The sequence below is a fragment of the Lycium barbarum genome, chromosome 7, assembly GCF_019175385.1.
Source record: "Lycium barbarum isolate Lr01 chromosome 7, ASM1917538v2, whole genome shotgun sequence".
NCBI lineage: Eukaryota > Viridiplantae > Streptophyta > Magnoliopsida > Solanales > Solanaceae > Lycium > Lycium barbarum.
Window position 1 is genome coordinate 4,731,814 of NC_083343.1, and position 144,179 is coordinate 4,875,992.

Sequence of the window (144,179 nt, forward strand, 5' to 3'; positions counted from 1 at the left end):
TACGAGATGGGTCCGCGATGCGGGGCCATCACGCGACATTTTGTAGGTCGATACTCAGATTTGCGCGATCGGCCCCCGATGCGGGGCCATCGCAAGCGCCCCCACGCGCCCAGAAAAGCGGCGTGTGTTGGTTCTACGCAGTGTTCGGTAAAATGGTCATAACTTCTTGTACAGAGCTCTGTTTGGGCTCCACAATATACCGTTGGAAAGCTATTTCAAAGGGATACAACTTTCATGTTTTAGGTTTCCTCAAATTCCCAATGTATTTTCACGAAATTTGACTGGAAGACAGACGTATCGAAAACTTAGCCGATTCTATAGAATTTTAAGTGCCTTACTATTAGCCATATTGAGACGATCATATTTCCTTGCTCCGATCTCTAATTGGCTTGGTCCTTATATCGTTAGAAAGGTATTTCTACATACTACAACTTTCATTAAGGGTACTTTCCCAAATTCCCAACTAATCAAGGATTTATGGCTGCCCAAAGTAGGCCTATCAACCATTTTCGCAAAACGTTCAAACCTTCAGTTTTTCTAGTAAAACTCTAATGATATGAGTCTAAACTTAGTTCCAAGATACGGGGTGTTACAGATGCATTACTAGATCTACAAATAATGTCCTATACTTCTTCTATTTATGAATGTCGGTTCAAGGGCTTGCAACTTGACCTGAAACTTGATAGAATTTAAATTTGATTCAAGAGCTTGATTTTGAATTTGTCGTACGTCACAAACTCTTCAATAACGTGTGCCATGGACAAGATTTGAAATTCAGCTCGCACAAACAAATGACTTGAACTCGCACCCGTCGAATCTTGACTCAAACATGACTTTTGAGTGCTTTTCGCATAGCTTCTAACTTTCCTTTAGCTTGATTTGATGTGTTTTCTCGTCCTTTGGCCTAGTAGGAGCTCCCTATTTATAGTGATGCAATAATAGAGTTATGATAAAGTCATACTAATTTATTTAAATTTGATTGGTCCATTTGAGTTACAAACCAAACTCATTTATCTTGTGATAAGCTTCTGGATTATCCATATACACTCGGTGCGCTTGTATTGACAAATTAATTTGACTTGGCATGAAGCCTTTGGCTACTTTATTTGACTTGACACCGTGCGTTTTGACATGCGGCATTAACTTGGATATCAAGATGAATTAAGATATTGTACCTTTGGCTAGAGATCAGGGCTCATCTAAGATGATTATTCTATTAGGTGCCGTTTGGCCATAAATATCAAAAATAAATTTACTTTTTTGGGAATTTTTGAAGTTGGAGTTGGAATTGGAGTTGTGTTTGGCCATAGTTTTTAAAATTGTAATTTTTGGTGAAATGTAGTGTAAAAAAGTGATTTTTTTTTTAAAAACAAGTTTTTCTTGTTTTTGGTATTCCGGAATACAACTCCGGAGTTGTATTCCGAATATTTATGACCAAAAGCCTAAAAGTAAAAAAAGTGAAAAAAAATTCCAGAAAAAAATGAATAATTTTTATGGCCAAACGGCTACTAAATAGCCTTCCTTCAATTCTATGAATTCAGGTTTTCCTCGAAGAAATATTTATAATTTTACACAATGCTGCTTAATGTATTGTATCTCGAAGAGTCTTATTATTATTTTCTCGGGGGCCGAAGCTACGTTGTCCGAAGAGGATTCTCCTTTGTCAAATAATTATATTGAAATAGCAGAAAAATAATCTTTTGCAGAAGGAAGCCTAGTGTTATGACAAAAATGATTCAAAAATTACTTTATTTAGCACCACAACAGTTTTTTGAATCCAGAGTGTAGTATTCTTGAACTTTGAAACTCATTATTAGAATTTCTGATTCCGCTAATAATGTTCTCTGAAAATAATATACATATAATATCTCTCTAGGTAAACTCGTTATTCGCACCTGAAATCTATTCTGTTATTTTCTAACATTTAATTGCACATACAAAAAGTCCACAGTACATTATTAGATGAAAGATATCAAACTTACAAAATCCCTTATCCTTAATTCCTTGGATATATATTTATATCCAAAGTATTTTATAAATGAGATCTCTGTTACTTTTTATAACAATCATGCCAACAAATACATAACTTATACTTATACTCAGGTCCCCAATCCTCACAATATGGACGTGGGTGAAGTCCATTATAGTAGCTACGACACTGCTTAATACAACAATCCATATTGCAATACTCATAATTGCATGGCCCTAAATTAGCTTGACATTGATAATCATAATCTGTGTTGATCAAATTATTTGCTAAATCTAGTCCACCTGCATCCATGTTGACCATCTGTGTGGGACCCAAGTTGGTATCTGCTAGGCCACCTAAGCAAGGGAGAAAATTTTACAAAAACAATTAAAAAGACGGAATGAAATTTTTTAGACGAGACAGTTTACACAATTTAATACTCCCTCCGTCCCAAAAATATTGATTTACTGCTACACAAATATCTAAGGCTTATTTTGGACCACACATTTCAAAAGTCTTCCTTGTTTTTTAAACTCCGTGTCAAGTCAAACTAAAACAATATTTTTAGGACGGAAAAATGATTCAAAAGTCTGATTATCAACAATTATTAACGAAAATAATATTTTTATGTGTTTGGCTAAAGAAAAAAAAAGATTAAGCTCGAATGTGAAAGAGGGCTTTCACTCCTAAACAAGTGAATCTTCCATGCCACCTAACCAAGGGAGAAAGGTAAAGAAAACAAAAAATAAAAGTGAGCATGAAATTTTTAGACAAGATTCACACAATTTAATATGGTATGATTAGAGATGGTAGTGTACGAAATTCTGATTAAAAGACTTATTCTCAACGATCATCAACAAAAATAATATTTCTATGGGTTTGGATTGGGGAAAAAAAAATCAAGCCCGCATGAGAAAGAGGGCGTGATGCACCCCTAAACAATTGTGGTATGAATATTTTTTACAAAAATAAAATAAATTATTTTCTGAAAAGTAAATAATTTTCATACTTATTTTTTGATATTTGGTAAGCAAGTAGAAAATATTTTCCTGATATTTATGTATAATCTAGGCAAACACCATATGAGTGTGCCGACAGGACGTAGGGCTGGGGGGCAGGGTAAGGAGGATTTGGGCTGGGGATGGTGATGGGGTTGGGAGGAGACAATTATGGTGGAATGTCATTTACGGAACTTGTTTTTCCTACTCCCTCTAGCGGAGTCATTTTCCTGATTTCAAGGAATTTAGTTTCCTAAAAAGATTTTTTTCCAGAATATTTTCACCAACCAAATATTAAAAAAAAATCGGATTCATACCAAACACATCCTAAAAAGGAAAAAATTAAAAGAGAAATAAGTATAACAAACCTGTTAGAAGAATGAGAGCAAGAAAAGCACAAAAACTGGGGGCTAGGATAGCCATATGAGTCTTGAGGAAAATAGGAACTGGAAATATTTTATTTATGATCCACATAATTCTTCATTTTAAATATATATGTTTTCATATAAAAATGACTTTGAGGGTTTTATATAGGGATAAACATTCAAACAAGGCTAAACTGATAGATCATGTGTCATTAAATATAGTGCATGTGATTTATTAGATTTTGTTAATCTTTTACTGTTGAGTTACTAATTGCCCTTAAATAGGGATCACTCCAAGTGTTCATACTTAGGACTTTACAAGTCTTTTTGGATTATCGAGAGAGGAAGACCAATAAGATTAGAATTGACTAACTCTTTATTAGGGAGACCAACTAGATTTTGCATATATATGAATGCGATACTGCTTTTCTTATTAGTTGTCATTATTTTTTCACTATTGTATTTTTTTTTTCATAATTTCTTTGATTTGCTGTACTTGAGCCGAGAGTCCTTCGGAAAGGTCTGCGTACACTCTATCTTTTCAGGTCCCATTTGTGGAATTACATTAGGTATGTTGTTATTGTATGTATAACCAGTAGCAGAGACACCCTTGGTGTCATCCAGCGGTACTATAAAAAGAAAAATCTTAAAATTGTGTGCAGTATTTTCTTAAAAATAATATACGTTATTAATAATAAGCCAATATTCTTACTATTTTATTCATAATGTGTAATTTCTGAAATACCCTTCTCAAAACAAAACGTCTAAGAGCCCGTTTGGATTGGCTTATAAGTTGATTTTAACTTTTTTGAGTGTTTGACTGACCAGCTTAAAGTCATTTTGTACTTAAAATAAGCTCAAAAAAATAATTGAGTCCATTTGACTTAGCTTATCTAAAGCAGCTTATAAGCTGAAAACAACTTATAAGCCAAAAAAAATAAGTTGGACTACCCCAACTTATTTTTTTTTGACTTATAAGCTGTTTTCAGCTTAAAGGCATAAGCCCATCCAAACAGGCTCTAAGTTACTCTTCATATCATTTCCCTTGTTCAAACTTTTTCATGTAAAAGTACTATAATTTTTGTACTTCAAAAGACAAATATATATATATATATCAGTCTTCATTTCATATTTTCTTGGTTTTCAATTTATGTGTCACAGTTTGACAGACATGAAATTTAAAAAAAAAAAGATTTTTGAAAGTCATGCTCTAAAATAAGTCATAGACATATGTGTGACCATAAATTATTTCATAAAGTTAAAATAAAAATTTTAAGTATATCAAAACAAGTATCGGAAGAAAATAAAGTATTAAACAAGTCATGCTGAAAATAATGAACAAGATAACGTAATCCCTTAAAACTTCTTTCCACCAGCACTCGATGATACTCATCACTCATTAATAACAATTAATCAATTAAGTCAAACAAGCTTTCATATCCAAATATAATTTAGCAAAACCAAGAATCATGCATACAAATGCCAGTCGGATGTTCAAGTCCAGGGAATTGTTTGCAATTTGGTTCAGGGTGAAGTGCACTGTAGTAGCTTTTGCATAATGTAAAGCAACAATTGATTGCACATCTTTCAACTATTTGTCCTCTTCTCCATCTCCATAGGAGCCAAGTTGTTATTTTCTTTGCTAACTACATTAGAAGAAATAGAGGTTAAAAAAAGGAAAATTGACATAAATAGCGTCACACCCAAAACATAGCAGACAAATGTATACATGTTGACTAATAGATATAAATATTATTTATTACGTATTATGTATATTGGTAAATGTTTGTAAATATTTTTGGCCGAGCAGCCAAATACGTTACTAGCCCCCAAAAAGAAAGATAAAATAAAATAATCCAAGTTTGATGGGATAAGATGGATATCCAACATTGATTTTAGGATTAAATTCATATTGTGTTTGGTTGACGGTATTTATTTATTTCAAGATAATATATTTATACTGTCAACCAAACACAATATAAATTGAATCGAAAACTTAATTCTGAATATCTCACCTTATCCCATTAAACTTGGGATTATTATATTCCACCTCCCAGATAGGATGAATTAGTCCAAAAATTATAATTCCGAAATAATTTAGTCCGCAAACCAAACCGCCCTAAATTGTCTTCAGCATATTTATTAGTTCTTCCTCTTGGTCTATTCTAAAATCTCCGCCTCAAATTTATGGTTTGTTTGGCGCTTCCGTTTTCTTTCTATCATTTTTATCATTCTCCGTTTAAGTTTTTTTCCTTTCTAATACTTCATTTTGTTGATTTTGGTTGATCATTTATTTATTTCCTCTTTTAACTTCATTAGGAGTTGCATTAATTTAATAACTTAATATATATACTTTTACAAGGCATGGTAATAATTAGGAATTAAAAGTTTTCTTAATACTCTTGAATTACTTTTACCAGCACTTTTTGATAAATCTTGCATTTACAACAATTAGAAATATTTAAACAAACTGATCAGTTTTTTTACAATATGATTTAGTCCAATCAAGCAATAAAAAAGGTTATTTTACTGCACTTGTATCATTGCTTTGATAGATACAAGTGCATTTTACCATATAGAGCCTTGAGTATGGAAAAAATTCTGGTAGGGAGCGTTTCCCCTTAAATGGCGCGAATTTGGATCAGTCGGAGCCTCAATACGGGTATCAGACACCAGGTGAGAAACCAAAAGGAAAAGTGCATTTTTCCAACAAGAGTTGTGGTTGAATTATAAGTACTCGTTCATTCTTAATTAGAGGTCTCGAATTTGAGCCTTGAATACGAAGTCGCGTTTTACCTACCAATATGAGACTTTGCTATTCGAATTTAATTGGGATCCAATTCGAATACCGGATACGAATCGGAATAAAAAAAAAAAAAACACATGTATATGCATGTGCATTAGCATGAACAATAAGATCATTGTAATATCCGTATCACTATATTAACAATAGTAATAATATTATTTCATTTCAATAACAATCATGCCAACACAGGCAAAACTTGTATGTATATCCAGGAAAATCAACGCATCTTGGTTCTGGATTAAGTTCACTATAGTAATTGTTGCACATTGTAACGCAACAGTGTTCATCACAATAGTCATCGTCGCATGGACCCAAATTCCCTGAACATCTATAATGGTAATCAACATCCAATTCTTTCAAGTCTCCTCTAGCCATCTCCATAGGAGCCAAATTGCTATTTCCCATGCCAACTACACAATAAGAAAAAGAAAAATGAAATTAAAGGTGAAAAATGAATAATGAATAACTTTAATATATAGGATAAGTAAGAATACTATTGATCCTCCTAATGGGATAGGATAAAAGATAAAAGAATAATTTTAATAAGTAACTATCTGGTATTGATCAGAAGGTGACCATTGGATGAATATTGATCCGAATTTGTGAGGCAAACTACAAATATAGTCGCTTTTCAGCCTTCGTGTCGTGAAGTTTCAAAATCAATAGGTGAAACTCCATGATATCATGAGTTTCACCTGTGGTATTTGAAATTTCATGGCAATGAACCAGTGACTATTTTTTAAAAATATGACCGAAAAGTGGCCAACAAACATTATTTCGAAGAATTTGAGCCACGTAAACTCATTAAAGGGAATAGGAATCTCTTCATTCCTAGGGTTTGAACCCAACAGGTAGAAGAATCCCATCAGTTTCAATATATCTCTTAGTAATATAAAAAATTAATATTGATAAATGAGAATATGAGATTATGGCAAAAGTAAAATCATACATGTCGTAGGTTTTCCTAAATCGACATTTCCAGGCTTATATAAATGACCACTTAGAAAGCCTACCAATTTTCTTTTTACCTGTCTGTCACTTGTTTTTATTGATATTAATCTAGAATTGGCAAGTCCTATATAAACGAATAAAATTGGATTCAAGTATATATACGAATATTTGCAATGAGATCTACCGTACAATCAACAAAGCAAAATTTTAAAAGTGTTAAAAATTATAAAAACCACGCCATTAATTAGTTTAATGGTATCAAATATTATGAGACTTCTCAATTATAACAAATAAACTATTAGATAAAATTGGAAAGATGAAGTAGAAATTAATCAAACATGGAAACCTACCTGACACAAAAATGTGAAGAAGAAAAAAACATGGAAATAAGTTGGCCATCCTCATGAATTGTGATGCAATTGGTGCTGCAATTTCAAATCTTGCTGCTTTAATTCTTCAAAATGAATAGAAATATTGATACAGTTTTATTTTTTCTTGGCAAAATTTGGCTATATATATCACTTAGAAATGTATATTGTGGTAGTGATGGGATAGGATTGAGTGTCAAACAAAGACTAAATTGGAAAATACATTATACATATTTCTATTTTGTCAATTTTGTAAATTCTTTAAAAAATTAACTAATTTGACCGAGTAATTATGAGTTAACTGTTTTCTCCATTTTTTCCTGACACTTTTGTTGAGATTTTTATTAGTCATTACATAATCTCCATTTTACTTCTCATTCACATTTGAAAGTTCTTTTTTTTTTTTTTTTTTTTTCAATTTTAGCAAATCTATAGGATTCGAGAATTGACTAGTTTTACGCTAGTTGGTTGCTAGCTTATACTTTAATCCTTCTCATTTATTCCGATTTGGAATCGGCAACAAGTTTAAGTTCATATACAAAGTTGAGGATAATTTTTCAGAAGGTGCAAATAGCACATATTACAGATAAAATGAGAGAAGATAATTTAAGATGATATGTTCATGTTTTGCCTCACTCTCCATATGCATCAGTCCATATGTGAAATTAAACCATGATGACTTGATGACTGAAGGTGTTAAAAAGAGCGGGATAGACCTAAAATCATATGGAAGAAAGTTATTAGAAAGAGCTGCAATTTTTTTGAAATATATGCAGACTTGACAAACAATAAGACGCAATAGAAAAGAAAAAATGATATAGGCAATCCAATTAGTTGAAAATATATTTTGATGTCGTGTTTACATTAAATCAGAGGCTATTTAGGAGTCTTTTATCCGTTTCTAAGTAGAAATATAGAGAACTTCTAAAACCTAATTATTTTTAGTTTTATTTGTATAATGGTTTGAGATAAAATTAAATGGAGATATATATATTTGGTGAAAATCCATATACTGATATGATCGCTAGTTATTTGAAATTAAGGCATAGTTATTGTTTAGCAAAATTATATAATAAGGTTATTATTATATACGATAGACACTTGGTAAGTGTAAGTGAAGAACTAACAAAAAGTTACAAGTTTACTGGCAATCATATATATGAGGTGGGACAAAGGAGTAGAATAATCAAACTATAACTCAGTTTATGTATCACCTACAATATAACAATTTATTCGGCCAAGCGGAAAAAAACATATATAAAAGAAAAAAGTGAAATGTGGAAAGGATGACAAAAATGATCAAGGATGACAGAAATGATCTTTCATAGTTGGGGTAATCTAAAGTAGACTCTTGCTTATATTTCTAAACAATTTCGGTCCTTTAAATTTATTAAAAGAGAGCATGTTTGATTTTCGTCAAATATTGTACTGTAACAAATTATTAGCTGGTTTGTCCAAGTTTTTGGGAGATCAAAAGTACTTATTTTTAAAAAGTAAGATATTTGGGGAGTAGCAGAAGTTGTTTTTTAGAAGTTAAAAACATAATTTTCCCCCAAAAACACTACTATTTTTTAAAGCACTTTCAAGAAAATACACTTAGAAGCACTTTTTAAAAGCTTGTTAAACACTAATTGTTGTTCAAAAGTGTTTTTTAAACTCATTGACCAAACAGAAACTGCTTCTCACCAAATATAATTTTTTAAAAAGCATTTTTTAAAATAACTTGATTTTAGAAGCTTGACCAAACAAGCTATATGTCTATTAAACTTGAGGAAAACTATAAAAAAAAAAAAAAAAAAAAAAAAAAAAAACAAGATTTAGCTAGAATGCCATACAACTTTCATCAAATCCGAAAAACTACCAAAAAAAAACTACCGTAGACTCCAAAAATTAATCAAAAATAGTAAAATTGCAATTTAAAAGCAAAACCAGACTCTAGAAATTTAAAAAAAAAAAATAGCAAAAATCAAAAGCTTTACCTCCAGATGTGAGTTCTTGCTAAACGTTTTTTTTTTTTTTTTTCGTAGTGTCCGTCAAAATCTAAATATTCATTTTTTACAACTGTACAGGACAAAAAATGCTGGCATTTGACTTTATAAAAAGGTTGAGCATTGACCTTAGAAATAAGTTCCTTTTTAAAATTTCAGTTAGCCTTCCCGCGTTGCAATTGACTTTGACCCAAAATATAGAAAAAATCATACTATAAAGCTCTGTGTATATATTCATTCAATTGAAAAATTGAACCCTTCATTTTTTTGCATCTCATCAGAAATTTAATCCATGGATACTCAAATTATTCAAGGACAATCACCTACTTCCCAGTTTTCTTATGACATATTTCTGAGTTTCATAGGTGAAGATACCCGAAAAACCTTCACAGGTACGATCCACGTGAATCTATTAACGATCCACGTGAATCTATTAACTTTTGTCTGATCTGTATATATATTAAGAAATATACTAAGTATCTATAAATAATTGACTATAGTTGATTTCTCGTATGATCACTCAACTAATAGTTATTATCTCATAGAGTCACTTTCTTTGTTGAAGGATATTGAAATCAAGAAAGGTGATTTTCTGAGATAACAACTATTAGTTGAGTGACCATACGAGAAATCTAGTCAGTTATGATTGTAGTATTACTTTGAAGTTGTTGTAAGAACTCATGAATTTCAAATCCTGAATCCGCTCTTGTTTATAGGTCATCTTTATTCTAGATTGTGTCAAGCTGGAATTAATACGTTCATAGATGATGAGGATTTGAGAAAAGGTGAGTCGATTTCGAAGGAATTAGAGAAATCAATTGAAGAATCCAAGGTGTCTATTGAGGTTTTCTTGAATGTAGAGAGAAGTTGAAGCAGATAGTTTTGCCTGTTTTCTATGATGTTGATCCTTCTCTTGTGAGAAAGCAAACTGGGTGTTTTGGTGAAGCTTTGGCTAGACACGTGGAACGATCATTTGGGGCTCGAAGAATGGAGAAATGGACGACTGCACTGAAGCTGCTGATTTATCTGGATGGGATTTGCGAAATGTTGCTGACCGGTATAGTTTCTTGATTCAACTATTTAGTTTTTAGTTTTATTCCCTCCGTATCATAATAAGTGATACTTTTACCTTTTCATTTTGTTTCAAATAAGTGGTGTTTCACATAATCAAGAAGACAATGATTTTGTTCTTCCAATTTTAGCCTTACTTAAATAAATTGAGTTTTACATAACCAAGAAACTACTAAAGAACTACTTTTTTAAGGCATTTATCTTATGGAATTTGGGAAATGTTGCTAACGGGTACAATTTCTTATTCGATTATCAAATTTTTACTCCCTCCGTCCTAATTTATGTGGAACTTTTCGTTTCCCGACAGTTAATTTGACTAATCTTAGAAGCTAAATTGGATTAGATATACTCAGTATTTTAAAACTAAAATTTAGATATTCAAAGCTATATGAAAAGTGTTATAAGTTGCAAATTTTTCGCATGTCAATGACGAAACATTTTAAAATGTTGGTCTTTCAATCTCGAAAAAACGAGAAGTGCCACATAAATTTGGGACAGAGGAAGTAGTTTTTATTCGCCCTCATTGGTTATATGACGACGACAACAACAACAACAACAACAACAACAACAGCCCAGTGAAATCCCACATCTTGGGGTCTGGGGAGGGTATAATGTACGCAGACCTTACTCCTACCAAGGTAGGATGACATGATACAAATTCTTAAAATGTCCTGTATGATGAAGTAAGTCATCTGTTTTACCGCTTCAGATTGGATTTTCCTGTCAAGTACCTATGGATTCTAATTGTGATAGAGCTTCATTTTGTCCATGTTGTGTGTTGTCTATGGATTTTGATTTTGATTTTGATATGTTGACGAGCGTAAAACCGTGGTATATAACTAAAGCTCGTGCTTGTTAAAGACAGTATAGATGACTATCTTGCTATCAACTATTCAGTATTGCTTGTTTGCTATTTGAGAAATTAGAAAGTTGAGGAATGATTCTTGACTAAAATGAAATAAAGTAAAGCAAGAGTACTTAGACACAACTAAAGGCAAAGGTTTCTAATCAATTGATTATAGTAGTCGAATCTGAACTTCACCTGTGATTAACATATCGTGTTCGGTTTCCTCATGTTCAATCTTTTATAAGTTTATGCCTCTTTCGCTCAACTATTACGACCTTCTTAGCTATAGATACGAGTAAATATCTCAAAAGGTCACTGAACTTTAAGTAGTTATGTGGCAAAATTACTAAACTTTGCTACATATCAAAAAAATCACTCAACTTTGGCCTTTACTCTCATAAAATCACTCAACTAAATGTGTCATCAGAGAAATTTGACATGACAATATTAATTAATTTTTTATGTCATGTAGACATGAACCCCACAAATAAAATAAAATAAAATAAATTCATATTTTAATTTTGGATATACACTTCAGTTTTCTCTAAAATTTAAGGTATAAAAATTAATCTACTACTTTAGACACTTTACGTGTAGAGCTAAGTTGTTAAATTTCAATTGACTCATTGAAAACACTAATGCCAATGGATTTATTTGTAACCTTAGTTCCATCGTATATTAACCAAAAAAATTGTTGTTATTTTTTTTGTTTTTTTTTTTTGTTTTTTGGGGTAAAAAAATAAAAAATTGTTGTTGCTTACAAAAGGAAAGGGTCCAACGGGTCCTATGTGGCCTCTTCCTTTCAGACCAATAATAACATTCACGTGTTTCTATATATTCTTTAATAGATTAATTAATATGTATTTTTATTTTATTTATTTCTTAATTATAATAAAATTCATACATATTTATTTGGTGTAAATATCTTATATGAATAAGTCTTATCTATTAAATAGATATACGTAAACAAAGTAGAAAGATAAGAAAATAGAGACGAAAAGAAAGATTGTAGAAGCTAAAAAGAAGGACAATGCAATAAATAAATAAGAAAATAATTTCAAGAAAAAGAATAAGAGCACACATAAAAATAAGGTAGAAATAACAAAAAAAAATGAGTTTTAAATGAAGGGTTGGTGGGTGGATGTTGAGGTATTAAAATATGATTTTTTTTTAATTTATGGGGTCCATGTCTACAAGACATAAAAAAATTAATTAATATTGTCATGTCATATTGTTTTGATGACATATTTAGTTGAGTGATTTTATGAAAGTAAAAGTCAAAGTTGAATGATTTTATTGATATGTAGTAAAGTTTAATGACTTTACTACATATTTACTCCTATAGATACTCCTCTTCATTATACTAATAACAGAGGAATTGTAATGCCTTAAGAAGTTTTGAGGATTCTTCATCTAATCACTTTCTTTGGACACCTCTCTCGATTACACAAAACTAATATAACATTCTTTACTAGAAGTATCTCTTTTGATTATACAAATAGCAAAGGTTAAATAGTTACTTAAGAGTGGAAGGTGGTTGATTGATTAGCCTTAGATTCCATAGGTAGATATAAACCCTTTTGGTTACCTATATATGATCAGAAGTACGTTTAGACTAGTCTCTCCTTTCGGTTAACACAAGAATGAACTAGTTATAATCATTCAAGCACAATTGGGATAATAACGGGTTCAAACAACCTCTTTGGATTAACAGTTTGATTTCACAAAAGGGTTATTGCATCAACAAATGATGCAAAGAGGAAATTAAAAGTAGGATTAAATCATAGGATTAATCTAAATCCAACTACAAGAAATTTATTCTGTAGTGGAGTTCAATCCAAATAAATATGTATCAAAGTCACAAGAAACAATGGGTACAAAGAGAAATTAAAATCTGAGGAGAAAGGACTCCCAAAATCTTGTGTTTCTTCAGATTTAGCAGCCAATAGGCGTCCAAAAGTCTCCCAACAAACTCATAATCATACCCTGCTGTGATGACCTAATCACAAATTTCTGTGCTTCAGTTTTTTGTATCAAGTGCTGCAGCACTCAGTAATCAAATATTGTAGCATTTCTGCTGTTTTTGGCCTTCAAAAAAATGCTGGTCAAGTGTTGGTTCTTCATTTAGGCTTCTTCAAGTTTCCTTTTCCTCAATTCTTGCATCTCTTTTCCTTGATCTTTGTGTTTCTTCATCCTCTTTCCTTTGTTGCATGGTCTATTAACAAAGTAACATACTAACATGCATTTGTGAGGAATCATACGATATAATGCTTAAAACTCAAAAATTGAAGCATAAAAAGGATATAAACAGGTGTATAAATATGACTCATCATTTTTGCTTTGAGTGTCAAGTTCAGGATTGGCTTCGAGTAGCCGAGAGGCTAAAGAAAAAGGTCATGTCCGTCAAATGATGAAGAGAAGAAGGAAATGTCTCTTGTTTGTTGTTCTTTTGCAGTTGGTGGTTTGATGTATTTCGTGGTTTGTGCTAGGTTAGATATTTGCACATGGTTCACAAGGTTTTACCATTGCAAGGCTTAGTTGCAATTCTGGTCTGCTTCAAAAGAAATAAAGGATTTCATCTATCATTTTCATATATCAAAGTTTTATCTACTTGTTTTTTTCTTTTTATTTTTGTTTTTGCTAAAAAATTGATGGCATGAATCAAACTTTATTGAAAATATTATAGAACAAGTCCTACGAGAGGTCAACCAGACACCTCTAGATGTTGCTTGGTACCCAATTGGAGTAGATTCTCGTGTAAAAAATATAGAGTCGTTATTGAAAAGTCAATGTGAAGATGAAGTTCGCATGGTTGGTATATATGGCATTGGTGGAACTGGAAAAACAACTCTGGCAAAAGCTATCTACAACTGAATACTTCGACAATTCGATCGTAGTTGCTTCCTTTCAAATGTTAGATCGGAAGCAGAATCATATGGTCTAGTCAAGCTACAAGAGAATCTTCTTCATCAAATTCTCAAAACTAAGGATTTCAAAGTTAGTGGTGTTGCTAAAGGCATCAATTTAATCAAAGCAAGACTTCGGTTAAGGAAGGTTGTAATTGTTCTTGATGAGATGGACAATATAAGACAATTAGAATGTTTAGCAAGAGAAAGAAGTTGGTTTGGTTTAGGTAGTTTAATAATTGTTACATCGCGAGATGAACATTTGCCTAAGTTACTCGGACTCTTCGAAAGTGTTGCCGCACCCGTGTCGGATCCTCCAAAAATACACTACTTTTGAAGGGTCCGACAAGCACCTGACGACATTTTTGGAGAGTCCGAGTAACTTAGACATTTGCTATACTCAGAGTGTTTTCCTTGATATTGCATGCGTCTTTCATGGGTTTGCTAAGGAAGAAGTGACGAAAACGTTAAATGCATGTGGTTTTTATTCTGAAAGTGCAATTGCGACTTTGGTCCGGAAATGCTTGCTCCAAAGTGCAAGGCCTCTTTTAGTGATGCATGATCAAGCGTGAGATATGGGAAGAGAAATCGTTCGCATGGAATCACCCCGAGACCCTGGAAAACGGAGTTGATTGTTCAATCCTCAAGAAGTCCGTGATGTTCTACAAGGAAATAGAGTCAGTACATTCATGATCTTTATCTTGGTTATGCTTTTTTTTTTTTTTGGAATTAATTTGATAGTTTATTTTGCTTATATTATCTGTTGTCACCACAAGAGTTCACTTCATTTGTGCTTCTTTTCTGGTTAGTAAATTATTTTTAGTTGGTTACCGACCATTCTAAACTATAAATGAGCATTTGCTTAAGTCTAATCTCATACTATCAAAGGCAAACTTACCAATTAAAATCACCTATTTAACAATTATCCAAATGGGTTTGCTGATAGCATATTTCTTAATAAATTCTAATGAGTGACATACTTATGGTCATAGACCATATCATTTCTAAGATTAGTTATTCAAAGTTGATTGACTCTGTATCTTTTAAATTTCTTTTTTTAATTCATCATTTTACCTTCTGTTTATTTTGTTTAACTCTGATATTATTAAATTTCTATGCTTGTATCTGGTACTGGAAATCAGGCATGAGAACTATAGAAAAGTGTTGCATAGGCGTTTATGAAACATTATTATTTCTAAAACTATAGTTATTAGTAAATATATATTTTGTCATTTACTGGTACTATCATCAAATTTCTGGAAGTGATATGTCCTCTTTGTTTGAGCTTTTTTATTCTTGATACTGATTCTCTTTGAATGCAGTTATGGCTTGTGTTTAAAAGTGTCTCATCTTAGAGCAATTTTAAAATTTCTTACATCCTCTAGTTGGATTTAATGTGTAAATTCATTTTTCTTGGTACATATTGTATTCTCTTTGTTTGACCTTCAATTTCTTTAGAGCATTTTCCTCTCTTAATATCTGGGATTTTAACATGGCCTTAAGGCACTTATTCTTTTTATTGAAATATAGGGTTCTGAACAGGTAGAAGTACTGGTGGTCGATTCAGAGGCGATAAATGGTTTGGACTTGAGCACCAAAGTATTCAAGAAAATGAAAAATCTTACGGTGCTTAAAATCGATGAGTTACATATTAGTAGAGATCTTGAGCTGTTGTCCAAGGAGCTCCGATGGTTGTCTTGGCAACGATGTCCTTTAAAATATATACCATCAAATATTCCTGCTGAGAAACTTGTAGTTTTAGATATACAAGAGAGCAATATCCAAGAATTTGGTTTGAATTTACAGGTTCGTTACTTCATTTTACAATTTGATGTGTACTGTTACTTTAAAAAAAATGGCTTCCGGGTCAGCTTGGACGGACCTCGACTAATTTCACGGGATACCATGTCACCTAGTATTTTTATCTCTGCCGGATTAGAACCTGAGACCTCATGGTTTTCAACCCGCTTCATTGACCACTAGGTCATACCCTTGTGTGCTTTCATGTGTGCTGTTATTTCAACTATAGTGAAAGGAAATCTTGCTTGAGTTTATATTTGGTTTACTTTTTAGTGTTGTAAAAGTCTGAAGGAGCTGGATCTCTCTGATTGTAAGCGCCTTAGAAGAACACCAAACTTCAATGATTCACGAAGTCTTGAGAATTTGCGAGTTGGTGGTTGCTCAAGGCTGACGAAGATCCATGAATCAATAGGAAATTTGGACAGACCGATTGATCCAGATTTGGATGGTTGCAAAAAACTTACGGATCTTCCAAGCAGCATATGCAAGCTAAAATCACTTGAATTCCTGGACATTAGTAGGTGCTCATCTGTACAAACACTGCTAGTTGACCTTGGTGATATTCTAAGTCTAAAGCATCTTTCTGCAGTTGGTACGGCTATAAAACAATTGCCTGGATCTATTGAAATGCTAAGAGACCTCGTACTTTTGAAAGTGGGAGGTCGAAATATAGAGGCCAAAAGGAGTTTTTCCGGAAGAAGATTCCGTACCATACAATCCTTGTCAACTTTTCTTTTGGATTTAAGCCTTACATATTGTGGTTTATCCGAGGCTGATATTCCTATGGGTATCAGGAATTTATCCTGCTTGAGAAATTTAGATTTGAGTGGCAATAGTTTCCATTGTCTTCCCTTTGGCTTTTCTAAGTTACGATCGTTGAGGTTCTTGGGTTTGAACGACTGTGAGAATCTTCATAATATCTCAACAGTTTTTCGCTTGCAAATTACAAAAAATTGGTCAAGATTACAGATTTGGACAACCTCCCTTCCATAGAGTTGGTCAACATGCTTACTTGTAGTTCTCTGCAGAATCCATTCAACAAATGCTACTCGCATCGTAAAATATCGCAATCTGTTTAGTCTCCCCTGCCCCCCCCCCCCCCCCCCCGGTCTCTCTATCTCATCCCTACTCGTATCGTAATAGTCTTATGTCTTCTTCTGATGAAGCAGGAGTTTGAAATTTATCTCCAATGAAATGAGATTCCAGATTGGTGCAACAATCAAGTAACAACGTCATCTGCCTGCTTCACTATGCCAACACATAATAAGAAGTACAAGTTTCTGGGAATGATTCTCTGGTTTGTTCGCAACTTTGTCAATGAACCCTCATCTAGGCATCCAGAAGCCTGGTCCTGTGGTATCGCCGATAAGTGCCTTTATTTATCCTCTGGCCTTACAATGATGTAATACCCGTTGGACACAGAAATATCGTGTGTATATTACGTATCTTACTTACATTTTTTGATGGCCAGATGCAAGGCCGAGAAAAGATGGAAGTCGTCGAGTTGGGTAAAGAAAATCTAGTAAAGAAGATAGGGATCCATCAGTTATATTTAGATCAACAAGGCAAAGTTACATCATTGCCAGCAGTCATGGATCTTTAACAGTATAGGAAAAAAACTATCTTGACTCTTTCTGGAATTTTAGATGTTCAAAACAATGACATATATAACAAAAACATGAATTAAGAGCAAAGTTCTGAATGCTATAGTATAGATTGTATAAACTTATAGTTTTTGTTTTTTCAATTCATGTTTTAGTTGTATCTGTCATTGTTTTAAGCAGTTATTTAGTTGAAGAGTTAGCTATTAATAACTTTTATGGTTTCAATGTGGTATTGATAAGATTTAAATTTTGCCAAACTTGAAAACATGCAACGTTCATTCTTACTCATTTAACTTCTATGTTATTGTTGGTGGTGGTGGTGGTGGTATTTTCAACTCTTGGATTATTTTTTCCACAATCAGGGGCAGCACATTATATATCTGCTCGCCAGCAGCTGAGGGGGTTCAATTCTCCTTATACGCGTGTGGCGAAAAAGATTGATTCACTGAGATATGTCTTGCCTGCATAAGATTTAAAACTTGTCCAGGAAACTAGAAGCCGAGGTACGGATTCGGCCGGACTCAATTAGTAGTTGTAGCTCATTCTCTGTATTTGTACTAAGAAATTGATTACATAAGTACAGAAATTTAATTTCAGAGTCCAATTAGTAACCCTTGATATTGGTATTCTAAAATTTAGAACCCATAAAGTTCAAATTCTTGCTCCGTTTATGTCCACAATAATTTTTAGGCTCATATCGTTGCAGTATTATTTTTGGTAATTCGAGAATCTTCCTTTAGCATCACTTTTGTTATGAGTCAAACAAAATCACATAGTGATGCGATTGTTCTCATTAAGAAATGATTGGTTAGCATCTAAAAGCATTTATTTGACACATCATTTCACACTCGCTTTTTGGAAAGAAGAAAATGCCTCGAGAGAAAGGGAATCATCATAAGGCAAGGAGAGAAACAAGACTTGCCAGGAATTGAATTAATAAGCTTAAGGGCATGCCCCGTATCAACAAATCACATAAATTGATAAGATCTTAATATAAAAATGTCAAAATTGTAGTATTTTTAAAGTTTTAAATTTTTTAAACTTCCAAATATACATTTATCAGCATAGGACATCATTTAAAATTAATCAAACTTAACAACTACAACAACAAATTCGCTTAAGTCTCAAACAAGTTCTGATAATCACAATGTATTTGTTAAAAAACAAAAAGCTATTTCTTGGAAAACATTTCGTAGCTACTAATGGTTGGCGTTGTACAAAAAGCACAATCCAAAAGTATTTAAAGGTCTAAACTAATACAATCTAAAAGATAACTATTATTGTATTATTTTATAAAAGTTATATAGAGCAATTTTAACTATTTTTGATAGGATCACTTCTGAATGTGTAGTAAATTTCAACAATTAGTGACAATTTCATTAAGGGGGTAAAGATGAAGGGTGGGGCGGGAGCAGTAATAATTAACGGTTGGTGATGGTTATTCACTCTGTATACGGTAAAAACCGGATGTATGCAAGATCGGTGAGACCGGGAACCGGGGATAGGAAGAAACAAGCATGAGTACGAAGTCTTTCCTTCGGACCGGTGGGATTGCACCAGGTGCAGTTGATCCGAGAAAAGTGGAGTAAATCTGTTTGGCCCGGTATTTCCGGACCAAACTCTGCATCGATGTTAGTCCGGTTTCTCCATGACTGAATCGATCGTGACCGTTAGTCCGGTTTCTTCATGTCCAAATTGGTCGTGGTCGTTGGTCCGATTAACCAGTTGCAGAGTTGCCATGCGTCAAGACCATTCTGTCACGTTGTACTGGCGACCGTACGGGTGTCAGACCGTACGGTCCAACCTTATCCTTTTAGGGTTTCTTTTATTCTAAAAAGGTTTTATGTTGTATGCAAGGCCCATAAGGCAAAACTATAAATAGAGGACATCTCCTTACTTTTAGGGGTTGGCTTTTTGAGATCAAGAACATTGTAATAGCAAACATATTAAAGCATTATCTCTCTTTAGTCCGGATTAGTGGATCTTTGTGGTCTTTGCATATTCCTCTAATACCATTAGCTTAATCATCTATAGCAACATATTCATTCAAGGCATTAATATATATTCATATATACGTACCATAACAAGCAAATTCACAAATATTTCTCATAAACATAAAATAGATTAAAGTTATCCACATATCCTATACCTCACTTACAAATTCAATTGATTACCAAAATTCGGGGTAAACAGTTTGGCGCCCACCGTGGGGCCAGGATAATAGTGGTTTTTTAATCTTGGCTTCTATCTCCAACCCATTGGTTTAAGAAATCCTTTGCTAATCTCTGTGAAAACGGACCAAATGGCAAGCAGTGGGCAATCCGGTCATGTCAACAACAACGAAATTGTGGCCGAAAATGAGAACAGTGGGCTACGAGACCTACCAGCAGATCCCATCAACCCAAATTCTGTTGATTCGAGGGAAGGCCTCAACCGGCAGAACACCGTGAACTAGGAAAATGCCACCCAGCTGGCCACTGATCCCATAAATACTCATAATTCAATTACTTTATCCCGGGCACAAGGCCGGAAAGTACCGGATACCTCGGATGAGGTTAACTTACATTTAATTTTTGAAATGTTGCAGGAACAGAGAACCGCCATCGCCGAACAAGGAATCGCAATAGCTCAGCTGCAAAGTAAAAATGATAAAGCGGCCCCGGAGAGGTCGAAAGGCGTCGCTGAACCAAGAAGGGACGAAACACGGATGGTCGAGAGTAATGGATCTGGAGCCGGTTCATCCACCGAAGTTCTGAGAATGCTCGAAGCAGGTAGACTCAACTGAGAAGAGGGTAGAAGCATATAACTCTCGGGTGGATCAGATCACGGAGGCTCCGCCTATTCTAAAAGGACCGGATTCAAAGAGGTACATTCAAAGGCCTTTTCCTCCAAGTACGGCTCCGAAGTTGATCCCGAAGAGGTTTAAAATGCCGGATATCCAGAAATATGACGGTACAACGGACCCACAGGAGCACGTGACTTCGTACACCTGTGCCATAAAAGGCAATGACGTCGAAGAGGATGAAATTGAGTCTGTTTTGTTGAAAAGTTTGGGGAAACCCTATCGACGGGAGCGTTGACTTGGTACGACCATCTGCCCAAGCATTCAATCACTTCTTTCGAAATGCTCGCGGAAGCGTTCATAAAAGCCCATGCCGGATCTAAAAAGGTGCAGGCCCGGAAGGCGGATATTTTCCTATAGCCCAAAGGGATTCCATTTCCTAGTACCATGACCAAAATGAACTCTTGCCTCCGTCATCTCTTCCAAACTTATGTTCCAATATCTTCCGATGAATTGTTACGTGAATTTGTCAACCGGTTCCAAAGGGAACGGATGGAGCTCCCTCCGGTTCCGGAGAAATGGGCTGCATAAGCTTTTACCAAAGGGCTTAATCCTCGGAGCTCAACGGCCTCGTTCAAACTAAAAGAAAACTTATTGGAATACGAGGCTGTGACCTGGGCAGATGTCCATAACAGATACGAATCAAATATTCGGGTAGAGGATGACCAACTCGAACTTCCCCCGAGGCCCGTAAATATAAGCAAAAGCTCTGAGAGATCGAGAAAAATTACTAGTCGGAGTCAAGACCATCGAGGGAAAGGTATCGGCCATACTCTCATTCGGAAAGCCAAGCTTCAGGTCGGAAAAATCAAGGGTTGATCCTAGTCAATTCTCCGATCGGGGTGATAAATGGACCGAGCGCCCGTCAAACAATCGAGGTCTTTCATTTAAAAGTGATGTTGGGAGTTCAGTTAGCAACAAAGACCTACCAAGGATATCGAAGTACAACTTCAGCATCAATACCTCGGATCTCATCTCGGCCATTAGTCGTATCGTATAAGCAAGATGGCCGAGGCCATTGAGATCAGATTCGGGACAACGGGACCCGAGCGTGATGTGTGAGTACCACGGAACTCATGGGCACAAAACTGAAGACTGTCGCCAATTGAGGGAGGAGGTGGCTCGGTTACTAAAAAATGGCCACCTTCGAGAATTCCTGAGTGAACGAGCTAAAAGCCACTACAAGGAAAAGGAGTCCCACAAAAGGGCCAAACCGGTGGAACCTTAGCATATAATCAACATGATAATCGGGGGTACAGATGCTCCTCGAGGGTCGGTGATGAAACGGACCAAGGTTACCATTGTGCGTGAGAAGCGCAGTCGGGATTTCATGCCCGAGGGTTCCATCTCATTCAGTAACGAGGATGTAGAAGGCACCATTCAACCACATAATGATGCGTTGGTAATTTCAATTCTTATTTTTAAATCACAAGTTAAACGTATTTTGATTAACCCAGGTAGCTCGACCAATATCATCTGGTGGAGAATGGTTGAACAGCTAAGGCTACTCGATCAGATTGTACTGGTAGCCCGAGTGCTTAGTGGGTTCAATATGGCGAGTGAAACCACGAAAGGGGAGATTTCTTTGCCGGTCAACATTGACGGCACCATTCAGCAGACGGTATTCTATGTTATCGAAGGGGATATGAAGTATAATGCTTTGTTGGGCAGACCGTGGATACATAGCATGAGGGCTGTGCCATCAACATTACATCAGCTGTTGAAATTCCCAACACCGGAGGGGATAAAAACCATCCGAGGTGAACAACCCGCTGCAAGAGAGATGTTCGCGGTCGAGGAAACGCCACTCTTTCCCAAAAAATCGGATCCGAAAGATGCTAAATCAGTCGGTGGCAAGGACTCTAAATAGCAACTAAAGTGTACGGGTCTGACAGAGGAGCAGAAGGGGCCGGACCCGGGGAACAAAGAGGATGATTTCGGTGTACCCAGGTCGTTCGTCTTACCGGATGACTTGGATGCAACAAAGTCTACAGTAGAGGAGCTGGAGCAAGTCATTTTGTTCGAATATCTACCAGATAGAAAGGTATACCTGGGCACGGGGTTAAATCGGAGTGTCACACCCCATTTTAACCGGGTTTGATTTAGGGAGTATGACGTATTGGTGATTCTTGTTTATTTGTTTCAAGGAGTCGCCACCTAATTAATTTAATGGTGAATTAGGACACCTAAATATTAACTAAGGTAAAGTTAAAACTAAACCTCAATTAATAGTCTGCTTAACCAGTGTGATTCTAGGTAAGGGCTCTATATTATCCTAAAGGGAAGGTGTTAGGCATCCTTTAGAATCCGTTAACTACGGTTATCCGACCAAACTTAGGTTAATTAATTAATGCTAAATAAGACGTTAAACCTTAAGAAAAACAAAAAAAGGTTAAGAAATGTTGCTAAGTTTTTTTTTAAGAAAAATATAAGAATGTTGTTGAAGATAAGATTTAAAGAAAATATAATAATTTGCATGAAAGAAGATTTTCAAATGCCATTTCAAACAAAATTGATAGAAATTGATAAAACTTTAAATAAAAAATGCTATTTAGAATGAGACCTGTAGAAAACGTGATGATTTGCATAAAAGGAAATTTCAAATGCCATTCAAAATAAACTTATAAAATGTTGCTAAGACCTTAAATAATAATGCTCTTTGAAATAAAATTTACATATAATATTATACATAGAAAGAAGAAATGCGAATTTGTAACATACCCCTTTTTGGATAACTATATGAAACAATTTTAACGATTATGTATTAATTAGCTTGACGCTTTAGAAATACCCGAGATTATGTTTCGTTAACTACATTTGACTAAAGTGTGCATAATTTTGGATGAAACCTTAAGATGTCTACAAAATATTCTTTAGTTCCTATTTGCGTGTTAGTGACGTTTTGAACATACATACTCATCAAATGTAACATACATACTCATTTTAAGCATCAATTTAAATAGCGAACGAGGCTGCAACTCGATCACAAGAATGTAAGAATCAGTTCCTAGCATCAATATGCTTCTTTTAAGAGCAAAGCAACAACTGATGACCAAGCTACAACAAACAATGACAATAAATAACCATAGATGGCAACTGCGAAGTAATAACATGATGATTCATCAACAAAGGCCAACTGCAGGCAATCATAAATAATGCTTTGAGTCTCAGCCACCAACAGTTATCTCAGGGATCCACAAACCAATTTAACAACAAACTTGACTACATAGATTCTATAATTTAGGCAGGGTCATTAAGGGGAGCATAAAGGGGGTCTTGACCATATAATAAGCCAATTCATATGTCATTTAGCCTCAATGGGCATAGCCTTAGGTCTAGGTAGACTCAAACAAACTTACACATAATTTAACATCATGGTTCAATAGCATCATCACACAACAGTGTCCATATGCTTCAATCATATATGCAAGCTAACTAAACTAGCAAACAATCCAAGCATAGGCATTCTGAGGGCAGTCTTGACTGAATAACATGCTAAGACTGATGTGGGATCTTCAAATCGACAGTTCATGTATTTAACAAAGAATCTCATATTGACAGTACCACATAAAGAAAACAAGACGAACATACTTTCATACATTCCTAAACTTACAAACATAAAGATCCAAACAGGGTTACACGCTTAACATTACATGCTGAATATAGCTACATTAATCGAACATATAGCTAACTTAGGAAATTTAAATAGAATGAATCATAAATCATATATATTTCTATGGACTGTACACTAATCATGCTCCAGTCATGCTACAGGAATTTAAGGCTAATATATACTAATTATAACACATAATACTAAGCTGATGCACAACCGAGTACATGTCTAAAGTAAAATTATACTAACAAATATGCCAATCATATAATTAACAGCAAATTAAGCATACAATCAGGCTTAGAACAGTATGTTATTCAATAAAATCATAGGCTAAATGTGACCTCATTGCGCATCCAAACTAAAGCTAACGGTATTAACATAATTACAATATCGCATGTCTAACTAAACCAAGATAATAAACACATTTTCCACATAATCAAGTCTGATCTAAGCACACAATTAGCATCTAACTACTACAGAGACTAAGAAATTAAAAGGGACAAGAAAATTACGGACCTTCTTCGGGTGCAGCGAAGTGGGTGCGGGTCTTCGATTCACACTCGAAACACTTCAAATTCGAGGTTGCGAAACTCGGATTCGCAACAAACACAGAACAGACGAAAAATCGTTTGAGTATTTTGATTCGATATTTTTGCGATATTGTGACAACTAAACAAAATATTTCGCAGAGGATTTCTTGAACTGAAAGAAAATCGGCTCTTTGGGAATTTCCTGAATCCAAAAAAAATCCCCCCTTTTATCGATGAATCAACCCCATTTTATAGGGTTTTGGGTTCAAGACAAAAATGGCGAAAGGAACAGAGGGAGAAGTAACGTGGTGATGTCAGAGCACGTGGGGGTATGGGTGTGGTGGAGATGATGGTCACGTGGTGTCAGAGGTATGGGTGCGGGATGGGGGTCACGTGGTGAGGATGGAGTGGAACAGAGGAGCGACACGATGAAGTGGAATGGCAGTGAGGAGTGGAGATGTCGGGCGTGAGTGGAGATGATGGATATGGGTGTGATGATGTCGGAAAAGTAGTGGGGGTAACGTGGGGGAGATGGGAGACGAAGGGAGCAGAGGGAAGTGGGGTGTCAGGGGTGTTTGGCTGGATGAGGAGGCGGCGATGGAAGAGCGGTGGAGAGGGGAAGCGGCGGTGATGAGGTGGTGATGGTGGTGATAATTGACGGGAAGGTGGAGAGGTGGAGAGGCGGAGGATGGTGGAGAAGAGGCGATGATGAGGCGGAAGAGAAAAATGAGGGGAAACCCTAAAAGGGTTCCCCTTATTTTGAGTAAACGAGTCAGACCCGGTCCATTTGTGGACTGGGTCAATTTTTAGACCGGGTATTAAGAGAATAGGCTAATAAATTAAAACACGAATTATTCTAAAAATTGAGATAAGAGATATGGACTAGTCCAAAAAATATTAGGAGTCAATCGGGATTTGATTTGGAGCCCGGTAAGTCAAAACACGGACTGAGTGCAAGAAACAGTTTGACTTCTAAATTTGAATAAGAGACCCATTTTAATTAATGAACATACCGAGGGTGACAAAATATTACTTAATACCAAAAAATATGTGATTACTAGACTCGGGTAATAAAATCATATGGTGTTATAATAGCCGTGTAATAATATATGTTACTTTTCTTTGAAAATCCGCACTAAATAAATACTATTATTTATTTATGCAAAGATAAATGCGTAAGCTGGTAAAATGCCGAAATGATAAGAATTGTGAATTATAATAATATTAATAAATAATAATAATAATAATAATAATAATAATAATAATAATAATAATGATAATAATAATAATAATAATAATAATTATAATAGAATAATAAAATGTCGGTATTGATAAGAGGCTAATAATTATAGTAACCAGAATGTATTTTTTTTATTTTTTTTTCAAAATATTAGAAGCTTAAAAATAGGTATTTTGGCAGAGAGACGGGACAAAATTGGGTGTCAACACGGAGCTCAGGAACAAGTTGATTAAATTTCTTCAAGATAATGCCGATTGTTTCGCATGGTCCCATATAGATATGACAGGTGTACCACCGGAAGTGACGACCCACAAGCTCAGCCTTGACGGGACCCCCAATGAAGCAGAAGAGGAGACCCATGGTAGAGCCGAAACACGCCTTCGTAAAGGATGAGGTAACAAAGCTTTTGAAAATAGGCTCTATCCGGGAGGTAAAATATCCGTACTGGCTAGCTAACGTAGTGGTGGTACCGAAAAAAGGTAATAAATTTAGAATTTGCGTTGATTATAAGGATTTAAACAGAGTATGCCCGAAGGATTCATTTCTGATGCCTCACATCGATAGAATAATCGATGCGACAGCCGGGCATGAGATGTTAAGTTTTCTCGATGCTTACTCTAGGTACAATCAAATTCGGATGCACCCGGAAGATCAAGAGAAAACATCTTTTATTACCCGGTACGGGACTTACTGTTATAATGTCATGCCTTTCGGGTTAAAAAATGCTGGTGCAACTTACTAACGCCTAGTTAATGGAATGTTCGAAGAACAGATAGGGAAAAAGATGGAAGTTTATATTGATGACATGGTAGTCAAGTCCCTGAAAACAGAGGACCATTTAAAACATTTGCAGGAACCCTTCGATGTACTCCGCAAATACAACATGAAGCTTAACCCCGAGAAATGTGCCTTCGGTGTCCGATTTTGGCAAGTTCTTGGGTTTCATGGTATCAAATCGGGGATTGAAATCAACCCGTACAAGATCAAAGCCATCGAGGATATTGAGGTGGTGAATAACGTCAATTGAGTGCAAAGGCTCACTAGAAGGATAGCAGCGCTGAGTCGGTTTATATCAAGATCGTCGGATAAAAGTCACCATTTCTTCTCCTTATTAAGGAAGAAGAATGACTTCGTTTGGACACCGGAATGTCAAAGAGCCTTGCAGGAATTGAAAGGGTACTTGTCCAGCCCGCCTCTGCTGCACACTCCGAAAGCGGACGAGCAGTTGTTTCTCTACCTTGCCGTATTCGAGGTAGCGGTAAGTGGTGTTTTGATCCGAGAAAAATCAGGTACGCAATTCCCTATATATTATGTGAGTAGAACTTTGGGGGGTGCGGAGACCCGTTATCCCCACCTTGAAAAGTTGGTATTGGTATTGGTAAGTGCTTCAAGAAAACTCAAACCTTACTTTCAATGCCATCCGATATGCGTAGTAACTACTTATCCTCTGAAAAACATCATGCATAAACCAGAATTGTCGGGTAGACTGACCAAAATTGCCCGTAGAAATTAGCGGATATGATATCGAATATAAGCCCTGGACGGCCATTAAGTCCCAAATCTTGGCTGATTTTACCCCGGCTATGATTCCCGAGGTTGAGAAAGAACTTCTGCTAACCTCGGGGAAGGCTTCGGGTATTTGGTCTTTGCACACGGACGGGGCCTCGAACCTCAAATGTTCCGGGCTAGGCATCGTCCTTAAAACCCCCGCCGGGGATGCCATTAGACAGTCGATTAGAACTATTAAATCGACTAACAATGAAGCCGAGTATGAGGCCATGATTGTAGGTTTGGAATTAGCTCGGAGTATGGGGGACGAAGTGATTGAAGCAAAATGTGACTCCTTCTTGGTCGTTAACCAAGTAAATGGTGTATTCGAGGTTAAGGATGAACGAATGCAAAGGCATTTGGAGAAAATCCAAGTGATACTACACCAGTTTAAAGAGTAGACCATACAATATGTACCCAGGGAGCAGAACAGCGAAGCCGACGCATTGGCCAATTTGGGCTCTTTAATCGAAAGGGAACAAATCAACCCCGGCACTATAGTACAATTGACGAATTCGGCGGTAGAAAATGGCCATGCTGAAATAAACACGATGGGTATAACTTGGGATTGACGCAACAAATACATCGACTACTTGCAAGATGAAAAGCTTCCGAGTGACCCAAAAGAATCACGGTCACTAAGGACAAAAGCTGCACGATTCTGCTTAATTGACGACCAATTGTATCGACGGTCTTTCTTGGGCCCCTGGCCAAGTGTTTGGGTCCCGGAGAAACCGACTATGTGATGAGAGAAGTCCACGAGGGGACCTGCGGTAATCACTCTGGTGCAGAAAGCTTAGTTCGGAAAATTATCAGAGCCGGTTATTACTGGAACCGGATAAAGGAGGATTCGAAGAATTTTGTCCGGAAATGTGATGGGTGTCAAAGGCATGCCCCGATAATTCATCATCCCGGGGAGTTGCTACACTCTGTGATATCACCTTGGCCCTTCATGAAGTGGGGAATGGACATTGTTGGTCCTCTGCCATGGACACCGAGTAAGGCCCGTTTTATTTTGTTTATGACTGACTATTTCTACAAATGGTTTGAAGCGCATGCCTTCGAAAAGATCAGAGAAAAAGAGGTTATCAACTTCATATGGGATCACATTATTTGTCGTTTCGGCATCCCGGCCGAGATAACTTGTGATAACGGTCCTCAGTTCATTGGCAGCAAAGCCAATGATTTTCTCGAAGGGTTGAAGATCAAGAAAATTGTATCAACTCCGTATCACCCAAGTCCAAACGGACAGGCAGAATCCACGAATAAAACAATAATTCAAAATCTAAGGAAAAGACTTTAAACATCGAAGCATCGCTGGAGGGAAGTGCTACCGAAGGTATTGTGGGCTTACAGAACCACATCAAAATCAAGCACGGGAGAAACACCTTTGTCGTTGGTCTACGGGGCCGAAGCTCTCATCCCCGTAGAAGTTGGTGAACCGAGTCTCCAATTCAGATACACCACCGGTGAGTCGAGCGAGGAGGCCATGGCCATAAAACTCGACCTCACGGAAGAACTTCGCGAAAATGCGTTGGTCCGTATTGCAGCCCAGAAACAGAGAATGGAAAGGTACTACAACCGGAGGGCCAATTTTTGACATTTTCAAGTTGGGGACTTGGTGCTTCGTAAAGTTACTTTGAACACCAAGAATCCCAATGATGAAAAATTGGGTCCGAACTGGGAAGGGTCGTACAAGATAACCGGAATAACGGGCAAATGGTCGTATCAGCTGGAATCCATGGACGGATAACGTTTGCGCAACAACTACAATGTGGCTTATTTGAAGAGATACTACTGCTAAGGTATGGACACGTGTGTTTATTTTTTGTTAATCTTTATTTTTTTGCAGGAAGTCGAGGACCGGATGAAGTTAGGTGCTAGGTCTGAAAACACGAGTTGCACTCTTTTTCTTAGTACGGTTTTGTCCCAAAATAGATTTTCCGACGAGGTTTTTAATAAGGCAACAAGTACAACGTGTTACTTGATAAAAACGAGGACAAGTGTCCGGAAACTCGGGGGTATACCCTACGAGTGGGGGCTTGATAGAGCTTACCCGATCATGCAGCTCGGATAAACACTAGGGGATTACTATACCCACATCGAGGCCTACACCGGTAAATAGAAAACGAAGCAGCTCAACAAAGCAGGAGAACGTCGTTAGGTGTTACCCCGAAAAAGTCCTCGAAATTTTGTATTTCTCACATTCGTCCAAAGTCGAACCTTCTGTATTAGGTTTCAATGTAAGGACCAAACGATCAGGACAAATCGTGTCCACTTAGTATTTGCTACGGCAAAAAACAGAAGGAAACAGACGAAATCTTCATATCATGTACGTGCAAATGCTTGCAATATAAAGATAATTGAAAATTCAGATTATTACATTTCGGATGTCTTTTTGTTAAACACCCTACACCGTTGATTACCGCCGAAATTCGGCATCACTTTATTCAAATACCCTACACCGGGGACTATAGTCGAAATTCGACAAAGGCAATAAGGTCGCATTGGACTAAGCCTAAATCTTTTAACACCCTCGAATGGGGACTGCTATATTGAAATTTGATAAAACAGGGATTCAGGTATCCGAACCTAATCTATGACAAGTAAGCGATCGAAAAACATCGGCCCTAAAATGCCTAACATGATTCGAAGACGTCTGAATTCACAAAGCATAAATAAGACCCACGGGCAAATTATTCAATCAAATCCTCGGATAAAATGTACCGAACGAAGGGAAAAAACCAACACATAGGCACAGGCCGGAAAAAATAACTCCGAGCCTTTTGATTTGCTCTTTAACGAATAAGCGATAAGGCAAAAGTCATAACAAGAATCTGGATAAAAGAATAAAGAGAGAAGGAAAAATGCACATTTCATGTACGAAGGGTTTTTACATCCGAAACTTCTACAAAGTTAAAAAACAAAAACAAGCCAAAAAGGCAAAAGCAAAATAAAGGCTAAGTGCAGGCCCCGGTCTACCCGGTGCAGCTAGAGCCGGAGTTCTCAGATCAGAATCCTCAGACTCGGTGTCAAGGGCTTTCTTAGATTCCTCCTCGATTGTTCTGGCTTCGAGTATCAGGGCCGGGAGGTCCCCAAATCCTTGTTGGGCTTGCTCAAGGGTGGCCCTCCGGGACTTCCACCGTTTGTACTCAACCGCAATCGTGGTATGAGCTTCGGCAGCCTCCACATTCTTAAGAGACTCAGCTAAGTCAGCCTCAGCTTAGGCCAATTTAGCCACTAATTCCGACCTCTCTTCATCAAGGATTCTTTGAACTTGAGTAGCCGACTCAAGCTCGGCCCCCCAGAATGTCATTAGCCTCGGTTGTCTCCACCAATTTGGTTTTGAGCTCGTCACATATCCGGGCCCTATCCTCGTCTTTCTGTTCGAATACCCTCAACTTCTCTTTGTACTCAGCATTCTTGGATTCAAGCAGCCTATGCCTCTCGGCCATCTTCACGACATCAGCCTTGACCGAGTCCAGCTCACTCCGAAGTTGAGAGATAGTGGCCTCGAGTTCACCGAGCCTCGAAGAAAAACGGGCATTGTCTTGGCTAAGGCCGACCTTATCCGCTTCCAAGAGCCGGTTCTTTTCGACCATTCCAGCCAACTCAACCTTCAACCGAAGATTTTCGGCCTTCGCTGCTTCTAGCTCGGGTTGAAGGTTGGAAAGGGCAGCTGCCCGGTTCAATTGATCCTCCTTTACTTGCAAAAGGTGATGGAACTTCTCCGTTTCCCGACCCTGGGCATCCAGCTGGCCCTTAAGGTCGTCAACCTCTTGCTGAGCACGGATGAAGGCCTCATTGACGAGCCCCACACTCTGTAAAAGAAATAAGAACTTGGATAAAACCGGAGCTAAAGTTCACATTGAATTATGGAAGGATTGCGTGATAAGCTTACCTGGTTGCCCGCATGCATGCCCTCGTTAATAAGACTCTGCCAGGGGACTCCGGCTATCTTCCACTTATCCGAGTCCGAGATGAGGGGCCTCAGATAGCTTGCAATTCCCACAGGACGGGACAAGAAACTGCAATCCTCCGGGACAGTAATTACGGCCGACCTTGTCCTCCTCGGTTCCACGCTCGGGGTCGGGAAGACACGCACTAGTCATTCCCTTGAACCAGTTTCAGTGGACCGACTAGCTGCCCTCGTGACCCGTGGGATAGGGAGATGTCCGAAACTGGCTGCTTCCCCTGTAGCAGGTGGTGTATCCGAGAACATGTCATCGAGGTTATCTAACCTCAGCGCAGGAGAAGTTGGAGCAGCCTTAGCGGTTTAAGGGGAGGCAGGTGCCTCGGATGTTGGAGCTCGATCACCACCGGGCAGTGGGCCGATATCCACTGGAGCCTCGGTGTCAGGGACCGGCTCAGCTCTTTGTTCGGCCTCAGCAGTCGAGGCAAGCCCGAATCTTCTAGTCCTTTGCAGGGGAGTCTCCTCAGATGAAGCATCACCTGAAATGTCTACATATTCAATTGACCTTAGAGGAGTCGGATAAAGAACTTCTTCCCCACCTGTATGCAACATATTCATTCAAGGCATTAATATATATTCATATATACGTACCATAAAAAGAAAATCCACAAATATTTCTCATAAACCTAAAATAGATTAAAGTTATCCACATATCATATACCTCACTTACAAATTCAATTGATTACCAAAATTCGGGGTAACCACACTCAGTGTCCAATATTTATTTTGGGTCTCGATTAATCTGAGTTGGCATCACCTAAAGGTTCACTTAAAAGGAAAACGCTCCTCATATTTCCTCTTATGTTTTTTATTTTTTATTTTTTTTATATCCAAAACTCGAATCTGAGACCTCTAATTAAGACCGAAAGAATTCTATCTATACACCACAATATTGTGGTATTACTACTATTAATAAAAGGTGGAAAGTGTCGTTTATTTATAGTAGTGATAATACAATATAGTTAGTCAAGTAATTTTTTAATTGATTATGATTTTTCAAATATTATAATATATTTTAGTTATTATGTCTACTCCATTGTGATTAATTTAGTTTGGTGCTGCGTATGATTTGTTGAGGAAGAGCAGAATTCGACAATACATAGATTGAATCCTTTTTTACTTCTTCTTTTTTTGTTTTTCGTTTGGTGTCCATTATACGTATTGTGATCCCGATTAATTTGGATTCGTGCCATGTAAGGTCTATTTAAGAGGAAAGTGTTCCCCAACAAGATTTTTTCCATACCCAGGGCTCGAATCCGAGACCTTTAGTAAAAGGTGGAGAGATCTTATTTATCCCACCACAATACTTGTTGGTGAATCCTTTTTTACTTCTTTAAATTAAACCCATTACTAACATAAGTATCTCAATTATTTCTCGATATCACTTGTTCCAATCACACAAATAAATATCATATTCAACTTTTAATACCAGTACCTCGCTGTTTCATTTTTCACCTACTTCTCATATCATATGGCATGTATATTTTTGCCTGATAAAATAGTTGAAAATTGACCTACTCGAAGTTTATTGAAGTAAAATATTTTCATTCTTTATCACATCAAAAATACATTTTTCGAAAATATGCTAATCAAAAGGCTGAAATAACTGATACCAACCCACTAAAGTACGTAGAGCTGTTTTTTCAAATCATCTTCTAGCACTTGGAGTAAGAAATAAAGGTAGAAACGCAAAACACGTTTAATTTTTGGTTAAAATTTACTCGCAGTTGGTTTTTATATCAACCAAATTAATGTGTGATGACGTCTTCTTATAAACGCATACTACTAGACTAAAATTGATGCAAAATCTCATCTTAATTTATGACTCAAATAAAATAGTATGATTTGATATAAATATCGGCGATGATAAAACTGGCATCTCCACCAAAGGTAGTTAAAATATAAAAAAGTAAAACAAGCGAAGATTCAATAATATACTCTTTCATTTCAATTTGTTTGTCTGGTTTTGACTTGACACGAAATTTAAGAAAGTAAAGAAAACTTTTAAATTTTATGGTCTTAAATTAAAGATACGGAAAAGGGTTAGATTTGCGCTAGTACTCTCACAAGTAAGCTATATTTGTCATTCGTTATATTTTTTCAACATATTTGCCCTTGCCATCCAGCTTTACGACCATATTTATCCTTGTACTATAAAATAGGAAGCAAGAGTATATTACGTACAAAGAAGGTGCATTGATCGTGGTCATGGAAGGGAGTAAGAGTATATCAATTTGTGGGTCGAGCTTAATCGGGTTGGGGGTTAAAATAATTAAAATGGTGACCAGATTTAATTTAGAAAAAAAAAATATGTTACGTAGGCGCGACGTAGGAAAACTAAGGTAGGACATAGGGATTTAACGAAATAGGGGTACATATGGCTATTTTTTAGAGTACAAGTGTAAAAATGACCGTAAAGTTGGATTGCAAGGACAAATATGTCGAAGATGTATAACGAATGTCAAATATAACTTATTTGTGAGAGTACAAAGGCAAATCTAACCCGTTTCCGTTAAAGATATGTAGAAATGTACCAAAATATTCTTTTGTGGTCTTAAATATGTCATGTGGAAAGTTGGAATTAAAGGGTTGCCAAAAAATGACTAACACATTCTTTTTTAAACAAACTAAAAAGAAAAGTAGGACAAACAAATTGAAACATAGGGAGTATACAGTTAGACCTCTTTACAACAGACATTTCACTATAATAGTCATGTTTTCTATTGAACCGATCTTTCATGTTGTGTTATATTATTTGTTCTCAATAATAACATTTTATTGTAATAATCAAAATGTTATAATAATATTTGACTCTATATATTTACCTATTTACACAGTATCCTTACCTTTTGAAAAGAGTGGCTCCAATAGTGCTTTTTGTACCCTTACCCCCTGTTTGGATGGTTGTTTTATGTGGTTCATTAATGTATAGTTTTCTATGCAATTATGTTTGTATCTATTGTTCTTAAAATATGTAATATGATATTATAAATTTTAAAATTGAACCCATAAAATTTAAATTATGCATTCTCCTCTGTCCACTACCCCACCAACACCCAACCCACCCCACAACCATGCACCAACACCCAACCCCCACCTCACAACCACCCACTACCACGCACCCTTATCCCACAATCACCCACCTCACACAACCCACCCCTCCACCACCCCCACCCACTACCTATCACCACCACCCAACCCCACCCCACAACTACTCACCCCACCCTCATCCCACGACCACCCACTCCTTCATCACCCCCACCACCCACCTAATGACCACCCCTACCCACCACCTACTTATTTTTTAAAGTTCCTATTTTATCTGAGTTTTATTAATATATATAAACTAATTTCTAATAAAGAATTAATATATATAAACTTACAAGCTATTATACAGTATCATACGATCAAACCAAACAATACAAATGTTATTAAACCACAACAAACGATACAGTATATCCAAACATTGTGTTCATTAATAAAATACAACACTGTACTGTAATGAACCACGTGAAACAACCATCAGAGATTAGCATGTTTTATTTAAAGATTTTTTAACTGATCATTGAAGTAGTTAATTTGTCCGCGCTTCGCGCGGTTAGATACATTCTTTTGTAAATTGTCTTGATATAAAGGGGTTAAAAAATGTAACTAATTTTTTTAAAAATAAACATACATATAAAAAATATTATAAGACCAAGGCAAAAGTATAAAAATATACTAAAGCAACCATGCATGTGAATAACATTATATAAATTCTTACAAACCTTTTTTCACTTTTGTTTTAAATCATCCAAATGCTTTTTCAATTTGTGTGTTAAATCATCCAAATGAAAATAAATTAGAAACTATATCAGAATAATAATCTATGCACTAAACGTCAAATCAAGAAAAACTTTTAAAAATTTGTGCAACTATTTTCTTTTTCTTTCTTTGACAATCCATACCAAAACCATACATCAGAGTAATAATTTTAACACTAAACAAAAAAAAAAAATTGTTGACAGAATTAACTGCTTATTTGCAAAGCTAATCGCTACAATAATCATGAAAGTCTCTAGATTTGATCATAAACCATGTAGTTTGATTTTTAAAGAGATCGAACCTCGCAGTATAATTTTTGTCTTTGCGCATTAAGAAGAGAAAGAAATTTACTGTAATCGCTGGAATAAAATTGACCATTTCTTACTGTCATCCAAGTAATTAGTTATTTCACTTGTGTGTAATTTTTTTCTTTTGCGCGTTTGAGATACATTTTCCAAAGAAGTAGAATAATCGCAGCCTCATAATATTCTATTTTAGATAAATTTCAAGTGACACTTCTTTCTATAATTGAACAAATAAGAAGGTAAGACTACTTTGTTACCCCAATAGAATTTCGACACTTTGTTTGTTGACAATTTAGAATGACAAAAAAAGGGTATATTAGAAACAAAAAGTAGAAATCTATCAAAGTAATGTTGACAATTTAGAATGACAAAAAAAGGGTATATTAGAAACAAAAAGTAGAAATCTATCAAAGTACAACACCTCTTGCAGCTATATACAGAATTGATGGTAAAAGGGGAAGGAAAGGACATCCCTTTTATTTAGGATACAACTTCTAGTTTAAAACTTTGATTACTAATTAATATTTAATAATTTTTTAATATCTACAAAACATGAATCCAGTTGTGAAATTTGTTGTTATAAAAAAAAAAGTTTGTTATTATTCATATATTGAGAAAATTAAAATGATGAGAGAGTTTAAGCTTGTGAATAACCTTTATTACAAAATAATATGTACATTAATTGAAAAATCGACATAGAGAATAAATTTCTTACCATCAAATAATGCAGTCAAAAGCAGGGTATCTTAAGGTAATAAGTCATATTCCCAAAAAATAATTACAGAAATTCAAGAACACAATTGATATTAGAGGCTATAATACCTTGATAAATTTACTTTCGGTTTAAGAAAATCCATTCCTATTAGAGATCAAAATAAAAAGTTTCACTTCCAACCCCAGGTCCTAAAACAGAATGAAACAAAACAGAAGAGAATAAGATCAATTGATAGTCATAATTACATGTTGATGAATCGACAAAAATCAAAACAAAGTAAATAAAATTAGTTCATCCCCCAAATAAGATCAGATATAGAAAAACAAACTGCGTCTAAAGATAATTATTATCAGAAAAAATATCATATATTTGAATTACCCAAAAAGGATATTAGAGCAAATAAGATTACATCAAAGTAATGATATTCCAAGCCAAAAAGTTACAAAAAGATAAAAGGATAATATTCCAAACTTGGCATAAGAAATACTATTTTGTCTCTGAATAACTTTTCACCTTACTATCATAGTACTATGAAAATGAGTTAGCAACAAAAAGATTTCTACCGGGAAAAAAATTAACCGGCGATTTCTAAAGCTTTACCTGTTACAAGGTCCTTCATATCATTACTGCCAGATTGATCATATGCTGTGCCTTCAAACTGTGAGGTATGAATTGGTAATATATTGCCTTTGTAGTGATTAAATATAATATGTATAATAATGATAGGTACTAAATAGGATAGTAAATATTGATCACTAACTGCTAAATCTGGGTTACGTGCATGTATTGAGGAATTGTAAGAGTCAATATTGGACATGGCACATTAAACATAATTAAGAGAGTTTAATGAGTGATTTATTAAGTTTCTTTACATGACATATAAATGAAAAAAATAGGTAAAAAGTCAAAAAAAAGAGAAAAATAAATAAATAAAGCCATAAAGATGTGTCACATCTTTATATTATATATAGATTTAAATCCACAGCAAAGACCACCAACCAACTTGAAATGAATGGTTTAGTCCCCTGTAGACCCCAACATCAGTACTATGATTTGTGGTATAAATATATCTCAAGAACCCCAGTTGAAAACGGGGCAAACCCATAATTTTCTTTGACCCGACCCGATTAGTTCAAGCTAATTCTCCACTCAACTTCCTTAATTCACTATCCCCTAAATTTTGGGTTCATGCATCAACCATTGGTTATTTCAGTTCCAGGTTAGTTTAATTTTTATCTCAATTTTTTCAGATTTTTTAATATAAATTCTTGTTTTTTTTTTTTCCTTCTATGGTTCTTGAAATTGTTAATTCAAAGTTTTGATTTTTAGCACTTGGGGAATTTTCTTGTGGGTTGAATAACTGTACTTGTGTTGTGTCTTGCTCTCCTTTGATTCCTACTACTATGTGTTGTTTTCTGTTGTTTCTTTGTACTTCCATTATCTTATTTATACGCGGTAGATGCTGCCTTTTTTTTTCGGACTGCTTTATCATATTTTTTCGCTTTCGTTAGCTTCATTTTCATACTACTTTGAAAAACACTACTTTGACCAACTTAGCTTGTCCTTCGTCATGTTTTTTCTTGAGCCAAGGTTTTTTTGGAAACAGCTTCCTATACTTTACCCACCCCAGACCAGTGGCGGAGCCAGTATTTGCGATAAGGGGGTTCAAAATATGAAGTAAACACACGAAGAAGTTCAAGGGGTTCAACATCTATTATCTAAACATAAAAAATAATTTCAACCATGTATAAACAGTGCCCCTGCCTCAGACCCCACCTTGTGGGATTTAAGTATGTTGTTGTTGTTGGAGCCCCCTTTGACTAATGAATGACATGTTATATGAGTATCATATTCTTTGACCTGATTAGATTAGAGATTAAGTGCAGTTAATGAAGTTAATAAAATATGGAGAGATTGACATCCTATAAGTCTTCTTTGTTTCTTTTTTATTTTTTATTTATAAGTCTGACTGTCCTATAATTCTGAAGCTGACTTGGAGTTCAATAAAGCTCTGTAAAAGAATTTATGGTTATCTGTTTAATGTAAAAATTGTGAACTTGGGAAATAATTGAATCTTTTATTAATGGTTTTTTTGTAACTGATTTAGTAGTGGTTAAAAAAAAAAAAAAAAAACAACTGATTTGGTAGAGGCAAAATAGAACAATGGAAGTGCTTGCTGAACTTTATCTTAACTTTTGGAAAAAATGGAAACTTATTCTACTATCTTAGGCCTCTGATTTTTCCTTCCTAACTAGTATCTCGAGCACTTGTATCCTGTGCTGCTGGGAACTCTTCAAAAATACCAACGGGTGTGTGTCAGATCCTCCAAAACCTATGTATCCATTTTTAGGGGATCGGACACGGGTCCTGCAACATTTTTGGAGGGTCCTGACAACATAGCTTCATCCAAGGGTATGGCTAGTGGTCAATGAAGTAGATCAAGAACAATGAGGTCTCAGATTCAAAAACATTAGGTGATTTTTTCGCATCTGTCCAAGCCTTGGTAGACACAGTTACCCGGTACCTATGCAAGTGGGTGGTAGCAGGAACCCCATGTAATTAGTCGAGGTTTGCACAAGCTAGATTGAAAACTACGGTTATTGAAAAAACTAGTATTTGGGCACTCAATATGGTGGAGCTGAAGACATTGATCACGCTGAATGTGTTTGCAGCTGAACTATCTTGGGGTGTACTATTTGTACAATATATGAGTAATGTGTTATTGGCCCTATGTAAATTGGAAAAAGGAAAATATGGAACTTATGCGTTAATATGCCAATTGGACAAAGATGATATGGACTATATGTCTTTATTGGTTAATATGCAAATTGAAAATTGGAGGATGTGGACTTTATGGTAATATGCAAATCGGAAAAGAAGATAGCGAGGAAAAGAAATTAAAAAAAAAGGAAAATAGTGATTCTATGGGTGTAGAAACGGAAAGCTGCTGAGTTCAAGTAGTTACTTGACATTCTGCAGAAACAAAAATCAAGTTAACAGCCTTAAAGACTGTTATATGTATTTTCCTCTTTGATCAAGTTAATGCCAAATTCTCTAAGAAAATGTCATGTCGTCGATACTAGAGCATTTTATGTGCAATCCAACTGTATGGTTTTGCTTATTTTTCCTTTTGCTTAAAGGTGAGAATGTAAAGTGCTCCTTACGTTTATAAGGTGGCAGTGCCTTGAATGATAAATGCATCACAACGGTTAATAGTTTGGTAAACTCTGCAACTTCAAATAATTACCAGTAGTCATAGTGTGAAGGCGCAAATGTAATGTCCCTTCGAGGACCTTCTCCTTATTCTGAGCATTGTGTTGTCTGGTAGAAAGTTTCTAATCTCTAGAACCTATGGCTTATGCATGCATAACTCTGAAATCTTAAATTCTGAGTTTACTAGATAACGATAGGTGTCCAATACACTAAGAGCACATATTGAGGATGTGTTTGATATGAAGAAATTATTTTCCTATAAAATGTAATCCTGGAAGATAAGTGGCTTTTTTACTTATTTTGTGGTGCTTGGTAAGTAAGCAAAACATATTATCCCAAAAATATTTGTATATAATTTAGGCAAATACTATGGGGATGGAGTGGTGTGGTGGTAGCGGTGGGGATGGGAGCTCTGGGGGATGGGGTTAGGGGTAGGATGTATTGGAGGGTGGGGAGGAGACAATGAACTTGGAATGCCAGGTATGGAACTTGTTTTCCCTACTCCCATTAGGAAAGTCATTTTCTTTATTTTAAAGTAACTTGTTTTCCTAGAGAAAATGTTTTTCAAAAATTTTAACCAACCAAACATAGGAAAATTGGAATAGAAGATATTTTCCTCCATACCAAACACATCCTGAGTTTCACATTCTGGCAGTGGTTAAGCACCTGAAATGTTAGTTTAGCTTGAGATTGCAATATGTTGTTGACTTTTAATGTCCATAATTTATCTTTTTTTTATATATTCCAAGTCCTTAATTATTAAATGGTTATTCATTCAAAAATCCTCACTTCAGGAAGACCACAATTATAAATTCTGCTTTCTACTTATGAGTCATTCTTTGGCTCATTCCTCTGATCAAATGCCGTTTCCTCATGTCGTTTTTTGAAAATTGACATTTCTCTGTGATTAATGGCTTCTTGTAGAGGAAATAATGGATGAAGCGCGGCCGCCACCAAAGTCATTATGGCAATATATCTCAGCCTATTGGACCAGGCTTTGTGAAATGTATTACAACAAGCCGATTTCACACTGGATTCTTCTGTTTCTAAGTGGTAGCATCGGGATGCTTGTTGCGTTCCCTGGTTCTAGCCTCTTGTCCCGTATATATTTCGCAAATGGCGGGAAGAGCAAGTGGATAATTTCATGGGTTTCAGTTGCAGGATGGCCTCTGATGGCGATCGTCCTAGTTCCTTCCTACTTCTTTCTTAAAGTGTTCCCGACGCCACTTGACTTAAAACTAACTTTATCTTATGTTGTATTGGGATTCTTGAGTGCTGCTGACAACCTCATGTATGCGTACGCCTATGCCTACCTGCCTGCATCGACCGCTGCTCTTTTGGCCTCGACTTCGCTGGTGTTTTCTGCACTATTCGGATATCTTCTCGCGAAGAACACTATGAATCTATCAATTATAAATTCTATCGTGATCATTACTGCTGCCATGACGATCATTGCTCTTGATTCTAGTTCAGACAGGTACGTAGGGGTATCAAATGGGCAGGTTGGGCTAGATTTGGGGTTTTAATGACCCCCCCCCCCCCCCCCCCCAAAAAAAAAAAAAAAAAAACTTAATTGGGCTGAAAAGCGGGTCATAACTCAACCCGTCCAATTCTTAATAAATTTTAATTTCTTTGTTTGTTCTTTTATTAAAAAAAATTTAAGTACCTAATAGAAATATTTTTTTCTTTATTATGTCTATATATAACATATCAAATAATAAAGATGTCTTTTTGAAGTTTTTTTGACAAGGTTTCTATGGGTCAATTTGGTCTACATATCAGTCCAATTTTAGATGGACCGAAATGGCTTGAGTAAATGGGCGGGTCACTTGAGTGAGTTGGGCGGGTCATGTTTTCATGGGCTAATTTTGTCGCCTCTCCAGGTACGGATATATCACGGACCGTCAGTATATTATTGGTTTTGTGTGGGATATACTGGGATCTGCGCTCCATGGTCTAATTTTTGCCTTGTCCGAATTAGTTTTCGTGAAATTACTTGGTAAAATGTCCTTCCTTGTTGTTCTTGAGCAGCAACTCATGGTTTCCCTCTTTGCCTTTATATTTACAACAATCGGACTCGTTATAAGTGACGGTTTCCACGGGATGAAGTCTGAGGCAACTACGTTTGAGGGTGGGGCAGACGCGTATTACTCGGTTATCGTTTGGGGAATAATCACGTTTCAGTTGGGAGTCTTGGGAGCCACCGCAGTTGTTTTCCTCTCCTCTACTGTCTTGGCCGGTGTCCTTAACGCTGTTAGAGTACCGGTTACAGCCATTGCAGCTGTGATATTGTTGCATGATCCTATGAGTGGTTTCAAGATCTTGTCTTTGATTATTACATTCTGGGGATTTGGCTCTTACATTTACGGCAGCTATAGCCCCGCGAAAAAGGAAGCTGTGGGAACTATTTCTTAGTTTTTGCTGTTTTCGCCATTATTTCCATCCTTCACACTATTGATATAAGATTGGAGAGCACAATGTATATGTATATGATATGTACTGGCTGGTTCAGTTGAAATGGAACAAACCATTACTACAACTGCTGGGAAAATGAAGTTGAAACAATATACAGTCAGAAGGAAGCAAAAAAGATAAACTTTCCTGCCATTTCACTATTCCATTGTAGCAAGATGTATTATACTCTTGTTGAGCTATAGTAAAATGTCAAAGTTGATCCCTATGCTTTTGATGTATTTGCCTCTCTTATCATGTAAGTGGCTTAATATGCTAGTTATGAGAATTTTAGAGCAGAGGGTTTGAAATCTTTATTTGAAAATTCAGGTTCGCTATAGATGGTATTCATTGCAAGTGATGAGCTTTTTCGTGTTTGGTTGAATACAGAATTTAAGAAAAAAAGATAGATACTTAAAATTTATGATCTATAACAAGTTATAAATATTTGTATGACTATAAATTATCTCATAAAAGGAAAGTTAAATTGTTTCTAAATAAGAAAGTATGATATTCTTTTTTGAACAATCTAAAATGAAAAGTATGATACATAAAATGGGACGGAGGAAATACTGTCTAATGTGAAGAAAAAGTATGATACATAATGCACAATCTAAAATGAAAAGTATGATACATAAAATGGGACGAAGAAAATACTATCTAATATAAAAAAATTCCGTTGCCGGGACTTGAACCCGGGTCTCTCGGGTGAGAGCCGAGTATCCTAACCAACTAGACTACAACGGATTGACGTTCATATGTGTCGTGTGATATTATTTATACCTTATTATATTAGTCCGCCAGTAACTCTGTAGGAATGTCATTTAATTAATGTAACTCTCATGGTCAGTTTACCAGCTTAATTGTCTTAAACAAAACAATTTAATCAATTAGAAATTTATTTATTTTTATAGAGAAGTACCTTAGATTTAGGATAAGTGGAAGTAAGAGCGAGTACATGCATTTAGGGCTGTTCACAGTTTTGGTTAAAACCAAAACCAAACCGAAAATTTAACCAAACCGAAAATTTAACCAAACCGAATAAAATAACCGACATTTGGTTTAGTTTGGTTTGGTTTGGTTTTAAATTTGAAAAACCGATAATATTTGGTTTGGTTATGGTTATAGTAAAAAATAACCGAATAAATAACCGAACCAAACCGATAATTATATACATAAAATTTATAATTATTTATATGTATAATATTAGCTTTTCATAAATAATTAAAGATATTTTATACCTTTTAATTATTAATTTAATTTTGGTCTACTTATTTTTAAGGCCCATGTCTTAAAAGAATATGTCCAACAATCCAAGCCTAACTCTAATAAGTATTTTGAAACCTCTGTTTGACTTGTTCTTTTGAATCTAAACTGCGTTGCAAGTTTGGTCCACCTGATTTGCCAACAGCATGTCTTTCCCTCAATATGCAGCAAAGTTCACCCTTGTGGGCCATGAGGAAAAAAAAGCTTCATAAGAAATTTGAAGAATGTAGAGAGAGAATATTTGAATTGTCACGGCTAGTCATAAACCGAAAAATCGAACCAAACCGAACCAAACCGACAATAACCAAACCGGTGGTTATTATTTTACTTGGTTTGGTTATGGTTTTAGACATTTAAAAACCGACTAAATTGATTTGGTTATGGTTTTAACCAATAACCGACCCAAACCGAACCATGAACACCCCTACATGCATTCCAGGTTTAGTCAACAAGAGAAGAGAGAGAATGAAGTGAGACTAGACGAGATTGCGGTACCTAAATATAAGACATTTAGATATTTAGGCTCGTTGTTTCAAGAGAATAGAATGATAGATGAAGATGTTACTCATATGATTAAAAATGAATGAAATAGATAGGTGCTAGTGGGGTGTTATGTGATAAAAGAATGTCTACCAAAGTGAAACGTAAGTCCTACTGAACAACAATAAGGCAATGTTATATGATAGTGAATGTTAGGCAGCCAAAGTCCGACATTTTCATAAGATGAGTGTTATCAAGATGGCGATGCTACGATAAATGTGTGGTCTTACAAGATTAGATAGAATTAAAAGCAAGTAGAGCACATTGAGAATAAAATGCGAGAAGATCACTTAGAGATGGTCTGGAGTTGATCTACAAATGCATCGATCAATAGGAGTAAAATTATCGTAAGTGAGATAAGGTAGAACTAAAATCACATGGAAGAAAATTATCTCGAAAAATCTACAAATTCTTAATATCAATAGAGACTTAGCTAAAGATATGATACAATGAAAAAAAAAAAAAGATTCATATAGGTGATATTGATACCTACTAGTTGAAAATAGGTTTTAAATTTTCTTTTTAATATATTTTAGACTTGTTAAAGCTTTTGCAATGTTCAAGTTCACAAAACACACGTTTTGCCTAAATGAATTTAAGAGGAGTAGATCTTTCATCAAAAATTTAGGTTCGAAATCAAGCATAGATGTTTGAAGTTCAGAGAGTTGTACAATTCTAGCCAGTTATGAGGGTGAAAGAATATCTTTAGGCACCAAAAAGCCATACATATCAATTGTAAATTAGTCCATATAAATATGCCGAGCACCGCCCATAAAATTTTGGGTGAGTTAATGTGAAGTTCATTTATTAACTCAAATCATCTTGACATGTTCAGTTCAGCTCATCTAAAAATTACGCTGATTTGAATTATGTGAGTTCCCCGAATCGATCTATGAGAAAACGTCAAAAAAAAATTAAATATTTTTTTATTTTAATATGTTTATACATCTATAATAAATAAATAAAAATTATTAATTTTATTTGGTAATTAAACAAACTATAATGAAAATAAATAAAAAATTACAAGTAAGAATTGTACATTGAACTATGACTCATTGATTGGTTCGGCCTAACTAACTTTTGAACAAGGTTAGACAATAACCAATCTTGAGACAAGGCAGTCTTTAAGAGAAAATTAAACAACTTGAAGAAATAAGATAAATGTCTATCAAAAAGCAATGGAATTCAATTCTTTTCATGACATGGAGAGCCACTGTAAAAATTGTGAACAGTGACAAATTACAGCTGTTCTACCTAAGAATCAGATCAAGTTAAGGAGACTGAATATAGGGGAAGGTGGGAGAAAAGGAGGTCCTCACACTCAAATCCTTTGGGAGGAGAATGTGAAGGATTTGGTTTACACTAACTGTTTGCTAATGGCTGCAGGTACACAATCTAACATAAATGGAGGATTTTTAATTCAACAGGTACCACGGAACAACCACACTGAAGGAATACCAACAAGCAGCGAAACACAGTGTAATCAGGATACAGGAAACAGAAAAAACAAAAAGGAATACAGATGCATAGCAAATATGATCAACATCCAACTCAGGAAAGCCTCAAAGGGGATTTTAATTAATATAAGGTTGATCGATGTTCAATTCGTGGTATTAGCACCAAGTTGTGCTCAATCATGGACAAAAGTCAATTTTATATGGGTTAAATCACAAAGAGGAAGATACATATTTGCTCAACGAAGCTTTTCAATCGACACATAGAGACGACAGAACAATGGAGATTACGAAACAAGCGAGAATCAAACGCAGAGAAACAGAGAAGGTAAATATAGCAAAGAGAGAGGAAGGGACATACCAGATCGAATAGGAGAAAGGCAACAACAAGCTCAGTTTTCATACAGCAATCTCAGCATCACAAACGAGCTGGAATCGAAACAACTTCAAGATTTCAAGCTTTTGCTTATTGGAGATTCGGGTGTTGGCAAATCGTGTCTCCTTCTGAGATTTGCTGATGATTCATATCTTGCGAGTTACATTAGTACCATTGGTGTGGACTTTAAAATCAGCACAGTTGAACAGAATGGGAAAATCATTAAACTTCAAATTTGGGATACTGCTGGTCAAGAACGTTTTAGGACAATTATCAGAAGTTACTATCGCGGTGCACACGGAATAATTGTGGTTTATGATGTAACCGACCAAGAGAGCTTCAACAAAGTCAAGCAATGGTTGAGTGAAATAGACCGATATGCAAAGGATAATGTGAACAAACTTCTTGTTGGAAATAAGTGTGATCTCACAGCACAGAAGGTATTTTCCACAGAGACAGCTCAGGCTTTTGCTGATGAGATTGGCATACCTTTCATGGAAACAAGTGCAAAAAGTGCCACTAATGTAGAACAGGCTTTCATGGCTATGGCTGCTTCAATCAAGAACAGAGTGGCAAGCCAACCGGCATCAAATGAAAGGACGAAGCTCTGTTGCCTTGATGATTATTTTGATGTGGAGCTGTGGTGAAGCTGGCAGGCAACAACACAAAGTATCAATTAACAAGCCTAGTCACAACAGACAAGAATGGACATGATGAAAAAGCAAAAAAAGGAACCAAAGATAGTGCATGATGCACTCACAGAACATAACTTCTTTTTAGGATATTTAGCATGTGTTTGCATTAAAAAAAAAAAAAAGGATAAAGGTCAGGTCCCATGCTGCGCAAAGACAAAATAAATGGTCATTTCATAGATATGTAGGGAAAAGCAACAAATTATTGTATAGCTTTAATGGGCCTTACAGATTTCCTTTCAGATATTTGTAAAGAATAATGTCGAAATTTTGAGTCGTAGATCAGACTACGAGTATGTATACATCTTACTTGTTGCTCAAAAAAAAAAAAAAAAAAAAGCTAGCATCAGTATGTGGACTAGAGGCATCTCATTCTTTCTCCAGTACTCATTTAAAAAAACACGTTAAATAAATGTTGTCATTTTCAAGATTCTTGCTCGAATTGACAAAGAAAAAAAAAAGAAAAAAAGTTAGTGAAAGATGCCCATCATTTGGATATATAAAAAGAAGGAATAGATTCCTCCACTAAATTATTTGCTGTAGTTGATTTGTAATGTGACTTTTATAATTAATTTGAATAATAGGAAATAAATTTACGTTGATAACTTTTCAAGGAAAATATTTGATAAGTTCCCTCTACTATCTTGATCGTCTTAGTGTCGTAAATCAATTTGTTTTTCTTAGTTAAACTAAGTAGAAATAGTACCATAATAAACATGTAATTTTAAGCGTAGATTGAACCTTGATATTTTATTTTTTAAAATATACTCTCTCCGTTCACTTTTACTTATTCACTTTTAACTTTGCAAACCCCTTAAAAAATAATAAATGAAGTGTATAATTTATCAATGTACCCATATTAATTGGTGTAAATTTTTATTAAATTTGAAAAATGATTTGAATTGAGTGTTTAATACTATAGGTAAAACATGAAAAAAAATTGTCTTCTCTTGATATGCTAAAAGTGATAAATAAAAGTGAAAATTTACTTTTAGAATATTGGACAAATAAAAGTGAACGGAGGGAGTACTTCCCGTCCATTTTTACTTGTCATGTATTGATTTGACATGCCTATTAAGGAGCCAAAAATAGAATTACAAGTTTACTATATTCCCTCTAATTATTGCTAAGTAATCTAAAGATTGAAATGAAAAAAAAAACATATTTTAAAAGTTGTGCAGCCACTTTCTCCAACCCACTAATTAATGATAAGAGTAAAATATGTATGCATTGATAAATTATTTCTTGATTTTTCAAATTAAATAAATAAAAATTAATAACTATTTTTAATATACAAAACAAGTAAAGATAGACACGGATATTTAGAGATAATTTTTACAAAGATAGAGGCATAAATATGACATAGAGCCTGTTTGGATGGACTTATGCCTATAAGGTGCAAACAGCTTATAAGCTAAAAAAAAATAAGTTGGGTAGTCTAACTTATTTTTTTGGCTTATAAGTTATTTTCAACTTATAAGTTGTTTTAGATAAGCTAAGTCAAATGAGCCCAATTATTTTTTTGAGCTTATTTTAAGCACAAAATGACTTTACGCTAGCCAGTCAAATACTCAAAAAAGCTAAAAATAACTTATAAGCAACTTATAAGTCAATCCAAACGGACTCATAGTCTATGAAGGAGTATTTAATTGAAATTAAAATAGAGGACCCGCAATTTTATGGTCTTCATTTTCCTCCCTTTCTTCTTTCCACGTCTTTTTCTTCCTCCTCAGTTTTCTCTCTCCTCTTTCCTCTTTTTTCTCATTCTCTCTTTTTCATTAATTTTAAAACCAATTCTATTATATACAGATCAAAATTCTTTAAGTTATTCATCAATTTCATTATTCATTTTTTCAATTTCTTTTTAAAAATTCAGTTAACAAGCTTAAATGAAAATAATTGGCACTTTCAAAAAAGTTTAATGTAAAAACTGATAACCAAAAATGAATTTAAGATACTTCTGAAAGTAAAAATTCCTTGGGAAATTTATTAGACTTTTTTTTCCCTTTTGGTATATATTCAATTCAAAGTTTCTACATTCTGCATCCAATAAATCTAACTTTCAAAGTTGCTACATTCTGCACCCAATAAATCCAAATTTCAAGTGCCATCAAAGTACCTTGACTCTAGGGGTGTGAAAAAACTCCTTTAACCGATAAACTGAACAAGCAAAGTATTCAAATACAATTGTTTTGACCTCCCGTGTCTTTCACATAAAAATACTGAAATATACTTAAAAATGTAAATTTAATAAGACCTTATGTCCTTATTGGGTTATCGGTTTAATCGTTAATAAAAATTTAAAAATCAAAAATTAAATTGGTAGTTTAATTAAAAAAAATACAAAGTCATTTAAAAGATATCGATAAACCAATAACATTTCTTTGATTCAGTTTATCGATTAAACCAATGTTTTTTCACATCCTTAGATTCAGGGTCTACTTTGATGACACCTAGAATTTTGAACTTCTCGGATGCAGAATGTAGCAATTTTGAATTGAATATATATCAAAGTATCCTAAATTCATTTTAGTTTTCAATTTTTACATTTTTTTTTTCAAGTGTCAATTATTTTCTTTTAAGCTTGTTGGGACAAAGTGGTGGATCCCTCATTTTAATTTCAATTAAATACTCCCACACACATCACATCATACTTACACCTCTGCCATTGTAAAAATTTTCCGCATAAAATATACACAACAACAACAACCCAGTGAAATCCCACAACATGGGGTCTGGGGAGGGTAGAGTGTACGCAGACCTTACTCCTACCAAGGTAGGACGGCTGTTTCCGAAAGACCCTCGGCTTAATAAAAAACATAAAAACATAAAAAGAGGTCAGATAAGGCTATAAGATTCAAAGCGATATGAAAATGAAGTAACGCAAGCGACACAGATAACATAGAATAATCAAAGCACAGGAAATAACAAATAATTGCATAAATCAGAGTACAAGAAATTATGCTACGATAATGTGACTACGAATAGGACAGGATAATGAGACTATCTACTAGCCTTCTACCCTAATGTGGGTCCTCCAAACCCTCCTATCTAAGGTCATGTCCTCGGTAAGCTGTAACTGCGTCATGTCGTGTCTAATTACCTCTCCCCAATATTTCTTTGGCCTACCCCTACCTCGTCTGAAACCATCCATGGCCAACCTCTCACACCTCCGCATTGGGGCATCTATGTCTCTCCTCTTCACATGCCCAAACCATCTCAATCTCGCTTCTCGCATCTTGTCTTCCACCGAGGCCACTCTCACCTTGTCCCGAATATCCTCATTCCTAATCATGTCACTCCTGGTGTGGCCACACATCCATCTCAGCAACTTTCATCTTTTGAACGTGAGAAATCTTAATTGGCCAACACTCCGCCTCATACAACATAGTCGGTCTAACCACCACTTTGTAGAATTTGTCCTTAAATTATGGTGGCACCTTTTTGTCACATAGCACTCCGGAAGCCCGCATAAGATATACAGATTTGCAAATATTTTAAAACTTTAATTGTTGTACATTAGATTCTAAAATGGCTTTACAGAGTCAAAGATAGAAAATTAAATGGGGTCGTACAAAACATTAAAATGTCCATTGCTAAGGCAATAATTACACGTAACTGTCAACACGAATTTGGTCATAAAGTCAGAATCCTCTTTTTGATAGGACTGTTTGCTGTTCAAAGCAATATCAAATTCTTTTAGGGAAATTAGCATTTTAGTCCCTTGAATATTAATAAATTATAATTTTGATCCTTGTAATTTTTCGATAAGCATATCTTTTTATATTTGATATTCTCGTATTTGTTCCCAAAACTCAAACTGAGATTTCTAATTAAGGGCAAAAACTAACTGCATTCGGTATTCACAACAAGGTCTAAACCATAACAACTTACCATGATTATATGATCTAATAATACGATAATACTCCCTCCGTTTCAATTTATGTGAACCAATTTGACTAGGCACGGAGTTTAAAAAATAAGAAAAGACTTTTAAACTTGTGATCCTAAATGAGTCACATATATTTTGTGTGACTGTAAATCATTGCATAAAGGTAAAGTGTTTCCAAATATAGAAAGAGGTCATTCTTTTTTGCACGAACTAATAAGAAAATAGGTTCACATAAATTGAAACAGATGGAATATATATTAACTGATTAACCATGATTAAGAAAGAGAAGTTTATAAAATGTATAGATACAAATCATGTACTTATCGGATGCAAATATGAGTAAGGCTAAATATTTTCATCTCTAAATAGGGCGAAACAAAATAATTCATCTCACTACAATTCTTATGTTGTGGTAAATTATGTCCATCTTACCATAATCCTTATGTTATGTTTCCCTCCTGAGTATGTTCAATCATGTGGGTTGAAATCCATAGGATTTTAGGTTTATAATTCTGGGAGGCAATAATATTAGGTGGTTTCTTCCCGCCTTGGTTGATTGAGTTATTTGATATATCTGCCGGTGAGAGGTAGTAGGTATCCTGTGAAATTAGTAAAGGTATACACAAGCTAACTCGAACACTATGAAAATAATAAAAGTATCCAGAGGTAGCAAGTATCCCATAACATTAATCGAAGTCCAGGCAAACTGCCTTGTGAAATAAAAATTGAGGTGCGCACAACTAAAAGGAACATCCCCAATGTATTTAAAAAAAAAGAAAAAAAAGAAATTCTTACTCTAAGGGGTCGTTTGGTAGCTCATTAGGAGCTAAGTTGTTCATGTATTAAATCATGCATAAGTAATACAATGTTCGGTTGCATTCTTTGCTATGTATAAAATTCAACACACCTAATACGATATTTGGTAATGGAATTTAGAAACTCGCATAACTAATACATGCATAAATTATAAAGATCATGCAAATAACTAATACATAAATACAAAACCCTTCATAGCCATAAAGCACTGTAACTAGAGGTTCAACCTCAAACTTTCGATGTGGGGTATAAATTTATATGTAAAAAATTATTAAAATTACGATAAATAATAGATATGGACCCATACTTTAAAATATAATGGTTCAATTCTAAAAAATTTAAAAAGTTGAACCCTAAAGTTTAAATCTTAGATCCGCTTCTGTGTACAACTAATTTCTGCATAAAATAATACATATAGATTCTCTCATAACTAATCTTTTTATTACTAATACATGCATAACTCAAACCAGCTGCTAAACTCCCCAAGGGGATTTCTTAAATCGCCTTGGTTGATGGATTTACTTGGTATTTGTGTTGATGGCAGGTAGTAGATATCACGTAAAATTAGCAGAGATGCACACAAGTCGACCCCAACACTACATGAAAAAATAACTAGATATATATCCCATAAAATTAATCTAAGGTTAGGATAAATTAATCTAAGGTCAGGATAAACTACGTCGTAAAATAAATCGAGGTGAGCAGAACTGAACCGAAGACCCCCAAATATATACTCTCTTTGTTTCAATTTATGTAAACATATTTCCTTATTAATTCTTGTTAAAAGAATGAATTCTTATATATTTGGAAACAATTAACCTTTATACAGTGATTTATAACCATACAAAATATATGTAAATTCATTTAATACTGCAAGTTTAAAATTCTTCTTTTCTTTCTTAAACTCCGTGTCCAGTCAAATAAGTTGAAACGGAGGGAGTCAATATTAAAAAAATATGGAAAAGGGCCAAATATACCCCTGAGAAAAAGTTTAAATAAATCTCTCATTATACTATGGGGCTAAATATACTCTTGTCGTTATACTATTGGTTCAAATATATCCCTCCTTCGTTAAATTTGTCCAAGGTGGACATCTAGTCCTACGAGACACTGTCATTTGATGAGGTGGATGTTATGTGTCATGCCACCTCAATGCCCCTAACTCATTTTACCCCTCCTCTCTATTTGTTCTTTCACCATTAAAACTTCGTTTCCCTCCACCACCATTACCACTGCACAAAAGACTTGATAAAAGCAGAAATCTATCATATGCCATAAAATGAACGAACAGTTGGGCACATGATTTTTGCAAAAAATAAAATGCAAATGACAACAATATTGTCCAATAAACACTACAGTCAAAAGGGTTACTTAATAAAATGTTCATTTTTTAGGATGATTTCAAATCGCAAGAGTCTTTTATCTCCAGAATTGAATCATTGACCCTATTTTCCCCCTTTAAATGGAATGTTGAAATCAAATTAAAACCGTGTATCTCAGAAACCCATTAATAGGAAACAAACAATACTCTTATTAAATGATGATACATATTCAATCTTAGGACACCTTTGGACACAACCAACAATGGTTATGAGTGAAATTGAATTTTGTTATGTTGAAACAAAACAAAATAAAATAAAAAACCAGTATTGTTAAGTTCGTTCTGCCACTTCATCACAAAATGCAAAGCACCAAAATTCCATCGAGCTAAAAGACGGCGACGAACCAAATCGTTGAAATGACATGAGAGTTGAACTTTTTCAGTAACCCGTAGAGAGGAGGGGTAAATGAGTTAGGGGCGCTGAGGTGGCATGTCAACTTATGAAATGACAGTGCCACGTAGGACTAGATGTTCACCTTGAATAAATTTAACAAATGAAAGTTATATTTGAATCAATAGTATAACTGCAAGAGTATAACGAAGGATATATTTAAACTTTTTCTCACAGTACAGAGGTATATTTGACCCTTTTCCGAAAAAAATATTCACAGGGTGACACGTGACAAAAGGTGTTAAGTACAAAAGAGGGTTAAAATCTTTTTTTCCCTAAATAAAAACAAGGGTCACCTCTCTTCTCAAATTTTGTGTCGGTCCTTTTTGCTCTTTCCCCCAAAATAGCAAAGAAAAAAAAATCCTAGAGAGAGAGAGTTTTAGAGAGAGGGAAAAAAACATGTCGGACGAGGAACACCATTTTGAGTCAAAGGCAGATGCAGGTGCCTCTAAAACTTTTCCTCAACAAGCTGGTACCATTCGTAAGAATGGTTACTTAGTCATCAAAGGCCGTCCTTGCAAGGTTCTTTTTTTTTTTTTTAATAAAAAAAAAATTGATCTTGTTAGTTCATGTTTATGAATCTTTATGTGTTTTTATGAATTGGGTTTGTGTAAAAATCAGATCTTGATGAACCCTTTTGCCTGTGTTGTTTTTTTGAATGTTATTGGTCATTATTAAATTGTTACTAAATATAGAAAGGTGTACTGGCTAAAAAGGAAAGAGTGTCACGTAAATTGGACATAGAGAGTAATAAATCTAATCATTTTTTTTTAAATTGACCTTGCTAGTTCATATTTATGAATCTTTATGTGTTTTTATGAATTGGGTGTGGATAAAAATCAGATCTTGATGAATCCTTTGCCCCTTTTATTTAATCTTGTTATGTCTGTGTTGTTTTTTGTGAATCTGATTGGCCGAATTAAATCATTACTAAATATAGAAAGGTGTCATTTTTCTTTGAGACTGGCTAAAAAGTAAAGAGTGTCACATAAATTGGGACACAAGGAGTAATAAATCTAATCAAAGGCTGTTCCTTGCAAGGTTTTTTTGGTTTAAATTTCACCTTTCTAGTTTAAATTTATGAACTTTGATAGTTTTTATGAATTGGATGTGTGTAAAAATTAGATCTTGATGAACCCTTTTGCCCCTTCTATTGAATCTGATTGGCCAGAGTTAAATTACTAAATATAGAAAGTGAAATTGTTAATAAATATAGAAAGGTGTCAATTTTATTGGGGTCAATTAAAAAGGAAAGAGTGTCACATAGTAATAAATTTAATCAAAGGCCGTCCCTTGCGATTTTTTTTTATTTTTTATCTTTTAATAAAAATTCAGCTTGCTAGTTCATATTTTATGAACCTTTATGTGTTTTTATGGAATGGGTATGCGTAAAAATCAGATCTTGATGAACCCTTTTGCCTGTGTTGTTTTTCTGAATCAAATCATCTTTTAGTTGATTGTTAGATGTATTTGCTGATAGAAGAAAAAAAGGGTGGGTTTAAGTTGTGAAACCTGAATTCTTGTGCGTGATTGATTAGATTTATTACTCTATTTGTTCCAGTTATGTGATTGGTGTTTGACCGTGCACGGAGTTTATTGAGTTTAAGAATAAAAGGAAGACTTTAAGAATTTGTAGTCTAAAATAAATCATAGTCATCTTATTAAAGGTAAAATGGAAAGTTTAAAGTTACATTGTTACTAAATATGGAGAAATGTCATTTTTTCGGGACGGACTAAAAAAGAAAGAGTGTTACATAAATTGGGACATGGAGAGTACTTTTTGTTATAATAAAGGTGATTGATTGGATTAATGTGTATGCATATATTGGTCAGCTAGTATGTTTTTCTTTTTTGGCAATTTGACATGTCAGTATTAGAGTATTCTGTACTTTCCTTGCTTTAGCTTTAATTGAAATGAGTCACAAATCGTTTGAAACGAAAAAAGTTCACCTTCTTCAGAAATCTGGTTACTGAGTAGTCCAACTATAGAAGACTATTCAGATATTAATGTTTATCAATTAGCAAGATAGCCATGGATTCTAATTTCCAAGAACTATTCAGCTGCTAAATGTAAATAAACCGTGCAAGTGCTGTAATGTGAATAGGTTCACTTTAAAAGATTAACAGAATCAGCAGATATTATTTTAATTGATTTCCACCTGTTCTATCCCTTTATATGATCAAAAGGAAGGGAGTTATAGATTTTAAGTTCAGTATGACTATTGTATGAGCCCAAAATACTGAGTTATTCATAAAAAAAAAATTATGTTTTTGTTGCAACCTTGTATATTCATTTACTTGTCTAATTTTGGCCCTTCAAAGAAGGTTCTTGAGTTTTATTATGATATCTTGAGCAGGTTGTTGAGGTTTCTACTTCAAAAACTGGCAAGCACGGACATGCGAAATGTCACTTTGTGGCAATTGACATTTTCAATGGAAAGAAACTTGAAGATATTGTTCCGTCCTCCCACAACTGTGACGTAATGAAGTGTTTCTTTCCCCTCTTTTTTGTTTCTACTGTTGTATGTTTGGTTTTTCCAGCAACAAAAGTTTGATATTTTCTTGGTTTTGCACATGCTCTTCTCAGGTGCCACATGTCAATCGTACTGACTATCAGCTTATTGACATCTCTGAAGATGGTTTTGTAAGTTTTCTTTTACCACTCATGTGATGTGGTCACTCACTCTACTCTACTTGGAGCTAAAAATTAAAAGAAAACACTACCACATAGTTTTTTTTTTTTTTTTTTTTTTTTTTTTTTTGGTAATGTTTGTGGTTATTTCTGATTTTCTTATGTAATTTCTGTTATTTCACTGAAATTGGGATGTAAAATAACTCACCTTCCGATATCTTTATTGAAAAACATTAACCAAAAAAGCCTTTATCAAAGAAAAATTAAAGGAAAAACCTGTGGGGTATTCTATAATATTTGAGGTTTTCCTAGTTTCACATGTTTTACCTAGTTGGCTACAAAATTTGTAGAATAATGTCATGTGAATTTTCATGAGGATAACTAAACCTTATGATAATAAGAGGTGCATTTACATATTCTTTCTCTTTCTTTTTCTCACTTTTTTTTTGGGGGGGGGGGGGGGGGGGGGGTTAGTTGGCAGGCTGGTTTAGATGAATATCAGTGAGTGATTTCTTAAGTTATGAATACACTTGTTGTAGCATAAGGTTCCTTTTAGAATTAGAGTGTGATTCAAATTATGTGGCTATGATGGATTCTAGTCTCCTTCATTGGATTTGCTTTGAAGCTATGTTGTTGGGTCCTTGGCGGATCTTCCAAAATAGTGCATTCTTGGAGGATCCGACACTGATGCTGCAACGTTTTTGGAGACTCAAACATAGGTTTGAAGGGCATTCGTCCTTGACAAGACAACTCTGTTGGATTACTTGACACGTTACTCACCTCCTAGTAGGTTGCACACACACACACTGTCTCACACACACCTACGCACTTGGGCATGTGCGTGCATAGGGAAACAAATGCTTGCAAACAGACTCAACTCATGAATTTAACTGCAATGCGAGGCATTACACAGGCCTAATCTCCAACTACCTGACTGGTTTGCTTGAAAGGTAGTATATACTATATATAAGGGATACTAGTATAAGCAAATTGTTCCCTTGGTTGTCATGCTCAAGATTAAGTGATTTCTAGCTTATACTCGAATAATGTCAGCAATCTTGCTTCAAAAAAAGTGAATAATGTTAGCAAAAGAAATGTTCTACCTTAATTAAGTTTTTATAGCTTCGCTGCTTCTATGTAAAGTACTAAATAGGCCTCATTTGTCTAGGCTTTCGGTTAAATCGGTTTTTTCACGAGAAGAACCTCTATCTTAATCATATTTTCTTTTGACTGAATATATGCTATGGTAGAAACAGGTTGGTGTCACATTATGTTAGTGGGTTCAGAGTAAAATTTGTGAAATTACATTGTTTAGGTGTTAGTAAGACCAAATGTCTTAATGGCAGGGAAGGCATAGTGGAATGCAACATACATCTCAAAGTGAAGCAAATTCTTTTGCCTAGTTCATGTGAAACAAATTTTCAATTTTAAGCTTTGAAGTTCTGTTTCCAAAGCTGGAGTTTCTCTTGCCGATTCGTTCTTTAAGTGTGTTCTCAATATTGCTGTGATTATCTCAGGTCTCCCTTCTTACTGATAGTGGAAACACCAAAGATGACCTCAGGCTTCCCACCGATGAAAATCTGCTGAAGCAGGTATAATCTTTTTTTCAACATGGCGAATAGCTTGTCTTCTAATTTATTTCCTATAGTGACAGAGTTTTTCCGTTTTATGTTTTGTAGGTTAAAGATGGGTTCCAGGAAGGAAAGGATCTTGTGTTGTCTGTAATGTCTGCAATGGGCGAAGAGCAGATCAATGCCGTTAAGGACATTGGTACCAAGAACTAGTTGTGCCTCTGCAACATAAATATTTGCTATAGTTAAGACATTATTATATCCTAACGTGGTACTTCGATATCACTAGATTTTAAACTCGGGTTAAATTCTCAGATTGAGATTGGTTTGAATCTTGTTATTTGCACTGTGCAAACAAAAGATACAAGACAATTGCTGCTGTGGCTTGGGAATGAATTAATTGGCTTTCAGTTCTTGGCTTTCTGTTATGATAATTAAATGTTGCCCTCATATTTTGCACGCAGATCATCTTCTTTGGATTGTTTGTTGTCCCTTGCTAAAGAAATTTGCCTCTTTTTTGTCCTTTTAAAAAATTGCCATATGCCACTTGTGAAACATATGTAGAAGTTTGAAAGACACATATGTATCACAGGTGTAGAATTGAAAGGAGTATCACGTTGAACAGGAGAGGCAAGGCTCAATCGTAAGGTGTCAAGTAGCAAGGCATGCCCGTGCATCATCATGAAAGTTTTTTATGTACTTCGACTTTAGTTATAATTACACAAATTTAAGAGTTTCAAAGACTAAAGATATTCTCTAAAACTAATGCAAGTCTACCATCTCAAGATATTTTCCATGTGAAATCTCAATTGCAACCTTTTGAAGATGAAATAATTGAATATTTTCTTCCACATCGAAGTAATCTGCAAAAATAAAAAGTAAATTATAAGGTTTTAAAGCCGATACTGAATGCTTTTTCCATACGGAGGAAGTAGTGGCAAAATGATTCCAATTAGAAACATAGCTAAAAATGGAAAAGAAATCAACACATTTAATAGAAAAAGTTTGGATAGAGATGAACCAATACATCAAATGCTTCCTCTTATAAGATTCTTTTAGGCACTTGATGATGTAACAGGCAGTGGTCCCTTTTTGATGCCAGAATGCAAAAATATATCGCATAAACTGGGAAGAGAGAGCTTCAAGGTTGACACAAGTATTGAAGTTGGAAAATGAACAATGCTCGGATATTGCTACCCAAGAAATATCACATTTATTGGAAGGTAATTTTACTCAAATGTTTGAGGTCGTAATACCCACCTCTGCTTGTTTCCAACAGTAAGTAGCTAAGTCTAAAAAGTGAAATGCATGTAGAACATCAATATTATCATATGGATCACCATCAAAATATACACCTAATGTTCTTGAAATGCGATAACTATCAACGTGAAAGTCGTATCATTATAGGTTGGACAACAAAAAGAAGAGCTGAATAAGAATCCTCTATTACTGCTTTTACCATCAATTTTGAGACTGATACATCCCAGTGACGCTTGCAGCATTCTCGTTGTATCGCACGACTGCTAAGTGAATAGCTTTTTTTTGTTTTGATTGCTAGAATTAAACTCAAATGTATTTCCAACACAGAAATAGTTTTTTTTTTTATGACAAGGGAACCGCAGCCATTACCCGTCGGGTGCGCACAGGGTTCTATGTGAAAAACACAGAAATAGTTCTTTAAAATCTTTAAAGTTCTTAATACAGACACAAGGAAAGGTGCTTAACATCTCTGCTGTGCAAAACTTAATTTTATTTTTAGAAATTACTCAAACTTGGTACAATTAACCCTGGGGATCAAATTTGATTCACTTTAAGCAGAACCTCTTAGGGATAAAAAACACGACAACGTCTGCAATACAGATAAGAGCTTTTCTCTGTCAAGCAGTAATTGTAGAACATTATGAGCCCGTTTGGATTGGCTTATAAGTTATGAGCCTGTTTGGATTGGCTTATAAGTTGCTTATAAGTTGTTTTCAGTTTTTTTGAGTGTTTGGCTGACCAGCTTAAAGTCATTTTGTGCTTAAAATAAGCCCAAAAAATTAATTGAGCTAGTTTGCCTTAGTTTATCTAAAGCAGCTTATAAGCTGTTTCCAGTTTATTAGTTGCTTTTTTTAAGCCCATCCAAACAGGCTCTATGTCCAAAAAAAGAAGACTTTATAGCTTCCGACCTTCTGTAATGGCATACTCATGCAAAGATTGACTTTTACCTGCTGATATTAAAAAGTAGAGGCTCATAGAATATTTTTACTTGTGATGGAATATTGAAGCAAGTCGAACTTAAAGAAACATTTGATAGCATTCTCTGTGGCGAGGTAAATAAATTGGTTGAATGTGAGGAAAAAGGCAAAATCAAACAAAACTGACATGCATCTCGAAAATTCAACAAAAACTATAGCATACCAACTAAAGTTCCATTATCAACAAAGGGATGGAAATGCAAAAGACAAAGAAAGAGCAGAGGAGTACTCACAAAAAAGGGAAATGCAGCACACCCAAGAGTCAACTTGGAGTCCAAATAGATGAATTTGAAAGAAAAATCAACCGAAAGTCACAGAGAGAACATCAGCTTTGATGAGTGAAAGAGGGGAAGGAAGCAGGGGCGGATCTAGTGTAATGGATGTGGGTTCCCGGGAACCCACGCCCGATAGCCCTAACCCTGTATTTATATTGGGAGTTTGTTAATTATATAACAAATTGCTAGTTGGGAACCCATTACTAAAAGAATTTGTTGGCTCAACGGCAACGAAGGAAACTTGATTCAGCGCTCATGCTCTTGACGTAGGATCAATTCCCCTTGGAGTCTTTTTGTCTGAATTTGCATATTAGTTCATTTTTCTAGGAACTCACAAGCTTAAAATCCTGGATCCGCCTCTGGAAGGAAGAGTAAAGAGATTTAATTTTGGATTCTTCAAACTAAATACAAAATACGACATGCTTGGAAGGGGCTTCTGACAATAAAAGAACACGTGGATTACTGAAATTCCAAATTTACCCTCGTTCATCTTTATACACTTGCAGCACATACTACAACTTTTACAGCTGTGTTAGTAGGCGTTTGGACATGCAGTTTGAAACCATGAGATGAAACCAGCGTTTTGACATGCATTTCATCTCATGGTTTCAAAACTTTTAAATAAAAAATTTGACTCATAACTTTATATTTTGTAAAAAGAGACCCATAAGTTGGTAGATATTTTTAACAATTACTCTCACCAACCATTTACCAATCTCATTAACTTCCACTAACCTTTATTTATGTCTACCAACCTCATTGCTATTCATGATAAATTTTTATTTTTATTGAACTAAAGTTTGATCAATTGATATTGTATTTTTTATAAAGGCCTTCTAGTAGCGTATTAATTTTGTTATGAACTGTGACTTGCTCATTTGGTAAGATTATATAAGAATTGGTAATGTTTTGATAGTTTTCACAACTTGTGAAGTTTTTATGTCTATCAGAGAAGATACAACTTGAGATATAGTGGTAATGCAGTTCATGTTGGAAGTGCTTTCCTTTGGACCTAAATATTTACTCCATTTGTCTCAATCTATATACACACTTTTCTTTTTAGTTAGATTCAAAAAAAGAAACATATTTTTATTTGGCAATAATTTAACTGTAAACTTCACTTTTTACGCTTAACGAGATGATTTATAACCACACAAATATCTTTGGCTTCTTTTAAATCATAAGATTCAAAAATCTTCCTTTATTTCTTAAATTTCATGCTCAGTCAAATTATATCATATAAATTGAGACGGAGGGAGTAGCAATCTTGCTAAGTATAGTTTAAGGGATCGTCTGGTAACTTTTTGTGATGCTTGAGCAAAACTTAGTGATTTTGGTGCAATAAAATAAAAGTTGAGTGATCATTTAATTCTCTGTCCTAATTTAAGTATCTTAATTAGTGTGACTAGCACAAAGTTTAAGGAATAAAATGAATTTTTTGAATTTTGTGATCCTAAATTAAAGATATGTGTAATGTACCAAAATGTCATTTGAATATTGTGGTTTGAAACTTGTCATGTCGGGTGTTTAAATTGTCAATTACAAATATAGAATTAAAGAGACACTCCATTTGGGATAGACCGAAAATAAAAGTAAGACACTTAGAGGTCGTTTGGTAGGGTGTGTATATATAAGACTAAGGCTGAATAGGGGTATTAGTAATGCTGAAATTAGTTATTCTTGCATTATTTATGTTAATATTATTTCTCATCCACTGTTTGATTTGGTGTATTAAAAATAACATGTATTTCATAATTTCTAATAATAATTTCTAATAATAATAATTTGTGTTTACAAAAATACTCTCCACTTTCTTTGACTTTGTACAGTTCCTTTGCAATGGCTAGTTGTTTTACTCTCTCTTCAATGACTATTTTATCCCTACAATTTTATTGCAATGTCCGTTCGCCCTCTATATAATTTGAGGTGGAGCTTCTAGCGAATGAAAGTGAAAGGACCTCTTACCAGTCCTAAAATAAAATTTTCTCAACAGGGCAAAAATTAGATTAAATAAAATCTAGATCCAACTATTCCTTTTATGTAATACGATTATATCAAGCATGGAAATTTAAATATAGTTTATATATATGTAAAAAAAATATTATTTGATAGAGAAACATCACGTTAAATTTTTTCCAACTTAATAATTGAAAAAGGTTTTAGAGACTTTAGGGGCGATTGTGCCTTTAGTCATGCATAAGCATGTATCAAAAACCCTTGGTCTTTGAAATGATATGTTTTTCATCCGGAATTACAAAAATAAAAAATCGTTTTATACTTCTGTGTTTTTTATTTCGGTGAACAATAATCATCTCCTAGGTCTTGAATAACAAGGTAACCCTCGCTAAAGGTACTCTTATTTTTTTTCACTACACATACTCTCACCGACGCTTGCATGCTTATGAATGTCTAAATTATTTAAATGCAGAAACTATTTTTTCTCTTTATTTTCTTTTGCAGTTAATCACCAAAAAAAACATTATATTTTGAATTACTAATATACTATTTACATTATGGTAATCTCCAAATTCTGGCAGAAAAAAGTAAAGGAAGGAGAATGAATAAAGATCACCTTTGAATTAAAGTAAGGGAAAATAAATTCCATCCATTACCTCATATATTTTATTATTATTGTTATGCTAAATATGGATATTTCATACACTAGAGGCTCCGTGACAACAACAACTAGGAATTTTGTTATGTAATTCACATTTTCCATATTCAAAATCTTGCCATAAACATTCAAGGTTGCATTGCCCCTCTGTAAACTTAGGTGTACACTGCTTGAAGCAAAATGGCTTTGCTGCATCATTTGTGGCACCTATTATACACACACAAAAATTATTTAAATTAATAACAGAAGAAATGATTAACACGCAAAAGTAAACAAACAAGTATGGTAAGGGATCTTATGAGATTTACCAAGAGGATTTGATGCAGTTGAAAATGGAACAAGTAAGAGAAACAAGACAATTAAAAATTTGGGGAACTCCATTTGAGGCTTATTCTTTGTAGGTATATATGCTTAGAGTGTGAAGCTTAGTACAAAAAATAGAGACAAACATACAGCTATTTATAAGGGGTAAAATAAGTAAAAATCTACAATTCTTTTGTACAAAAGGAAGGAGATTCTAGGAAAAAAGGTTAGCAATTTATTAGGGGGTACCCCTTTAGAATATTTTTTTTTCACAAGAGGAGGGTTATTAATTAACCATTTTGAGACTAATACCATTTTAAGAAAAAGTTAGCAATTTATTAGGAGGAAAACACTTATTATAATAATTTTTTAGAGGAAATTTCACAAGCACAATAATTTGTAGGCTATTTACAGTGCACAACTACAGTTTGTATAATTACATTTCGTAGCTACTATTCATTTGTATTTTTAGGTTGTATCACCTATATTCATTCGCACTAAATGGTTGTATCAACGAATACAACTTGTATCTGCTCGCTTGTATTTATTTGCTTGTAGTTGTATCTATTCTCTTGGAGTTGTATACGTTCGCTTGGAGCTATATCTATTCAACACATGCAATTTTGCGGGATTCACTGTATTAGCACATACAACACACTTCAATAAACCTTACAATCATCACCCAAAAAATATCAAACATACAACTGACATGCATACAAACACAAAAAATATCAAGCATACAACTGACATGCATACAAACATACATTTTATATACATACAATATACACTTGTATTTTTTAGGATATGCACCATGTATGTATCAAAAATGGGCTTTTGATACATGTATGTACCATTTATGCACGTTGTTGGAGGTATATATCCTTTTGTTTTGACTATCTTTCAGTGAATTTATCATTGTTGATTGTTGATACAAGAATATGGTTGAACTCATAAATACAAGTATGCTTTTTATATTGGATGTATATATTCCTTTGTTTTGGTTGTACTTCAGTGAATGTTTAATTGTTATTGTTTATATAGGGCCAATATGCAAGTGATAAAATTTGAGTTGTAGCAAGTTTGATTGCCAGCTTCAAGAAAACTTAGGAGGACTTAATTAGTCTCATGTGCCTATGATTCAAATTCTAGCAGAGACAAGAAAAATGTTTGATTGCCTTATCCTAATCCATCTTAGTTTTGGACTTTGCTAGGTGGAGTTATTTGGTACATGTTCTTGTAGGATAGAGTTTTTTGGTATATGTTCTGGTGGGACGTAGTTGGTATTCAGTGGACTAGTGGAAGTGCGCACAAATTGGCTTGGACACTATCATTTTTCTAAAAAGGTGTCTTTGATTGTACTTACAGTACGTCTCTAGTTCAATTGCAAGAGCATGACGTCTAACGTGTTGGTCAGGCTCACATCATGTATTCGTAAATTAACATGGATAAAAGTCTAGTATATAAGTAGAGAAGAATAAAGAAAACGCGTTTATAATTCATCGAGTTTCGAGTTGTGTGATAATTATATCTAGGAAAGTTTTCGATTTTGAAAAAAGATTGTATCTATAATATGAACTCCCAACTCCTCACAGCAAAACAACACACTCAGCGTGCATTGCTCCAGCTAAATGATGGGAGATTTAATGATATTTTGTATTCATTGGCTTAAAATTCTAGATCTATCTTGTAAAAACAGGCAACAAAGAAAAAAGTTTCCGTTGCCGGGACTTGAACCCGGGTCTCTCGGGTGAGAGCCGAGTATCCTAACCAACTAGACTACAACGGATTTGCTACTATGCATCCCAGATATATAATGTGTTATATTAGAAATATGTGCCGTTCATGCTGAGAATCTTTGTTAATCATTGGAGCAGCACTTTGTATTGTTGTACTAATAAATAATAATCGTCTTTCTTTGGCAACATAGTGTACCTTTAGAGCCCGTTTGGATGGACTTATGCCTATAAGCTAAAAAAAAAAAGTTGGGGTAGTCTAACTTATTTTTTTGGCTTATAAGCTGTTTTCAGCTTATAAACTGCTTTAGATAAGCTAAGTCAAATGGGCCCAATTATTTTTTTAGCTTATTTTAAGCACAAAATGAATTTAAGCTGGCCAATCAAACACTCAAAAAAGCTGAAAACAGCTTATAAGCAACTTATAAGCCAATCCAAATGGGCTCTTAGTCTCCTTCCAACGTTTTCCTCCCATTAATGATTTAGACGGAAAATGTCGGAGGAGACTAAAAGTGCACCATTTAAAAAAAAAAAAAAAAAAGAGGACAATTATTGCTTCATATTGAAAATAAGGGATCATTTTGAGCGTAAAGTCAAAGATAACACTACAAGAAAGAAGACATTTATCAATAATTTTTTTTATTGCCACAAATAGATTATTATTGTAAAAAGTACTTTTGGCAATAACATTTTTTTTGTTATTGCATAAATTTTTTCCGTCGGCTGTGATTACAACGACGTGCAACAACTTTTTTGTTATTGCCAAAAGTACTTTTTTGCACCAACAGTCAATACTATGACAACAAAATTAAATTATTTAGTAACAAAAAAAAAGTTTATTTTTAGAGGATTCATCATATATGTTAACAACAAAACTAAGTTGTTGCCAAATATTACATTTTGCCAATTATATTATTTTTATTGTCAAAAAAGCTTTTGCGATATCTATACTTTATAATTCAAAAAGAAAATAGGAGGCCACAGACTTCTCTTCAATTTGTAGGTCTTCTTAATTAATTTTCTCAAGAATACAAGGGCCAATTTAAAATTTAGCCAAACTTTTCTAAGCCAGAAGTTCAATCATCTACCTTCTTCTAAAGCTTCCACTGAAAGTGGCCTATCTACGTGCCTTTAGGCGGAGCGGCTAAATATTCGTCAAAAATTTAATAATTTATGTCCGTTAATCTTCCGAGATTAATCATGCGGAAAGTTTATGGAGACCTGAGTTGAAAAAAAAAAAGAATTTATGTCCATTAAATTTGACGAAAACATTAAAAAAAAAAATTAATCATAACACTAAGATAATCCCATCAAATCCTAAAACATGCAACACAATTAATTGCACTATTTACTAAAAATATATAATTTTTTAGTAGAAATTACATCTCAAAAAGTAACATCAGACTCTAAAAATAAATTTAAAATAACAGACTCTAAATTTGAGTTCCCACTAATTTTCATTTTGTTTATAGTTCTCGTCAAATCTAACAAACATAGTTCGGGCAGTACTTTCTTTATTTGTGGAATCTTAGCAGCTCAGTTGGTATCTGAACTTTCACCTTGTTGATGAGGGTTCAATTTCCCTCCTTGTAATCCCGTACGCCAATTTTTTTTAAAACAAAAATAATCTCCCTCCGTCCTAAAAAGATTATCCTAGTTTGACTTAACACCGAGTTTAAGAAATAAAGGAAGACATTTGAAATGTATGTATGATCCAAAATAAACTTTAGATATTTGTGTGGGTAAATCATCTCATAAAGTTAAATTATTTCTAAATATAGAAATGTGCTAATTTTTTTATGACAAATTAATAAATAAATTATGACAATCTTTTTGGGATAGAGGGAGTAGTAATTTTTGCCAAACTTAAAGACCAAAATAATTCAATCCATACTTAGAGGATTATTTTGAACCTACCATCAAACATGAGGGACTATTTCTGTCATTTTAACAGGGGACCAATTTAAATTTTAACCAAAACTTTTGTAGGCTAGAAATTCAATTCACCTACCTTCTCCTTAAGCTTCCATTTGCAAGAAAATAACTTCGACGTTTTTGTGGTTATGGCGATAAGCCTACCATGGCATCCCTTAAACCCTTGTAAAACCCTACGTATTCATACCCCAACACATATATCCCTCGCTCCTATTCGACACGTGTCGTACATACATGCCTTTAGGCGGAGCGATTTTGATGGGTTTGCGAATCGGGTTAGATCCGGTGAAGCATGGAAGGACGCGTGGCGGAGTGCCAATGATGGTTTCGAGCAGCTTTTATATGAAACAAAAAAGACCGCTGAGCGTATTGATAGGAGATATGATGTTTCCAAGAAATTGTCAGATGTTTCTCAATCTGCTGCTGACCGTGCCCGAGTGCTTGACCGTGATTTTGAGATTACCAAGAAATGGAGAACTTTCTCGCTTGATTTCAGTTCCAATTGGCCTAGGGTTTGTTTCCTATTGTGACTCTATATATTACTCCCCGCATCAATAATGCAATGTGAAAGTTTACCAAATCACCCTTATATATTACGTTTTGATTAGAGCAGACATAAGAAGTAAATTTTTTTCAATCATCATTTAGATGTTACTTTATTATTTAAGGGTAGAATTGAAAAAAAAACTAGTCAATTTATGTCTTGATTTCCTGTTGACTCTATATATTTCTCCTTCTGTTCCGTAATAAGTGTCATCTTAGCCAAAAATACGAATAATGCAATGTGAAGTTTACCAAATCACGCTTGGTATAATAAAAATAAGTTACTTTTATGCATAAGAAGTAAACCTTTTGACATTGGGAATTTAGCAATATCAAGTTATTATGTGGCTTTTTCAATCTTCGTATAGATGTTACTTTATTATCGAAGGGTAGAATTGGAAAAAATTAGTTAATTTATGTCTTGGTTTCCTAAAATGATACTCCCTCCGTTCATTTTTACTTGTTCACTTTGGATTTTTCACGCTGTTTAAGAAATAATAGATGAAGTGCATAATTAACGCCAAGGCGAGAGAGAGGAAGGCACGCGACTTGGATCAAGTGAAGTGCATAAAGGACGAGGATGGCCAAGTGTTGGTACAGGAAACCCGCATTAGACAGAGATGGCAGTCATACTTTCATGAACTCTTGGACGAAGGAGGGGACAGAGACATTGTGTTGGGAGACTTGGAGCACTCGGATAGGCGTCGCGACTTTGGATATTGTAGGAGTATAAAGGTTGAGGAGGTTAAGGGAGCTGTTCGTAGGATGCGCAGGGGAAGAGTTACCGCACCTGACGAGATTCCTGGGGAATTTTGGAAGAATGCAGGCAGGGTAGGCTTGGAGTGGCTGACTGGGTTGTTTAATGTCATATTCAAGACAACGAAGATGCCGGAAGAATTGAGGTGGAGTACAATGATTCCCGTGTACAAGAACAAGAGAGACATTCAAAGCTGCAACAACTATAGAGGTATCAAGCTGCTAAGTCACATTATGAAAGTGTGGGAAAGGGTGGTGGAAATGAGGGTGAGGAGAAGTGTGTCTATTTCAGAGAACCAGTTTGGATTCATGCCGGGGCGCTCGACTACAGAAGTCATTCATATTGTAAGGAGATTGGTGGAGCAGTATAGGGAGTGGAAGAGGGATTTGCACATGGTATTCATTGACCTAGAAAAGGCCTACGACAAAGTGCCAAGAGAGGTCTTATGGAGATGCTTGGAAGCTAAAGGTGTACCTGTGGTGTACATTAGAGCGATAAAGGACATGTATGATGGAGCTAAGACCAGGGTAAGGACGGTAGGAGGAGACTCGGAGCACTTCCCTGTTATGATGGGGTTACATCAAGGATCAGCTCTTAGCCCATTTCTATTCGCCTTGGTGATGGATGAATTGACGCGACAAATACAAGGTGAGGTGCCTTGGTGTATGTTGTTCGCGGATGACATAGTCCTGATTGACGAGACTCGCAACAGAGTTAATGATAAGCTGGAGGGCTGGAGACACACGTTGGAGTCTAAAGGATTTAAATTGAGTAGGACCAAGACAGAATACTTGGAGTGCAGGTTCAGTGGCCTACCGCGTGTGGCTGACGAGGAAGTGGGGCTTGGTACCCAGGCCATTCAAAAGAAAGGAAATTTCAAGTATCTTGGGTCTATTATACAGGGAGATGGGGATATCGACGATGGTGTTTCACATCGTATTGGTGCAGGGTGGATGAAATGGAGGCTCGCCTCCGGAGTGCTGTGTGAGAAGAAAGTGCCACCAAAACTTAAAGGCAAGTTCTACAAAGTGGTGGTTAGACCGACTTTATTGTACGGGGCGGAGTGTTGGCCAGTCAAGAAATTTCAAGTTCAGAAGATGAAAGTTGCGGAAATGCGAATTCTGCGGTGGATGTATGGGCACACTAGGAGGGATAGAATTAGGAATGAAGATATCTGAGATAAGGTGGGAGTGGCATCGGTGGAGGACAAGATGCGGGAAGCGAGGCTGAGATGGTTTGGGCATGTGAAGAGGAGAGACACAGATGCTCTAGTGCGAAGGTGTGAGAGGTTAGGTTGGCTATGGACGGTTTCAGGAGAGGCAAAGGGAGGCCGAGGAAGTATTGGGGAGAGGTGATTAGATAGGATATGACACAGTTTCAGCTCACCGAGGACATGACCTTAGATAGGAGGTTGTGGAGGACTCAGATTAGGATAGAAGGCTAGGTGGCTTATCTTTCACTATAGTAGTTGTAGTTTTGCTCATTTGTTTATTGCCATTTGATTTCTGCATTTGATTGCTGCTTATATTTATTGGGCCGTTGTACTTTGGTTATCTTATTTATCTATAGTAGTTAATGCTCCTTTCTTTTCAGACTTTTTTACCATGACTTTCTCTTTTTTGCTATTCCTTATTTTCATATTGTTTTCGATATGATTGGCCCTATCTGACCTGACCTTTTGTCTTGTTTTCCTCTCTTGAGCCGAGGGTCTTTCGGAAATAGCCGCCCTACCTTTCAAGGTGGGGGTTAGGTCTGCGTACACTCTACCCTCCCCAGACCCCACATGGTGGGATTATACTGGGCTTCTTGTTGTTGTTGTTGTTATTGTTGCCCATATCAATTAGTACATATTTTTATTGGATTTGAAAAATGATTTGAAGTGAGTAATTAATACTATGGGTAAAATAGGAAAAATAAAATTGTCTTTTCTTGATATGTTAAAAGTGACAAGTAAAAGTGAAAATTTATTTTTGGAATACTGGACAAGTAACTGTCAACAGAGGGAGTATGAAGTTTACCAAAATCACCCCAATATAATAAAAATAAATGAATTTTACCTTTTGATTAGAGCATGCACAAGAAGTAACCTTTTGATATTGGGAATTCAGTAATATCAAGTTATTATGTAGCTTTTTCAATTATCATTTAGATGTTATTTTATTGTCTAAGGGTAGAATTGAAAAAAATTAGTCTGTTTTGGTTTTCTAAGGTGACACTTATTATGGGATAAATAAATTTGACTAAGGTGGTACTTATTACGGGATTGAGGGAGTAATAAGTTCAGTTTGATTGTATGTATGCCAATAATAGTACTCCATGGGTATTAAATTAATTGTCATGTTTAGTGTTTCGAGAATCAACTTGACTAATCTTTGAAAGCTAAATTGGATTAGTTTAACTCGATTTTGTACAAAATTTAGATATTTAAAGACTATACGAAAAGTACTACTCCATTCGTTTCAATTTATGTGAATCTATTTTCTTATTAGTTTGTGCTAAAAAGGAATGACTCATTTTTATATTTGAAAATAATTTACCTTTATGCAATGATTTATAGTCACAAAATATATGTGATTCATTTAACACCATAAGTTTAAAAGTCTTTTTTTTTTTTTTTTTTTTTTTTTTTTTAAATTCTGTGTCAAGTCAAATGGGTTCACATAAATTGAACGGAAGGAGTACATGTTACAAATTGGGCCTAGGGTTTGTTTCCTATTGCCTTACCTCTGTACTCAAATATCAGTTTGATTATACGTATGCCAATAATAGTATTCCCTCTGTCCCAATTTATGTGGCACCAGTTGACTTGGCATGGAGTTTTAAGGAATAAAGGAAAGACTTTTAAAATTGTGGTAAAAAACATGGCTTAGATAATTGTGTGACTGTAAATCATCTCATAAAGTTAAATTGTTTCTAAATATAGAAAGGTGACATTCTTTTTGGGACAGACTAAAAAGAACAGTGTGCCACAGAAATTGGGACAACGGGAGTAATAAACGGAGATGGAGCCAGGATTTTTAGCCTATGGGTTCTTATTAACAATTCCTTTTGCGGTACTGGATTCTGGATCGATTATTTGTATATACTACATAACAAATTTAATACTAATATAAGGTTTGAGCCAAAGTTACTGGTATCTGCCGAACCTGTAGCTTTAAGGCTGGCTCTAGCCCTATTAACAAAAAGAAAATCGTGCAAGGATGAGATGCACAAATCCATAAATGGTCCAAATTTTGATGATAAGACAAATAGATTCTGAATTAGAAAGTTATTTTTGGGGAAGGACACGATCCACTATTAGGGCATGATGATTACATTGAGTTTCCCCAAATTAAATGTGGATTAAAAATGTAGCGCGTGATTTGGTAATATGCCAATTTGACCACTGTTAATAGATAGAACGATTCTTCCACTTCTGAAACAATTTGATTAGGGGTCTGTGGAGCCATTTCTTGACTATTGAGTTCCAACTTAGAGCTCCTTCTACTCTAAACTGCTGTGTGCCTAGTTGGAGCTTTTTACAGTAGAAAAGAAAGGGGGAAGAAGTCTAGTGCTAGTTCTTACTAACATTTCTTTATCTAGCTTTCATCGAGTACTGGAGCTACGGTACAGAGTGTAAGAACTTTAGCTGGAATTTTAACATGTTAGATATAATATACTAATATTCTTCAATCAGTTAATAATTTTTATTTTTGGTGCTGTAAAGTATGTTATGAATCTGCACTAATCACTTCCATGCTGGAGTCAGGTTTTTGGTTTCAGTGTCTAGTTAAGTGATTTATGTTGGTGCTCACAAGTTCATTATGGATTTCCCATCCCTCCCGTAAGTTCGTGTCATGCTAATTAAGTTCTCTGATTTTCTATTTTGGGCTAAAACGTATTCCACCATTAGTTAGAGCCTGTTTGGATAAGCTTATGCCTATAAGCTGTTTGCAGCTTATAAGCTAAAAAAAATAAGTTGGGATAGTCTAACTTATTTTTTTTTGGCTTATAAGCTGTTTTCAGCTTATAAGCTGCTTTAGATAAGCTAAGTCAAATGGGACCAATTATTTTTTTGAGCTTATTTTAAGCATAAAATGACTTTAAGCTGGCCAGCCAAACACTCAGAAAAACTGAAAACAGCTTATAAGCAACTTATAAGCCAATCCAAACGGGCTCTTAATTGATTTATGTTGGTGTTTTAAGAGTTTGTTCTGGGATTCCTTTTGCTCCTGACAGTGAGCTTCATGCTAATTGTTTTTTTTTTCTGTTGCTGCTGCAGTACAGGAAACAGTTGAATGATTTTATGAATACTCCGCTGGGAAGAAGTGCTACTGTAAGTGTTATATTCCTTTTGAATACCTTATAGACCACATGACATTATTTCTCATGAGAATTCAGACAAGTTTTCAAGCTGTGCTGGGGAAACTGATGAGTTGAATTCCATTTGTTCTATCTTCTATGAGGTGGAGAAGGATCATAAAGTTGTTCAGTATGGGATTTGCTTACTTTTTCCTCTATGGATGTGAAAATAGGAACAACACTTGCTGTCATATAAGTTTATTTACTTAAGTAGTAAAGTTGGTATAAAGCTCGATATTCTAATTTCATATAATATGAGTTGTTCTCGATATACTGTGGCTGCATGATCAATTGTACTCTCTACGTCTCAATTTATATAACACACTTTCCTTTTTAGTGAGTCCATAAAAGAACGACACCCTTCTATATTTAGTAACAATTTAACTTCAAGCTTTTCATTCTACCCTCAATGAGATGATTTCTAGCCACACAAACATCTATGACTTATTTTAGACCACAAGTTTCAAAAGTCTTCCTTTCATTCTTAAACTCCGTGCTCAATCAAACACCTTCACATAAATTGGGACGTACGGAGTTGTATTTTTCAGCTTTTCCATATACCATTCAAATCATCGCAAATGCAGTTGCTAGTTTCAGATTACAATTCTGAATGCCACAATTCTGTTGCAAAAATCATTAGTAAAATTGCTCTGAGTCGGTATTTAATTGCATTTCTGCTCATACTAAGTGGTCATATACTTATACATCATTCTCCAATTTTTCTATCTTGGGCTGTGGGTTATTGGCAGATATACCTCTAAAGATTTTATCATCGTGAGCTTGGATAAAATGTATTCTATTTTAATGTAGTCATATGTTTTGAAGCTACTAGGGGCTTTTTTTCAATGTATCATAGTATCTCTGAAGATATCTTGTTCTAAATCCGAGTCTTCTATGTCTGTTTGCAGACAATATTCTTCCTGTGGTTTGCTCTATCAGGTTGGCTGTTTCGAATTCTGATATTTTCGGTATGGGTTCTACCATTTGCTGGACCTCTTCTTATTGGGGCTGTTGCCAACAATCTAGTCATCAAGGTAACTTTATTTCTCAATATCGTTATACTTAGAAGTAATTAATGTTAATTAAACTGCTGTTATGTCTGAGTTTTAACTTTTAAGTAACATGACTGGTTGATCCAACTACTCAAATAATAATAATAATAATTCAGGTTAGGAGCAAGAGGCAGTGAAGTAATATTTTTTAAATGAATTTTTGGCTCAGACAGTATTTCTTTCGGCAGTTGGCGTAACTGGTAAAGTTGCTGCCATGTGACCAGGAGGTCACAGGTTCGAGCCGTGAAAACAGTCTCTTGCAGAAATGCAAGGTAAGGCTGCGTATAATAGACTCTTGTGGTCCGGCTCTTTCCCCGGACCCCGCACATAGCGGGAGCTTAGTGCACCGGGCTGCCCTTTACAGTATTTCTTTTGGCAGTTGCCTCTTAAGCTAATTGTCGAGCTGAAGGCATTACTCGATAAGCCTTACGTGATATCTCAAATTCAAAGTGTTATTATAAGCCTGATATGATGTTTGTGCCTATAGTGTTTTATTTTTTATTTTTTTTTTTGGTTGGTGGGGTGGGGTGGGGTGGTGTTGTTGCATTGCCTTAAGTGTTTTGGCGTATTGGTCCCGCAATTGATAAGGGGAAAAACATGGGATGCTCTCTGTAACTTTTCATTGAAACCTTTTCATACTTTCCAATATTGTCTTCAAAACATCATTAATTTGCTCAGTAATACAAGTAAACATAAAACGAATCAATAGGGCACAGATATCACGACTTCCCTATAATGTTGTGTTCTCCGTCAATTTTTAATATCACAGCTCTATTGATAATAGTCGCAAGGTCTTCGTTATAAAAAAATAGCAACCTTTTCATGCTACTTCAAACTTATATGCTGCCATGTGTAGTACTATGAGCTCTCTTCAATATCTGATAACGTGCTTGCTTTATTTGTATGTCCATTTTCTTATAATATGTGTTACCATCATTAGACTGTATTTATTCATTTTGAATGTTCTACAAGAGAAAAGACTTATATCAGCAGAACACAAGTGGGATTTTCTTATAGGTGGAAGTGCTAAGTTGTGGTTCCTGCATCTTCCCTCCACTAGATACGAGTGTTATCATAAGCGAAAAGTGCAAAAAAGCTCTAAGGATCATTGGGGCTTTAAGCGTGAATTAGACGTGGGTTTTAATGAAGCAAGGCTTAAATGGAGAAAAAATACAAATATGTATGTGTAGTCTTAAGACTAATAATTATAATAAAAAATAACAAATATATGGACAAAGAAATTGTTTTTTTTTTTTTTAACGATAAAGTGAAATATCAATTATTTAGTGTCACCTCTTCAGAATTACGCTCATTGCATGGAAAAATATGCCTTATAGCCTTGACGTCGACACTAAAGCGCCCATGATTGGCATATTCTTGAATCCTAATGTGGTGCTTATGAGCTATAGTCAGACCATTTTATAACAGCGTCGTTCCGATATTTTTTGGCTGCTATATTGAAATGTTGTAAGACTATTTTATAAACATAACACGAAAGACCGGTTCCACAGAAAACATGGTTGTTGTAGTGAAATGTCGTTATAGAAGATGACTGTTATAGAGAGGTCTGACTGTATTGTGAGAAAATGTTGTGTGGCTACAATGACCAGTTTGCAGCTTTCAGCCTGTTGTTATAGCGTCTAGCTTATCTGTGCAGGGTCAGTGCCCGGCTTGTAGGAGGCAATTTATCGGAAATAAGAATTCAACGGTTCGCTGTGCTAACTGTGGAAACGTTGTGTGGCAACCGAAAGGGGACTTCTTTAATAGAGGCAGTCGAGGTCGAGGTACCACTCCTTCAAAGTCTGAACCAGATATTATCGATGTTGAGTTTGAAGAAAGATAGATATGTAGACTCCCAAAAGTATGAATGCTATACAAAAGAGTAGAATGTTGTATAATGCTATTATGTATATTATTCCTTTGCTCTTCCTTGTTAGTGCTTACAAGTTTACTGGTCATAGTGTGTGAAACTTGAGTTCTACATTTGTAATGGAAACTAAAGTGGCTGAATTCTACTCATGATTTTGGAGACTCAACGCATTAGATTGATAAGAAGCAGAATGGGGTTGAATAAAAATATTGGTAAAAATGGATTTCAAGAAATTATAAAGTGCTCTATATGGCATAAGTTAATCTGAAACATAATCTTCTAATTGATGAAAGAAAATGATAAATAACAGAAGCAAATATCCACTTCGTCAACTGGTTTTCTGCATCTTTAAGAGACTGGAAATGGTTGATACCCCGATACCTTATTGCTTTTCGTCTTTGAATAGAAGTTCTGTAGTCTATCTAATCCCATAGTCTTGAAGCTCAGAAAATAGGTGTCTTGAGCCTCTAAGCTTTCTTATAGGATGGTGGTAAGCTCGTCTGGATAGAGAAGATTGTTAGAAGATTATTAATCTTTGGAGCCTTTTTATTTTATAAAGTAAAGTAAAGTAAAGTAGATTTCATTAATGAAAGGAGCTTTGGCGTAACCGGTAAAGTCGATGTCATGTGACCAGAAGGCCACGGGTTCAAGCCGTAGAAACACCTTTTTGCAGAGATGCAGAGACGGATGCATACAATAGACCCTTGCGGTCTGGATAGCGGGAGCTTAGTGCGTGCATGGGCCGGCCTTTTAGTAGATATCATTAATGAGTACCAAGAAGGTACTAACAGAAGTACAAAAATAGAGAAAGCTTACACTTCTAAAAGTTATCAGACGCTATTTGGCTATTCCTATTGTCTACTTAATTTTATGCAGTTACAATTACAAATACGCTAAATGCGATGATGAAAACTCAAAAGTAATAGGGAAAAATGTATTGGACTGATATTAGTACAGCCGGATTTTACTGTATTTGGAGCTCTTTTTTTTTTTTGGTAATATAGCTCATTAGTTTGGAGAGAGTTGTTCTTGATTTTCTAGTACTAAGGATTATTAATTCCTTTTTTTTTTTTTTTGCGATTATATGGGTTCAAATATCATAAAACACACGTGTTCAAACGTAAGAAAAAGTATCATTTCAGAATTTGAAAATCCTGATCTTTTGGGATTTAAAAAAATTACTTCATTGTTCAAACGTAAGAAAAAGTTTACCTTATGTAGTTTCATGAAAGTTAAATAAGACGGGTTGTGTACAACCGTAATTCACAAAGAGGAGGAGAAATGACAGAGAGAGATCAGATCAGCAGAACATATTTATTTCTGCACATCAAATTAATTGAATACAATCTCTACATGCTACATATGCTTTCTTTTGCTTAAACGATGTCTACTAATTCACCTATCTACAATCTTTATCTCGCGATTATAATCTCTTATCCTACCAACCAAACAACCCCTCAGAGTTTATACTCTTCAAAGATAAAAATCCTCGTTAAATTTTTCTCTCTTTCGTTCTTCAATAGGTGAGTGAGTATGCAAGATTGGGTCAATGCTTTTTGGGCTGAAAGATCTTCCTTCAACCCTGAAAGTAGAATATGTACAAAACCCTTTATACAAATAAGTGTTCAATTAATTAGTAGTACTTTTCATTGCATTTGTACGAACTTTCTCTTTACTTGAGAACCGTTGAAATAGCTCTTTAATTTATGGAAAATGATTCCTAATACGTTAATTACTTCACGGTAATAGATTCGAGAATAGATACACATTCTTGACATTTATATCAGGTCATAAACTCTTTCCAACCCTAATTGGTTTCACTTAATGGGAGTAGGAACTATATATAATCATTTTTTTAATTAGATACCGGATGAATCATTGAGTTAACGTAATTTTCTATTTTTGTGTCCCATCTTGGGATTTTCTTGACCTATATCTTGAGTAAAAATCTCCCAACTATATTTGAAAATTATTAATTATTCATAAAGAAAAAAGATTTGTTTTTAGACAGTGGTACTTCTTTTTAGGACTTCTTTTTTTGGATGTTTCTTTTGCCTCAGGGTCACATATAGATAATGGTATTGGATATAGTAAATAGTTATTTGGTGGTCAGTATTTTTGCTCAAGCTCTATCCTCAAGCCAATTTATGGCTATAACACTGTAACAATAAGATATACTTATCCTGTGGTTTTTGTAACTTTTGTCCTTTTTGTTTTAAATACTATTTGGCCACATTGCCAATTCGTTTTGTTCTATCTTTTTTTTTTTTCCTTTCACTTAAATATTGGACTTAATGTGTTTGATGCATGGCTCAAACTTATTCGTAAGCAAAGATATAATACAAGTTACAGTTTCTACAAAATTTAGCAGTATTTGTACAACTCTTATATTTATGTTAAAAAAATTCACTTAATACGTATACATTATTTTCCCGAACTCAATCTTGGATTCGCCTCGACTGAACAACCCACTTATCATTCTGCTGGCAATAATAAGATGAAGAAAACATAAAAGACAGCTAATTATGAGGAAGATATTTGTAGGCTAATGTTAATGAGAGAAAGATACGAGTAGTGCCATACGCATGATTTTTCATGAGTAGTACTATCAATTAATATCATAATTTATTTTGTATGTGAATTTGGATCTTAAGGGTCGTTTGGTTCGAAGACAGGTTATATATATTGCGATTCGTTATGTCGTGAATAGTTATATATGTTGGGATTAGATATCCTGGAATTATTTTTTATTGATTGTTTAATTTGTTGTAATAAAAATAACATGCATTGCTTATTTTTTAAGAATAAGTTGTTTGTTTAGAAAAATACTCTTCAATCTGATAGGTAGAAAAAGGGTTTGAGGGACTTCAGGAATATTTTTGTCATTTTCATTGTTTTGTCAAGGGATATGATTCCACCCCTGGCAGGTATAAGTTATATCGGAGATTGATGTTAAAGTTATACTAGGATTAATAACCAAATAAGGAATAAGATATGGTACTATTTTTAGTTATACTAGTACTAGGATTAATAACCAAATAAGGAATAAGATATGGTACTATTTTTTTTTTCTCAAGGCCATTTATGCTTGTACAGTATATCAAATGTTCCCGAAAGGTTTTAAGTTCAACTCATTCTTGTTCGAAATATTTTACAACATTTATATGGGCTAATTTACACGTACATCAATTCTTTTACTACGTACTTGTATTTCCTTAAGTTTACATATTTTCAGCTGGTGTCTGGTCTATTATATATCTAAATACTACTTTAAAAAAAAATTATTAGTAAACATTTTCGACAAGACAATATCAAATCATAGCCTTTTCTTTATATTGTCCGTATATATAACTTAATCTCTTCTCTTCTCTTTTTCTGGTAATATAGCATGAATAAAATTGTGCAGTTTATAGCATGCTTGAACAAAATGCATGATATCCTTGGTCATTATTCACCAAACTGTTCAACAATAATTCATTCACAATGTCGAAGCTTCACTTTCAAGTCTATAGTTATCATTATGTTTTATTTGAGATGTTGGTAGTCCGTGGCGGAAGTCAGAATTTTCGTTTGCCAACTCCAAAAATTTCTCATGAGATTTGCTTTTCTGTTCAAGGGTACAAGAAAGACATGGATAATGACCACATTGGGGCCTAAGAATTTCCGTGAGAGATCCGATCTCTCCCTTCCTCTTTCAATCGAAACACTCGACGCAGATAGCTCCGGTGGCCCCCGCTTCTGCCTCTATCAGGCGGCGACAGCCCCCCCCCCCCCCCCCTCCACACCCACAGCATAGAGGAGCTGCACCAGAAACGGGGACTACCCGAGCTAATGATAGAGGCAAGAACACTTTCCGGCCAAGTCCCATTAATTGATCATGAGTCCAAGTTCGGGAGAAAGAGGGGGCCTTTGTTTTTTCATCTTTCCTAAATCGATCGATCAAATTCTAGATTTAAAAGATAAAAAAATAAACATAAGAAGAAGTCAAATGGTTTCAACATCTACTCATAGAAAAGGGTGAAAATCACTTTACTTTAAAAATCAAACTCCCTCTCAACTATGAACAATAGACATTCTCCCCCTTTTTATCCTATGCAATGTCTATTTTATCCTTGACATTTTCAATCCTCCATCTATATAATACCTTTTTATATTATATAAAATTTATTTTCTTTACCCGGGAATTCATAGGATTTTATTTAGATTCAACTTATTATAAGTAGAATAATCCTTTTTATGAATTTATTACAAAATCTAATTTTACTTTTTATGATTGGTATTTTAATATTACATGCATATGTTGCGCGATTGTCAATATATAAATGAGTTTTGGCTGTCATTAATGGAATATTTTAAATTATAATTTAAAATTCATTTATAATGTAAATAGATAATCTTTTAGGAATTAGTTATAGTATGTGTGTGTATATATATAAGTTTCACTTCTCTCGTATTCTCTATTGTCAATATATAAATGAGTTTTGGTTGTCATTAATGGAATGTTTTAAATTATAATTTAAAATTAATTTATAATATAAATAGATAATCTTTTAGGAATTAGTTATAGAATATACCTCTATTTTTATTAATTATTTTGTATTACCTGCATTGAAACATATTTATAAAGTTATTATTACATGTTAGTTTTACTTGTATAAATAAACATCAGAGTTTTGATTATTATTAATAAAAAATAATTATTCTTCTCATTTATTTCATTATAGATCGGCATTAAGTTATATACTCAGCTAGTATTTCTCACTTTTCTTTTTCCGTCTCGAAAATAATATTTATTTTCTTATAGGAAATTTGTTATATAGATTAAAGAGATAAAAAGAATCATGATTTTAAAGAAGTAAAAGAAAAAAGACAAGTTGATAATGTAAGGGTATAATAGGAATTTTAAAAATTCAATTAGGATAAAAGGGGGAGAATGACTATTGTTCAAAGTTGAGGGGGGAGTTTGATTTTTAATATAAAGTTGGGGTTGAAAATAAATTTTACTCCATAAATAATAATTTTGATCTTAAATATACAATGTAATTTTCCGACAAAGGATTTAGGATCCTAGCTCAATTTGTGATGGTGGCAGTGACACACACAAATATTGACAAAGAAATATTGAAAAAGTTACATTATCAAACAAGTTGTAGCTAAACTTTAAATACTTCGCAAGTGTTAGATATTTTTTAAATAACGATCCTAAAGTGCTTACCGGTGCACTTTGCCCATATATATATATATATATATATATATATAGTAGGGATGATTTCCCGTGCCTGCACGGGCCTAATATTATCATAAGTTCTTATCCGTTTTATGTTATTATTCTTTTTTATGTGAATAAATTTTACATAGAATAACTTAATCAAATACAAATTGGTTTGGTTTGCATATAAAAGAACAACATATTATTTATTAGTGAATTATATTCTTTTTTATGTGAATAAATTTTACATAGAATAACTTAATCAAATACTAATTGGTTTGGTAAGTTATTATTCTTTTTTATGTGAATAAATTTTGCATAGAATAACTTAATGAAATACTAATTGGTTTGGTTTGCATATAAAAGAACAACATATTATTACATATTGTTTATTAGTGAATTATATTTATTCTTACTGGGATATAATCTTATCCGTATTGATATTTACATTAAGTTAACAAATACTTGCTCCGTTCCTTTTTTACTTGTCCAATATTACATGACACTCTCTTAATAGAGTATTTATCAGGAATTTATTTAATTAAATTAATCTTAATAATTATGCTTTGAAATCTAAGTTTGATTAGTTGTAATTTATGTAGTTACTTTATGATAAAGGTAATATTGAAATAAAATAATAAATCTTTCTAAATTTGCTAAAATGGACAAGTAAAAAGAATAATCTATTTTTAGTATAATGTGATAAGGATATATGACATGTATTTATATATAAAAATTTAGTATATAATAGTAATAACTAAATATAAATTATCACCTCGTTAAACAACATAACTACAATAAATTTACACACTTTTATATGAATTTGGGTATAAATAAGTATTTAACCTTAATCTAGTCAAATGGGAAACTAAAGTATGAGCACGTGTTATGTGATTCATGTCGATTTGAGAAGTTTAATGACCCACCATATTCAATGACATCACAATGAATGGCATGACCTATAATTTAAAAGAAAACAATGGATTTTTTATTTAGTTGTTGATAAGGTTCAAGCAAAGAAACTAGAGGGACACGTTTCCTAAGCAAAGGTCATTTTGCAAAATGTTTCAAAGACCAATAATACCCTTATTTTTAATATTGTTGACAAGCAGCTAACATGTTGAAACCACCATTTATAATATTACTACTTAATATAAGAGCTGATCCATGCCTTTTGTCGTCCTCACATATGGTTTGATCCTATAAGGCTGCTACACGTGGCAGTTTTTTGGGGATCTCTTTTATCACTCATTAGATCACTTTTTGGTTCATTTGCACTTTTACCCCGACTTTGTGCTGGTTTTTAGCTTTTGCCCTTCAAATGGGCATTTGACCCTATGAAATTGCTCCACGTGGATGCTACTTTTTCTTTTGTATTCTCATTTTTCCATCATTGATTTTCTTAACACAATTTACGTTGGCCTTTGTAAAAAGTGTAATTTTTTGTGAATTTCTTCTTATCTCTTACTCCATCTGTTTCAATTTACGTGGTATTATTTTCTTTTTAGTCTATAAAAAAAAATTATCTTTTTATAATTAAAAATAATTTAATTTAAAAAATTTTCTTTTACCCTAAATGAAATAATTTATAGATACACAAATGTCTAAGGATTGTTTTAAATCATAAATTTCAAAAATCTTCCTTTATTTCTTAAACTTTGTGTCAAGTCAAACGATACCATATAAATTAAACGGGGGAAATATTAGAGAAACAAATATTTCAATAATCACTTTGAAGAAGTTCAAACTATCTTGAATTTTGGTCATTGTATGATGTCATATTTTATTCGTATTGAATCAGTGAGATTCTCATGTAATTGATTTTTTCCTAGCTAATTTTTAAACTGCAAAAGAAGATTTTGTGAACAGTTTTATCCACAAAACTTATCAACAACAAATGATTAATCTACCATTAGATTAAATTAATTATGCAGTAAAAAAATGTGACACAAGTAACTATATTTTTTTTAATTAAAATTATTATTTCTCTATCAAGAGTTTGGGCCCGGGCTGAGCACGGGCCTCATGGAACTAGTATAAATATATAAGGACAACCCGGTGCCATTGTGCACTAAGCTTTCGCTATGTGTTGATCCGGAAAAGGGCAAGGCCAAAAAGGTCTACTCTACGCAGCCTTATCCTGCATTTATGCTAGATGCTATTTTCACGGGTTGAACCCGTGACCTTCTGATCACATGACAACAACTTTACCCTCTACGTCAAGGCTCCCTCAGCTTCACCCATAATTATACCAAGAAAAAAGGATCAAATACTAAATACTGCTACCCATATCTCTTGTAATTGGCTTGAATATTCAATACCTTTCCTTGTTATTATTATTACTCCCTCCGTTTCATATTAAGTGACCTTTTAGATTTTTTATTTTGTTTCAAAATAAGTGATACTTTAGGATTTCAAAAAAAAATTAATCCTATTCTTCCAAACTTGCCCTTATTTATAATCAAGAATTATTAAATAACTCTTTTTTCTAAGCATTAATTTGGGGTAAATTAGTAAAAATACACATAATTTTTTAGAAATAAGCAATTTCTTAAAGGGTGTACATGAGCTAAAATAGTCACTTATTATAAATGGAGGGAGTATTGTTTAATTCTGTCTGAAAGTTAAACATATTACAGAGAGCTAATAAGTGCCAGTTCTTTCCATCCTTCAATATATTGAATCAGAAATCCTCAGACATGCTCCAAAACCAAACAAATGAATAGCTAGCAAATTAAATACTATATTAGTCAGAGTGAACAAGCTGTCATGCATGTCTTCAATATTGAATTACTATTATATACATTAATGTACCAACATTTATGACAGGTAACCTTTTCAATAGTCCAAGAACATGACATTACTGATTAGGTTCGTTGGAATTACTATGTTGTAAGCAGTAGCACACATCTTCCTATAGTATCTAGTACTAACATTTGTTGATTTTCTCTTTGCTGAAAGCATATTAGATTATTTGTAGATTTTCTCTTTGCTGAAATCATATTAGATTAGACATATAACTATGTTAATAGTATAGAAAATTGACCTCTTGTACTATTTAGTGACATGGCCCAATAACCCCCCCCCACTCAAAAAGACAAGAAGTCCAGTCTACTATTATGAATTAAACATATTATTTTATAATAGTGATGTACGGATCAACTTGTTTGTAAATAGCTTCATCGGTAACTATTACTTGTACTGACTAAGCTTATTTGTACCTCGACTATTTCACCACTAGATACCTGTTACTTATTCGGACCAGCTTGTTCCTACCTCTCGACTATTTCACCGCCTAATACATGTTACTTGTACGGACCAGCTTGTTCGCACCTCGATTATTTCACCGCACGATACCTGTTGCTTGTGCAGATCTACTTGTTCGCACCTCGACTATTTCACCGTTGTATACCTGTTACTTATACGGATTGATTTATTCGTACCTCGATTGTTACACCGAATACTTGTTATATCTCATAAGCATAAATTCCGAATAATACCTATCAAGAATTAGACAGAAGAAAACAAATTACTTATTGCTGGAATCTGAATACTAGTTTCCTATGATTTCAGCTCACTTCATAGACCGCAACACAGATAAAGGGCTAAATACGAAGAACCTAGATCATGAATAGCATCTAAATGATTGAACATAGCAACAGAGAAAATTAGTCAAAAGTGATTAATTAAATTAATGTTGGAAGAATTAGAATACTGTAAACTTCTTGTCCTATATACACAGTGACACATACTTAACGAAAAGGACCACTAGAGAAACTGGTCCTCCATGGTCTTTCTGCAATTACTATTTCCGAGAATTGTAATGGAGCCCCATAAATTTACAGCAAGTCCATCAGAATATATAATGAGAAAATTTGCCCCTTCTAATTTTGTTGTTCGAAATCTTCAAAAATACTATAGGGTATCTGTCAAATCCTTCAAAACTTATGCATTTTAGAGGATCCGACACGGGTGCGGCAACATTTTTGAAGCGTTTGACACATTTATTGCTCCGACTCTTAAAAATATTACGGCAATAACATTTTTGAAGCATCCGACACGTTTGTTGCTCGAACTCTTAAAAATATTGTTCGGTGTGTATCTAACTCCTTGAAAACCTAAGCATCTTTGGAAAATCCGATACCAGTGCAACAACATTTTTTAAAGGCCCAAGTGCGGCGGCACTTTTGCATAAGTATTCACTGAAAATAGAGACCATCTCATTTTTGGATACATAAGTGTCTTTGGATGCTGCTCTATGTCAGCAAGCAAGAATCTTACTAGGTCTGGGAGGCCCCATGAACTCTTACAGAATGATTTTATAGCATGAAGAACTAAGCCCAAAAATATGACACCACAAAAAAAGTGAAAGCACTTGTAAAGATTTCACAGAATTGGAAGACAAATGAAAATGAATGGAAAATTTGTGCTTCATCAAGGCTCAAGCAAGCCTATTTTGTACTATAACTTAAAACTTTCCCAGTGGAAAATGTTAAAAAGGAAAATGAGAAACATTGCATAAAGAAGCAAACAAAAATATTGGACTACTGTACAAAAGGACCAAAAACAAGAGAGGTGAAAATTGCATTTTGTCTCCTCTTTTCTTCATTGTTGTGCAGGCTCAATATCCTTAAGCAGTCCAACCACTTGATGCATAGTTGGTCGTTTTGCCGGAACATCAGCTGTGCATAGATAACCGATTTTCAAGGCTTCTAGTATTTGTGTCTGCGATGCAGTTCCACGAATTTTTGGATCGATAACTCTTGATCCCTCGTTGTTCCTTACTAATCCTCTAACCCAGCCGACCAAATTAGCATCCTTGTCCTCCCGATAATCGTCTTCAACTGGTTTTTTCCCGGTAATTAGCTCGAAAAGGATGACTCCAAATCCATACACATCTGACTTTGGTGTTGGATATTTAGGGGAGCTGGTTTCCGGATGCAGAAACTCCGGGGGAATATATCCAGGCGAACCGCGAGTGATCTCATCCTCAGGCCCCGTGCCAAAGATTTTGGCCAATCCGAAGTCAGATAATCTTGGCTCCAAATTCATATCAAGATAAACACTGCTAGCTTTAACATCTCTATGTATAATGGGAGGTGAACAACCATGGTGTAGAAATGCAAGGACCCGAGCAGTGCCAAGCGCGATTTTGTGCCTAAATCTCCAAGTGGTTAACAACCCTTCAGAACCAACATTCTGAATACTGTTATTATCATCATCCTCTACTTCCCATGTGTCCGTGCTCCAGTCCTCGGTAGTAGTTCGAAGTACCCCGAGTGGCAAATCGTGAAGCAAATTCTGCAAATTCCCGTTCTCCATGTAATCATAAATCGCGATTCTTTGCTCACCAGCCAAGCAGTATCCAGTCAATGGCACAAGATTGGGATGTTTTATCCGACCAAGATACTCAAGCTCTCGCGCAGCTTCGTGATCCGTCATAGTGGAACCATGAACCAGAACTTTCACTGCCACGTGAATCCCGCCTGGTAAGAAGCCTCGATAAACAGGACCAAACCTCCCTTCAGCTAACAATGTGCCACGGTCGAAATTAGACGTCGCGGACAAGAGATCCGCGAACGTGAAATTCAACAGTGGCTTCTCAAAAATCACTACGGGGACCGAATTTGCTTGCTTAACATCAGCAACCCAAGTAGTTGAATCAGTCTGGAACGAAAAGGGGCCAGAAATAGTCTGTTCTTCCTTGTAAGAATTCTGTTTAACCGCCCATATCGTGGTTTTCCTTCGACAACCAAAAGCCAAGAACAGTAAACCAAGAAGCAGAAACACCATAGAGAAAGCTAAAGCCAAAGCAAGTTTAAGTCCTCTGTGTTTCGGACCTTTCTTGTGGAATAGAACAGGGTTGGCAGCAATAGGACATCCATTCGATGACCCGATAAACGCCGACTGGAGCGTTTTGGGGGAGAATTCAGAAGCACAAAGGGTTAGATTGTTGTAAGAAAAATTGAACCTCTCCATCCTTGGGAGTTTCTCTATAAGTTCCAAAGGGATATCACCAGTCAAATTGTTGTATGAAACATCAAGAACTAACAGATTCCTATTGCTCAGTAACGGAATGCTGTTACTAAGACGGTTTTTGGATATATCAAGGACTTTCAACTGACTCAACGACGAGAGTTCTTGAGGAATTTGACCAATCAAACTTGTTCCAGACAAATTGAGATACTCTAAGCTAGATAACATATCAATTAGTGGAAAGTCTTGTTCTGAAAATCTATTATCTGCAAGATTAAGGTACACGAGATTTCGCGCATTGTCTATATCTCTAAAGATCTCTCCACTAAGTTGATTCTCAGATAAATCTAGATAAACCAAATGAGACCAGTTAAAGCTGGAACTGAAGTTTACCTCAGAAATGTGACCATCAAACTGATTTCTACTCAAATCAATCACTTCCAATGGTCCTTCAAACAGACCAACAACAGAACCCTTCAACATATTTCCAGAAATGTTGATATGAGTAATTGAATCCATTCTTGAAAAATCTGAATCTTTCCCAAGAATCATATTTTCTGCTAGATTCAAGAACTTGAGTTTGGGAAATGCAGCACCAAAACCATTAGGCAAACCACTTAGCCTATTTTCTGAAAGATCAAGAGATTCTAAAGAATGACAACTCAAAATTCCAGAAGGCAAATCTGAGTCAAACAAATTTTGACTAAGATTAAGTGAATGCAAACTGGAAAGGGAACTTACAGCTTCTGGAATTTTTCCAGAAAAATTGTTGACAGAAAGGTCTAAGATTTCAAGAACACCAAAATTCCCTATGTTGCTTGAAAGTTCACCAGTGATTTTGTTATGTGAGAGGTTAAGGTACTTAAGTGAACCTAAACTCCATATATCAGAAGGCAAACCAGTGAGTTTATTGTTACTCAGATCCAAAAATTGAAGCTTTGTGAGTTTACCAATAGTACTATCAGGAATCACACCAGATAAACCAAAACTTTTTGCTGTCAAATTGACAACATTTTCTTCTTTGGAATCACAACTAACACCTTGCCAAGAACAAAAATGAGCTGAAAAGTTGTGATCTTTACTAGATTTAAAGCCCATTTTTTGCAAGAAATCAGAGACAAAGAATCCATCAGTGTTTGGTTGTTGACAAAACAAAGGCCTAAAGAACAGTGCTAAAACCAAAAAAGAACCAAGAATGCCTAATCCCATTGTAGATAAGTAGCAAAACCCTCTAAAAAAAAAGACAAAAATCTCTCTTTTTTCAAAACTTTAACACCATTTTTGACTCATAAAAGTTGTTCTACTTTCCAAGAATCAACAAAACAAGAACTTTTAACACAACCCCACAAAGCCAAGACTTCAAGAAGAGCAAAATATTAGCTAAAAATCTGATCTTTCTTTCTTCTACTTTCCAAGAATCAGCAAAACAAACACTTTTAACACAACCCCACAAAGCTAATAAGTTCAAGAATGCATAAAAATCAAATCTTTCTTTGTTCTACTTTCCAAAAATCAACAAAACAAACACTTTAAGCACAACCCCACAAAGCCAATAAGTTCAAAAAGAGTAAACTATTGGCTAAAATTGCAATAAAAATCAAATCTTTCTTAGAGAAATAAGAGATAATGGGAATTTTGGGGTTACTGAAGTAAGTATGAATAATGTGAACTTACCCTTGTCTGACCTTTGCATGAAGCCAACAAAGAAAACAAACACAAAAAGAAAACAAACACAACAACATAAATGCCTTGTCTCAGTTAAAAACAAAAAAAATAGTTCAATTCTTTTTATAAAAAAATTTAAAAAAAAAAGATTGAATTTTTATGAGGGTGAGTAGTAAATTTTTATAAGGGTGGGTAGTAAAAATTGACAGTGTGTTTGGGGTTCATAAATGGAAATATTTATTTGTGGGTTGGTGAAGTTTTGCAGTAAAGTTGTTAGATGGGAATTCAATGATTCTGCATAATGTTCATTCATTTATCGTCATCATTTTACTTCATAGCAAGTGGAAATAACAGTACTTTACTTATGTTCCTCTTCATTAATTATTACTAGTGTACTACCCTTAAAGAAAATACAGCAATAAAGTATTATTTTAGGCTACTTTAATTAAAGATTTAAGTGGAGTATACAGTATTCTTGTAAATGTATTTTATGCCATTGATATAGTTTTATTAGGTTACCAATTAATACTTATGTTGGTATGATTGTGTATATAGTTTTTATACTTTTTACTATACATAGAACTTTAGACTCATTAACTAAAGAGTTAAAAAAAAAAAAATACACCATCAGATCATTTAAAAAACAACTGCAAATAATTCTCTAACAAACATTAATTAATTATCTTTAAAAAGGAAAGTAATTTATTATAAAAGGTTTTTTTAAAACAAATTTATTATAAAAGGTTAAAATACACTTATAGAGTAAACGAATAATTTATACTATCAGTATATAAAATTTTAATTTAAGTCGTTAATTAAATAATGAAGAATGGAAAGCGAAAATTAAGTAAATGGGGTTGTCACTTTATGAACACTTCAGTCATTTTCAATATCAAAAGGGAAAATAAGAACAAAAATTGGTAGTAGAAGACTTTCTAAAATTAAAAGATTTGCTCTTTATTCCTAAACTTTTTATGGCTATTCAAGGAGGAGAGAGATTACATATTTGTTTACCATTTTTGGTCTTACATTCTCGTTGACTTTTTCATTTTGTACTTCAATGTTCAAATTTTAGAAGATCTGTAAAGAGCAATAATTGCGGAAATTGAAATATTTTCCATATTTTGGTATTTGATGTAATTTTAACAATTGCATAAATAATTGCTTGAAATTTTGCTAAATATATATTTTATTTATATATTATATTATATTCTGTTTAAACTTATAGTCTGAGTCATGGGATACGTGTGATATGCAAACAAACACAATGCTGATCAGTTCAGCCAACTACAAGCACTAAATGCATCTTCATGTATTTTTTATTTTGCCATTTTATTCAAATATCTCTCTCAGGCCTATATGATTTGCATATTACAATTAGTTAGTATAATTTTAAAATTGTTATTAGTTACAAATTGACTAGTTTTATCTGCCTTTCAACTAACCACAACTCTTTGTTACTATTTTGTTTGGTTTTGGGAGCACCAATATTAACATAGGCGTATCTAGCATTATTGTTAGAAGTTCAATTGAATTCATAACTTTCGATGCGGAGTTTAAATTTATGGTAAACAATTATTAAAATTATAATAAATTGTAGATATGAAAACATAATTTTAAAACTATAATAAGTTGAAGTTATAAAATTTAAATCCTGAATCCGTCTCTAGCAATATACGCAAGCTCATGTAAGAAGACATGAACAGTTCAATTCAGATAACTGATTTAAATTGCTTGAATTGAGGGTAATTTTTGCTATTGTGCATCTATCATCTGTATGTAGGAATTAATTAAAAGTAATTTCTACATTTTTTTTTAAGGTCTAATAAAGTGGGTGAATCAAGTAAAATAACTCAGACCGAAATGGTAATTTTGCCAATTTCATTGACTAAAATGGGTACAGATTTATTGATTTAATAAAGTATCATTTATATAACTAATTTCTGTCCAAGACAAATGAGAGAATTAATTACGATGATTTCTTTAATCAAACTATCCATGTAATTGATATTATTACCATATATTTCCTAATGATTAATTACTTCTACCACAAGTTTAGTCTCCATGTAATAAGTAAAGGAATTCATTATCTTAATTTCCTTTTTCCTTTTACTCATTTTTATTAAGCCAATTAAGATATTCTCCGTCCTTATTTCCTGTTAAAATCCAATCAAAATTTATTTGGCTAATGAAAATTTTAAAACTGAGCAAATCTTTGAACCCTGAAGTACATTCTCTAAGAGCCCCTATGGACATCGAATTTTTTTTCTTTTTTACAAAAACTATTTTTAAATTTGTCTGTATATTCATTAAAATGAATTTTTGGTTAATTTTTTAGGATGATTTTTCAAGTTTGGCAAACCAGTTTTTTCCAGTGAAAACTTTTTCAACTCATAAAACTTCTAACGTTTTTTCAAAGGAAGTGCATGTCCAAATATAGGCGGATCCAAGAATTTAAAGTTTATAGGTTTTTATAGCGATTTCAAGTTAATGTTATAATGATAACCATTCAAGTATTTAGTAGTAGGTTTCTTAATATACATACATAGTCAAGGCAAAACTTACTAGTTCACCTGAATCCATAACCGAGCTTCTAAATCCTCTCTTGTGTTCAAACACATCTTCAACTTTCAAATATCATTTTTCAACTTCGAAATTCAAGAAACTAAAATCAAATTTCATTACTGTAGATATAGAGGCTTTTTCCGCCGTCAATCGGTGGGAAGTTTGTGTTTAATCAAACATGATTTTCCCATCTCATTCTCGCCGAACCAGCTCACTGAAAAAAAATGTGAGAAATAAATTTTCATTAAAACACTGGCAAACTTTCTAACTTTTCCATCTGAATACACTACTATTTTTTCCCACTAAATATTTGCGGGAATAGCTACATAATTTTTTTGAGTGGAAAAATAATAAATTTTTAGTAGTGTTTTAACCCGATCTATGTCCAAATGCCACTATGAAAGCACATTGACTAATTAAATTAAGAAAGTAACTACGACTTGAGCCCATAATTTGGCTCTTTCCCCCCAAACCCACTGACTATAACGCTGTTTTGGTCTACAAAATGTTCCCTGAATTTTGACTGACACATAACTAAAAACTACTTGTTTCCTGCCTGTTTGAGAATTTCAACTCAAATGTTGTATAGAATATTAGTTGAGTGTAAAATATATTAATATATCAATTTGATCAATATTGAATATACCTAAAACGCGTGCTATATAATATCTACAATGTAATAATTACTTTTTAAGCCAAATAATAATTTTTTTCTTTGGAATATTAGACAGATTATACACGGAATATAACTACTGGAGAGGGTTGCTGAATACGATGCTGTCTAAGCATATTTTTTTTCTCCTTTACAGGTTATATTATGTTAAAAAAAACAATATAATGTTGAACATGAAGCTGTCAAAATTTAGTGTACCAAAAGAAAAATGAAGCTGTCAAATTTAAATCTATATTTGATGTTACTTATGTTATTCTTTATAAATAAAGATTTACAATCCAACTTGTGGAATGTTCATAGCATGTAAATAATTATTTTTTTGTGACGGATTTATCCTCATGTGAAATCTTACAATTGATTTACAAACAGCAAAATAAGATTTATATTTAAAAAAAAAAAAAAAAAACAGATCACTCCTTATTGTATGAACACGAAGGATTCTTTCTATATATTTTTTTTATTTTTTTTAGTTATAAAATTAAAGGTGGAGAAATGCTTCTTTTTGTTTTCTTTCAAAAAGAGACAATGAGAAGATAAAAGGGCTAAGAATTAAGATAAAAGGGGTTAAGAATTGTACTTTAATTGATTCGGTAGCCAAAATAAAATGTCCTCCACTTACACCCTAGAGTGAGTCATGGGCATTGGTCCGAATTTTCACCGGGTAGATTCAAATTATAAAAAGAAAATATTTCAGAAGCTGAGAAGATTCAACATCTATCATATATGCATTAAAAATAATTTTAACATTATATATAAAATGTAATTTCGAAGCGAAGGGAATTTGGATTAAATTCTTTGCACCACCCTAACTCAGACCTGGGTGAAGCCTAGTAGTCATGAACGGTGGCGGAGCCGGTTGACACCTCTTGGATGCATGTGGGTTGTGGCTCCGCCACTGTTCATGACTACTTGGCTTCACCCAGGTCTGAGTTAGGGTGGTGCAAAGAATTTAATCCAAATTTCCTTCGCTTCGAAATTACATTTTATATATAATGTTAAAATTTCTTCGTATATTTACTTTATTATATTTTGACACTTCTTAGTAAAAATTCTAGTTCCGCCACTAGTCATGAAGTTAGCGCAAATCACAGAAGTCGAGATTTAAATCGTAGTCAAAGCTGCCAACGGGTTCGGTAGAACCCACTTGTTTTGTTAGATCAAACCATGTACTTATATTTAAACTTAATATCAGAACCTAGTATAAGCTGCATATTTTAGAATTCAAAAGACTTAAATTTAAAGTCATAATTCTGCCTTTGATCATAGTAAAGCCACAATTTGAATGATTTCTTTGTATTCGTATAAATTTTGGTAGACATAATTTTCCGATACTCGCATTGATCGAAAAAGTCCCCACTTTTCCATATCCTTTTCAAGTTCTATAAATGGGGAAGATGGTGCTCTCTTTTCACCTCAAATTCAACAGTAACTTTGTGATGATGACTAGCCACATTGTGAGCTACCGGCGACCACTTATTAAAGTCATTAACTTTGTAGGCCTATTTGGACTAAAGGGCAGATTTTGTGGTATATTTGTCACATCATTATGTTAAGGATTGTGATTTGTTTTGTTAAGTAATCTTTGATGTACAAACATCATAGGTTCAAGTTCATATCAACTCATTTTGGACTTATTTTATTCTCCAAAATTGAGTTGTTTGGGCCCACAAGCCTAATCATTCAACAAATCTCTCCTTTAAATTTTGACTAGAGTGGTTTCATGATTGGTACTTGGAAGTGTTAGTCCATCAAAAATGTTTTCTTAATCTTATGAATTCATTAAGATAACTAGTTGTCATTAGTCGTATTCTAAAAAATAAATGTTAATTAATGTAGTAACATGAGAGTACTAGTTATCTACGGCACTATTTAGTAGAATTACAAAATCCCAATAAGAATTTTTTTTACCATTTAAATATTCTTCCCCTCTATTATGTCTAATAAAGTATGAATACTCCCTTCTAGGGGTGTACAAAGTAAACCGACAAACCGTGTCACGATAAACCGAGTCAAATCGAGAAAAAAATCCGACTAGTGGTTTGGTTTGACTTGGTTTGGTGTTGAGAAAAAAAACTCGATCATAATTGGTTTGGTTTGGTTTTAACTAAAAAAAAGTCAAACCGAACCAAACCAACCCGATATTACATGTATTCAATTTTTAAAATATTTTATACATAAAAATATTTATTTGTAATGGAATTTATAAACATTTCTTTTATTTTTTCGTAGTTTTTTTTTATCTATTATCATATTATTCAAGCTTGAACTTAGAATTTTGAATGTCAAGAAGTTTTATATCCTATGGATATTTGTAACTCAAATAAAGTTCAAACCAAAACCAACTCAACACTAACGCTAACAAAAGAAATTCAATTTACCACTAGGAATGACAATAATGTTGGATATATATTCTTTAGTTTTGCATAATTAGTTTAGAGAGTGAAAATACATAACTTAAGTTTTTTTCTTTGTCATGTAATTAATACTTATTAGTCGTGCTTATTTTAGCATGACTTAGTATTTTTAGATTATGGTCATTTTCTTTATGGCTTGTTAATTAACAATATTTATTTTAACTAATTTTATTAGTTTTTGTTGAATATTTAAATATAATGTCATCACTCTTCTCACATTTTGTGTTATTTTCTTAAGAAACACCTTAATTATATAGTTGTATCTTACCAGGACAGAAATATTTAAAGTAAAAGTTATATGTATTGTATCAAGACTATTCCGGAAAAAAAAACCCGAAAAACCCGAGAAAACCCGAAGTTGAAAAACCCGAATTTTATTAATTTGGTTTGGTGTATAAATTTAAAAACCCGACGTGATTGATTTAATTTGATATTTAAAAAATTCGAACCAACCCGATTCATGTACACCCCTACTCCCTTCTAATACAAAATTTTGGTGACTCTCCCTTCTAATCAAAAGGTCGGCTGTGCCGACTTAACTCAATTGCCAAATATAACACACAATATTTGTACAAAATTCACGTTTGAAGTCTATGTCAAATCAGTGATGAATTCTCTATCATCATCGTTTTACGGGAAAAGAACACCACTACTTTCTAACATAAAAACTTATATCTATTCAATGTTTACGTCAAGTCAATAAATATAATAAAAAATGTCTTTCATATTTACATTTCTTCCTCAACCATCGTCAAATAATATGTATTGTCGCTTTAAATTTTACATGCTCAAGTTATATTATTTGATCTGATATAAATATCAGGTACAAACAAATATTTACTATTCTTTCAACATTCCCTTGACAGTGAGCTCTCGTTTGGCCATAGATTTTGGGAGCATATTTTGAATATATGTTTCAAATTTTTGTTTGGCCATAAAATTTTGACAGATTTTGAAAACAAATTTTCAAATCTCAAATTCTGGCTCAAACCTATTTTTGGGCCAAGATCTATGTTTTGGCCTTTTCAAAACTTTTAAAAACTACCCCAAACTTTTGTATTTTATAAAAAAAAGTCCCATCTATTCATGACACAACTAATTATATCTACCATATTCCTCCATTAAAGCCGTATCTATCATGTTTTCACAAGTAAAATCTCTTTTATAAAATGAACGAGCTAAGGTGTGCCCAAACAATAGAAGAAGAAACCCTAGGAAAAATTTTTCTGTCAACTGTAAAAATTTGTTGCGAAGATAAAAATGGATTTTTGTATTGTAATTTGAATTATAATAGCTAGTAAGTGTGTTATTAGCAATTGTTATTAAAATATCACGTTCTGCGTAATTTGAAATTTGCAAATATGTATGTTTTGTATGGTTTAAATATTCTTGATAGTTTTTAGAACTTATGAGTGTCTTCCAAAATAAAAAGTGAAATATATTTTGAAAAACTATGGGCTAACACATTTTCAAAACTTGAAAAACTTCACCCAAATAAACTTTTTCAAATTTTTTTGGGAATCTATGGCCAAATGCTAGCTAAATTAAGGGTGGGGGTGGGGGTGGGGGAGGGGATTGGAGAGTTTGATCAAACGGGGAGCACGCCAACACCGACAAGAAAAGCAAGTGGGGAGTTTAATGATTTGCATTGATTGAGGGGATGGATGAGTAAAAAGAAATCAATCAACACTTTTTTTGTAAATTATTATTTTCTTTCCCAGTCCCCACCCACATAAATAATTACGATTTCTATCTTTAATTATCCACTTTCTCTTTTAATTTCTTCATGCATTATGTCACATGATATTGCCAGCATTTACGTATTCTTCACACCGCCGCTTGTCTATTCTCTTTCCATGCAATTTTCATCAATACAACTTTATTAAGCAATTAATTTAACTTTTTTTGATTTTTTTATTCGGTACTCATATTAGGGTCCGACTAAATTAGAATTTGTATCGGAAAGTCTCACATTGAAGGTAAGACGCTTCCTAATAAAAACGGTTTCATACCCTGAATTTCAACCCGAGATCTGTAGTTAAGGATAAAGGGACGTCTCTACCACAACTTATTGGTGTTAAGCAATTAAATTTTTTGATTTCCTATCCGGTATTCAGTATTCGGATTGGGATCCGATTAAATTCGGATTTGAGCTAAGAAGTTCCACATTAAGGGTAAAGTGTTGCTCAACAAAGATAATTTCATATCTTGAGCTCAGACTCGAGACCTTTAATTAAGGGTGAAGGAATGCAATCCACGCAACTTGTTGGTACTAGCAATTAATTTAGTTAGTGAGGTAATACTAGTATACGACATATTATTTCCAATTACTTTTTGCACACTGACATTAAATAAGTTTTCGACTAGAGCTATACTGTATGTTATTATGGATATACAATTGTCAGTTGTTCTACAAGTTAAGTCTGAAATTATGTTAGCAGCTAAGAAAATTTATTTGGTCAACCAATGCCAGGGTGGTATGTCTCGTAGTCTTTTCCCTCAATTTAAATCATGGATCAACTTCAGTATGACGTAAATTTATAAACTGTTCTTAGGGATTATGTTTAAAAAAGAAGGATTTTGGCCTAAGAGTAGTCTAAAATCTTAATTTAGTCTACAAACATCTTATTAGTATTTTGACCTCATGAATCTTTAAATAACTCCCTTAGAAGTTAACATGAAAGGTATATCTGCTTAATGAAAATATCTGCAAAATTCTTCTATAATGATGTTGGTAGCAATGGTTGAGATGGTCACATACTTCAACATCAACAACTTTTAATATAACCTTAAAAAAACTAAAAAATAAAGAACAAATAAATTAGCAAAAATACTAAATGCATTCTCATGAATGGTCAGGGGCGGAGCCAAGTGTAGTTGAGGGGGTTCATCCGAACCCCCTCGGCAGAAAATTACAGTGTATATTGAAGGTTAAAATTATTTTTTTATGTATATATGGTAGGTGTTGAACCCCCTTAGCTTCTTGTATATTTACCTCTTTATATTTTTGAACCCCCTTACTGAAAATCCTGGCTCCGCCACTGAATGGTATTCAAATGGTAATGCAGTTACTTAGAAGTTAGAAGGTACACTCGGATCGGAGGACAGACTAGGACCGGTTTCTTCGTGAGTCTTTCTCGAGTGTCGAACAATCAAAATTCAAAACGAATCAAGAAAAGTAGTCACTCCCTTCTCAGAGAATCATACGTGAGACTTCCGTCTTGATCTAGCAATAGATAACTACTTATACATAATTTTTTTAGGTAGGACTCTATAATTTTATATTTTTTGGGTTTTATCGAACAATGGTGCTTGCATTGCGAGAATGTCCGCTTGTAGGGCTCGGCCTGCTTCCTGACTGATAGAACCTCTCACTTAAAGGGAATCCAACTGATTAACTATCATATAAATTTCTACACGGCATAATTTTGTGATATTCTCTATTAAGAAAAATAAATTCAAAATAATGTGATTGAAAGAGTTCGAGCCTTGTGCCCTCTTATTACACATGATTGAGGCCATACCTTTTACTATGTTAAACTTGAATTTTATTATACATTAATTAAAAAATTTAACTTAGAGAGAAAAATATGGAGTGGTTTGGGAGGTGGGTGTTTGAAGTTCCCTATGAACTTTTTGTGGAATTTTATATTGTTGATATTTGGATTTTCATCTTTAGATTTTGTAGAGGCATAAACAAATATTAAAAACATAGTCAGGATAAACAAACCAGATGTTCTTTTTCTATTTATCCATAACCCTTTGTTTGTTCTCATTGAAAAACCTTATGTTTTGTTTGGGAATCTTGATAAGTGAGAATAGGAATGAATTTGAATTGTTGGAGGAAACTGAGACCAATGGATTCTTACTTGAGAAGATATAGTGTTAAATATAAAATTTTGAATCTTTTTTTTTTATTTTGGTAATTAATATTTTTATTATCAAGGAAAAATGTGTACAAGTCAAAACAATACCTGCTTACCAAGGTCATGATAAAAATCCATTTAGGACAGTCTTGGTTATTACATATCAATCTCCCCATTGCACCTTTTGGAACTTCCCTCTAGTTTTTGGTTTAAATCCAAAATATAAGATCTTGGATTAATTATGAACCTCTCCAATAAGTGAAGTTTGTGGAGATATAATATAATCAAATAAGAAAAAGTGTGATTCTCTGTAACAGTTGAAATTTTTGAATGAGATGGTTACATGATCACACACTTTAATATGCTCTCAAATCATGCAGAGGCAAGGATTGGTCGAGTGTTTGCGAAAACACTTACGGTAGTATTGTGGACAAGTTCAGTACATGTTGTGAAAGAGTATTTCATGCAATTGAGATTGAGCAATGAAAACTTGCTTCCCCTAGTTATAATAGCTACATCAATATACAAGAATCAATGTACACAGTGTATAATCAGTATACACATCGATTACAGGTAATTTACAATAATGACTTTGGAGGTGGGTGATCCTGACTATCAATCTCGCTTGATCCATGGCCAAAATTTCAAGTTTAACAAGTTTTGTCTTTTGACCTTGACTTGAGCAAACTTCAAAAGTCAAAACGACCCATTTCTAAGGTTATTAGATGTAAGTTCAACCATCGATTACTCATTGCTTGTGCTTATTAACTAAAATCTGTAAGACGTGGTTATTAGGATTACTTTTTGTTGTGGATTTTGTTGTAGTGTAAAACATGCTTGGGGGTTCTCTTTCATTGGATCAAACTTTAGACAGAACCAGCCCACATCCAATCCATTAAGTATTGCTTTAAATGGGCCTCAATTATATCTAGAACATTTTTTTGTGCGGATTGTCCTTCAAAGGCATCGGTCTTTAATTTTTATCCTTCGCTTAACAACCTGAGGTCCTGTTTTCAAATCCAACTCAGTAAAAAAAAATTAAAAAAAAATCACTCTAGCTCAAGCAGACTTTTGAATGCAATGCTCTACCTCAAAATTCTGCTTTGCGAATTCAAATTTTACCTTGTGATATTTTTTTAATTTTTTTTGACTGAACGAAAATTTAAACCCAAAACCAAGGGATTTTCAACGAAAGGTAAAAATTTAAAGATTTGAGGGACAAAAATTAAAAACCAGTGCCTTTGAAGGACAATCACGCAAATGACCCTATCTAGAATACGACTAAAGAGATGAAGGGCATAGGAGAGCTTCATTTATGACCCATCGAGAAAGAAACTTGAGTCTTTAACAGAAAATTGGACTGGTTTATCCATAGAATTAAGTGATTTACAGCCAAAAAAACATAAAACAAAAAAAAAAGTGATTTCAAGATACTAAATTGCACTAAAAATAATGTATTGGCAGTGACTGAACAATTACCTCAATTGAAATATTCCTCAAAACAATTCTTTTTAATATTTCACCAGTGTTCACAAACACATAAGTATCATTTATGGACAAACAGAAAGTGAATAAACATTTTCAAACACAAATGTTATTCATTTAATGAGTCATGATCCAATGTCCAGAACGTTACATCTTTCTCAAGCCCTCACGCAGCCAAAACTGAGGCAAACCACTGGTAACAAAAAAGGTAAGAAAAGATACACAATACTCAAGCCTTCAAATAGTAGGCTTACAAATAAGCTTAGGTGCCAGAGCTTAAATATGGACCAAGCTGGGATGCAAACCGTTGCCATCTCAGTGACACTCGTGTTCAATTCGTGGGGTTGTGCTTCTCGATAGGTTAAGTCAAAATATGATCTGGGATTCATTATAATATCCTGAAAGGCCGGTTTGCAGAGCTAGAACGCTCTAGCCTCGCTTTCTTTACCTTTGCCTTTTTGCTTGCAATTTCTTGGAAAAGGTTTGGTCCACCAAATTCAATTTTGGAGCTCCTAATCTTCTTCCTCTTACCTCTGTCATATTCCTCATCCCTGAAAATAGATATGTAGAAGTCAAAAGTTGTACTTCTTACAAGTGAGAAATCGGTCTGGGGCAAACCTTAGGACCAACTGCAACTTTCGAAACTCTGGGAAAATAACACCCCCCCCCCCCCCCCCCCCAACCCTTACAGCAACATCCCCATTATAATTCCACAAGTGGGACTAGGGAGGGTGGGGTGTACAGAGACCTTTGTGGGTAGAGAGGTTGTTTCCGAAAGACCATCGGCTCAAGAGAATCGTTTTTCAAAACAGGTTTGAAAGAAATGCAAGAGTCAAAAGCCAGCCCCTCTACCCTTCTCCATATATCTACCAGGCTTAGCTCGCATGGCACATGTTTCAGACCTGTGACCTAAGTCACAAGTCCCTCAAACTTTGCCACTTGAACCTAGGCCGGTAAGGAGTAAAACTCAATATTACCCTCCAAAAGAAATATGTACGTCAGGCATACGTTTGGTGATCTTTAAACATAAGTAGGACCATAATAGACAGAAACTCACCACTCATCTCCAATGTACCCAATGCTGACACAATTCCCATTCTGTGCTTCAACACCATTCAAGGAAGGAACTTCCACGTCATCCCAACGTGGAACTGCGACAATCAAATAGGAAGCAGCTAAGTTTCAGCTGACAAAAGCAACAATAATAAAATCACAAAGGCACGTGTAGTTGGAAATAAGCACTTACCGCTCGACTCCAAACCTCTCGTAAGCATGTTCAACAGACCTTTCTGTGTTGCAATTACTTTAGTCTCTTTAGCATCCGTTGACCGTCTATTGTCACCACCTTGATTTCCTACGGGTGCCAAGCTAGAACTTTTTTGTGGTTGCTTGTCATTTGCTAATACAGTGCCATTGTTCACAACCCTCACATCATCAACTGTAGCAGTTTTTGTATCTAAAGTGGAAGCTTTCTCATTGGAACCAAATTTTGATTTCTTTTTTTGAGAAGGCATTGGAAAAGGGATCAAAGTATGGGATAACTTGGATGTAGATGGACCAAGATCAGAAGAGAGACTCTCATCCAAGGAACTGGGACTGCTACGCTTTCTCTTTCCAAGTTTATGTTTCATTCGTTTGGGTTTTTTCTTCCTTTTCAGTCCTAAGGCTGGATCTAAGATCATAAAGCTGAGATTCATCTTGGTAACACGACTCTTGAGAGACTTCCTTTTGGCTTTCAAGCAGGTCTTGTCAACAGCTTCCTTTTCCGTCAAGCCAGTTATAGTTGGTTGGCTCACTGCTCTGGCCGATTCAGCAACTGCTTTGCTCTGTCCAGCATCATTATTGACTTTAACAGCTGAATCACCTAAACTTCCATTGGAGATGTCTTTTACCTGAAAGAAAATAGAATTCATCAATAAACAGAAGGCAAAGTAAAGTATCTTCTTTTCCTAGTTTAATTGGTGGTGGCTTTCCTTCCTCTTTTTTTTTTTTTTTTGGGTGGGGGGTGTTTGGGGGGGGAAGGGGAGGACAATGCCATCATTGTATTTAGGCACAATTATATAAGTTCCATATTTTTATAAGATGAGTAGGACATTGCTTGATTACACACTTCTATTATATTATGATAATTGAAGTGACGAAATTATGGGTGGCAAAATTAGCCCATGAAAACATAACCTGCCCAAGTTTGGCGGGCTATTAAGCCCCCCATTTCAGCCCATCTAAAGTTGGGCTGATATGTAGCCCAAATTGACCCATAGAAACCTTGTCAAAATATATTTAAGACATTTTGTATTTGATATGTTATACATAGCCATAATAAAGAAGATAAAGTCTCATTAGGTACTTAAAAAAATTATAAAAGAAGAATTAAAACTTAATAAGAAGCGGGTTGGGTTATGACCTGTTTTTAGCCCATTAGACCCATCAAAATCCAGTTCACCTACCCCCCCCCCCCCCCCCAACAAACAAAACAATTTGACAACCCCCTAGACAAATGGTCGTGCACAACATGGAATCAGTAACCCAACCCCACAACCATAGAGCTAGAAAATTCTGGAATCCCACATGAAAGAAAGAAGATATGACAAAAGGAGGAGCCAAGCACAATAATCAGAAAGAAACACACACACACACACACACACATATATATATATTACCACTTGAGAGTTGGTGCTTGCCTTGCTGCTTTCCTCTTGTTTGTGGAGATCTATGCTCAACAGTTTTTCAGAAGTACTTGGATCTTTGTCATTAGTCAACTCTTTGACGTTGACATTGCCATTAGATAGTGGGGTAGAGTCTACGCATCTTGTTTCCCCCTTGATTTCAAGTTTATGAATTCCATTGGAAACAGGAACTGTTGGATTAGCTTTAATGCATGGTCCACCCTTCGGGTCTACAACAGACTCCTTTGCTTTGTCACCTGTTTCTGGCACTTTCGACAGATTTTCTGGCTGTCCATTAACTACTACACCATTGACCTTTGGGGGTACCAGACCATTTGTTGAAGTTCTCTCCTTTGAAACTTCGGCACTTAATGTCCCCCTTTGATCTTTTGCACCAGAAAAGGAATCCACATTATTCACATGAAATCCATTTTGAACAGTATCCTTAAATCTCTGGCTGTGATTAGAATATATTTTGCTTCCTATGGCATCAGTAATCACATTATCATTGCGGGCAACATTTACCGACTTCTTAGGCACAGGAGATTTCCTATCCCGAACATAGAACAACATATATGCCTTCTGCTCCAACACTTTTCTCTCACTCACTTGAACCACCTATAACATGGAAGGGTAGACATATTCAGAAGCTATTTTTACTACAGTCAAAATACATTACGATAAAGTATAAATCATTTGCTTCAAGTTTTTAAAAGACCACAAAAAGAAACATCCTGAAGTTCTGAAACATTTAAAAGCCAAAAGTATTGAACTCAGAGTTATGTGGGTTCTGAGTAGCATGTCAGAAGTAGCAGCGAGGGAGAGGAGTAAGGACTATATGCTACTCCCTCCGTCCCAATTTAAGTGTCTTAGTTTCCTTTCTGGTTTGTCCCAAAAAGAGTGCCTCTTTCTATATTTAGTAAGTTGACAATTCAAACATCCTACATGACAGGTTTATAACCACAAGATTCAAAGGATATTTTAGTACATTCTACACATATTTAATTTAGGACCACACAATTCAAAGTCTATTTATTCCTTAAATTCTGTGCCTAGTCAAATTAAGACACTTAAATTGAATCGGAGGGAGTCATGTAAATGGGAAGAAGAAAACAGGAATTTAACATAGTTTCACAAGAAATTTTCAAGATAACAAATGTATCCAAAAAGTAATGAACAGCGAATGGGCAATCACATGGCCAAACCTGATTGTCATCAAGGGAGTACCAATTTCCACTTGAAGTGCGAACAAAGCAATAATAATGACCAGAATGGGTGCTCCAACCAGCATGAACCAGCACACCATAGAGAGTGTACTTCATTTCACCACCCTGCAAAATTAGAGGGGGAACCCCATGAGTTCCAAAATATACAGGGAATTCAAGATATAAAGGAAATACCAAAAAAGTATCACAGAAGTGTTCAAAGCTGAACAATAGCAAGTAAAGCAGGCACCAGAAATAGCATGCATCAGCCAACTCGAATGGCTTCCACTGTTTGTTATGTCAGGTTGATGACTCATCGGTAAAGTCTTAAATAACTACCATACACACAAGAATATCAGCAATGTTGATAAAAAACATCTTTCAACTACTTGACATGCAATGCAATGATTTCCTGGCTTTGAAATAAAGTCAAAGGTTCAAAGTCCTCCTAAACCAATTAGCCAGAACATTCACATCAATTCGTCGTCCATTTTATATGCTGCTAGTTTTCTTATTTGGAGATTAGTCAAACCAGAAAATAAGAGCTGGTTCACATGACAAATTCTGAATCAAAGAAGGTAAAGTTCTCGACTGCAAGGAGGAAAAACTAATTCTTACATAGGTATCGGATACAAAATTTTTCAAGTCCAAAGTAGGCCCATAATGAATCTTTTTATCAATCTTTTGCCCAGGGACATGTGAACCAAATCGCTTCAAGTGGACGGTTAGGACATGAGGTGCCTTGTCAATCGTCAGCCGCTTGTTAGCCTTCACTTTCTGTTTGCACTGCTGACATTGGTACTGCCTCTGACCACCATCTAATAGCTCTCTGGCAGTGAAATGGTCAAGTGCTTTGAGTAGTGAATCTGCCTTGTGAATTTCTAGACTTAAATCCAGAAATGGGTCAAACTTGTCAGAGCAAAATTTACACTGCATGCACTGCACCTGCAGATCATTTGGAAAAGATTCAGATGGTAAAGGAGTCAAAGAACTTTATAAAAAATGAAGGGGAGGGGGCACAGGAAGTAAAATTTTCGGAATTCCCAAAAGTTACTAGGTCTACCATACTAACAGAAGAGCAAGTGAACTGTACCCGACTGCGAAGATGCCCACCAAATATCTTATGAACCAAACTTTTCTCATAAGCACTAGGGGATTCACTAGGCACTCCTGAAGGTAAGCAACATTTATGCATCGACTCAAGCAGATTCACCATGTATTCATGTGCATCCTCCTGTCTGGCATTTCGAAAATTCCGGGATATGCCTAACACATTAATTAAGGATTCAACTCTGATAGTCAAATGTCTAAAAAGCCTTCAAATGTGGAATAAGAAGAAAAATTAGAGGCATATCCTGATGCAGTATACTAGGTATAAATCTTCAGGATAGAGAAGCAAGAATCCTGTTGTCAGCCTTCTAAAAAGAATCTCTACCATCCCCTTATTTAACCCCAACTTGTTTGAGAGACCGAGGCGTAGTTGTTTATATCATACCTTTTTTAACTTCCTACTAAACAAATATTGTGTGTGGAAATAAAACAAAGTCAAACCACCAGACTTTGAAAAGTATTGGACAGCGTAGTAGCATGATAACTCAGCATATACTAACCAAAAGAAAAGCTTTTCAACCTGACTGAGATTGCACTATGAGAAATGACCCTAAGAGAACAAGCGAGATAGAGGTAAATCAAGCATTGGAAGAAAAAGAGATAACCAGGAGGAACAACTTAAAATTGTAGACCAAAAGTGAAAGTCACAGAGTCAACAAATTAATAAACTACAGGGAATCGAAAGGATACATCGCAAGTTTGACACAAGATCCTTTGGAGCCAGTATTTTCCCAGTTGCCTGCAAAGCACGACTCACATGTTTTTGGATAGCACATAAAGCACAAAAACCCGCCATACGACCTTCAATAAAACAATAAAACCCAAGTTAACAAACATATATGCTCAAAAAAATAATGATCCAAATCCAGAACCAATGTAAAATATATATGCAGAAACCAAAACCCAAGGTTAATTTATGTGAATCAGCTCATATATTCTACTCAAATATTCATTTCTACAAAAGACCAAAAAAGTTCATATAGTCCTCAGCATCAACATGTTTATGACCGTGCAATATAGTTAAAAGACAGACGTTTATTTATTTCAAGTACGCTGAGGCTCTCTGCATCTCCAAAAATACATCTGTATGAAATTGTTCACAGCTCCACTCCTACTATAGCTTAAACTTCTTGCATGCAGTACACACCATTAAATTTCATATATTGTCCAGTTTCTATCAAATTTATAGTTCTGGAATACAAATTAATATAAACACTTCCTCTAAGGAGGTCAAGATCTTCAAGTCTACCAGAAAACAGACATGCACATGCAGCAGAGACTCACAGGAATTTTGATGTTTCCCACTTTCCAAGTATGCTGCTAAAGGCTCAGTGTATGTTAGACACTGTAACACTGAATTAAGGAAGCATGTATTCCCAAGATTTTGCAAGCCGGCTCCCTGTAACAAAGACAACGGGTCCCATAATTAAGCAACATGGAGACTTCCATAAAAAAGTTTGGTCTTAGTACACCTCATTGATTCATCAGGTGATTCTTTTCCAGCAACATTCTTGAACTCAAAAGTTAAACGAGAAGAATGTAAAGCATAAAGTAGTTCATTATGCCCGCAATAGATCAAGATCAAATTCCAAAACCCACGTAAGTGCCGTCAGAGAACCAAGAACCAAGAGGAGGAAACTATAAGTTCCACGCATTCCATCAGCTACAATCTCCAAGCTACTTTTGAAATTAAAATAAAAAATCAAAAAATACATGACTAAACATTTAATTAGACCATAATAGTAAACATGTATATCCATTAATTTTCAGAATAAAAAGGAAACTACAAAAGTGCCTCAATTTAAGGAACAAAAGACAAAACCAAAGAAAGAATCACTCTGCAAAAAAGAAAGTCTAATGGTTGGAATGCCCAAAAACCTCCAAAAATCTCATCTTACAACTACATAACTCAACACTTAACGCACATGTAACTGATTCTTTGGGGTTCACAATGCAGTTTAATGCAGATTTATGATTATGAGATCGTACGACCAAAAATTGGCTCCGATAACATGTGACAGGATATTGGGCCTCCAATCTAAACCTTAAAAAGAACGGCAAAGCGGCATAAGACGTATATAAACTCTTTTTGTCTCTTATTCTACTCGTGCAGGACAACAATATAAGGGGAAAAACACCCTTTTATCTTATCAAATCAGAGCTTTTAACTTCTACAGCCTTTGTATCTTACCGCATCTCTCTTCTTTATCTTACTTTATAAAAAAGGATCCGAGCATGCCGGAATTTCTTGTGGGTTAACATATAGACTTCAATATAAACTTACAATTGCCAGATCAGCTTACCAAAAGTTGATTATGACAAATGTTAAAGAATCTGTGTATCCTGCCTAATTTTTTAGAGGCAGTGAGCGGCCCACAAGCTTTATAAACCCTTTTACATCCTTACAGAATCCAAGTGGAATAACTATACAACCTACACGCAAAACACAAAGGCTTTAACTCTTTCCGAAGGAGGACACAGATTGACAATGGAAGATGCTGCGAGTGTGGAATGCTTCAGATGGATTTAATATAGCTAGTTTAAAGTATTTTCCTGTGTAGCAGGTGCTATAAATATAAAGGAGAGAAGCATATTGTGTTCTAGATCATACTGTCCAATCGTCTGGGAGTTATCAGCTCCTCACATAGTCAAACAAGGAGGAGCTTCCTTGTATATAAGTTTAGAACATAGCACCCCCTTGGCACCGCATATAATAAGATCACCGTATGTTTTCATGAAAAAAAAAAAGGAGGGACAAAGATGACTTAAAATCATTCAAAAACATGATTCAGTCAACCCAACGGGGCGGGGGGGGGGGGGGGAGTTGCTGTTGTTTCCAGGTACAAAGAAGCTATTACACTATATATGCAACCACACAATAACATGCTAAATCAGACCAATCTAGTCATGTCAAAGTACTTGAAATATTAATATTGAAATGAAACAAAGAGAAATAGAGGAGAAAGAAGAAGAGAAGACCAAATCCCTTTCGGGAAACAATTTTCCTAGACTGGACTTTAAGTTACCAAAAAAGTAGGGAGGGTCAAATCAAGTTGCCCCGGTACTATCCGAAATTGAGAAACTTTGCACTCCGTTAAGACTTTTGTTATAGTATTATTCCCGCCATCATGAAAAAGTCTCATTTTTTGCCCTTGATCCCTAACGGAGCTCCAATATAAGGGCAATTCTAAACCATGCTCAAGAGTTGCGGGTTAAATTTGGACTTTTCCCTGAAGAATTTGGACACATAGAGTCCACTCATTTCATGCAAAAGTCTATTACTTGCTAATGCAAGGATACGAATGGATTAAAAGTGTAACGGAGAGCAAAACTGAGCCATGAATGGGCAAATTTAGACCTTTCACTAAAGAGAAGAAGAGAATAGTGTAAACTCATAGAACAACTAGTGAGAGTAAACATACTTAGAGCTAGTAAAATCAGCAAAAAAACTTAAAAAAACGAAGAAAAAAGAAAGAGGCTTTGAAAGCTAACCATCAAAATGAAATTCAGAATCCGCAAAAATTGTGCTCAATAAAAGAACCAAAAAGGCGTATCAAATATTAACGAAACCCAAACATCAAAAGCCAGGAATTCTAACATATCAATTTAACTATCAAGTAATATGCACAACCAAATACAAAGTAAAAACAAAAGCTAAAAATAATGAGAAATAACAACATACCCACTATAATCCCATAGGTGGGGTCTAGCGAGGATAGGGTGTACCATAGACCCTCGGTTCAAAAGAAAGATTCCGAGCAAGGGTTGCAAGAAAAACTATGACAGCAAAATAGCAACAGACAAAAGCACATGAAGCAACAAACAGTAATACACATTTAAGAATGAGAAACTAAGCTGTTACTAAATAATACTACTAAGGCTAGTCCCCTACCTCTCCCACATAAAAGTGGAACAACACTCGGCTAACTACTAACCTTCTAACCTAATTCTCCATACCTTCCAAAAAATATACTCCTACATATTACTACCTCTGTCCCAGTATATGTTACACTCTTTCCTGTTTTAGTTTGTTCCAAAAAAAATGACACATTTCCATATATTAGTAACAGTTTAACTTCAAAATGCCCCTTTTACCCTTAACGAAGTGATTTACAACCACACAAACATTCGAGGCATACAACAAGTTCCAAAAGCCTACTTTTCTTTCTTAAACTCCGTGCGCAGTCAAACAGTGCCACATAAATTGGTATGGAGGGAGTAAGCAAATACACACAACCAAATACAAAGTGAAAACACAAGCTTAAAAACATTAGAAACAGATACAAAATAAGTTATCACAATAAAACATATAATGATATGTATAATTAATAAGTTATCAACTCACAATTCTCATAATTTTTCTGAATGCAATACCAAAGCTCACTTCCATATCCATCCCATTACTTTCCATCACCACGTCACCGCCGCCTTTCTTCCCCGACCCGTTTTCTTTACGGGTCTCAGTATTCGGGTTCAGTGTTTCAAGCTTAAACCCCCCACTATTATTATTTTTCCCACTGTTAATAAAACCATTAAATGGTTTTCTTGCTAAATGAAACTCAATCCTTCTATGAAACAATGATGAACTATCCAAACCCGGATCCGACCCGGATAATTGTGAACCCAAATTCATTACTGCCTCACCCATTAAACCCCTCTTTCTACTTTCAACATAAAAGTATCAAAATCAAGAATCTTTTGCTATTTTCCACTTCAAATATATGAATCAAAATGGTTTCTTGAGCACAAATTCAGTAAACAAATATGAAAAACAGAAAAGGGGTTTGAGTTTTCAACATAAAAGTATCAAAAATAAGTTTTTTTCAAGAAAATTTCACTATTTTACCCTTCAAATATATGAATCAAAATGGTTTCTTGAGCACAAATTCAGTAAACAAATATGAAAAACAGAAAAGGGGTTTGAGTTTTCAACATAAAAGTATCAAAAATAAGTTTTTTTCAATAATATTTCACTGTTATACCCTTCAAATATACGAATCAAAATGGGTTTTTGAGCAAAAATTCAGTGAACAAATGTGAAATAGAGAAAAGGGGTTTTAAGTTTTAGGATCTTTCTCTATTTTCAACATAAAAAGTATCAAAAATCAAGTTTTTTTTTTTTTTCAAGAATCAGTGTTTTTTTTCTCTTGTTTTATAGTGTAAAATATATGAATCAAAATGAGGTTTTTGAGATAAATTTCAGTGAAACAAATATGAAAATAGAGAAGAGAGGTTTGAGTTTTTTTTTTTCGGCTGAAGAGAAAGAGATGAGCTGAAAAAAAGAAACCTTAAAACCCTCCAAACTGAAAGAGATATATGTGTCTCCTTACGGTGTTCCGCGTCGCACTGGATAGGGTTTTAACATTTGGTTAATAGGTTTTTGACACGTGTACCTATTGGGGGGTACTGTTGTCATTATGGTTTGTGTTCTTATTTATGGTTTTTTGTGATGTAGAAAAAGTCTAGTGTGATAAATTGTGGTAGAAATTGAACGGGGAAAAATGGTCTTGAGGGGATTTTTATTAAGGGAAAGGATCAAAAATGTTGTTCTACTTTGGGAAAAGGGTTAAAAGTATTTTTCGTTTTAAATTTGGGTCAAAAATACTCCTCCCGTCATTAAAGTTTTTAAATATACTCCTGTCTTAAAAAAAATTCTCAACATAATTCAATTTTATTTTTAAACCCGCTCCATTTAAACTCGACTCAACTACATGAAAAAACCATATGAGAGCAACTTGTTTCCGAGTCCTACATCTGAAACCACAAGGCACAGGAGCGGGTAATCCATATGGGTTTTTATTTAGTTGGGTTGCGTTTAAATGAAGCGGGTTTAAAAATGAAATCGGATTATGTTGGGGGTTTCCGTTAAGACACGGTTATATTTGAAAACTTTAATGAGGAGAAGGGTATTTTTGACCCAAATTTGGATGGAAGATATTTTTAGCCATTTTGCCAAAGTAGAAGGGTATTTTTGACCCTTTTCCCTTTTTATAATGTTAAAATCACTTACCAAACATGTTACCTAAATTAAATTTTGAAACTTGCTATGGTTATAAAGTACCCCTCCATTTTAATTTGTTTGTCTGGTTTTGATTTGGCACGAGTTTAAGAATGTAAAAAAGATTTTCAAATTTCTTGATCTTAAACTAAGGATATGTAGAATGTATCAAGATGTGTTTTAATCTTATGGTCTTAGGCATGTCATGTGAAAATTTGAAATTAAAGAGTTTTTTTTCCCACTCGGTGTGCGAAACCCGCATTGGAGCTCGACTATATCAGAATTCGCACCACGTAGGGCCCTATTCGGTGGGGGGAATGCTCCCTACCAAGAATTTTTCCATACCTAAAGCTCGAACCCGAGACCTTCTGGTTAAAGGATGAACAATCTCATCCGCTGCACCACATCCTTTAGTGGTGAATTAAAGAGCTGTTAAAAATGGAAAGAGGCGTTTTTTTTTCTTTTTCAAACTGATTAAAAAAGAAAGTAAGACAAACAAATTAAGACGGAGAAGTAGGAAAAAAAAAAGAGGAAGAAGTTAAGAGGGAGTTTGGATTTTAGTCTTGGGGAAACGTAAAAGTTATTATCATGTGAATGAGAGCATCACGCGTTCAAGTCGTGGATAGAAAAATATGAGATAAAATTATGTATAACAAAATCAATGTGTGATCCAAGCTTTTCTATATCCGATCATAACAAGGTTTACTACATTACTCTTTAATTTTGTGGTCTCAAATGTGTCATGTGAGATGTTGGAAATCAAACAGTTGCCAAGTTTTAAAAGATGCGCTCTTTTTTAAACGGAATAAAAAGGTTAGATAGACAAAAAAAATTGAAAAGGAGGAAGTATATGATCTAATTTTGAGATCCGATATTACATCATGACTGTATCCAATATAATACTTGAGATATTGATGAGCTTACTTATATGTCATAACAATTTATATTGATTTTAGTAATCTTGTTCAATTCTGCGAACGTTTAGTTGTTTCAGCAAAATTTTACATCATGATTTGTCAACTAAACGTAGGAAATATAGGTACATAAAAAAATTAAACCAATTGAGTTTTTTTTTTCTCTCTGTTAGTGTTTTTAACTTGATTTTTCTTTTTGTTGTAGATGAACATCAAGTGACAAAGAAATGTTAAATTGAAGGTTAAGGATATCCATAACTTGTAGGCACTTTGTAAAAGGAATCAACGAATTCAACAACAACAAACGATTCCTCGTACTAGTGGTGCTAGGAGTTTTTTTCTAGAATAAGGGTTGAGACGGTACTTTAATACAACATGCTTAGCGATAATTCTTTAGATAAAATATGTTTTAATTAATTAATAATATTTTATTTTATTGGAAATTTCAGAAGAACATGATAAAAGAAGTTGATCGAGGAAAATTGTGGACTGAGATTCATAAGAAGAAAGATGGGAGTTCTGTGAATGACGAGGCTAGAGATATTGGTGTAAATATTAGTTCCTGGAAACTCGTGATACCAACTTTGACAAATAGTTTTCTTTTCTTTTCCTTCCTTTTCAACAGTCATGAGTAACTGTTAATTGTCCTAAAATTTTGTCAATTAATTTGTACCAGTTTGAACAATATTTGAGTAAATATGTGTGTTGTCACTACTGGCTTGAACAAGAATCTCAAGAATCCATAAGCACTGCCTCCAGTATTTGTTTTTTTTCTTCAAATGGATGAAAAATCTTGGATCACTCTTAATTGCCCTAACATTGACCTAGTTGATTCTCATGGCCAATTTGGCTTGAGATTGATATCTTGATAATTAAAAAGGGAATTGATCGAGGAAAATTGTGGACTGAGACTCAAAAGAGAAAAGACGAGAGTTATGTGAATGATGTTGCTAGGGAGATTGATGTAAGTATTAGTTCCTGGAAACTTCTGATACCAATTTTGACACGTAATTTTCTTTTCTTTTCTGAGTATACTGTTAACTGTCCTAAAATTTTGACAGTTTGTCACTACGAGTTTGAACAATATTTGAGTAAATATATGTGTTGTCACTACTAGTTTGAACAAGTTATACTCTAGACTATAACTTGTGTTGGTTCCTCCATATAATTAGTATAAGCAATAAGCAATATTGTTCCATGATTCTAGCTAACTAATTTGGCTTGGTATTCAGGTCATTCAAAAGAAATAAAGTTTCAAGTATCTTGAGTCTATTATTCAAGGAAATGGAGAGATTGATGATACGTTCAAATTACACCTATTGATGGTATAACGCGGACGTTGTCAAATATAGTAACCCAACAAGGTTGGGGTCGAATCCCACAGGGAATATGGTGGGAATAGGTTACTAAAGTCGTAGGATGCTACGTTTAGGTCTAATGTCTTAATCCGATGATTTTGGTAAAAGTTGATTTTTCTATGACTAATTGCTATCTACTTGTTTTGGTGGAAATTTATGGTAAAAGAAACTAAGGTTGTGTCCCCATAGATAGAGTGTATGATCATGGATATTGATCTTGATATACTTTAAATGGATCATTAAATGAATGCACTTAATCTCTATATGAATCTCTACTATTTCCCAATAAATAAAGATTATCTCTTTCTATGATTTTCCCAAATATAAGAAAGTAACCATGAAGAATGATTAATTATGCCAAGTAAATTCTTCTTATTCGTAAGTGAATTTATTAAACAAAGTTTAAAGCTTTGAGTCCTTGTTATTTATTCTTACCAACCCTAATTATTTTTCCAAATAAATCAAGGTTTATGGCTTTAATCAATGTTTGCAACCATTAATTATGAATGAAGAATGAAGAATAAATAAACCCTAATAATCCATTATGTGTATATCAATCACAAACTCAATCACAAAACACCCATCAATTGGATTCACAACCCTAGTAAAAGAATTTAGCTACTCATGACAAAGAACAAGAAATAAGAAATTGAAGAATTTATAATTGCTTACTTTGGAAGAAAAGAGGAATTGATAATACTTGAATTGATGTTTGAACCTTAAAAAACTAGAGAGTATTTAATGTTCTAAGACAAAAGTCAAAATATAATAACTGATAACAATTAAAACCCTACAATGGACTATTTATAAGTTTCAAAACGTAAAATTACAGAATTTGCACTTAAGTCCCAGGCGGCACTTATAGGGTCCGTACAACTTTTCACGGACTGTATAAGACTTATACGACCTTCATCCATGTGTCTGCAGAGAATGATACGAACTGGCCTTCCACGGTTCGTACAACTTTATACAGCTCGTACAATCCTGCCCGTGAAACATCTTCCAACATCGTCACATCTACTTATACGGCCCGTACAATATTGTACGGTCCATATAGGTGTCCGTGGTTCAACATCTATCCACTGTGACATTCTGTTACTTTGCCACCTTTTGTACGACCAGAAATACGATCTGTGCAACTTTCTACGGACCGTGAAAATCAAGCTTCAGTACAACTTTTCTGTAACTTCTACTTCTTGAACCCGAACTCTACGATTCACCTGAAACATGACAAAAACACATCAAAACCACACCCACTTGCCTAAAAACAAGTAAAAATTCTCGTAAAAAGGTATCAATTGTGCCTCAATTTCTCGGCACATCAATTGACGAGGATGTCACTCATCGCATTGGTGCAGGGTGGATGAAATGGAGGCTTACATCCGGAGTCTTGTGTGATAAGAAGGTATCACCAAAACTTAAAGGCAAGTTTTACAGGGTGGTGGTTAGACCAACTATGTTGTATGGGGTAGAGTGTTGGCCAGTCAATAACTCTCACGTTCAGAAGACGCGGAGATGCGGATGTTGCGATGGATGTGTGGGCATATTAGGAGAGATAGGATAAGAAATGGAAGCATCCAGGACAAGGTGGGAGTGACCTCTGTGGAGGATAAGTTGCGGGAAGCGAGATTGAAATGGTTTGGGCATATGCAGAGGAGATGCGCGGATGCCCCAGTACGGAGGTGTGAGAGGTTGGCTAGGAATGGTTTTATGAGAGGTAGAGGTAGGCCTAAGAAGTATTGGGGAGAGGTGATTAGACAAGACATTGCTCAGGTCCGACTTACCAAGGACATGACCTTAGATAAGAGGTTATGGAGGGCACAGATTACGATAGAAGGTTAGTAAGTATTTGAGTGTTGTCTTACTTATCCGCGGAGATGCGGATGCTGCGATGGATGTGTGGGCATACTAGGAGAGATAGAATAAGAAATGGAAGCATCCAGGACAAGGTGAGAGTGGCCTCTGTGGAGGATAAGTTACGGGAAGCGAGATTGAGATGGTTCGGGCATATGCAGAGGAGATGCGGGGATGCCTCAATACGGAAGTGTGAGAGGTTGGCTAGGGATGGTTTTAGGAGAGGTAGAGGTAGGCCTAAGAAGTATTGGGGAGAGGTGACTAGACAAGACATGACTCAGGTCCGACTTACCGAGGACATGACCTTAGATAGGAGGTTATGAAGGGCACATATTAGGGTAGAGAGTTAGTAAGTATTTGCGTGTTGTCTTACTTATCCGCGCATACTAGTAGTCGTAGTATTACTCTCGTAGGTCCTTATATTTCGATAGTATTTTGACATGCCTTTCTACACTACTTTGGATTGCTTGTTATTACCTCTAGCACTATCTGATTGTTTTTTTTACTATGCCGTCCTACTATATTTCTGCTATTTCGGCTTATTATCACAGTTTACTGTTACTAATGCTTTTTATATCTCTCTTTGAGCCGGGGGTCTATCGGAAACAGCCTCCCTGCTCGTCAAAAGGTAGGGATAAGGTTTGCGTACACTCTACCCTCCCCAAACCCCACGTGGTGGGATTATACTGGGTATGTTGTTGTTGTTGTTGTTGTTGTTGTTGATTCTAGCTAACTAATTTGGAATTTGTTGCCTCGTAAGTGAATCATTTACCAGTTTTATTTTAAGTTCATAAATTAAAGGGGAAAGTAAGCATGTGAATCAACAATAAGTCATAACAGTGTTTCAATAATCGTAAAAGCGGAAAATAGCAAGAAACAACTCAAAATCTGGTGGTATGAATACAAGAGCCTCTAAGAGTGAACAGTACATAGCGAAAATGTAATTATAATAGGTTGTTTGAAGCAAAGTGAGACAAAATAAAAAATTATAGAAAGAGAATCAAATTTGCATAATAGGCAAGCAGCTCACCCCGAATGTCTCTAGGTCAACAACCTCTAAAAAAAATACGGGCTCCACTGGTGTACGGATCTAGATCTGCATGTAAAAGTTCAAACAAGTGTAGCATGAGTACAGAAAATAACATGTGCTCAGTAAGTATCATCGACCGATCCCGATAAAGTAACAGTGAGGGTTGATCTTTGAAATAACTTCTACTTTAAACATATAAATTAAAATAACTTGAACAGATAAAAAGTTAGCCAAATAAACAATTATCCCAACTAAAGACTACTTTGCATTGTTTGCATGGGCTACTAACCGCCCAGGGATTATGCCTCCGCTTGCAGAATGAGTATACAGAAACTCAATTTTGTACTTGAAGAATATTGAGTAATGGACCTTAAATCTTGTGATATTCTTTGACCTGTTGTCAATCTTTCCGTCGTTACCGACATACCTATGCTAGTTCTGGCTTTCCGCCACCTGTGCAACCTCTTCTAACTCGTCTTTCTCTGCAGGAGACTAAATAAAGATTCTGCAAAGCTCCACCAAAACTGCACAAGTTCTCCATTTTGTGCAGTTCAAAAACCAACCCTGTTGAAAAATAAAATCTAGACATTAGGTGAAACAAACATGTAAAAATCAAATGATTGAATGAGAAGACGGGGGTGGAATGAAGCGCCAATCATTAATATTGAAGAGGCAATTGGAGAATTGTAGAGAATGGAGTTGCAGGTGAAACCAAGGAAATGGAAATGAATTAGGGATATTTGGTAAAATGACAAAAAGGTCCCTGCTTTTAATTTGGTGCCAAAAAAAGTAAGGACATTTAAGTAAACTAAAAGGTGGGGAGAATGCTAACATCCTACCTTTACCGTATGTTAGCAAGACCTATATATATATATATATATATATATATATATATATATTAGAAGAAGAAGTGAGAGTTGAGGGTGTACGAACAAGGGCAAACTTGTAAATTTAATTTACAAAAAAGGGGCAAATTTGGAACTAAATTCACTCATGGTATATACTCCTTCTGTCTGATATTACTTGACCATTCTTTTGCACGCCTCTTAAAAAAATCATAAATAAGAAATATATTTTATTACCTTACCCTTATCTCTTCAATACATACATTCTAATCAATATTGATTATTTTCAAGAACATTTAATACTAAAGATAACATGAGAAAGATTTAATTAATTTTATCTTGGTTTTGTAAATGAACAAGTAATTTGAGACATATATTTTTAATGATGTTCTACTCTTCTGAGTGTCCAAATCTGGTGAATTTTCGAGTTTGATAGTTCATTTTGGATAATGGTTTGCCTTAGATAATGTGTTTTTCTTAGTTTATTAGCAAGTGGTTCTAGAAAGTAAATTCTTCTCATCTTTGGGTAATATAGTATTAATGTAACTGATTTGGCACAATAACATCACTATGCACATAATGCATTTACGGTATTTGATTATATGCCTGAAACAACTGAATTACTTTTTTTTTTTGTACTCTTCTTTACAGGTCATACAACAGATTCAACTCTCATCAGGAATCCAAAGGTACATCTTTTCACTTCAAATGGACAATCGTCTGACATTTATGGTTGACATATTCTACTTCTTGCATGTGTATTTTTATTGAACTATTGCTATTATTCCTCAAACTTTACGTTAACAAAAAATATTTGATATATAACTATAAAGTACTCGCGAAAGTTTGAGGCCTCCAAATGGATGAAACACAAGTATCAGAGATGAGAGATTTGCACCGTTTAGAAACTAGTTTTAACCTGAACATTGATCTTGCTGGAAGGAGCAGTACAAGATCATTACTTCATTCGATATGTTTGAGTACAAGATCATTACTTCTTTTAACTGCTTCATCACTTTTGTGAGACCTTTCGATATGATTGGATGAAGCCATAGTAAGTGGTGTTCCTTTCAAGTTTAGGAGAAACTGTAACATATGTATGAAATATAAACAACGCGGAGCACAGAAAATGAATGTATAATTCTTGACTACCAAGACGTTAAGTTTACACCTTTAGCATTTGACATAATATCTTTCTCTCAAATTTCACATTCTCCCATTGAATTTGAAACGTGATATTTCATTTACGTCTTTAGTGATGGAGATTGTTCAGTTCAGGGTGACTTTTTGATTTTAGCTATGTTCCCTCCTTCTCTGTGAGATTACTTATGGTAGTTATATCTATAATTTTATTAATGTATAGACATTAGTAGTCAATTTCTTCGTGATATTGGTTGTTTCCATTGTGTACAATACATTTTTCCTTATGTACTTTGGTGCAACATCGGCTTCGTATAAATGACTTTTAGTAGTGTTGCACTGTACATATCCAAGGTATTCGATCATATACGTGAAACCAAAAAAAAATATTTTGTTGCATTTCTTTTTCACTAGATTTACCAAAAGATTCTACTTCATTATTCAATAACACAAAAGATATGTTATTACTTATGCTGGACAACATCAGCCTCTATTATTTATGATTGTGTTAAAGAATATGTTTCAAATGTATGCCATTTGTTCCCACCTGTCTTTCTGTTAAAGTACTTTACTATTGCCTTATTAGGAGATTCAAAACACTACCCTAGAAGACATTCTTTGCTTTTTAAATGTTACTTCAGTAGATGTGATATTTTGCACAACTTTCGATGAGTCACACTACAAGAAAGTATAGAAATGACAACAAAAAATTTAATATTTGGCAACAACTTAGTTTTATTGTTGGCAAATGAACTTTTTTGTTGCCAAAGAATTTAATTTTGTTGCCATAGTATTGATTATTGTTGCAGAAAGTACTTTTGGCAATAACAAAAAAACTTGTTGCACGTTGTTGCAATAACAGCCGTTGGGAAAAGTCTATGCAACAAAAAAAAATTGTTGTCAAAAGTACTTTTTGCAACAATAATCAATCTACGGCAACAAAAAATAATTTTGTTGCCAAATATATTTTTTCTTGTAGTGTCACCAAGAATATAAATAACTGCAAGCATGAATTCTATCAGAAACCAGAGGACATCATGGTAACAATATTTGCCAAGGGCATACCTGCCAAGAATTTTTCAATTGACTTTGGTCAAAAAATAGTATATTGTGTCACTTATCCATTTGAGATATCTTTTATTCAACAATGGACTAGAAGATCATATTCTGCTTTTCCCTTGGTTTCTTTAAGGAGTGTTAGCATTGATATACCAGCTGAAGATGCCTACACTTTCCAGCCTAGGTTGTTCAGTAAGGTGAGATTGAACTTAAAAGATACATCTGATATTTCTGACCTATTTCCTGTTATAATTCCAGTACAAATGTTGTCTAAGTAAATAAGAAAATTGGTATTATTACCTCGCTTTTACACAAGTTACTCACGTTTTGTATATTGGGATGGTTTTATAGTATTTGAAACATCGACAGTTTATGACACATAACCTATGATCTATTAGTGGTCCTTTTCTGATATGCAGATAATACCTAAAAAATGCAGATATAAAGTCCAAAAAAGATCGTTCAGCCATCGGACTAATTTTTCTTTCTCATTGATAGCAAGTAACATTAGTTGTAGTCTTTATGCCCATTCATGTATTTACAAAATTTGACTACGGACCATTTTATATTTGATGTTCTCACCATCAATTTATGTAAAGAGATGTGAATTGCTTTTGTGAAATGTTTCTGTAGGTCAGTTTATTCTTCAAGAGTGACATCCCCGATTGGTCTTGAAAGATGAATTCTTTAGTATGAGAATGAAATAGCCATGAGTATAATGTAATGGTTACTGAAAATTACAACAATTGACTCCAGGTAGTTTGCAGCTGAGGTGAAACTTATAGATTTTTTGACGTGTTCTCTGGAGTTAATTGTTATGTCTTTTGAGGAATTTTTCCTTGATCACAGGCCTGTCTTTTTGCACGAGGGGAATAAATCAATGTTGGTCATCTTGATCTTACCAGGAAGAGTCAAATGAATTTCTTAGCTTAAAAAAGCCTTAAACATAGACATCCCCTTCAAAACCTACGCTAGACCTTGAAGGCTAAAGTCGATGATGATAGTCAAGTATGTCAAAACTTACACTTCTACTATGACTGTGCGACTCGAAAACAAAAACCCTCATCCTTGCTTCTACTGGTGACTGTTCTTGTCAGATCTTACACCTATTTATATGAAACCAAAATGCTTATTAAATATTTTTGCATGAACTGACATGTTACATTATCAGCTTTTTCAGTGAAGGTTGGATCTTGAAGATGAAAAAGAAATACATCTTGAAGTGCAAAAAACGAATATGTGATGCTTTAACCAAGGGAGTAAAATACGCGTTGTACTCTTTTTTTCTTAACCAAGGTTTTGTCCCATTTAGGTTTTCCTGGTAAGATTTTTAATGAGGCAGCTAGTCATGCGTATTACTAGATACGTGTACTCTTTTTCCTTCACTAGGATTTTTTCCACTGGGTTTTTCCTAGTAAGCTTTCAACGAGGCACAAATCTATAAAGTAACAGTCAAGGGGGAGTGTTATAAATACACCGTGTTGTGGATGTCCATTCAAATACACAGTCAACTGGATAAGCTTACAATTAAGCAGGCAGCCCGGGAGTAGCTCAAGCAGATAGCTTGCAAGTAGCCCAAGCAGGCAGCTTGCCAGCAGATTCTGAGAAGCCTCGGAGCAGCTTCATGAAAAGCCTCGCAGTAGCTTCCTTTCTTCTATAAATAGGAAGTCATTTCAGTTCATTTGTACATCAATAAAAAGATCAATAAAATCTCTCTCTATCTCCCCTAACTTCTTTGGCTATATTTCTCGTTGTAGTGTACTTTTAGGACCCGTTTGGCCATGGGAATTTTTCACGTTTTCCCAGAAAATTATTTAACTTTATTTGGAAATCAATGCTTGGCCATGAAATGAAGTTGTATTTGGAATTTGAAAAACACCTAAAACCTTGTTTTCACTTTTTTTTCGCTTTTTGCACTTTCAATACATTCAAACAACCAAATATTCTTTGAAAAAACTATAACCAAACACAACTCTATCTTCAACACCAACTTGAACTCCAACTTCAAAATTCCAAATAAAGTGAAGAATATTTGATTTTCATGGCCAAACGCCTACTTAATATTATTTCATAACAATTTTTCTAGTTTCCAGATAATAATTTCCTTATAATAATAAATAACTAGGTAGTGCGGTCAGAAATAACCTCGTTAAACTTACGAACATCCTTTTCCAATATTCGAATATTTAAAAAAATTTAAAAAGAAGGTAAATTCAGGTAAAAGCTAAAGATATTACGAACCAGTAAGCAGCCTTCATTGCTTAGTATTTCGTTTTCAATTGCCGTGTACCATAATAAAATAATTAAAGGCTCATGTTAAAAGAAGTGAAGACCTTCATATCCCGCAAGGCCGTAAAGCAAGAGAAGTGACAACAATTAAACATGCCTTGTTGATATATTATCCTAATCACCAATCAAAAATTATATAAGCAGTGACTTAGATGCAGTGACTAAGATAAAAATTAAATTCGACAGTTGATACTCTAAATTACCAATCAAGAGTGTACAAAGGTTAGTAGTCTTGACATATCAGTACTTCTCACATGAGATAAATTATGAAAAATGTTAAAATCAGAAAAACCAGAGGTAATAGGTAATCATATTAAACTGAGTAGTTATAAAGAAGAAAAATATGAGTACAACAGGCTATAACCGAAGAGGAAAACAGGGATAATGGAACTTATATGCTACTGCAGAGGAGGCAATAAGTCATTATGCCACAACTAAACGGTTATTTTAAGTTTTAATACAGGAATATGGTTTGCACTAAAAATTCTTTTGTACAACGTGACATTTTCTTTTCTCAACAAAGAAGAATTAAATTATCCTTAAACCATAATCGAGTCAAAATATATGCGTTGTAGAACCGAACCTAATGAATAAAACCATAATATAATCTCTTGAAAAGTATTTTTCGCACAATTGAATCAAGAGATAAAGACATAATATAACACAAGTGAAGAAGGGGAGTGAGAGGAGACCTTTTTGTTGACACCCAATTTTGTCCCGCCTCTCCCCCGAAATACCTATTAATACTTCTAGTGTTTTGAGAAATTAAAAAATATGCACCCACGTTTTATTATTCCGCTGCAGTTATTATTATTATTATAATAATTATTATTATTATTATTACTATTATTATTATCAGCGTTATTTTGTTATCAATTATTAATCATCATTATCATCGTTATTTTATTATTAATTATTATCATTGTTTTATCAATAATTGTTATTTATTATTATTATTATCATCATTATTATTTCTTATTATTATTATCATTATTATCTTATTATTACCACTATTATTGTTATTATTATTAATTTATTAACATTTTGCCACTATCAATAATTGTTATTTATTATTATTATTTTATTATTAATTATTATCATTTTTAATTATCAATATTTGTTATTACTATTATTATTATATCTATTATTATTTTTTATCACCATTATCATCAATATTATCATTATTACCATTATCATTATTGTTATTAGCAGTATTACTATCGCTATTTATTTGTTGCTATTATTTAGTATTATTCAAACTTGCATTTCTCAACGTTTCTACCAACTTCCGCATACGCATCGCATTTACTTCACACATTTTAATGATAGCGTTTGTTATTAAATATTATTGCACGGTCATTTTGCGACATCATATAATTTTTACCCGGGTCTTTTTATAATTACATATTTCTGTATTAGGTGATATTCTGGCACCCTTAGTACATCGTTAATCAAAATGTGTCTCTTATTCAAATTTAGAAGCCAAACTATTTCTTACACTCAGTCCGTATTTGGACTTACCGGACCCCAAATCAAAGTCCGATTAATTCCTAATATTTTTTTGACTAGACCATATTTTTTATCTCAATTTTTTAGATCAGTCCATGTTTAATTTACTAGTCCATTCTTTTAATACCCAGTCTAAAATTTGACCCGGTCCACAAATGGACCTGGTCCAATTCATTTTTCAGCCAAATATTAGGGTTTCCCCTTCATTTTCCTCCATACCTACCGCCGCACCCCTCTCTTCTCCTTTCCCTTTCTCCCTCCTCCTTTCCCGCCTCCCTCGCCGCCGCTCCCACTTCCCCCCTTTTCTTCCTTCTTCTCCGCTCCCCACTCACCCTTGTCCCCCACTCTTCTCTCTCTCCCGCTCCTCTCTCTCCTCACACCCTTTCTCTTTAGCAAACCCTAGTTATTTCCTATAAATACTCGCCTCAAATTTCGTTTAGCGGGGGGACTTTTTTTTTTCTTTCGTTTGATAGCCGGAAATTAGATACAAGAAGTTTCAAACATCGAACCCCCAAAACTAAGAAGTTTTCAGCCATAGAATTTCTATCGAGTCCATCTTTTTTTTGGATCTTAATTTCTCTGTTTCTGTTTTCGTTCTGTTTGAGTGAGTCGAAATCTTAGAAACGAAGGCTCGACTTCGTTATAGACGAAAATCGCACTCAAAAGGGATCCTGGTATCTTAAGTGTTCGGGTGTGAATCGAGGACTCGTACCCACTTCGCTGCACCCGAAGAAGGTAAATTCCCTCCTTTTAAAGTTATTTTAGTGACCGCTGGAATGTTTTAAACTGTCTTTGTCGATTGGTTCGCTTAATTGTATTTTTGTTTTCGTTTCAATTTTATTCGTAATTATTCTGGTCGAATTAAGCATGACCTGTTTTGTTTGGTTTAATTCTGTGAGTATGTTGGCTTTGTAAGCTAGTTTAGATCCATCCGGTGTTTCAAGGGCATGTTTTGTTAAAGGATTAGCTATTGTTCATTTCATCTCTGTGAAGTCCTATATTATTTGATAAGTTTTCGTACAAACTTGGTTCCCTGCGATTAGTTGAATTCAAATTAATCCCTCAAGATGATACGCTATCCGCCTATATCAGCTTCAAGGATCATGTTTGCATACTTAAATGGCTTAATCTTGCATGTTTAAGGCTCACAGTCTATCTAATTATGCTGATATCATTAGCTGTGTATGAGTCATTAAGTTATGCCACTTGTGAACTGATTAACATCATTAGCAAGAATCATGGGCTCTTTCTCACTATCATAAAAGGATGCCAAATATTACCAAGAATCCATGAGCTAGTGTATGTTTAAGCATAAGGTTAAATTGATTAAAGGGTTTATTGTATTCCTTTCCTTTCTTGACAAATATGCTATTGTGTTTGTTTAAGATGACTTAGGAAAATGAAGACTTATTAAACCAGTAATAATATGCTCAAATGCATTTGAGAGATCTGTTAAAGAAAAATAAGAATTAGTTTGTCAAGGCCAGTTTGAAGACTAGATTCAGAGTCAAAAGTTTGTTCCAAGTTAAAAGTGGAAACTGTTAACTTTTAAAATATGGTGTATATGTAAATTGTGTCAAATTCAGGGAACCATTTTAGAATTGAAGTTGACCAGCTAAACCAACCTATATGATGTTGCATACAGTTTAATAAGTTTACTTTGACTCTGAGAAAGTGTTTTGGTTATGCATGTAATTGTGCTTTGTATTTGCTTTGGTATGTTGAGTTTGGCTTGGGACAGTCATTGATATAGACTGCCAGGATGTCCTTATCTTGTCTTTTCACAGTAACTCAGTTCTTCACCAACCATAGCCTGTTATTTCATTTCATGCTGAAAATATCCCACCTGATGACTTCAACTAAGTTTAGTATGTTCTCCTGCATTGCTTATAGCTGCTTGTCCTCTTTGATTATGTTTGTTGCATGCTTATGCATTTTCCTGAGCCCAAGTTACCTTGTAATATTCATATGATAACTTTGTTTCCTCTTGATATGGGTCCTCTTGAATGCTTTCCTCCCCTCAGATTCTATTCCAACAGTATGCATGCTGTGTGTTTGTCTGTGTGAATCACATGGCCTCTAGGGCACCTCATCTTGATCAGTGATGTTGTCTGCTTCAGTCATGCACCTGATGTCTAGATTTTTCATTCCTTTGTTGTTTTCTTGAGTGATGATAAACATACGACCATACTGTTGGCATTCACTGACACTGAAACAGATTCGATATCGAAGGCCTGAATAGTCAATTGGTTGGTGTCTGAAAAGCTGATTTGATATATTTCTTAAGAGCATAACTTGTTTCACATGGCTGCTGCCTCGTTTGGATTTCTTTCAAGTTAACAATATCTGGCTGTTGATCTGTAGACTTTGCTTGTGTGTGTGTCAAAAGCACAAGTCATTGTGTCCTCATTTGAACTTGCAGTGGTCGCATAAAAGATTTTTATGTGCTTATCTGAAAGTTTGTTAAGTAAAAAATAAGTTTAATACATAGGACCTGGTGACTGGTTTAAATACCCACAAAGATTTTAAGAAGATCACTTTTTTTGTGAATTGGAAGTCAGCAGTCCTTTGAGACTGCTGCTATAGTGATTCTGTTGGGATGGTAATACCTCGAAATTATGTGTCATGTTTTGAGTAACTGAGATTAATTTGCCTAACAGCTACTAGGAATCGGAATTGTTGCTTCGCCTTTTTTTCTTTCTTTCTTTCTTCCCCTCCTCTATGTGGGTCTGGTTGTAGATTTACGAGCAAGTATACCACAGATATACTTGAATATACCAGATATAGGCAGTCCTGCACACTGTCAGCATAAGGGAACTTGTGTATTTGGCATGAATCAGGTAGATCATTGGTACAAGTACAAATTTGTAGTCTATGCATGCAGTTTGGGTCAAGTCTTGTTAGTTATTTATTATTGGGCCTCCTTTACGTACTAAACTTTCAGTTCATACTGGGCCAGTCTAAATTTGATTTTAAGTGACTTATTTGATTTGAGCCTTCTGTGGGTTGCCTGAATTATTCTGAAACCTTTCTTTTTTCTCCCTGCCTCTATTTCATTCTTGATACACGTGGTATATGTACAACCTATTGATCTATTCCCTAGTTTACAGTTAGTATGTTTCGACCCTATTCTTTGATTATGTACTAATTCTTTTCTTTCCGTTTTATGCATGACCATCGCATATGAGTCCGAGGGACTCGTCCTTCTTCCGCATTCATTGTTGGGCTAAAGCCCAACGAAACTCTTTATCGAGTCAGCCCTATCAGTTGCATAAAAAATAATGTTGGGCCGAGGCCCATACGGCAGCAACAGTCTACAGCAGAAAAAGAAATTTTGGGCCAAAGCCCAATAAGCATGAACAGTTCGCAGCAGCTTTAAAATGGGCTGAGCCCATTCCCAACAGCAGCAGTCCTAAAAAATGGGCTGAGCCCATTTAACTTTATTTATGCCCCTGCTTTATTTTATGCCTTTAACTTGTATATTATTTGACTAACACTTTTTCCTTATTCTGTTGTCCCTTGGCTTAGATGAATTATTGGAAATTAGTATGGATAGTTTAGCAATGGGTAGTTAGATTACAGAAGATTAACAATCAATTCCATAAGTCTATTTTTTTTTTATGTGTTAAAACTATTTATAATGTCTAATATTATTTTATTTGGAATGATTGATTTGCAAAACAGCACGACTTTATATTTCGAGTTAAGAGAATCATATTTTATTCTTATTATCCTAGAAAATTCCAAAACGTCACTAATATGTAAACATAAATTCAAGTATATTTTATAAATAGCTCTTCAAGTTTGAATCAATCATAAAATTTTAGCGAAGCACAGTTAATAAGAAGTAATGAAAAGGATAAAGAGAGTTTTTTATTAGCTATTTTCGTATTTTTATACTCCTAAAATTAATCAATATCCTGGCATTTCAGTTATTTCAAATATTTATCAAACATTGCACAAATTCACATTTTTTCTACTTATATATTTTAAGCAATCATATTTTTTAAATAGCATTATTATCTAAAGTTTCGCAACATTTATAAGTTTATTTTAAATGGCATTTGAAGTTTCCTTTTATGCAAATTATTATAATTTCTACAAATCCCACTCTAAATAGTATATGTTTTTTAAAGCCATAGCAATATTTATAAGATTATTTTCTATAGCATTATTATATTTTTCACTTGAAGCTTTAGCAACATTCTTAAGTTTATTTTAAATAGCTTTATTATCTAAAGCCTTAATAATATTTACAGATGTTATTTTAAATAGTTTATATTTTCCTTTTAAAACATCTTAGCAACATTTCTTAGCTCTTTTCTTAAAATTTCAGGTATCTTATTTAGCATTAATTAATTAACCTAAGTTTGGCTGGATAACCGTAGTTAACGGATTCTAAAGGATGCCTAACCCCTTCCCTTTAGGATAATATAGAACCCTTACCTAGAATCACACTGATTAAGCAGACTATTAACGGAGGTTTAGTTAGCTTTACCTTAGTTAATAATCAGGTGTCCTAATTCACCATAAAATCAATTAGGTGGCGACTCCTTAAAATAAAGCAATATAGGAATCTCCAATATGTTGTACTCCGCTTTAACTCCCGGATTAAAATGGGGTGTAACACTTTTGACATTTCTTGGAGCGAAAATTTGATAACAAATAGACTCGTGTTGACCCTTTTCAGCTTATGTCTTGGTTTGTAACTCAAATAAAAAATGAACTGGATAATAGGCAAAAATAATAATTGATTCAATCGCAAACAAAATAAAGATAACGAAAATAATGAAACTTGATACATGAAGAACAATGTACGAACGAAGTTGAAGAGATGAAGTAAATAGGTGGAAACCGTAGCAAGTAAGAAAAACAGATTTGATGAAAAATCTTCTAATAGAAATTCACATTATATTAATGAGAAACTGATACAACAACCTTATTTTGGTGTCCACATGATCATCCCCAATTGAATATGCACAAGTACATACCATTTTAAAAGGCGTGAGCCGAGATATTTTACTAAGCATTGGCTGAGGCGTAAGCCCTATTGAGCTTTAATTTCGTTTAATAAATTTCTAAAATACAAAAAATGAAAAAAAAATATGAAATTAAGTACATAAAAGAAGTTACATAAAATTGCAAACAATTAGTGTAGGGAGAAAGAATGGTGGTAAAGATAGTAACATAATTATAATCAAGTTAATAGTTTAAACATTAGTAATTACTGATAGTCCATCACGCTCAAATATTTTAGATTTTATTTGTTAAGTATTTTTTTGTTACTGAAAAAGGCAAAAAATTTGACCAAAAAGATAAATACTAATACTGTTTTTTTAGATTGCCACTTCACCGGGCCTATTACACCTCGAAAATTTTCGCGTCGTTTGCTTCGTGAGTAAACTAACGTAAGCTCGGAGAGGTCATGGAACCCTTATAAGGTTAAGGAATACTCTTAACAAGTGTTAAGAAAGTGTCTAAAGGTTCCGGGATTAAGCAAATCGAAGAAAATAAGTTTGTCGAAAATTTGGCAAAATTTTGGATAGAAATTTTGGGTCAACTTCAGAGAGGTATATCTCCTGGTATATCAGGAGTTTTGAGGTGTTTCAAGAGCATAAAATGAAGTTCGTCGAGTGTAGTTTCCAACGCAACAAACCGTTTGTCAATACGACATCGGAGTAGGGAGTTATGAGCATTTTAAAACGGACTGTCAGAAGCACACGAACTTACGCGAAAATTCTAGAAGCCACTTAAAAGGTCCATCAATTTCGGCTCACCAGCCCACCCGATTTTGGACCACTATATAGACCCCCTTAAGTCACCTAAAACACCTCATTTTCACCATTTCTCATCCCCACACTTCTCTAGAACCTCCCGCAACATTCATCCAATATCCTTACACCAAAACATAGCAAATTTAAGAGTTTTTACATCAAATTAGGCTCGGGTTTTTAAGATTAACAACGAATCTCGCCGAATCAAAGAAGGTCCACGACTTTGGGCCTCATATTTTCACCAAAATAGAACCTTCTAGACCCTAGGAGATCTCTCCAACACTCCAAACCATTCCAAATCAAATCAAGAGAAGATCAAGCCATAAAATCCTTAACTAGTTCATAGAAACAGCTTGTTCGTACTTCTAATTGAAGTTGTGGTGGATAAGCTTTAGGGTGAATTGTGTGAGGTGAAGTTCTTCAAGTTATAAGGTATGTTTTTCATCTTGAGTTTGATGTTAAGTCATTTCTTTTGAGGATTTTAATGGCTTAAAGTAAAGAAAAACATGGCATAAAGGTCGTAAATAGATATGTTGATGTTGTTGGCTTATGGACTGATTTTCGAAGGAAGTTTTGGACGAATTTGTATATGTTTGTCATGTAGTATCTTGATTACATTATGGTTGATATTGTTAATGATGTTTGGGAGTTGTTTTGGAATTTGGAGGAAGTAGATAATATAGGGGAAATGCTGTCCGATTTTCGTTGGCTCATTTATTAGTCTAGCTTGATCTAATGAGAGTTTCAATGGCTTGACCTTGGTATGAATTATCTTGAATGTAGATTTGCAAGTTGCTACACCTCGGAAAAATTTTCCGTTGGTACGTAAGTGAACGAACTAGTGATAAGTATGAGTGCATGAGGCCCATGAGCAAGAAACGACGTTTGATGACCTTAGGCGAGATTTCGAAAGTATCCGATGTGAGATGAGCAAGTTGGCTAAGTTAAGATGAGATATAAGGTGAGCAATGCATGTGCATGGACGTGGGTGATTAAAATGAGAAGTCTAAGAGATATGAAAAGTTGCAGGTTTGAAATCTGCCCAGTGGTCGTAAAGTGCAAAATACAGACCGTAAATTGGTATACGGTCCGTAAACTGGCAGTCGTAAATTACCATGCAAGACTTCAACTTTCTGCCCAGTTGAGAAATGGTAAAATACGACCAGGAGGACGGACCGTAAAATGATTTACGGCCCGTAAACCATGGTCGTAAATTACCATGCATGCAGCCAAAGTTTCTGGTTCTGGAAATGGTTAAAGACGACCACGAGGGACGGTCCGTAAAGTGGAATACGGACCGTAAACCTCCATGGACGACCACTGTTCACCCAGCACAGATTTTTGCAATTCATTAAATAAGGGAACCAACACTTATTTTATTTCATTACAACATTACACCACTTCTCTCTAAAACCTCTCTCTACATTTATTATACAAGTTTTCAAGGATATTTAAGGATCAACAACATAAAACAAGGTGAATCAAGTGTAAGAACATCATCAAAGATCATCTAGGTCAAGAAATCCAAATGGAGAAAAACTAGGGTTTTGCTCAAAGTGGAGTATTATTAATCAAAGCTTGTTCCTACAACTTCTAAGGTAAGATTCATGATTTTTACATGATGTTTAAGGTATTGAAGAGTTGAAATACATGGATTGTAGAAAATATGGTCAAGTAGGTCATGAATGATGAATAGTGACATTTTGAGGAATAATTTGAATTGAATCATGAATGTTGTCGTGTTGTGATATGAATGCATTATAAATGGTACTAAGATCATGAACTAGACACTTTAGACGAATAGACGAAGTTGGATGTTATGACCATGAATATGGGTGAATTAGAGGCAAATTAAGGAATCTAGATAATGTGGATAATGTGAATGACTAATGGCCATCGTTATGATATTAATGAAGGTATAGACGCTAGCATTGGAAGGAAGCGTGCAAGTGTAGAATAGTCCGACGAAAAGGTATGTAAGGCTAACCCTTCTTTCATAAGGCATGGTTCCTTGGCCAAACTCTTAAATCCTCTATATGAGTATGTTGTATTCAAACGATTGACACTCCGAGCTCATAAGCTCACGATCCTCGATATGTGCTACGATTGTACTACGCACCCCATATGGCGAGTAAGCATAAGATATAGACATAGCGAAAATGATGATGATAGTGATGACGATGATAATAATAATAATGCTAAAGGTGCCTACGGGCTATTATACTTACATGTGCCTATGAAGGGCTATAATGACACCCCGAGCTTATAACGCCGGGTAGGATATATGTATATGAATATGTATAAAGTATGTATACGATTACGAAACGCACGCACACCTCTGCAGATGGTACGGATAACCCTGAAGCCTTGGTAGGGCCAGGTATGAGTAACCTTGAGCCTTGGTTGGCCAAGTATGTATGAAACACCGATCCTATGAGGCCGGGTATTCTATGTAAATGCCATGTATATGAAATGACTATGTATATAATATGAATATGAATGTGATAAGACTATGTATAAGAATACGAATAAGGACATGCATACGAATATGAGCACAAGTATGGTACGAGTACTATTATGGAATATGGATAATGACGTAGGTGTACAAATACGTATGAAAAATGGAAAGTCCTACGAAAGGCAGGTAAGCGCTATGACGATGATATTATTGTCTCCCCCCTCCTATGCTATTTCATATGTTGTTCATGATGCTTATTTATTGATGTTGCTCATGCTGTACATTCTTCGTACTGACGTCCTTTTGTTTGTGGACGCTGCGTCATGCCCGCAGGTGCACAGGGAGACAGACTTAATCCATAGCTGCCTATTTGGAGATTACATAGAGAGCTCCATTTCATTCGGAGCCATATCTTTTGGGTACTCATTCTTTTGTGTATATAATTATGGACGTAGCGGGGTCCTGTCCCGCTAATGTGATATGTTATACTCTTAGAGGCTCGTAGACATGTGTGTGTGTGGGTAGATGTGTTTGGCCTTGTCGGCCTATGTTTTGTATATCATTTTGTCGGCCACGTTGGCCCATTTACATTGATGTGGCATAGATGCCTATGATGATATAAATGTGTTGTTGTCCAAATGGGACTAGTTGACGAATGAATGGAAATGCATGTATAATTATGTGGCTCACCTAGATGTAAGCATAAGAGTAAGCTAAGAGGGTGCCCGGGTGGGCTAGCACCGGGTTCTCGTCGCGGCCCCGAGTCGGGTCGTGACACAAGTTCGGAAGGATAAGCGTTAAGTAGTTAAGGAAACGACAAGTTATGTTAAGGTTGTTCCTTCTTTTCTTGGCATGATTCCATATATGGTTAAAACAAATGTAGTGAACCTTATGACTGGGATTTGTCAAAACAAAGCTTGTCATATTATTGCATAGTTTTCGAGTGTTATGTTAGTCTTTCTGAGGGGCCATATCTCCTCCCTATGTCCTTGAGTTTATAGAGAGACAAAATAGGCGTGTTATAGTATCAATATTTTCATCATATGCATGATATACATATATTTTCTTTGGCCTGGCCACTTGGTTAGTGAGACACTTTCTTTTGCCTGGCCTACGGGTCAGTGAGACAGATTGCCTGGCCGACGGGCCAGTGAGATTTTACAGTTGCATGGCCGCTTGGTCAGTGAGATATATAATAATATTATTTTGCATTTCATATGAGACAGGTTAGGTGAGATATTCTGGGCATCTTTTGGCCTCCAGATTGTATTGTTTTAGTTATCGCTTGCCTTACATACTCGGTACATTGTTTCGTACTGACGTCCCTTTTTCCGGGGGCGCTGCATTCATGCCTGCAGGTACAGATCAACAGACCGATAGACCACCCTAGTAGGCAGGATCTGATATCAGCTGATTAGTGAGCTCCCTTTTGTTCGGAGTTTCCAGGTCTTTGGAGTCTTTTTTTTTTATTACAGATTGTATGGGCGGGGGCCCTGTCCCGACCATGGTACAGTCATACTTTCCCTAGAGGCTTGCAAAAGAGTCTTGTATATAGTATTTCTGTGTGCTAGCCTTGTCGGCTTGTATATGTCTGTTGGATACTGTTGGTTTTGTACAATTAAAGAAGCCTCGTCTGCTTGCTCAGTTGTGTATATATATTTTGGGTGTGTGTGCCAGTTATATATATATATATATATATATATATATATATATATATTAGACATTATCAGTTTAAGTCGGGGGTTACTCCCCAGAGTTTCAGTTTTAGAGTGGTTCGCTCGGGCCTAGTTTGGCATCGAGTACCGGTCAGGCTGCTCCCGATTTGGGGCATGACAGGGCCTAAGTCCCTGCTTTATATATTTATATAGACTAGTATTCTTACCTGCGCGATGCGCGGTCGATATTAAAAAAAAATAGTTACGTAAAATTATTAACTTGTTTGATGAGCATATTAAATCTTATTGTTTTAATAAAGTTGTAATTGTAATTGTTACACTCCACACTTTCAGAGCATGAGCATGCCACGTACATCACCGTAGTAATGGAGTATCAGAGACGTCCCATGATGTTTTGGAAGGTACAAGCCATGGGAAGTATGTAACAATAAAGTAAAGGATGAATTACGATCTCGTAAGTCGTAATCGGGAAAGACTATTTTGAAACACAAGAACATGGCCATTATCAAGTATAATAAATGATAAATATCATGCAGAGGGAGTTGTGGAAGATTCCAGGACCAAGCAAATCAACGAAAATAAGTTTGTCGAAAATTTGGAACAAGTTGGCAGAATTAAGGACAAAATTTTGGGTCAACTTTGGAGGGGTATATCTCCAGGTATATGAGGATTTTTAAGGTGTTTTAAAAGCCTAAAATGAATTTCGTCGAGTCTAGTTTCTAACGCAACAAACCACTCATCGATAGGACATCAGAGTAAAGATTTATGGACGTTACAAGTTCGGCTGACAGAGCAGAAACAACGCTGCTACAGTAACTGCTACAGTACTGCTATAGTGCCACCGACTTTACCCACTTATAAAAGGGTTAAAAACCCCATTTTTCTCCATCATAATTTTCTAAAACATTCCAGAAAATTCAGCAAGCATGAGAGCTCATCTATCACACAAAAGTGAGGATTTTGAGTAAATTTCAAGTTACGGAGTATTGATCGAGGTCCGGACAACGTGTAGTCGCGATTATAATTTCGTTTTGTGTTGGAGTTGGCTTGGAAACAAAGTAAATATTGAAGATCTTGCTACTTTAGTAAATATAAGATATGAATCATTGAATCTCTCTCTTATTAACGTTGATTTAGGAATATTTACGAGAATAAAAGTTATAGTTTGTTGTGTTGATGTTGTTGGCTTATGGATTGAGGTTTGAAGAGAGCTTTGGATGAAAATATACATATTTATCTTTAGAATATTGAGGATATAGTTGGTATTGTTTGGGAGTTATTTTGGTATTTGGAGGAAGTAGACGATATAGGGGAGATGCTGCCCGAATTTCGACAACTCTAGAAAGATTTATTTGAAAGATTAAGACAAGCGTATAAAGGTGAGTCTAACAATAGTATAAATTTTATTGAATATAGATTTACGAGCCTGGGAGGACAAGCGTTGAGTAGTTAAAGTTAAGGCGACCAAAAAGGTATGTTAAGGCTAGTCCCTTTCTTCTAAAGGCATGATTCCTTTCTTATGAATCCAATAGGTGTTTTCCAAATGTCCCATGATCCCTTTATGTGAATCCATAAATGTTTTCCAAGAATATTCTTATTCCCAAAAGCTAGAAATTCATGATTCATAGAGTTTATGATTCAAAGGCATTACTTCTTTCTTGATAATCCATAAATATTTTCCAAAATGTCCCTATTTTCCGAGTCAAAGATTTATGATTCTATAAGCTTTTATGACAACAACAACGGACATGTTTTTACAATATGAATGATAATGTTAAATATGAGAATGTTTCTATGATGATTATGATGGTGATGATTTTAATTCTAGAAATTCCAAAGCTTATGATGTTAATACTATTATGAGATTATTGAGATTATTTCACGATTTTCTCGATTTTATTCATTGTTGTTGATCTCACCTTATAATAATTGTTCCTTCAAGGTGAGATATAGCGATGATGATAATTCCATAATGAATATCGGAGGTTACCGACCTTACGTCACTCCGAAGTAGTTATAGCTTTTATTTGGCTCTCAAGCATGCTTTATATATATATATATATATATATATATATATATATATATATATATATATATATGTATTTTACTACACCGAGCCTCTCTATAGTCGGCCGGGTACGACACCTATTGTGCAACCACTGATTAGTTGGTATTACACACCGAGTCCCGAAGAGGCCCGGTACGTTACACACCGAGTCCCGAAAGGGCCGAGTACATTACACACCGAGTCCCAAAAGGGCCGGGTACGTTACACATCGAGTCCTGAAAAGGCCGGGTACGTTATGATGATGATATTATATATATGTATGTAACAAAAAGTTTTTTTTTAAAAGCTAAGCATGCATGACATCCGCCTTATGAGGCATCCAGATGTACATGTTATCTCTTTTATTCCATGTTACCTTCCATATCTATATTATATTGTTATTCACGCCTTACATACTCAGTACATTTTTCGTACTGACGTCCCTTCTTGTGGACGCTGCGCTCATACCCGCAGGTAGGCAGGGAGATGGATGAGACCCGTAGGTGTTCTATCAGCGGATTCTCACGAGCACTCCACTTACTTCGGAGCTGTAGACTATTTGGTATTGTCCTTATGATCATCGTATTCTATGTAGAGGCTCGTAGATGTGTGTTTACAGTTAGATGTTTTATAACCCCACCGATTCATATTGTTGTATAATATTTTGGTGGCCTTGTCGGCCTTATTTTGAGCTCTTGATACTTTACTGTTAGCCTTGCCAGCTTTATGATATACGTTATGTTGTGGCGACCTTGTCTGTCCGCATATGAATATATATGCTGAATGATCGGATATTTCTATGTTGGGCCTTTTCTGCGTGCAAGTGTTCTTTGAGTTACGGTTTATAATGTTCAAAGTAACGGATAAGTCAGGTGGTTCCCGGCCTACGGGTCGGAGCCCGTCATACTCCTGATAGGGGTGTGACAAATTGGTATCAAAGCAGTTCGTCCTAGGGAATGTCTACGAGCCGTGTCCAGTAGAGTCTTGTTTATGGGTGTGAAGCGCGCCACACTTATAAACAAGAGGCTGCAGGGCATTTAGGAACCATTGACCTTTCTTTCTTATCTTAGATCGTTCCATAGAGCTAAATCATAAGATATGATGTCCCTGATTCTAACCCCAAATGTTTTGATCATGGATAAGCAGTTGATTATGCCGCTACGAAGAAATTGCTGAGAATTGAAGTTGTTCATTCGAAAGGTATGTTTCCTGTTTTATTAATATGGATAGACGTTGATATAAGAACTTGAGCAAGATATTATGGGCATTTGTGATTGCTCTATGGGGCATTAGATGTGTTTTCTGGGCTGTGTGCAGGAATGAGGTAGTAAGAATTATAGAGGAAACTCTACTGAAATTTTTGCAAATTTAATTGTTTGCATGTCTATACAGAAAGAGTAAAGGGAAAATGTGACCATCAGCCATTTGGTAAGTCATGATTGAAGGAACAACTATGCGATGCTTTCAAAGAGAAGTTTTAAAGTGATTTTAATTTAATTTAAAGGAGGAACCCTGGAGGGAAAAATTATTAGTAGTTAATAAATTGGGATGAGTTACATCCGAGATTTCGGAGGATTGGGACCTATTAGAAACATAAAGAAAGTTGACATTAGGAACTCAAATACAGTATTACGATTTATATATTAGATTGGTTAGTAAGTGATAACAAAGAGATATTGATATGGGAAAGGAAGTTAACGAGTATGGGAAAGTTCCACCCTATAAATATATATATATATATATATATATATATATATATATATATATATATATATATATATATATATATATATATATATATATATATACATTCTACAAACTTCCAGGTAGATATTATTAAGTGGCAAATGGGAAAGAGCACTTTAAGAGCAAAGAAAATCAAGGAGGACCTTGAGGACAGAAGTACGAGAAAGTGCGGTTATAAATTGATTAAAGGAAGTTATGTGATTGGCGATGATAAGAGGAAGCTTAATAAATTAGTAAGGTTGACCAAAGGTAGACAGTGATGGCACAAGACAGTGGACTTAGAATAGAGATGCGATTATAAAGGAAACAGGACGAATATACGAGGAATAGACATACATACGAGCAATCTATGATATCGTAAAGAGAATAAGAAATGAACGAAGGAAGAAAGAAAAGGGTGTCTTTTGCAAAAATTCCATGATGAGAACAAGAATCGGCGGGACATTAGAAGGGTTATGACGCATGATTATGATATAAACAATTAGTTAAGAGAAACTATGGGACACTATGAGCTAAATTAAGGAAAGGACGAATCGTGAGAATGAATGAGAGAGAGTATCGACTTTTACTGGTATGGTATAAACTCAACTCGGAATCAGGAACCAAGGGTAAGAGGAATCTCAAGGGTACTGGGGAAAGGATAGCTATGACAAAAAAAATTACGGCTGAAAGAGCATGGTATAGTCGGGCATTCTATAAGGAGCCTAATGAATTCCGATGTCACTATTGATTCATTAACCTGGGGACTATTAGGCATGAAGGAAGGAAGTGGTTTGAGTTGTGTCCAATATGTGTGAACATTTGACTTGATACAAGAATCTAGTTAGCAAAAGAGAAATAAGTCAAACCATGCGATGAAAGTAACTCTGGCATTATATGGACTAGAGGAGTTGAAGGATCGCTAGGGTCGGCCGAATGACTACCAAGACGGTCAATACTCGAATGTTACTGGTATATGAGAACATTCTTAGACGAATTAGAATATTCCCAAGTACAGAAGAAGGAAATGTACTGGCTTGAAGGAGTCAAAATTCGAGATGAACTAATATAGCAAGGATGTGCTAAAGAAAAGTCGAAATGGACTAAATGCAAGTATATTATGAGAAAGACATGGGAAAAAGGCATGACAAGATAATGAAGGTTTAGCAAATCAAGGAAATAAGTTTTGTCAATGCAGTACGTTGTGTTCCGGGCTATGATTCGAATCGGTTGTACCAGAGAAATTTTTTGTTACAAATAAATATGCAGCAAACGTACCCCAAAAAGGTAACAGAAGAAGTGAGAAGGCATACAAGTGATCAAGGATAAGTATCAGGGACAATTGAGATTAGTAAAGAGAAATTGTAGCACTGTAAGAGGTAAGAGTTTTAAAAGAGGAATATTTTAGGAATTTCAATGATCGTTAAAAGAAAGGAAGACAGTATGCCTATGGATAGCATGACAGCAGTACTACCTGAGACTACAAAACATCTCCTGCGTCGTGAAATTATAAGTCACCGTTTATATTAAATCGTGAAGAGTATATGTCATAGGACCATATATGGCGTCAGGAATTAATAATGCACGAAAGCAGATACAAGAAAATAGCAAAGAATGGAAGATGGACTCTCTTTTTCTCTCTTGGAAACATGTTCATATTTTCTTTTTTCCGACGATCTCCCTATTAGACACTCCAAATCCATTTTCACTCCTAACAAACATATCCTAATAATCTTCTTTGTGACCTATCTGTTTCTTCACATGCGCAGCATTTCTTTCAATCCTCTACTATTTGGATATCTAATTCATTTGGTGATTTTCCGTGACTTCCACCTAGGGGTGGTCAGTTTCAAGGGTTAACCGAAAAACCGTAGTTTTTAAAATGCCCAAAACTAAGTTCTGATATAAAAGTTGAGTTCAGTGCACACTTGCTTGGGAACAGAGAGCTTCAAGGGTTATCAGTGTTGGATTTGTTTTCTTGGAGCAACTGAACTAGGAGAAATAAGGATTTGTGTACAAGTAGAATGTGTCAACGAAGATGAAACTTTGTGCAGTTAAGCTATTCCTCTTGAGTTGGAAAATAGAGACAGCCACCACGTGTTATCAATCATAGGATTGTAAAATCCAAAGGAGCCAAGGACTTAAAATGCTGTACAATTCTTGTTTGGGCAGGTGTAAATGAACAATCTTAATGCAAAATGATGCTAAGATGTCTTGCATGAGTGTGGGATAATATACTTGCAGGGAAAAGATTCTTGCTTTCCCACAGAAAACAGAATCTAATTAATTGAAGCAATAGTAAGTGTGTTGCTCCCTTTTTTTTTTATATCTATATTTCTCCTTCATAAAATTCAATTTAATTTGGAGAACGCTGAGGGGGCAGCTACAACTTTTTCTCCATTTTTTTTTCCACACTTGATCAAAAAAATTAATTGCCATGAAATTTTGTTCTACGTTGAGTTTGCTTTAGATGGCTCTTTGCACTTTCATCTTGCTCGCTTAGCTTTGGCGTTAATCATTATGAAATTCAACATTTATTTACAATTTTTTATATGAAAGAATGTTCCTTGAACCTCAAATTTTAATTTACTTTCTACATGAGCTCTGGCCATCATCTAGTGGTAGAAATATCATATCCCCGTTGTAGTGCACATTATAATTGGTTATTGATGGGCAGTGTTTCTACCTGTTAAAAAAATGGACTCAGGCGGAGGAGAATAGTTGGTTAACTCAAGTAGGCAAAAAGGCAAAATAAATAAGCGAACTTTGAAAAAAATTCATTCTGGGAATCATTTTTTGATCTGAAAAGGAAGTCCACAGGCCCAAAACCGAAAAACCGAACCAAACATGAAAAAATCGACTATGGTTTGGTTTCGGTTACCAAAATCGACAAATCGAAAAAAACAGAATTGACTGACGCCACCTTTACTTCCACCTATGATGTAGTATTCACGTGGACTACATATAAAACATTTCAGATATTTCCGTCTTAGTTTTTGGAGGCGCAGGTGACATCTATTAGATTTGAAATTCATCTCTCGTCTCTCTTACAAGTTACAAATTGATGTTGTTTGTAGTTTAATCTTGTTTGTTGTCTGGGTTTCCTAGATCATACGAAGTTCTGATAACTATTTTTGATTTTATTGAAGACGTCTTGTGATGCCTTGTTCCTATACATTGTTCATTAGTGTGCATTAACTCTGCCATGACCCTCATATTTTTATGTTTTTGGCTGAAACATAAAAGAGCTAGTGAAAAGAAGTCCGAATTTAAAATTATGACTCTTGAGCTTTCCTCTTTTGGAGAATTTTCATCATATTTGCTGTTCTATATGGCTTTTTTTTTTCTTTTTTTCTTTTTACATAATTTATCTGCTTTTCTTTACTAAATGCAGCTCTGTGCTTATATTTTCTGGATGGACAGGTAAGAGGAACATGAAAGCTGATAGTTATATATTTGGTTTGCTACTGGTGGAGCTGATGGCCAAAAAGGAGTTTAGTTTACGTGATGGTCCTGCTGATCAGGAACGTTCAGTTGTTAAGAAGGCTAAACATGGTAAAAAATATTTGGTTCATGAATGCTTCAAAGAAGTTGATCATCCAACTGCATTTGATATCACACTTCTGGCATTCGTCTGCATGGATTGGAATCCAGACAGAAGGCCAGCAATGAAGGATGTTTTAGATGCCTTGAAAGCGATAGCAGTGAGGGGGGAGAAACGAAAAAGAGATGAAAACGAGGCAGAACAGAATAAGCGCTACCCTACCCTCTTGGATTAGCTGCTTTTACTTTTTGTATGAACTGAATTGTAAGGTGGTAGCAGCTTCTTTGTAGAGAGGAAGCTTCTCGTATACCGTCGTAACGCTGTTAATGCTAGTATTTTGAAGAAGACCAGTCTTGTGATGATGGAGCTTTGTAGAGAAGAATGTATTTGACTGAATACGCTATGAACTTGGATATGTTCTAAATCTTTAAGCTAACTATTGTAGTCATCCAACTTTTATCTCTTTTTTCTTTTGTGCTGTTTATTCTCTTTTGAGTTTATTATCTGATATGCAAAGTATCCTACCGGACTTTATTATACGTAGCTATTAATAATGATAATGATAATGATTAGTGTTATTCCTATCCGTATCGGCTTTTATTTTTTGGTTACCTAAAACAATTTTATTTACCAAGGAGCATATTTACAGTGTAAAGCTTAGAAAAAAGACTGGTAGTCTGGTACCTGAACATAAGTAATCCAGAAAACCCTACTAAGAAACTACGACTTTCTATCAGCTAAAGGGTCACCAAAAATACTGTATAAGCATATAATAACCAGTTGTTAGATTTTTCGCTTGTTTGCATGTCTCAGCATTCATTCCACTTCTTCCTTCCATTCCAATGGGACGCTATTGATGTTTTGCCAGTAGTCTACTCCATACAGTTGCATAGAATATGCACAAGAGAAAAACAAGTGATCAACATTTTCCTCTTGAGTTTCACAAGGAGAGCATAGGTTAGTATCAATCAAACCCCACTTCATTACCCTGAAGCCGGCCTTGGGTCAAGGTGCTGATAAAGAGTTAAAAAGTTTTTCAAATCATAATCAAATAATTATTAAAATTAATTTAATCAGAAATAGGGCTTAACTTCTTGATAAATAATTAGATTGGTATCATCCATGGTTGGATCATTCCAAGTAATTTTCGCTCGTAGGAATGTTTGATTAATTCAGCTTATCATGAAATAATTTTTTTTTATATGCGTTATTCTTTTTCCCCTTTTATGAGTTTTTTCTTTATGTTGATCGTTCTCTACTTCTATTTTTACATGCCTTTTTTGTGTAAAGGAAACTCTGTTAATCAAATTACATGGTCAATAATTTTCTTTCTGGCAATGTTATTCCAATTACTTAATAGATCACCTTAATTAATCTTTCCTTTTATTCATTTGTGCACTTAATTAACAAGAAGTAATTGCACGGTTTTTCCTTCAAATGCACGGGCCTTTAAATTTTGACCTTCAAATGGGTTGGTCTTTAATTTTTTAACTTCAAAATCGAACTTATGCCTCATTAAGGGCGCTGTTATAACTTGTGATAATTATGATGCGTAACTTATGCCCCTATAGGTATAAGTTCAATTTTAAAGGCAAAAATTGTAGACCAACCCATTTGAAGGCCAAATATTAAAAACCAACACAAAATGCAAGTCAAATAGCAGGCTCAATGGGCTCATATTGATTTGGGCCATATGGAATGGGCTCGAAGTAATTGCACGGTTTGTCTAAATGAACTAGCCTTTAATTTTGGGCAATTTGCAGGATTGACCTTCGCTGGGGGTGGTCTTTAATTTTTTGGCCCTCAAATTGGTGCTCAGTTCTTCTGGATTACTTGTCACAGGGTTGGTAGCTTCGGAGTCTGTGACCCAGGATGAGTTTTCGGTCTTACTATCGATCTTCCCATTCGGGTTTATTCTCTGGGAATTCAACATGTGAGTCACAGTCTTCCGGATCTCATCTGTTACACCTCATGGATTTTTGCGTTGTCGTAAGCAAACTAACATGAGTTCAGAGAGGCCATGATACCCCTATGAGGTCAAGAAAGACTTTTAATAAGTGTTAGACAAGTATCTAAAGGTTTAGGGTTAGGGATCAAGCGAATCGAAGAAATTAGGTTCGTTGAAAATTTGGAAAAACCTTGGCTAAATTTTGGACGGAAATATTGGTCCAACTTGTGAGAGGCATATCTCCAAGAATATGAGGAGTTACGGAATCCATAAACTATGTGAATTGAAGTTCAGCGAGTCTTCTTTCTAATGCAATTAACAGATCGTATTTCTGTGAAGTACTGAGGACAATACGGCCCGTACAATAAAGTACGTCCTGCACTTTTTGGGCGTATTTTGCAAAAATTTCCAGAAACTTAAAATTTTTGCCCCCCAAAGTACGTGACACTGTTCATCAAGTACTTTGTAGTACATGATGAACAGTACACGTACTATTCCCGAGATTTCCAGAAATTGAGACGGTGGAATTTTTTTTCCCAACTTTTAAATACCCATTTCCACGACTTGGGCCTCATTTTTCACCCAAAATCAAACCCTAATTTCTCTCTAAGCTCCTCTTAACACCCATAAACACACCAAATCATTCCAAATCAAATCAAGAGAAGATCAACCTTGAAAACCTAGTTTAATTTATGGAAGTTGGGTGTTCTTGCTTTCACTTGGAGTTGTGGGGATTAAGTATTGAAGCAAGTTGTGTGAGTTGAAATTCTTCAAATACAAGGTATGTTCTTCATCTCATCTCTTGTGTTAAGTGGATGTGAAGCTTTAGCAAGTCTATAAAGTGAAAAGAGTTATGGGAAAAAGTTCAAATATGAATATTGATGATATTTTGAGTGTAAATTAACTTGAGCTATAATTGTTAGCATATTATGAGTATAATCTTGTTATGAGGGGTAGTAACGATGTTGAGAAAGTGTTGTATACAAGAGTACAAGGGGTTGTATTGAATTTGTTGTTATGGATTGTTTATGGAAAGAAGTTTTGGGATGGAATTGAGTATAATTTGAATATAATCTTTTGATTATGGAATTGTTGATATTGTGATTTTAGGAGTTGTTTATCATATGGAGGAAGTCGTTGGAACAAAGAAAACGCTGCCCAATTTTCGTTAGCTCATTTATTAATTTAGTTTGACCATATGAGCGTTTCAATGACTTACTTTTAGCGCGAATCATCTCGAATGTAGAATCGTGAACTTGGTAGGGGAAGCGGTTAGTCGATAAAGTTAAAGAGACGCAAAGGTATGTAAGGCTAGTCCCCCTTTCTTTCAAAAGGCATGACTCGTTTATTACTATCTCTATTTACGATTTTCATGACTTTCCTTCATTCCAAAAGTTACAAGTCAATGATTATTAAGAGTCTTCTTATGAGCCAGAGATGGGATATGTTCTATAATAATGATGATGATTCCATAGTTGTTAAACTACATACGACACTCATAATGCTCCTAAGTCGAGAAACACTAGAGGTTCACAATTTCCATGATTCTTGCGATATAATCGATAATGATCCTTATGATGGTAATTCTTACGTTATGACTCCACACACGATTTTCATATTGCCCTTACTCCTAAAATGCTAGATTTCCATGACTCTTAAGGCCCTCATGATGAAGTTGATGAGTGTTCTTCATGACAATCATTACGATGATAATTCCCCTCCTAGAGATACCGAGAGCCTAAGGTTTTAAATGTCCTCGTGAGATGACTGAGCTTACTATATAAGTTTTGACTATATTCATGATAGTTGGCCCCGTCTTATACTATTATTTCTATAACAAGTGAGACTTGATAGTGATGATGATCATGATAGTGATAATGAAGTGTGATAGAATAACGATGATGAACATGATGATGATTTCAATTCTAGAAAGGCCCAAGGTTTAAAGTTCTTAACGTTCTCATGATATCATTGAGCTTGCCGCAAGATAGTATTAATTGTTATTGATTTCATCTTATGTGATTGTTCCTTCAAGATGATATAGAGGCGTAATCCCCGTATTGCGAATTCATTTAAGATGTCTTAAATATCCTACTCCTAAGAAAAGCTAGAATTTATGACTTCCAAGATTCTTAAGATAATGGTGATAAAATACTTTCGTAGTGATGGCAATGATGATGATGATGAGATATACCGAGCCTTGTTATGGCCGGGTACGAATGACTTGTACACGACACTGTCGAGCCAATATGGCCGAATACGGATACTGTCGAGCCACCATGTGGCCGAATACGGATACTGTCGAGCCACCATGTGGCCGAATACAGATAATGTCTAATGTGTAAGAGTGGATACGGTATCGTTACATATAGATGCATGTGCATTCCACGATTCCTGAGGAAGGTAAAGTAAGTATGAAGAACACCTCAAAAGGTATACTTGGGCTTTTATTTCATGTCGCCCTTTACGTTTTATTTATGTTACTATTCATGCCTTACATACTCAGTACATATTTCGTACTGACGTCCTTTTTCTTTGGACGCTGTGTTCATGCCCACAGGTAGACAGGGAGGTGATCCAGATTCGTAGGAAATATCAACAAACTTTGAGAGCACTCCATTGTTCCGGAGGTGTCATTGATTATTATTTTGTGTATATATATCTTGGGCACGACGGGGTCCTGTCTCGTCCATATGTCTAGTACTCTAGCAGAGGCTCGTAGATACGTATGTGTGGGTAGTATGGTCTCACGATTTCCCATTTGTATATATGTATGTATTATTTTGATAGCCAAAGGGCTTATGTATATAAAGGTAATTATGTTTCAAGTGAAAAATGGTTTCCTTATGAATAGAAACATGAGATTAATGAATGAACGCAGGATGAGTATGATGAATAGTAGAATGAGCGGTGCTCGGTGGTTAGCCCCGGGTACCCGTCATGGCCCCTAGTCGGGTCGTGACATCATCGCTCAAATTGTGAAATCCTGTGCCACTTGTATTCACCATTCTTGTCTCTTCCAGAGTTCCTTCTTTGACAACTACGACGTTAGCCTGGTAGTTACCTCTACCATGATCGGATCTTAGTCCACTCCTCTGTTGTTATTGTCCTCATCCTCTTCCTCCGGTTCTTTCGTCTCCTTTTTTATTTCCCGACCACCAATTCGGATAATCAATGAGTCGAAAACATCCATCCGGATCTCTTGCAATGTGTGCAGAATGCACCATCATTTTTCCCTTCACCTTGATCACGGCTCAGTGAGTGTTCCATATATAGTAATCCACTATGGTCCTTCCCTTTTGCTTGCACTCCGCTAGTTCCGCCTTTAATTGTTGCATACGAGGGCCGTAAATAACGGCGAACCACTTTCAGATGCTCGTCCATAATTCTTCGGGTTTAGTTTTATATACTCTTATGGTATTCTTAATTGAGTTTAATTTTATATGAAGAATTCAATGATAACTAGTCTTTCAAAACAAGATTCTGTTGAAAAATAATTAAGTTATAATTTAGTGATTGTAATTTTATAAATGATGAATAGAGTTTTTTTTTTTTTTTTTTTTTTTTTTGTGTGTGTGGGGTTAAATGAAGTATAAAGT

The 144,179-nt window shown here is 34.8% G+C and overlaps 7 protein-coding genes, 2 long non-coding RNA genes and 2 other non-coding genes across 12 annotated transcripts; 5 read left to right on the forward strand and 6 right to left on the reverse strand.

The window, feature by feature from the left end:
* Positions 1–1,935: 1,935 nt before the first annotated feature.
* LOC132602075 (uncharacterized) lies at positions 1,936–3,489 on the reverse strand. Its single transcript, XM_060315096.1, has 2 exons — positions 3,336–3,489; positions 1,936–2,325 (listed from the first exon to the last, which is right to left on the reverse strand). Exons 1-2 carry the CDS (start codon positions 3,439–3,441, stop codon positions 2,051–2,053), a joined length of 381 nt encoding a protein of 126 aa, XP_060171079.1. The 5' UTR covers positions 3,442–3,489; the 3' UTR covers positions 1,936–2,050.
* A 5,416-nt stretch (positions 3,490–8,905) lies between these two features.
* LOC132602966 (uncharacterized) lies at positions 8,906–17,158 on the forward strand. The gene is made up of 3 exons (XR_009567904.1): positions 8,906–9,837; positions 10,162–14,946; positions 15,800–17,158. It is a non-coding gene; the product is annotated as an uncharacterized LOC132602966 (long non-coding RNA).
* A 20,063-nt stretch (positions 17,159–37,221) lies between these two features.
* On the forward strand, positions 37,222–42,264 carry LOC132602967 (probable purine permease 5). The gene is made up of 3 exons (XM_060315795.1): positions 37,222–37,462; positions 40,381–40,933; positions 41,340–42,264. The coding sequence occupies exons 1-3, from the start codon at positions 37,432–37,434 to the stop codon at positions 41,869–41,871; spliced, it is 1,116 nt and encodes a 371-aa protein (XP_060171778.1). The 5' UTR covers positions 37,222–37,431; the 3' UTR covers positions 41,872–42,264.
* Positions 42,265–42,581: 317 nt separating this feature from the next.
* TRNAE-CUC (transfer RNA glutamic acid (anticodon CUC)) lies at positions 42,582–42,654 on the reverse strand. Its single transcript has one exon. It is a non-coding gene; the product is annotated as a tRNA-Glu (tRNA).
* A 2,237-nt stretch (positions 42,655–44,891) lies between these two features.
* On the forward strand, positions 44,892–46,190 carry LOC132602785 (GTP-binding protein YPTM2-like). Its single transcript, XM_060315553.1, has 3 exons — positions 44,892–44,928; positions 45,100–45,323; positions 45,435–46,190. Exons 1-3 carry the CDS (start codon positions 44,892–44,894, stop codon positions 46,188–46,190), a joined length of 1,017 nt encoding a protein of 338 aa, XP_060171536.1.
* Positions 46,191–53,018: 6,828 nt separating this feature from the next.
* On the forward strand, positions 53,019–57,333 carry LOC132602968 (eukaryotic translation initiation factor 5A-2). The gene is made up of 5 exons (XM_060315797.1): positions 53,019–53,237; positions 55,073–55,195; positions 55,303–55,359; positions 56,865–56,939; positions 57,027–57,333. Exons 1-5 carry the CDS (start codon positions 53,115–53,117, stop codon positions 57,129–57,131), a joined length of 483 nt encoding a protein of 160 aa, XP_060171780.1. The 5' UTR covers positions 53,019–53,114; the 3' UTR covers positions 57,132–57,333.
* Positions 57,334–62,004: 4,671 nt separating this feature from the next.
* LOC132602364 (uncharacterized) lies at positions 62,005–62,461 on the reverse strand. The gene is made up of 2 exons (XR_009567752.1): positions 62,353–62,461; positions 62,005–62,251 (listed from the first exon to the last, which is right to left on the reverse strand). It is a non-coding gene; the product is annotated as an uncharacterized LOC132602364 (long non-coding RNA).
* A 1,599-nt stretch (positions 62,462–64,060) lies between these two features.
* On the reverse strand, positions 64,061–64,133 carry TRNAE-CUC (transfer RNA glutamic acid (anticodon CUC)). Its single transcript has one exon. It is a non-coding gene; the product is annotated as a tRNA-Glu (tRNA).
* Positions 64,134–66,070: 1,937 nt separating this feature from the next.
* Positions 66,071–74,727, forward strand: LOC132602969 (uncharacterized). The gene is made up of 4 exons (XM_060315798.1): positions 66,071–66,527; positions 71,577–71,630; positions 72,565–72,690; positions 74,366–74,727. Exons 1-4 carry the CDS (start codon positions 66,144–66,146, stop codon positions 74,549–74,551), a joined length of 750 nt encoding a protein of 249 aa, XP_060171781.1. The 5' UTR covers positions 66,071–66,143; the 3' UTR covers positions 74,552–74,727.
* Positions 74,728–84,148: 9,421 nt separating this feature from the next.
* Positions 84,149–87,723, reverse strand: LOC132602970 (probable LRR receptor-like serine/threonine-protein kinase At2g24230). The gene has a single exon (XM_060315799.1). It carries the CDS (start codon positions 86,970–86,972, stop codon positions 84,393–84,395), a length of 2,580 nt encoding a protein of 859 aa, XP_060171782.1. The 5' UTR covers positions 86,973–87,723; the 3' UTR covers positions 84,149–84,392.
* Positions 87,724–98,430: 10,707 nt separating this feature from the next.
* On the reverse strand, positions 98,431–108,692 carry LOC132602971 (ubiquitin carboxyl-terminal hydrolase 23). Of its 2 annotated transcripts, none has more exons than XM_060315801.1 (10): positions 107,758–108,692; positions 104,697–104,811; positions 104,103–104,213; positions 103,396–103,568; positions 102,921–103,247; positions 102,303–102,428; positions 101,113–101,715; positions 99,678–100,323; positions 99,489–99,582; positions 98,431–98,982 (listed from the first exon to the last, which is right to left on the reverse strand). In XM_060315801.1, exons 1-10 carry the CDS (start codon positions 108,058–108,060, stop codon positions 98,820–98,822), a joined length of 2,661 nt encoding a protein of 886 aa, XP_060171784.1. In that variant the 5' UTR covers positions 108,061–108,692; the 3' UTR covers positions 98,431–98,819. The 2 variants fall into 2 exon arrangements, with proteins under 2 accessions (XP_060171784.1, XP_060171783.1); XM_060315800.1 differs by having other exon boundaries at positions 101,092–101,715.
* Positions 108,693–144,179: the final 35,487 nt, after the last annotated feature.

Coding starts and splice junctions, on each gene's coding strand:
- LOC132602075 (XM_060315096.1), bottom strand. CDS start 3,441: ATGTGGATCATAAATAAAATATTTCCAGTTCCTATTTTCCTCAAGACT. Junction 2,326..3,335: donor TGCTCTCATTCTTCTAACAG/GTTTGTTATACT, acceptor TCCCTTGCTTAG/GTGGCCTAGCAGATACCAAC.
- LOC132602967 (XM_060315795.1), top strand. CDS start 37,432: ATGCATCAACCATTGGTTATTTCAGTTCCAG. Junction 37,463..40,380: donor ATTGGTTATTTCAGTTCCAG/GTTAGTTTAATT, acceptor GGCTTCTTGTAG/AGGAAATAATGGATGAAGCG. Junction 40,934..41,339: donor CTTGATTCTAGTTCAGACAG/GTACGTAGGGGT, acceptor TCGCCTCTCCAG/GTACGGATATATCACGGACC.
- LOC132602785 (XM_060315553.1), top strand. CDS start 44,892: ATGGAATTCAATTCTTTTCATGACATGGAGAGCCACT. Junction 44,929..45,099: donor TCATGACATGGAGAGCCACT/GTAAAAATTGTG, acceptor TAATGGCTGCAG/GTACACAATCTAACATAAAT. Junction 45,324..45,434: donor TGATCGATGTTCAATTCGTG/GTATTAGCACCA, acceptor ATCGACACATAG/AGACGACAGAACAATGGAGA.
- LOC132602968 (XM_060315797.1), top strand. CDS start 53,115: ATGTCGGACGAGGAACACCATTTTGAGTCAAAGGCAGATGCAGGTGCC. Junction 53,238..55,072: donor TCAAAGGCCGTCCTTGCAAG/GTTCTTTTTTTT, acceptor TATCTTGAGCAG/GTTGTTGAGGTTTCTACTTC. Junction 55,196..55,302: donor CGTCCTCCCACAACTGTGAC/GTAATGAAGTGT, acceptor TGCTCTTCTCAG/GTGCCACATGTCAATCGTAC.
- LOC132602969 (XM_060315798.1), top strand. CDS start 66,144: ATGGCGATAAGCCTACCATGGCATCCCTTAAACCCTTGTAAAACCCTA. Junction 71,631..72,564: donor CGCTGGGAAGAAGTGCTACT/GTAAGTGTTATA, acceptor GTCTGTTTGCAG/ACAATATTCTTCCTGTGGTT. Junction 72,691..74,365: donor CCAACAATCTAGTCATCAAG/GTAACTTTATTT, acceptor TTATCTGTGCAG/GGTCAGTGCCCGGCTTGTAG.
- LOC132602970 (XM_060315799.1), bottom strand. CDS start 86,972: ATGGGATTAGGCATTCTTGGTTCTTTTTTGGTTTTAGCACTGTTCTTT.
- LOC132602971 (XM_060315800.1), bottom strand. CDS start 108,060: ATGGGTGAGGCAGTAATGAATTTGGGTTCACAATTATCCGGGTCGGAT. Junction 102,429..102,920: donor ATTTTGTATCCGATACCTAT/GTAAGAATTAGT, acceptor CTAATTTTGCAG/GGTGGTGAAATGAAGTACAC. Junction 98,983..99,488: donor GGGTACATTGGAGATGAGTG/GTGAGTTTCTGT, acceptor ATCTATTTTCAG/GGATGAGGAATATGACAGAG.